This window comes from Saccoglossus kowalevskii, chromosome 6, assembly GCF_978046115.1.
Source record: "Saccoglossus kowalevskii chromosome 6, keSacKowa6.1, whole genome shotgun sequence".
Lineage (NCBI taxonomy): Eukaryota > Metazoa > Hemichordata > Enteropneusta > Harrimaniidae > Saccoglossus > Saccoglossus kowalevskii.
The window spans coordinates 37,424,101-37,525,317 of NC_140646.1; the positions used below are offsets into that span (position 1 = coordinate 37,424,101).

The 101,217-nt window shown below is 36.1% G+C and overlaps 4 protein-coding genes, 1 long non-coding RNA gene and 2 other non-coding genes across 8 annotated transcripts; 4 read left to right on the plus strand and 3 right to left on the minus strand.

Moving 5' to 3' along the window:
* Positions 1–9,735: 9,735 nt before the first annotated feature.
* On the minus strand, positions 9,736–29,369 carry LOC100373466 (dynein regulatory complex subunit 4-like). The gene is made up of 10 exons (XM_085500491.1): positions 29,268–29,369; positions 28,726–28,845; positions 27,824–28,021; positions 25,884–26,090; positions 16,045–16,305; positions 15,521–15,688; positions 15,026–15,112; positions 14,088–14,297; positions 11,851–11,916; positions 9,736–10,538 (listed from the first exon to the last, which is right to left on the minus strand). Exons 1-10 carry the CDS (start codon positions 29,268–29,270, stop codon positions 10,389–10,391), a joined length of 1,470 nt encoding a protein of 489 aa, XP_085356617.1. The 5' UTR covers positions 29,271–29,369; the 3' UTR covers positions 9,736–10,388.
* A 101-nt stretch (positions 29,370–29,470) lies between these two features.
* Positions 29,471–48,706, plus strand: LOC102809480 (dehydrogenase/reductase SDR family member 4-like). The gene is made up of 9 exons (XM_085500493.1): positions 29,471–29,763; positions 30,685–30,862; positions 31,189–31,266; positions 32,261–32,284; positions 32,483–32,553; positions 34,797–34,848; positions 36,296–36,430; positions 47,109–47,164; positions 47,271–48,706. The coding sequence occupies exons 1-9, from the start codon at positions 29,615–29,617 to the stop codon at positions 47,383–47,385; spliced, it is 858 nt and encodes a 285-aa protein (XP_085356619.1). The 5' UTR covers positions 29,471–29,614; the 3' UTR covers positions 47,386–48,706.
* Positions 48,707–49,550: 844 nt separating this feature from the next.
* Positions 49,551–61,001, minus strand: LOC100367701 (thymidine kinase 2, mitochondrial-like). Its single transcript, XM_002741689.4, has 6 exons — positions 58,941–61,001; positions 56,619–56,747; positions 55,871–56,034; positions 55,693–55,781; positions 53,778–53,938; positions 49,551–51,722 (listed from the first exon to the last, which is right to left on the minus strand). The coding sequence occupies exons 1-6, from the start codon at positions 59,049–59,051 to the stop codon at positions 51,600–51,602; spliced, it is 777 nt and encodes a 258-aa protein (XP_002741735.1). The 5' UTR covers positions 59,052–61,001; the 3' UTR covers positions 49,551–51,599.
* Positions 61,002–63,340: 2,339 nt separating this feature from the next.
* Positions 63,341–64,975, minus strand: LOC144343254 (uncharacterized). The gene is made up of 2 exons (XR_013418923.2): positions 64,664–64,975; positions 63,341–63,822 (listed from the first exon to the last, which is right to left on the minus strand). It is a non-coding gene; the product is annotated as an uncharacterized LOC144343254 (long non-coding RNA).
* Positions 64,976–66,316: 1,341 nt separating this feature from the next.
* Positions 66,317–66,388, plus strand: TRNAH-GUG (transfer RNA histidin (anticodon GUG)). Its single transcript has one exon. It is a non-coding gene; the product is annotated as a tRNA-His (tRNA).
* Positions 66,389–67,288: 900 nt separating this feature from the next.
* Positions 67,289–67,360, plus strand: TRNAH-GUG (transfer RNA histidin (anticodon GUG)). The gene has a single exon. It is a non-coding gene; the product is annotated as a tRNA-His (tRNA).
* A 2,562-nt stretch (positions 67,361–69,922) lies between these two features.
* Positions 69,923–98,120, plus strand: LOC100369769 (AKT-interacting protein-like). 2 transcript variants are annotated; one of them, XM_085500494.1, is made up of 8 exons: positions 69,923–70,030; positions 72,432–72,520; positions 92,691–92,902; positions 93,947–94,011; positions 94,365–94,465; positions 94,870–95,057; positions 95,366–95,537; positions 96,208–98,120. In XM_085500494.1, exons 2-8 carry the CDS (start codon positions 72,497–72,499, stop codon positions 96,316–96,318), a joined length of 873 nt encoding a protein of 290 aa, XP_085356620.1. In that variant the 5' UTR covers positions 69,923–70,030; positions 72,432–72,496; the 3' UTR covers positions 96,319–98,120. The 2 variants fall into 2 exon arrangements, with proteins under 2 accessions (XP_085356620.1, XP_006816984.1); XM_006816921.3 differs by lacking the exons at positions 69,923–70,030; positions 72,432–72,520 and adding an exon at positions 84,231–84,350.
* The last annotated feature ends 3,097 nt before the right edge of the window (positions 98,121–101,217 follow it).

Consider the following 101,217-nt stretch of genomic DNA (forward strand, 5'->3'; position numbering starts at 1 on the left):
TTTGAGTTGGTCTTGGCGAGTACAGCACGACAGACGCAGTCTTAGTCCAGTCCTGGAGAGTCTTAGTCCAGTCCTGTAGCGTCTTGAGCGAGTCTTGAGTCAGCCTGGCGATAGTCTTGGGTATTTTTCCCCAGGGCGCTGTGTCTTATAGAGTGCTCGACTGATCGACTAAGACGAAAGTTGAAACGTATTTCGTTGTGTGTGTCTTATTTGACTGTAAAGTATAAGTGACTTTCCCGATCCCGTACCTCAAGGGGACGCGATAGAGAGACGAGACGTGACCCCCTCCTGACACGTGTGGATAACCCTAGAGAGAAGAATTTCACCCCTGATATTATTATGACTTATTCTTATAAGTGTTTTAAATTTGTTCTGTAATGCTCTTCTGAGTTTGAACCGTGACTTCAACTTGAATAATACCTTTCCGGAGACGTGATTTTGAATCCGCCTCGGCTCTATTTAATTCTTTTGTAGAAATTTGTGTATTTATTTTACGATCATCGATTTATATTTTATCATGATTATACCTATAACTTACAACCAACTAGAGCATATTTTATCAAGCACTGTTTTATCAAGAAACAACAACTTAAATATTTCAACCGGGTAACAAACTCTGATAACACATTACTAAGAGAAGCCTACTTAGTAAATAAGAATGTAAAAAGTAAATGGTTTACAAGTGTAGAAACCCTCATGCAAGATATAGATGTTGTCACCATTGTAAACTCAAGTGAAAAAATAATTAAGAAAAATTTAGACTTTATTCATAAAAAAATAAACAAATCATTTGAGAACCAATGGATCTTAGACATGCATAATGATAATAGAAAAAAAACCTTGGCTAAAAACAAACTAAGAACATACAGACTTTTCAAACAAGATTTAATAATTGAAAATTACCTAATTAATATGCAGAACCATGGTCCTAGAAGGTCAATTGCAAAATTCAGGACAAGCAACCATGACCTTAAAATTGAGAAAGGCAGACATAATAATATGCCGCTGGATAAAAGAACATGTGATATGTGCAGCCAAAATATAGTTGAGGATGAGCAACATTTTGTAATGAAATGTCCAGCTTACAGTCACCATAGGGACAAATTATTCCTGACTGCACAAAATAAAGTTCCAAATTTTGATAAAGAAAATAGTCAGAATAAATTCATTTTGATTATGGCAAACCATACTCTAGCACCAGCATTAGCTGTTTTCTTAAAAAACAGCTATGGAACAAAACAGCAACAACTATCAGTGTATTAGGCTACATTTTGTGTTCATTCCATATTCTGTATTCACCATTGGCTGCAAATTGTCTTTATTGTTTTTGATTTGTTTTATTTTTTTTAGAAAAGTTTTTATTTTTTGTTTTACTTTTTAGATTGTAGTTTTTTTTAAATTTCTTTCTGTAAGACCCTTTTTATCCTTTCCTAAGGATTTTATGCGTCTAATAAAAAATAAATATTCCCCCTTTTTATTCCATCAACGAGATCAGTGTTGCCATGCTAATAAGGTATGTCCGTGCAATCGTTTATTTTATTTCTTCTCCGTCGGCAACATCAATGGTTCGCCCTTTAAACGCAAACACGTGCCCCACGTTCCATTGCACGTGATTGTGACGCAATATGACACGTACTGTACGTGCATGTACACATTTACACGTATCTCGACTTATTTTTCAATTTCACGTCATCTTGTTGATGCATGGGATGCGTTTCTGGCATAATTTCCATATTTGTTTTTAATCATAGATTTAAAAAAATGGCTATTGATGCGAAGAATGAAGGAATACACATATCATGCCTAATACGTCATCATGTCACGACTATATGACATACGGTATGATAGCATACATGAATAGACCTATCAATGTTATGTTTACATGTGCACAACCCAACATTCTAATGAGTTCTCACTCTATACTACTATACTGTTTATGGCTTAATATTACATAGATAAAAATACGTAGATTTGGCAAAAAATATATTTACCCTATTTTGGGGGGGATTTAGGCCAAAACAAAGTTCTTACCCCTATTTCTTCGTCACGTGAAGCACAGTCCCTTTGCGCGTGAAGACAGCTAAACTAACCTATTATGTTTAGCCTCACACCCCTCCGTTACGATTTGTGACCGAAGATTTTACGATCCACGTATGCACAAATAAAAAAAATATTATCTACCACGCGGAGATTTCATTATTTAGAGGTTTTATTTCAAATTCTTTCCGCCATGGATTGTACTAAAATGGAACTCAGCTTTTCACTGATCTTTGTTACACATCACGAAAAATGCGCTTTTTTGTCTGCAGCCTTATTTTGCTCGAATATTGTGTTTGCGTTCTCGAGTGCTCTCTCTATGGTACAACTGAAATTCAAAGAAGATGGACGATGATGAGCTAACTAATACCTTAGAGGATGTCTTATACATTCGAGAATGTTTGTTTATCCTTTGTTATTATAATTGAGGAAACGCATTGTCGTTAATAGGACAATTCCCCGTCCTTTATAACTGTCAGTTCCTCTATATTATGGGACTATGGTTAATCGCAGTTTCGATTTTTTCGCGGTCGATCCTTATGGAATCTTACTAAGCCATCCTTGTGGAATCACCTGATTATATATTTGAATGACACCTGTACTGATGTGCTACGCGATCCACATCTCCCTGCCGTGGTTATCGAACTAGTTATCATTTCCATCGGCTCGCTGCGGCCTTGAACCGACGGGCGAGCATCATGGGTAGCCACTGCCACATACGCCGAGCACGTAAAATGAGTCACGTAGGGACAGGTCAAAGCCCGGTCGGTCATTCAGACAATATCAAGTGATCACCAGTAGAATCGTGAAAAGGGACCAAAATATGAACAAACGTGTAAAATATATGTTCTATTCACGATGTTCATGTTTCGTAAAATTAGTTAAGCCTGACTGTGAATGAAAATATCGTAGAAATGCACCACTTGAAATATTTATCACCGGCTATCAACTTTCAATAAGGTGTGGTTCACACGAGTGCACCGCTCGCAAATCGTATGTCACTCATATTTCAAACCTGTTATCTGCTTTGTCGGGCACATTTTATCACCGAATTCGAATTAATTTTGCGTAGATAAATAGCAAATCTCACTGTGCTATTGAGATGAAACGGTTTGCCGCAGCCTATTGCTTGATTCAGTCGATTTGATAACACGTAAAACCATGACAATACGAGAATAAGAGCATAAACAAGTTTACATCGTCGATTTTATTATTACGCGGCGACCTCCACGAGTTAACCTGCAAAACTCCCTGTTCCTGTATGGATCAACACGTCCTTGGTAAATAGAATATAATAGATATTTTATTTGGAACGTAAACAACAGGAGGTTGCGTAAAGTCTCGCATAAACAAAACAACAAATAAACCAAAAATTATTTGAACATTAAAAACAAACTGTGATAATTTTTTTAAGAATAAACAGGCACTATACGTGAAAGACAAAAAAATAAACAGCTCATCCTTATTTTTAAGGCTATGGACATAAACATATACGTGCATATACGTCAGAACAGCATAACGAAAATTTCCAATGAGTCTACGGCTTGGTAAGACAGGTAACTTGTTATAACATCGTCGTGCATTCTAGTATGCGCCAAATGTCCCACTCTCTCACTATACGCAGTGATGTAATACACGTAAGTATCACGTGCACATTCACAAGGTTACACTGACTCAAATTAATTTACAATTTAAGTAGACGATGTCCTAAGGCATTTTTCGCCGCTCTCATGTTAGAAATATCAAGAGATTGTCTCTTACTTGGAAAGCAGTACAATCAATTATACATTCGTAGTCTGAGTAGGCAATTTCTATAGACCAGTGTGATGACGCTTATAAATATATTATTTAATGAGTCCACAAAATATTCCTAGAATAAAACTATCAGATAATTTGGATAACGAAACCTGTCTACACGAAAATATTATACGAAGTGAAAGCTAATCTAATCGGGTTAACTGGCTAGTACGTGGATCATTGTAATTACAATCAAAACATTTTGCAATCCACTGTATACATTCAGAGATATTATTATATGGAAATCATCTTATCAGAAAGTCACGCATTATAATTTCACCGAATACAGGGTATTGTCCAGTCACAAAATATTCGACACACTCGACAATGCATATACAACTGTTTACAATATCGTATGTTTGAACTCCTATCTAATGTATTTCCATGATTTGTCAAATGAGTTGTCGTACGAGACACAGGCACTTACAACAAGAGTTTTGGGCTGGGTTAGGGTTAACTAACACTAGTATGCTACATAAACTATAATTTACTGGAGTTATATAACCCAAACCCGAAACTAATGTTGGAAATGCCCGTGGTAGAGGCAGAATAAAAAATGCAATTTGCCATTAAACTATGAACTCACTTCAAAAGATATAATATAATAGCTGCCATGAGGCCCCACACCGTCATAGCAAATAAATGATTTAAGTTTTTAATATTTTGTAGTTTGTAAGATTAGTTTAGTTTTCCAGTGACGGCACTTTTTGTCAATTTCGATCACAATATAATCAGCTTCAATCTATCGCCTCCGCCTTGAATTAAAAAGATTCACTGAGCTGGGCTAGGGGTTAATATGTGAAAGAATGCAGGGGAACCTTTTGACAACGAATGGGTGAGCTGGGTCGGAGTACAGTGTGGGGAGACAGCAAGGGGAACCAATTGACAACGAATGGGTGAGTTGGGCTGGAGTACAGTGTGAGGAGACAGCAAGGGGAACCAATTGACGACGAATGGGTGAGTTGGGCTGGAGTACAGTGTGGGGAGACAGCAAGGGGAACCTATGGACAACGAATGGGTGAGTTGGACTGGAGTACAGTGTGGGGAGACAGCAAGGGGAACCAATTGACAACGAATGGGTGAGTTGGGCTGGAGTACAGTGTGAGGAGACAGCAAGGGGAACCAATTGACGACGAATGGGTGAGTTGGACTGGAGTACAGTGTGGGGAGACAGCAAGGGGAACCAATTGACAACGAATGGGTGAGTTGGGCTGGAGTACAGTGTGAGGAGACAGCAAGGGGAACCAATTGACAACGAATGGGTGAGTTGGGCTGGAGTACAGTGTGAGGAGACAGCAAGGGGAACCAATTGACAACGAATGGGTGAGTTGGGCTGGAGTACAGTGTGAGGAGACAGCAAGGGGAACCAATTGACAACGAATGGGTGAGTTGGGCTGGAGTACAGTGTGGGGAGACAGCAAGGGGAACCAATTGACAACGAATGGGTGAGTTGGGCTGGAGTACAGTGTGAGGAGACAGCAAGGGGAACCAATTGACGACGAATGGGTGAGTTGGGCTGGGGTACAGTGTGGGGAGACAGCAAGGGGAACCAATTGACAACGAATGGGTGATGGGTGAGTTGGGCTGGAGTACAGTGTGAGGAGACAGCAAGGGGAACCAATTGACGACGAATGGGTGAGTTGGGCTGGAGTACAGTGTGGGGAGACAGCAAGGGGAACCAATTGACAACGAATGGGTGAGTTGGGCTGGAGTACAGTGTGAGGAGACAGCAAGGGGAACCAATTGACGACGAATGGGTGAGTTGGGCTGGAGTACAGTGTGGGGAGACAGCAAGGGGAACCAATTGACGACGAATGGGTGAGTTGGACTGGAGTACAGTGTGGGGAGACAGCAAGGGGAACCAATTGACGACGAATGGGTGAGTTGGGCTGGAGTACAGTGTGGGGAGACAGCAAGGGGAACCAATTGACGACGAATGAGTGAGTTGGGCTGGAGTACAGTGTGGGAAAAAAGCAGGGAAAACATATTGACAATGAATGGGTGAGCTGGGCTGGGTGCAATGTGGGAAGAAAGCGGGGAAAACATATTGACAACGAATGGGTGAGCTGGGCTGAGTGCAATGTGGGAAAAAAACAGGAAGAATACAATGATAACGAATGGATGAGCTGGATTGGGGTGCAATGTGGGACGAAAGCAGGGGGAAAAGAAAGATTTATTCAGAATTTCAATAGCTGTTGCTGAATATGTCATCATGAAGATCGTTCTTTGGCATTTGACCTAACACACCCTTTGTTTCGAAAGAATTGCATAATTATTGACATAGACACAAGACACCTTGTTTTGAGAAAAATCTATGAGTATGAAAAGATGCAAAAACAATAGGAATCACTGTTAATGCGTTTTTTTTATAAAGAATAAATAGTGTCCAACATAAATTTTTAATAATTCGGGACATCCTTAATTACCAATCTCATAAGTACATATGACTGTTTCAACAGATGCAAGTAAACACAATTTTGAGATGCGGTCTGACAGGGAAACCAATGGCGGGAAAAGTAGTTCGCTGATGAAATATTTTTTTTATCTGGTTTATGTGAACAATACATATTATAAAATCATAAAATCGTACAAGTCATGGAAATTTGGTATGTTTTAATGGTAGTTAACTACATTAATGTGTGCCAGTAGTAGTATTTGTAAATAGAATACAAGAGTTGATCTGTGCTATGTACTATGCTTTGAAGTCTGAGTATAAGGGTATAAGGTTTAAGGCAGTTATATGAGGCAAACCAATGAAAATGACGTCACATGAATGACCTATGATCTAATGATGTAGGTGATCAATAAATACATTCCAACGTTAAATTGCTGAATTGCATGTCTGAGAAAGTTGAAGTACTGTAGAATACTTTATTTTCGCTTGGAATTTATTTTCGCTATTTTCGCTGAAGGGATGATTCCGTGAAAATAAAATCCAGCGAATATACTTTTTTTCCTATATTTCACATTAAACTCATCAGAAATCAGTGAAAATAAATTCCATACAAAACGCCCAAAAAGCCTTTTCAGCGAAAATTTATTTTAGCGAAAATAAAGTATTCCACAGTAAATAATTATGGCAACCAGTTACCAGCCAGTGAAGGTCTCAGTACATTGTGTTAGCAAATATGTTGTTACAGCGCCATGTACAAATAAGAACCCTTTTATTCTAATTACATCGATTTATGCAAACATTTTGCCATTCCTAAAATTGGACTGCCTAGACATAACAATTGTATTCAAATGTATCAGTAAACACGTATGACTGATTCTATATCCTGGAAGAAATGTTACTTTATGTTCCTGAGTGGGTTCTCAGAAAAAACGTCTATTCAGTTTAAATTGGGCATTTCCTGTATTATTGTAGAACATTTTCATTTTCACCACACATAGACTTTTTAATAGCAATGTTAATGATTACTAAAATACCTTCAAACAAGAAGCATAGGACTGATATTTGTCTTCTATTTAAGATGCACAACAGGAAAATTATGTGATCCACAATATTAAAGTTCATAATACCCAGAGCAAATAAACGTGATATTACATCTGTGTTTTGTAGTCTGATTACATGTAATTCTAGAGCACCTCTGTACAATTCATATCTGATTTTTTGAGATAACAGAAATTGGCTAATAAAAATTAAATAATCAATAAGCATGGTTTTCAACATTAATCATGTCTGTGGATTACCCCAGAGCATATATGAACCAAATTTCAATGAAATGTGATGAGTATGTATATTATGTAAATTAGGTAATCAGTATGCTTGAATTTCAAACCAAAACTAATCAGGGATATAGCATTGTCCTCAGGCACTCATATACCAAGTCTTATTGGTATGCAATAATTGTTTTTAGATACTTAGTACAAGTGGAAAAATTGGTTAATATTAAATTATTATGAAAATTAGATAACAATTATTGTTATAATTATACCCAAAATTTACTAGGTCGTAACATTGTCTTAGAGCATTTATGTAGCATGATTCATAGAATAAGATAATTACTACTTGAGATAACAATGGAAAAGTTAAAAACTGACTGATTATGCAAATTAATATGTGCAGATTTTAATGTAAAACTAATCAGGTTTGTGTAATGTCACACAGCATCAATAAATAGTTACATTGAAATTTGATGATCAGAGAGATATAGGTGGAAAAGCTGAAAAAGTATGAATTATTATGCAAATTAGGTAATTAATATGAATAGATTTTAACCAAAAACTGATCAGGCATGTGCATTGTCCCAGAGCATCTATGTACCAATTTACATTGAAATGCGAATAGTACCTGAGATGTAAGCTGAAAAGCAGAAAACTGACAAATCATTATGCAAATCAGATAATTAGTATGTGCAGATTTCTAACCACAACTGAGCAGGTTTGAGAATTATCCTAGAGCATCTATGTACCATGTTTCACTGAAATGTGATGATTAGTACTAGAGATATCAGTAGAAAAGCCGAAAAATTACTAATTATTATGCAAATTGGATAATGAATAATATGAATGAATTTTTACCCAAAACTAATCAGGTTTGCGCATAGTCTATATGTGTATCTATATACCTATAATAATAATATCCTTATTGCTGCTATATCCACTTTGGGATACTGATTTTTGATAAATAAAGTAGAAATAAATAAATATTATATTAGTCAAAAGAAAGAAAACAAATTTAAACAAAATTAATATATATATATAGTGTACCCAATGTATATGAAACCTATTATTTAGTAACATGGAATAATTTACTAGTACTCAATTGGTGTTTTTTTACCAACATTCACAGAGTTAGACACATAGCCATCTCATTTAACCCAGCTCAGATTAAACAGTCTGTGTGGAGCAGATTTACATGTCACTATGGTAACGAATGAGAAACCAGTATGTTTGGTTACCGTTAAAACAGATGACTAGATTTTCTATTACACTATAGTTTTATTTTATACTGCTGTTCACAAAACTAAGATAAATGTATATACAGTCACTTAACTACTTCTCGCAAAATAGTTCTCATATTTCAAAAATTTTGTGTGAAATAATGATTGTTAGACAACAGGTTCTGTCTAAAACAGTATTACACACTGGATGAAAAGGTGCAGCCAACAATTTGGCATCAATTTGTTTTCTTTATTTAAAAAAGAACTTAATCAGTTAAACCCTGCATTTATCATATTACTTAGTAGTTCATGGTACTACATGTAGTTAGTGTATTATGTGCAACATACATGACATAAACACATATGGACAGACCATCAACAGTAAGGTGTCTACTTAGAGAGAAATACATTATCTTCAATATAAGCCCCTCTTGCATCGATTCCAACTGACAGCCCAATCGGTTTACTTTAGTCAGCTTATCATCAAAACAAAACAAGTATGGTATTCGCTTGTATAGTTATCTCCTCATACTGTAAGTATTTCCATTATCCAGTCAATTGACATACATCTTCTACCAAGGATTGACATACACGCTGTCAGCAACAGGTGACTGGTATACAATGCACTGAGTGACCAACAGTGACAAAGGGATTGACGGAGACAAGCTTTTATTGTACACCAACATACTTAGTCTTCTGACATATAGCTAACCATCCCCTATACAATTTAAAAATAAAAGCCAACATATATCAAACATGCTTGACTGACTTTCAATGCCACATCAGACTTTATAGTGGTTGGTAATACAAGGTTTGGCACTGAAACAAGTAATCAGGGTCGCTGTGCTCAGTTTTACGACAACAATAACATGTCCAAATGCATTCATCTGCTCTATTATTTATTCACTGCTTTGCAAGTTGATTGGAAACATAAGGGTTTATGAGATCACAAGGCAGGAGTGGTGCACACCTACTGGGATACTCTTAGTCAATAAATGCAATGCTGAGACAAAAGTACATAATAAAATGTGATTTTATTAGGGAAAAAATGTCAGTGAACGGTCATTCAAATTAACAAAACACAGAGGGAAACAAAAATACATAGCTATACATACAGTCTAGTCAAAATAACTGCAATATTGCAGTCTTTAAAACATTTAATCAAATTATTTTTAACATTTTTATTATTCACAACAATTTGCTTACAGTGAGACAAGATGTTGGTATTCCCCTGACAGCAGTTGAGTCAATGGATATTTTAATAAACTGAATTGTCACCAATATGCAGTGATCACCAATTATTTGTATATATCATGTCCACAGTATTGTTGTTTCAAAACGACATTTCCCAATGAAGTTTCTACATAATGAGAACTGTAATATAAAAGCCAAAATGGACGGACATTTTCACCTAAATCACCAATATCTAAAATAGTTTATTATTAGTTTAAAAAATGTTTATTTCACAATATATACAAAGATTTCACAATAGTTTCACATTTTATGCAAAACTGTTTTCGTTTTTTTCATCCAGTAGACAGATTTGAGGCTTGTAACATAATTAAACTACAACAGCTGGGGAGATACAACAGAAATTTATTGTGGAAGATGGACGTCTAACTGTACAACTCCAAATGGGTAACTATCATCATCTAAAATGGAATGTTCCTATGTTGGAGCTGCAACAAGTCCAGCAGGTCCCTGTCCAAGTTGCTGTCCTCCTACAGTGCTCTCTAGTGGTTTGAACCCAAGTTCATCAGTTGGTACTCCGAATTGTGTCAGTTTCGCTTCGTAGGTTCGCATCAAGTCATTGTGTGCCTGCAAAATATGAAATTTAAATATTACATACGTTTATTGAAATGTTACAAGAGAAAGGAATGAATGAGAGTGTGAGAGAGACACTGGTACAAGGGTGGATTCTATGAGTGGAACAGCTAATCAAAACAGTAGTTGAAAGAGGCTATATTTTATGGGCAGTCAGAAACAATCAAAATGGTAAACAACAAGTACATATGTGCCTTATAGGGTAACTTGCTTAGAGTTAGTCAATTGGCTTAACTCCAAACACATTAAGGGACGACGTCAAAAGTTCAATGTCGGATAAAAAACTTAATTCTTTTAGTCCCCCCCCCCCCACTGAAATTTAATTTAATAAATATTGATCATGGCGTCAGACTACATTCACCATTAAATACAAATTGATAATCGGACAGCAGTATGGCATAGCAGTTGGTTGTAATAATGAAGCGGAATATACGCATGCGCAAATTACTTTTCTGGGTTCTGCGCATGCTTTAGGTCCATGCCCTGAAATTGACCTCATATGACGCACATATTTAGACTCGGACCAAATCATTTTCTCGTCTTGGATGTTTTTATTTTTCATTTTCTGTTATTTTTGTCTATCATTGGATAGAAAAAAACGAATTACAAATACTCCAAGGTTTTTTTTTACTTCATTAAAAAATAAAATCGTTTTTGTAGGATGGAAACTTTTTGAGGTCAAAACCCCCCACCCCCAAACTAAAGCAAATAAGTTTTTTATCCGACATCGATCTTTTGACGTCGTCCCTAAACAACTGGTTAATTGACACTGACGTCATCAACACACTTAGTATTTGTATAGAGTGGAATTTTCCGTCCTATAAACACAACAGAGACAAAAATAAAGTGACAATTTTACAAGAGGAAGTCACTACATGGATCATCGTCCATTTAAATACAATTACTAACATGGTGCAAAGGTCATAGTTATTAACCAATCAACTCAACTCGCGAGGGATAAAGTATTAGTATTTGAACATTATAGTAGACACACAGCTAAGGGTGTACACTTTACATTTAACCAACTACTTGTCAACTACCTATCAAAACTTGTGTTACAGGCTGTTTTAAGTTATGCTCTAATTGATATATTCAATTTGCAGGCAGTTGCTCAGATATAGTTTGAGGTGTGTACACCTGCAGTCATAAACCTTTGACCTTACATTAAAAGCAAGCAGATTTACAGTGTACTACAAGGGTATGAACTACTAATAGAGGTATAATAAAATATATGGAAACCGAAAATGTTTGAGTAATTATTTAAAACAATAAAGTAATAAAGTCTAATTATATTAACAGCACTTACCTTGCAGACTCTGGCTAACTCATACTGGAGATCTTTAATAGCACTATTCTTGGAATCTAAAACATCCTAAAAGTACAAAACATTATGTTAAAATTCATGTAGCTACACATACAACACAGTTAAGGTAAAAAAAGTAAATCGGGCATTATGATTAGATCTTAACTTTGACAGAAAAATAAGATTTATTACCAAAACAGGTCAGCACCTGAAGGACTATGAATAGAAATATTGCAGTGCAAGGGCGTTGTCAATTTTACAGTGAAAAGCATTTTTTTAAATAAAAGGTTTTAATTATAATGACTGTGTTTTATGGTATCATTTATTTTGATTGAGAATCATGGTTTCAGTAATGATATTTACAATAGAAAGCAGAGATTTCAGTAAGACAAAAACTGAAAATGTATTAGGTATGGACACAACTCCTAAAAAATAAAAAACAATTGAAAGGACTACAAATTGACAATGATATTTTGCTGAGTGAAAGATCCCATAAAAAAATGACAAAAAGCAAATACAAATTTGGAGAAACCAAACTTGTTTTTATAGAAGCAATGATGTTGCAATTCCATTAAAGCATTAAACCCTATGTTGGTGGCATTTTAAATTGGAAAATAGGCAAAATGCAATAAATTAAAGTTCAGAATTCAAAAAATAGTGGGGATTGGGGTAAGAATGGGCACTACTTTACTCTAATAGATTGGTAAGGGGACAATTTCTATTTTCAATATTACGAATAGACAACGTATGGCAACTTGTATATAAGCAGAGATCAGTGAGGTACAACAATGCAGTGCAAAACATATGAAGTTAAGTACAAAAATGACATACATTCAGTGATATAACTCTTTCAATAGAAAGGATTTGGTGACAGCCTTCATCATATTTCAAATGCAGACTAAATTCAGACAAAAACCAACCATAAATAGCTCAAGGTCTAATGTTCATCAGTGGCTAAAAAGATCTACTCAGCTCTACAATGGTTTGCCCTCTATGAACTATGTCAATCACTCTCTACCACTGTTTGTAGTGGAACTGAAATAACTGACCCAGTTACTATTAGTACATGTATGTCGGCAGTGCGGCAGTGCTTGGCAATGGCCAGGACTTATTTCACTTTACACACTACATTATTTTACAGGTGACTGTAAGGGTAATTTGACATTATATTTGTCGAACTCAGGATTTTTTTCCACTTTTTTAGTCTTTACCTTATAGACAAGACAGAGATGATGCAATATTTCTAAACATAGACAAATTTCAATGGTTAATAATGCCACATCTACGCAAGTGTGTATTGTTACCATGGAAATATTCATTTTTTCTCAGCTGGAGTATTAGCTGAACTGATATCTATCTGTTTACTGCTATGTTAATTAAATTATGGTAAAAACAAGTACCCTCGGTAGACAGTATGAACTACACAATCCTTGTACTACTAGAAAATCAAAAAATGTGTTTTTTACTTTAATAGAATAGTCATATAGTATGCCATCTAACCGTTACAGAAGAATGAAATATGTTGTTAAATAATTATGTACTAGAATTAAAAAATATGGTTTCAGCTTGATTCTAGAGACAACATAGAGAACTATACATGTACATGTTATTAAGAACTATACAACACTGCCAAACAAAAGATATAGAGCTGACGATAGCCATCACAGATATGACATGACACAAATTAGAAAATTTAAACAGCCATCTAGACATTTAATAAAAATTTCTAATACACTGGCAGCAAAATTCAGATACCTGTTAAAGCCTCAAGATTAAATCATAATCTGGATAAAATAAAAAAAAATGTTCCTTTCCAGGTATTTGATGGTGCATAATTACATCGACCTACTTTAGTTAGCCAGTCAGCTGACCTAAGTTTGAACTCGTTGCTATGGCAATGCATTAAAACCACACCAGGCTGGCCATATTAGCTATTTTCCTAATATATTATCTTGTTAATTAATTATTCTGGGAAAAATTAGATAGGCCAGTCTTTGTATTATTAATATTTCTATATGTGCATCATCAGGTTGGAAGCATGAAAACTGGAAAAATAATGCCCTAGATATTAAGAAATTGAAAGAGTGGTGTTACATGTGGTGATCTACTAAACTGTTATTACAGGATAATATAATAGTAAACTGACTATGTTCCTCATATTTGCTTGATTGTTTGTTTTATGAGCTGCACCATATGGAAAACACTGGGGGTAAAATGAAAACAAAATATTTATTGTTTACCTCAAGTTTTCTTGTAACAACAGTCAGTGCAGTAGGATCTAAGTTAGAAGCTGATAAGACTTCATTCAATTGTGCTTCCTTCTTTTCTAGTGTGTCAGCCAGAGCAGTTAATTTCTTCTCTAACAGCAAGTTCTTGAAATTACTTTTTTGTTGAACTTCGTGGATGGCTTTGACAAACTTGGCATATAGATCATCACGCTCTTTTTCTAACTGTCAGATAAAAAAGATAAATTGAATATTATAACATTGATAGAAAAGAAAAAAAAAATTCTGTAACAGTAAACTGCTCCAGTACTAGTGCACTCTCTAGTGGGACAACTGAGAAATGTTGGTACTGCCCTCTAGTGACAGAAAAAAATACTCATTAGCATTGTTGATTATATAATACTGTGGAATACTTTATTTTCGCCGGAATTAATTTTCGCTGAAAAGGCTTTTTGGGCGTTTGCTTGGAATTTATTTTCACTGATTTTGGATGAGTTTAAAGTGAAAATATAGGAAAAAAAGTATATTCGCTGGATTTTATTTTCACGGAATCATCCCTTCAGCGAAAATAGCGAAAATAAATTCCAAGCGAAAATAAAGTATTCTACAGTATACATTACGTAGTATATTTGATTACATGGACAAAATAAAATTTTAGGTGTCACACTTTAAATCTCAAATCACCTAACATTAAATAAACCAGCATTTTCTCCCATGAAATTTGATCAAAATCTGTAGAAAAATTTATAAAATGTTGCAGAAACAACATCCTGGCAGGAAAAATGATGTTGAAAGGTCTGAAAAACACAGACAAATATGATATAAAATAAATTGAAAAGTAAAGATATAAAATAGTCTGACAATAGTGTGATTGCATGAATGACAAAAAATGACAAATAAAAATGACAGAAATTTGTTGATTAACTGCTTAATTAGGATGTTAAACACATTACCTGTTCAAACCTCTGTTCCAAGACCTCGTGTTCCCAATTAAGATTTCGGAGTTCTTCATCCAATACTTTGAGACGTGCTTTCGCACTCTGTCAATTTGAAACAAGACAGAACTGATCAGTATTTCAACATACATGTTTTATTATAGTCTTTTGTAAAAGCCATACAGCCACCATTAGTATTGGTTAAGCAGAGAAGTTGCTGAATTTGAATCTCTGGATGGAGCACAAAATGTTATGAATACCCCCTGGTATGCCACAGACTCAAAGTAACTGTTAGGAGTTCAATAATTTGGATATCAAGACTTTCTCACTCATAGACAGCAACTAGGATAATAATCTAAAATGACCAACTAAAAACTATTGTACACTAAGATGAGACACCACTTTATGCTCAACTTACTTATAACTAACTATATTGCACTTATAAAACAATATTTGAAAGTAATGGAAGCAGATGAGAGAGATTAAGAAATTATGTATGATATCGGTACTCACAGCTAATGATGCTTTGTCTTTTTCATAATTAGAGAGCTGTCTCTGTAACTCAGCCACTTCTTCACGGGCCTTCTCTAGTGGTTCTTTCAGTCTCCTATTCTCTGCTTGTATTTCATTCATCTGTTTCTCCATTCTCTCTTCTTTCTTCTTCATCTCCTCAACTTGTTCCTGTCAAAAGTTGCAAAAGATTCATTTTGAACAAATTTGTCCTCACCAGACTTTACAGCTACATGTACCGGGGCTATCACAGCACATCATGTACAACATGCTTTCATGAGAAAAATGAACGATTGAAACAAAACAGACATGGATGTATATTAGTGTTGTAGAGGAGTGGACTGCTGCATAATACAAGTAGTAGGGTGTGCGAAGGGAAAACGTGTTACAGGAAATAATGATAATTTCAAAAGCTAAGTGCCTATCTCCTGTAACATCACATAACATCATCATCACATTAATCACACTATCTAGTATCACACTAAATATTAATAAAATCCTGGATGTAAAAATAAAATGACACCTACCTTGAGTGAGTTAATAAGCGCTAAGTTATTGAGCGTGATATCATTGTAATAGTTTTTAATATCACTGAATGCCTTTTCATGATTCTTCATCAGAGTGTTGATCTGACCGTTCTTTCTCTCTTCAATTTCATGTATCTCAGTTTTTCTCCTGAGTTCAAGTTCGTCTCTCAGCATTCTCATCTTCTTCTCATACTTGGCCTCAATCTCTTTAGCTTCTCGTTCAAAGTCATTTCTCAACTGCGTGACCATTTCGTCATGTTTCTGAGATCATAAATGAGATGATAACAATTAGGAACAATTTAAATTTATTTCCATAACTATAAGGATGTTGAGATGATATACAGGAGTTTACAAAATTGAAATGCAAAGAGTTTTTCACTTCTGCACACTCACAGTACAAGCCAAGGTATAGCATGATCAAACTTGTTAACAAAGATAACCATGTGACAATATTGTAAGTGAAGTTGGATATGATCATCACTTTCAGGCATCAGAAATATGCAGTTTCAGACAGACATTTTACTATACCAGCGTGAGTTTTGTATCAAACATGTTGGTTTAGTGTTGCAGCTATCCAAGTTACCTTTGAAAATTCATGATATGTTTGTAAAGTGAAAAACACATTTTTTATTACACACATACACGTCTTACCAATGTAGTGACGACACACATTGGATTAGGTTTTAATATAGTTGGTTATGTTTGGATTAAAACACGACTCTATATAGGGTTTTAATTGAAGGTTAATTAAACTCAATAACAATGCAATTCAACATAGAACTGTGTTTTAATTCAAGTTTAATCAAATAAAAGTAGAATAACATCAAACATTCTGTGATTTAACATAGAAATGTATGTGAAGCTTAGGGGTATGTATGGTACCGTACTTATCCGGGTAAGAGCCCATGCCTGGACAAACGCCCACCCCCTACTTTTGACACAATAAAGACGTTGAGGTCATATCCAGGCACACGCCCAGGTGGTCTTTTTCTACACAAAAAAATAACAAAAAACTATTTTCTATTCGTTGACTGTGGCTGTATTAACAGTTGACTTAGGCGAGGGTTCTCCGAACCCGCCTATTCACATAGTTCATACCCACCATAGACTCCGGTCAGTCAAAATGACTATTTTGAACTGTAGGCATTAATCAGCGATTCTGCCGGTGACAGAGAGATAGAATCCAGGTCAGGGGAAGCCCCATGACCTCAAGATTCTTTTACCCCTTACGTCACGAACCCACGTGACCGAGGCCACCTGGCAGCGCCACAGGTAGCCGTCCTTCACTCTGGTTCCTTTCTCTCTGCCTCGAGGACTTAGACCAACGCGACGGAAAGAGTGGGGAGGTTGGGGGGACCCGGAGTCTATGGTGGGTATGAACTATGTGAATAGGCGGGTTCGGAGAACCCTCGCCTAAATTCACTACGTTCAATTACCCACCATAGACTCCGGTCAGTCAAAATGACTATTTTGAACTGTAGGCAGAGTCAGACACCGATAGGTGGCGGGTTTTTCCGAGCAAACAGAAAAAAAAGGAGAATGATGAAAGACTTTCCCCCAGTCCGGGATGAAAAACAAACCCAAAAACCTAAGTTAAGACCCAAGAAGGGTGGTGTCTTACCTTGCCTGTGCTGTCCCAGAAGCAAGAAGCCAATGCTGCTGTGGTGACAGGGTTCGGTGTGCCCGAGAAAGCTAGACCCAAGCCGAACACGGGGGTGATAAGCTTGAAGTAGGACCGAAACAGTTCGCATGAGGACGTAGGTCGACAGAAGCGAAACCTGGGAGCTTGCAGGAAGTGCTAGTGGAACAGACAATCTGCCCGCAAAAATGCAGAGACTGACTTATCGCCTATGCGCAGAGGCCCCTGCAGTCGTTCGGGCTGGGTCAACAAACAAGGCCTGACCCGCTACGACGGGGCCTAACCTGAAGAGACCCTGCTCAATAGATTGGGTGTCTCCTAGGCAGTAGTTGATGAAGACGTTCTGCGTTCTCCAGAAGCCTGCCCTCAGAATGTGTTTGAGGGGGGCACCTGACGCTAGCGCTAGTGAGTTAGCAATCACACGGACCTCATGTTCTTGTACTTGGTGTCTCTGCAAGGTCTGTGTTGAGGAGGATAGTGTATTATAGACCTCCAGTACAGTCGCAGTAATCCACCTGGGGATGGAAGTCGGGGAAACCGGCTTATCCCGTTTGTCAGGGCCGTAACACAAAAACATGTGTTTGGTTCCCCGTCTAGAAAACCTGGTACGGTTCTCGTAGCAACTCAGCGCTCGGACCGGGCAGAGAAGCAATTCCTCCTGATCTTCCGGACTGACAATATTTGCCAGCCGGGGGATGACGATCGGTTGAGGATCGTGTCCTGGGATTTGGTTCTTGGCGAGAACCCGATTCGTGTCTTAGTACAACTTGATCGCCCATAAAAGCGGCACAACCGTCCGCAAAGGATAGTGCGCGCCTAGCTTTGACCGGCGCCTACCTGAGGCGAGGGCCAGTAGGAAGACTATTTTCCACATCAAAAAAAAAAAATTGAGTGGTGCTGATTGGAGAGGCTCAAAAGGCGGTCTGCTTAGAGCGGACAACACAGCCGACAAGTCCCAGTTGGGCAGTTCCCTTGCATGGGGTCTCAGCGTCTAGAAAGCAGTAAATAGTCTCCTAATAGTAGGACAATCGGTTAGTCTTGTTCCCGTACGTTTGAATGGTGGGGCACAAGGCCGACCTGTAGCCAACGATCGCTGCGTAGGACAAACCCACTTCGTCAAACAGGTGGACGAAGGAGCCTGCTACCTGGCCAATAGAGGGATGGTATCAATCAATCTCCCTTCCACTACACTAACTCACAGCTCACAGCCTAGAAGTGTAGGCTGCATTGGTGTAATCCCAGTTTGCCCTGGCCAGGACGTTGGCAGCCTGCTCAGATAAAGTTTTCGTATGTGCGGGTCTAATGAGAGCCTCTATGCGGGTAAGTGATACCCGCTGGGCTCGTGGTAGTGCGCCGTCTGGTTGGGACGGCATGTCCGGTAAGTCCGGAAGAACTGCTCGTGTTTCGACTATCGTTTCCGACAGAAGTGGAAACTAGGCCCTGTTTGGCCAATTGGATGCGACCAATGATAATATGCAGGTGTGCACCTGTCGAAGTCTTCTCCGGTGCCCGGTGGACTAGCGGGAAGGGAGGAAAAGCGTACACAACTAAGTGGATCCGCGGGGTAGCAAAGCGACCCTGGCCCAGGCTCCTGGAGTCAGCAGGAGTGTTACGTACGTCGGGAGCTTGGTGTTCCGGGGTGCGGCAAACGGTCTAACCTTGGACCGTCCACAGCCGAAACAGCCTGGAGGCTACCCACTGGGGTATCAGCCACTCCGTGTTCTGGAGACGGAGTCTCCCTGAAAGGGCGTCGCCAGACTGTTCCTCACCCCTGGAAGGTGGTGTGCGGTTAGCTCCACATTGTATTCCAGGCACCAAAGGAGGATTTTGCTCTGCTAGGACTGACAACGATGGGGAATGCGTCCCCCCCCTCCTTCTTGAAGGAGACCACCGCTGCGTTGTCTGTGCGGAGCAGGACTCTGTGGCCTCGAACTACGGGTAGAAAGCGTGGTAGTGCTAGGTACACTGCTCACAGTTCGAGCCGGTTGATATGGTGGTCCCAAAACTATGCGGGAGCCATATCCTTGGGCTTATTCGTCCAATAGATGCGCTCCCCAACCCTGGGGGGAGGCATTTGTTACCAGAGTCATACCTGCGGCGAGCGGGTCCAAGGGGGCCCCTCTGCCCGAGGTTGGTCAGTGACGACCACCAGGGCAGGGCTTCCTTCACTTGGTCCGAGATCGAAACCCGCCTATCTAGTTCCCATAGGAGAGCTCGGCGTTATAACAAGCGTTATACCAGGCGGCTGCGTAGTCCGGCCTGGGGAACGACCCTTCGAACCGAGGTCATCATTCCGATGATCCGCATTAGTTCACGGAGGGACACCGAGGGAACGCTGACTAGGCATTCGGCTAGGCTGCTTAGCGCTAAGCAATATGCTTGAAATAGCTAAGCCAAGCTTACCTCTGTGTCAAAACTCCATGCCCAGGGAGACCAACTGCGCGTTGGCTCGAGGTGGGACTTGTCGATTTACTAACAAGCCCAACTGGTGAAGTAAATCCTGTGTTAGCCTGATGCGTTTGGCTATTACCCCTTGCCCGGGTTGTTGGTAACCAGTAGTCTGGGTACGGATTGAGGTGTACCGACATCTGGTGAAGCAGCAGCACTACCTGTTTCATCCCTCTGGTGAACACGTAGGGCGCTGTGCCTAACCCGAACGGGGAGGGCACTGAAGTTCGAATACTTGGCCCAGCTGGGCGATTCGAAGGAGATGGCAACTCGCTAGGTGCATCGGTACGTGCAGGTAGGCCCCGCTTAAATCTAGCGGGGCTAGCCAGTCAAAACGGTGGATGGAGAGAAGAACCCTGAATGGTGTCTCCATGTGGAACCGATCGAGGGGCACGTACTGATTCAGTCTGTCTAGGTCCAAAACTGGACGCCTGCCACTTGTAGATTTGGTACTACAAACACATTTGGTAGAAGCCTGGACTTAGTTCCGGCTGATGTACCCTGTGTATGGCGTCTTTTCCCAGCAAACTGCTACTTCCTGTCTGATTGCTTCCGCCTTGCGGGAGTCCCCTGGCAGTGCCCAACAGGGGAGACACTGACGGGGGGAAGTGGAGATTTCAGCGGTATGCCGTAAATGGATGTCACCACCTGGAAAGGTCCAGGTATGGGTCACCCGCCGTCTCCAAACTGGACTACACCGGCGCAATCTGTGTACGACAGGGATGTGTGGCTATGTGTTCGGCAGTTGCAAGGGGGGGAGGGTGCTCCCTTCCCCCATGAGGCGAGTTCCCCAAGGCCTGAAGTAGTCACTAAGTTGTGACCTGGCCACTCACCGAACACGTGCCTGTCTCCCCCAGTTGCAGAGGTGAGCGTCAAGCATGCTTCCCCTGCTGCCGGGTAGACGTCCGCCCAGAGAGGGTGAGGAGCCACCACCTGGCTCTTACCTCCCTGGGGGCATGCCACTACCCTTCCCTCCCATGGAAGGGTATAAGCGCTTGCCTCCTGGCTGACTCTGGCTAGCGGGCAACGCCCTAGGGCGTTGTGTTTTCTGTGCTTGGGGTGCCCTCCGCTTGCCCATGGCAGGACCAACTGGCTAGCGGATTCAATCTGAACCCTCTGATTCATTGCACTCCGAAGCTCCGAGACTGTACCCACCATTCCCTGAACAAAGAGGGTGGAGGGTGTCCAGTCTGCATCACTGAGGTGGAGGACGTACCCCAGCTCAGCTTGTCGGCGAAAACACGTGCGTCTAAGGCCGCGTCTCGTAGCACAGTAGTGGCCCTGGCCAAGCGAGCCAGGCAACACTAGGGGGTGTCGCATGTAGATGTGCGGTGGCCCACCAGTAAAAATGTTGCCTGGTCTAGGAGGCTGGTGCGTTCTGCCTCCAAGGTCACCAGAGTGCTGGGCACGCATAATAATATGCTCAAGCAACTCTGCCCTCAGGGCTAGATGGGTCGTCCTCAATTGGCAAAGACACCCATGGAACGCGGCTATCCCCCTTTGCCTGGTTTGCCAAATTCGTGGTACCGGGGTCTGGGGAAGGAGCCTTGGAATCCGGTTGGGGGCGTTTTGGTCTCATCCCACGCTATGGGGTCTGATCCCGAAACACACCGACTGGGTAGCGTTTGGTCCAGTGGGAAGTGTTGCCTAACGTTATCCCCACCCGGGGGCCTTAAGCATTACATCCTCCGCGGCTGACCAACGCCGCCCATCAACACCGTTTGCGTGCTCTGCGCCCCACTCCGCACTCAGACGGACAGGGGAGAGATGTGCCGACGGGGTTGAAGCAACCTTAGGTGGTCGCTTTAGGATCAAGGGTGGGGGTATATACATCGTATCACTGGGATCGATGATACTCTGCCTCACCCCAAAAGCGTGGCTCACCGAGTCATACAGATGGAAGACTCTGAGGGACCGCCCGGAATACCGGCTGTATCCAACGCGAGCGAACGTCTCCTTTAACTTAAAATATGTGAGAGGGAGCGTGTTCGACTGTGCGTCTCATGACAGGGTCAGTTCCCTCTGGGGACGCCCGTGGGTCAGTAAGAAAGGAGTCAAAACCCACAGCGGGGACCGGACACAAGGATAAATTCGTTACCGTTGTACCGTTACCGCGTGACGATCCCTAGCTGGCTGAAAGTGGGGGGGTGTCAACGCGTGCCCTGCCCTGAAAGCCCTGCCCCGAGATCGGAGACTTGGCTGCCAGCACCCCGTTGGCATTCAGTGCCCGCGGATCCAGAGAAGGACCGGTGCAATTAGCCTGAGCCTCGGCCACCCCCCAAAATAGTGGGAGAGCCGTGACTGGGAACGGGGGTTCCCCGGAAGAGACGTGTTTGAATGCAAACATGTTTTCGTGTCTCTTCCTGCTTGCCCACCGAGGGGACACAGTGGAGACAGCTCGCTCCGACTGCGTCTGATCTACCTGGCCTGCCAGGGACGCAATTGCCCCGACAGTCCTTCGACCAAAGCCCTCAACTCGGAGGCAAACTCGGCGCCGTGCGAGGAAGGGTCCACGAAGAGACCTGTAACGGGCCCCATAGGAGGAAAGCCTCCAGGGGCACAGCCTCGCTGCAGCCGGTAAAATCGGGTAAAAAACACCGCCTGAAAAAACAGACTGTGAGGATGCCCTCCGATCAGCGGGGGAGGCCGAGAAAATATCGGTACCTCCGCCGTCGGGCCTCTTACTCGACGTCCCGGTACATGAAGTACCGGTAGCCGAGCGTGAGGACTTTCCACTCATGCAAAACACGCAACTCACTTTAACCGATTTGTTTACTGGACGCGCGACCTTGCTGTGACGCGGTCAGTGTCAGCGATTTTGATGGCTCTGAAAGAAAATCTCAGGCCTCAGAACTCCAGTGAAAAAAAAAACACGCTTTCACGCAAAAAACCCCGAAACCCACACGTAGCCACGACAAAGCATCTCGGATGCGGGTTCTATGCTGGTAGATTCTGAATAAACCACTGTACGGTCGGCTCGGAAGACGAGGAGACCGGAAGAAAAAGGCAGCGAGCCTTGGAGCTGTCAATACATCGATATATTGCTAAATACATTAAAAATAAAAGACGACATGCATGAGGGAGACGAATTACAGTTGTAAAAGGTGCCGCCATGAAATCAACATGTGACTACGTAGTGGCGCCGGATTTTGATTTCTTTGCTGTGAAAAATACTACACACAAAGGGGAAAACGACACGAGGGTAAAAAAAGACAAGGAAAACTTATCCTACCAGCTACCATGTCGGATGCCGAGCAGCGGCAACAACCCAAGCTATAAATCCGGACAGGAAAAAAAGCAGGCGATCCAGCAGAGCTCGCTAGATTTCATCTCCACTCGAGGCGGAGAGAAATTAAGAGTGAAGGACGGCTACCTGTGGCGCTGCCAGGTGGCCTCGGTCACGTGGGTTCGTGACGTAAGGGGTAAAAGAATCTTGAGGTCATGGGGCTTCCCCTGACCTGGATTCTATCTCTCCGTCACCGGCAGAATCGCTGATTAATGCCTACAGTTCAAAATAGTCATTTTGACTGACCGGAGTCTATGGTGGGTAATTGAACGTAGTGAATTTTCTTGAAGTCTGTCATGATGCTTATAAAAATTATTTAAATATAATTGTTAATTGCGTAAAACAAGGGGTGAACGCGAAATAGCTGTGACAGCTTTTTGCCTTCAGGGCAGCGCGTTCACCGCGGATATTTTTCAGAATCATAACAGTCAGCAAGTCTATAAAAATATATATTAAAGCAGAAACGGTAGTTCTCTTTTTGAAATATGTCGTGGCTCTAAAAAGGGCCGGCCGTTTGGTTTGTGCTTCCTTAGAAACGATTCAAGCAAATCGTTTAAGGAGAGCCGCTAAGCAACCAATGTTGCAATATTGTAGCAGCCCGTACCTGGGAAAGTAGTTGAAATCACGTTATTTGGGCTTTATAAAATATTTGCTAGCAGCTTGCGAATCCATAACTGGGGCCAGCAATTTTCCAATGTCACGCCGAAGACTGCCAACTTTTTTACCATCTTTCATCACCGCTATTGCATTTCTGTCATGGAAATTATTCTTCCGTCGTTGGATTAAAAAAAAAACTTCCTATTTCAAGTCCACCGCGAAATCCTTATAGTGAGACATTCCAACCGCCGGAACTTCACCGTGTTTGATAAGCGTCGAGTCTGATAAGAAAGCAATGTCACGATTTGACCTTTATAATGAAATACAATGTACTAGTAGTGATGTCATTCTTCGCCAATCAGTAAAGCAGATGCATAAAGGTCAAAGATGATTGCCAGACTGTAAACAAAAGCATTGTGTGCCATCGAAGCAGAGCGACCTCATTTTTCTTGTCTCTTTATTGTGATTAGACATGGATGAAAAGTGCCAAGCTGACAGACTGCAAAATCTGTGGATTAAAAGTGCCAAGTACAAATTGTGTGGGACGATATCGACGAACTTCAGGAAGAAGTTGTAGGGATTTTGTTTGACAGCTACAGTGATGCCGACTTGGACTTTGAGGGTTTTGAGTTGACGAAGATGGCAATGAACGTACAAATAAAGATCTCAGAAGTTTTTTTAAACAGCTATGAATTTTTATAATTTTTACTGTGTAAATTTGTAAATTATTATTGATCTTGTATGACAGTTGATTCGTAATTTGTCGAGACCGGAAATCATTTTACGTAGTTTAACCCCTGACATTTTAATTCATTTTGAGTTCACGCGTTTTGGGCGTGTTTGTCGGCGGGAAAATCCTAATTCAAATGATTCCTCACTGTCGATTTTTATTATTTCTGGTTTATTTGTCACATTATAAGCAATACATTTACATTAATTTTTTTTTACTTCTGATGTTGCATATTGTTCATTTATTTCCGTTGCATGTTTTCATTTGCCGTTCTATTCCCTGCCGCAGTTGGATCTGCGTGTTGTCAATTTTCGTGAATTTTTGTCTTTTTGCTGGGATCTCCTGGCAAACGCCCACCCTTATTTTTTGGCAATTTTCCATGTTCAGGATAAATATGGTACTATTATATTAAAATTAATTTAACCATACCTTCCCCCTTTACTAATCCTAATCTACGCAAGTTTGACATGTAAATTCTGTATTAAAAGCTGCATCCCACACCCATTCTTTTAGAAAAATTTATAACCAAAAATTCACCATTTCTTGTATGTTTAGATATTCTAATAAAAGCAGCATCCCTTCTGTTGCATTGTACCATTTTAATAGAAGATTTCACTGTATCTGAATTATGAAAATAGTGAGGGTCGTCACTTGGTAGGTTTGTTGTCACTTGGTAGGTGTAAAGTTGAATGAAAGTTGTCACAACGTTGACACACACATGAAGCATGACAAAATATAATTTTCAGTTATTGGTATTTATATAATGGACATTGTATTAGATATCTCAGTGGGACAACAGCCAAGAATATGTACCATATTTGTTCTATTAGTAGTGCATTTCCAACAGATGTGCATATATTAAGCCAAAAATTTGTTGGTTACTGAATCATTAAAATATATTTTGAACATAACACCCCTCTGTAATTTACGTAACTAAGGGCATGGTGTTCAACTTGTGAAAAACAGAGATAACTGATGTCACAAACAACTGAATAGGTTATTGAACTGACTCTTTTTCTGCGGCAATGCCATAGGCATACATTCAGTAAAATAGTTACCAGAGAACTCAAAACATGTACACTATGCCAAAATTGAATGTCCATTATCGTTAATAGTGTAAATCTTTTAAAGCTACTCACCAATTTAAGATTCTTGACAACATCTTCATGTGAGAGCTCATGCTCTTTCAGTGTAACTTTGAGGCCTCGCTTGTCTTTTCTCAAGTCTGTTTCATTACCTCTATGGTCATCTTGGGCAAGTTTGAGAGCTACTGCACTTTCTGCTTTCAGTTCGGAGATATTATTCTGGTGTTCATAGAGTAAATGTTTAACCTTCTGTTTGTATACCTGTGAGAGGGAATAACGCATTAATCAATTGATGGATTGTACTCTATACATGACAGAATGAATGTATTGCGTATTAATTACATACTGTAAAATGACTAATTTTCACTGGGTTTAAATTTCACTGATTTACCATTTCAGGCATATTCAGTGGGTTTTAAATTCACGGTTTTGTCATTTAGATAATGTGTTCTATGCTAAATTTTACATATTCACTGGGTTGTAATTTAGCGCATTTTCCAGTCAGCGAAATAAGCTAAACTAAAACCCAGTGAATAATTACCCCCTTTACAGTAGTTTACAGATAAAACAAGCCATGCATGGCACAGTCCCCGTTAGTTATCAAATTTGAGATATATAGTTATGTTTATAGTAATATAGCTGGAATATAACCATGTCAGGAATATGATTTTTTTAACATTAAAATGATTGACATTTGTATCTGATCCTCAAACAAGTACTTGTCCATATTGAGAGATATTGCTCTGGAACAGCATTCAAAATCAGCCATTTTGAATACATGTATATATATATATATAACATAATGTATAACGAATATATAAAATTTGAATATAATCAGTCAAAGTATTTAAGAGATATGGCTCTAGAAGCCCAATCATTAAAACAAAATGGCCGCCAGTCAGCTATTTTGAATCCAATCTGAAAATAAAATGACATGCATCAGGAACCTGTAATGCCTAACGTGTGTTATAAGCTTGAACAAAATCCATCCATAAATGCAAGAAATGCTTGATATTCGAGGATTTTTTTAGCACAAAAATAGCACACTTTGAAAAAGATCATCAAACCAATATATCCGTATATCTGTGACATGTATAATGAATATTAAAAATTTGAACATAATCAGACAAAACAAGTCAGACATATGGGTCTGGAAACCCATTTATTAAAACACAATGGCCACCAGACAGCCATTTTGAATCTGATCTGAAAAATAAAATGACGTGCATCAGGAACCGGTAATGTATGTACCAAGTTTGAACAAAATCCATCCATAAATGCCAGAAATGCTTGATATTTGATGATTTTTTAGTACAAAAATGACAACCATTCGGCCATTTTGAATAGGATCGTCAAACTAATATATCTATGACATGATGTATAATGAATATTTAAAATTTGAACATAATCAGTCAAAACAATATATTGGAGATATGGCACGAGAAACACATTGATTAATACAAAATGGCCGCCAGTCGGCCATTTTGAATGTTATCTGAAAAACAAAATTATTTGCATCAAGGTCTCATAATGTTGAATGTATATACCAAGTTTGAGCAAAATCCATTTGTAAACAGCCAAGAAATGGTTGCTTTTTATGATTTTTTAGCACAAAAATGACCGCCATTCGGCCATCTTGAATCAGATTGTAAAACAAAATGATGTGCATCAAGGTCCTATAATGTCCAACGTATATACAAGGTTTGAACAAAATCCATCGGTAAACAACCGGGAAATGCTCGATTTTGATGATTTTTAGCACAAAAATGGCCGCCATTCGGCCATCTTGAATCAGATCATGAGGTGCAAATTGACGTGCATATGTATGATATCATGTATGATGTATGTATGAAGTTTGATTGTGATTGGTCCAGGCATTTCTAAGATACAGGTCCGGACGCACGCACAGACGCACACACGGAGGTCAAAACATAAGTCCCCGTTTTCGGACTGCGTCTGAACGGGGACTAATAAATCTAATCCAGGTGCATTACCTTGATTTCAACTTGATGCCTTTCCTCTGCGTCTTCCATTTCTCTGTCTTTGTTTCGAAGTTCTGCACGGCATTCTTCAAGTTGCCTTTTAGTGATCTCCCAGAATGTGTTAACTTTGTCCCTTTCCAACTGGAAGTAATTTCGCTCTTCTCTTTCACGGTCCAACTCCTCTCGCAGCCTTACAATGTGTTCCTCAAGCTACAACAGAAGTTTTAGTTTAGATTTAGTGAAATGTAAAAAAATATATTCTCTATTCTCTAAATATTAGATAAATTTACTATATTGCTGATCACCTAGATGAGCATGCCAGTTTATATTTCTAACAAACAAAAAAGAAGCAAGTTATAGTTTATTGTATTTTATTGTAATGTGATATCACAGGTCAGGGCTTGTAATTATCATTTTACCATCACAATTAAGGGAAAATCATGGTTTTTCAAAGCAGTAAACAAAGTTTTAGTTTTTGAGATGGTTTGATACTATTATGTGACATATCTAATGGCATGAATATCATAAGAACTGGTGTTCATCCGAGTTGAAAGAGTAATGAGATTAATAAATATTATTAACTTTACAATTCAAACTGAAATAAGAGGTTCCTGTTCCTGATTAACATTGGAACATTCATTGTACACTGCGCTTGCCTTACTTTTTTAATAGGACTAAGATTACCAAATATTATCTACTATATATTGATTGACCCAGGTGTCTGAAATTTAACTTTCAAATGAAAAGAATTGCTACGGCTTAGATTTGACGATTACACTATAGCACTAAGTTCTATAGCCCTGTGGAAGGCTGTAGTTGGAATGAAACACCTGACAGTATGCAGGACCGTATGATTCTAACCACCGGCGCACAAGTCATGGACGCAGGGCTGTACCTGTACAACATGTATTTACCTGTTCTTTGCTCATTTCTTCTGTTGAGATTCCATCAATGACTGTTGGAGTTTTGGACTTAGCTGATTTCTTTTTACCTTTCCCCTTCTTACCCTTTCCACTCTTCTTCTTTTTTGGCGGCTGCAAAGCAACATATGACAGGCTTCGTTATTAGAAATAATATTGGAATATTGGAGAGTTTTGAACAGCAAAACTTCAGTGAGTTTTTTTTTTTATACATTACTGATCTAAGAATGTTTTCTTGAAAAATATATCAAATATCAATCTGGCAATTATTTATTTGTTATTGTGAAGGTTTGGTGATGTAGTGGTTCTAAAAAGGAACGACTATGTGAACAAAATATAGTTGTTTCAATAATGTCTTTCTATCGTGGTCGCCGCCATCTTGGAAACATTGCAAACGTCCTGCTCATCGAGCGAAACATTGGGTACATCGCGAAATTTATAACCATCAGCGTTACTTTGATAATTAGTAAAGTAGGAATAACATATAATCTTTCATATAATTCGAAATATATTACCCTAAAGTACCAAATACTTACCATTGTGGCTAGTTTGTTAAGCGTAAGCTGCCCAAGTTATTCTCGTTACGAACGCTGCAGTTCAGTAACCACTGTTGTTTTGGAAACGGATGTAAACAAAATACCCGGATGTATGCGACGTCATAGCTAGCTAGCGCCAACGTTTTTTTTAATAAACGAAAGATTTGTTAATGTCATCGCATAGTGGCATTGTGACGTTCGCGATACTGGTGTCGCTGTTTAGAATTAAACTTTGAACTGTTATCAGTACCATTACACAATTATTACCTACTCATTGAACTGTGTAAGCGCGCGAAGTTCGTAGACCTTTAACTATCGGATTGGACATTTTCCTATACGTGGCAAGTATGATGCGAAATGTTTTTAGACAGGCGCTGTGTTCCTTTAAAATTCAGAATCAGCTGCGCTGTGTTAACTTTTCAAGGACATCATCGACAAACCAAGAAAGGAAGCCACATGAAGGAAAAGTTGCCATAGTTACAGCATCCACTGATGGGTATGTACAAATGCAGTAAAGGTTGCATGTTACGTTAAAGGTTTACGGTTTACTGTCAGAATAATTGCAGTTTGGTTGCATGGTCCACAGTCCCTCTAATAGGGACCACATGCATGATCACTCGATCCCTGGGGCCATTCGCCGTGATTGAGGTCATCTATTGTTGTGGACAAAATTCCCATCTCAATGGAGGTCAAGAATCGGCAATTGCACTATAACATAATAATAGAAAAAGAGGCACACATTAAAATCAATCAATCAATATATATTAACAGTTAAGTCAATCCCCCCCCCCCCCAGGTAGAGAAAAAAGATTACGAATAAAAAATAAATCAGAAGAAGAAAATTTAATTTAATTAAAAAAAGCTGCAAGTGCCATCAGTGGGGCTATAGCTTTCAGACATCTATAGTTAATGTTATAATTAATGAGGTCATGTGACTGCCATATGGGTATTTTAAAGCGGGAGGGTCGTCACCTGTGCACGCGCAGGAATTGAGTTCCAAGCGATGATAACAACACATGCTAAGAACGCAAAGGCTCATGGGTAGACACTTGTTTGTAAACAATGACACGCTATGACCACCTTATGCATGGCTAGGTGGCGACTCCCCCGCTTTAAATGTTCAATACCATTAGATCAAAATGCAGTTGGTTGAGGGTGGCTGACGGGCATACATACATACCAAATATCAATTTGATTTGTTAAAGCATTTCAAGATGGTGGGATAATCACATGAATGATCCACATTATTTTATTTTTCTCATAAAAAACTTACAATGGAATCTCATAGTTTGAAAGATAATTGTGAAATGCATTTTCTTGCTGACCTAAATTACTTACTTTATTGAGGGATATAAAGCAGTATATGATAATATTTAATAAAACTATCCTAGTTTTTTTTTTTATTCTTCATAAACAGGATTGGATTTTCAATAGCAAGAAAGTTGGCTCAGAACGGTGCACATGTGGTGCTAAGCAGTAGAAAACAAAACAATGTGGACAAAGCTGTGGAAATATTGAAATCTGAAAATTTAGATGTATCAGGTTTAGTGTGTCATGTCGGGAAAGCCAGTGATAGAGAAAACCTTATCGAAAGAGTAAGTGTGAGTTTTTTAGGGGATAATCATTACAGTAAGCACAATAATTATTCAATAACTGTGTTGAGTGATGTCATAAAGACACACAGGAACTCCTGCAAAGTTGCTGCTGATTGCTGTCAAGAAACTTTTCAAATGAAATTATCAACATGCCAACTGGAAAAACATATTTTGTGAATAGCTATTGTAAATCTGACCTTGCATCTTGGCCAAGACTCTTCAGCTTTGTCAAGATGCAACATTTGAAGTTCTTTCCCAAAAGTACAGTATTACCAAACTATGGTTATTTTGCACTGAATGGTAATTGCATTACATTTCATTTACAGACTGTGAAAGACCAAGGTGGGATTGATATGCTGATTTCCAATGCAGGAATGAATCCAGTGTACGGACCAATTCTTGATGTGAGTGTTATCTTGCTTAATGTCCCGGAGATGGACTAGATATAGATGACATCCTTTCTACCAGTACACTACTGTCTATGTGTATCTGTTGGGGTTGCTAGAGACAACTGTGTGTGCTACAAGAACACCTTATTCCTCTTGCCCTAACAAAATGGCATTGTCTTTTACATTATTTTATGGCTTAGAATAAGAATATCCAGGGTATATTGTGTTGAATGTTGCCTCTTGCGCAGACCATGAATGTTGCCTCTTCCGCAGACCATGAATGTTGCCTCTTGCGCAGACCATGAATGTTGCCTCTTGCGCAGACCATGAATGTTGCCTCTTCCGCTGACCATGAATGTTGCCTCTTGCGCAGACCATGAATGTTACCTCTTGCGCAGACCATGAATGTTGCCTCTTGCGCAGACCATGAATGTTACCTCTTCCGCAGACCATGAATGTTGCCTCTTGTGCAGACCATGAATGTTACCTCTTCCGCAGACCATGAATGTTGCCTCTTGCGCAGACCATGAATGTTGCCTCTTGCGCAGACCATGAATGTTGCCTCTTGCGCAGACCATGAATGTTGCCTCTTGTGCAGACCATGAATGTTGCCTCTTGCGCAGACCATGAATGTTGTCGCTTATGCAGACCATTACTACACAGTGAACACTTGTCCAAAATTATGTCGCACACAAACATTTGGTTGAATTTTGTCAATCAGTCTAGGCATGTATGTAATAAAAATATTGACATCCCAAATATGTGTGTTTTTGTTCTTGGACAAGTAGAACATTTGCCAGACTTTATGTCTGGTGCAAACGCCCATATTCCGCCAGTATTATATACATGTAATTTTATCAGTTGTTTGCAATAGTTTACACCCCACCCTAGCAAAAATGTATTAAATTGCATGCTGGTAAATATTATTTGTAGTGCAATTCGTGCTATTAATTATTTGCTTTTGTAATAACAATTAATTCTAATAATTCTAATTTTTTTTTTTTTTCAGACTTCTGAAACAGCATGGGATAAAGTAAGAAATGCTTTGTTTTTTCAATCATTTCACTTATTTATTCCTACAAATGTTTTGATTATTTTTACAGATCTATGCATGCTGCACAACTAAATATAAAAATAAATTCTAAAAAATCATAGGTAACTGAAAAAATGAATGAAAAACAATTAAACCAATGTCGAGTTGAAATAATTACGGTTTTCCTTCTATTTTTAGATTTTTGAAATAAATGTCAAAGCAGGATTTATGTTGACCAAAGCTGTGGCTCCACATATAGAAAAGAGAGGGTGAGTACGAATAAAAGTTAAGATCGGTGGTGCGCATTTGACCTCTAATAGGGGGCAATAATTTATTATATTGTTTTTATTCATTAGTGTTACTGGTACATATTTTTTTTTCAAGTATCAAATATTCTACTACATATATTATGAGATATGATTAGATATCTTTCACCATAGTAACCATGATGAATGGCCCAATATCATCATTTCCAGGGATAATTGACAAGTGTTTCATGCAAAAATTAGTTTGTTTATATCTGTGATTTGTGAATAACAACAAAAATAAAACTATATTATAATAATAATAACTTTATTACACAACTGCACCATCAGTGGGTGCTGTATGGTAAGGATACAGATCAGAAAAAAAAAACACAAATAAACAAAAACAACAAAAGTTTCAAAATTACAAACAAAACAAACTAAAGGGTATATATAAATACGTATTGCAATTAGGTTTTATAAATTGTGTTTTTTAAGTATTTTGCAAGTGCATGCAGTACTACTATTTAATATGCAAGTGAATATTAAATTTTGGTTGGCTGTTTTGCACATTTTTTATTTACAGTCTTCTAAGAGGGTATTTCTTTCAGTCAAGAATGAAATGTTCTTCATCTTCTACAGTACCTGCATTTTTTACACAATCTGTAGTTTGCCTCAATTCTTAGAAATTTCCTCCTGCCCAATTCTATTTCCAAATTATGGCACTAAGTCGAAACTTATTAACCATTCTTCCCAAATTGAAGTCCTGAATTTCTGTTATATTGTTAATTCTCTATTTTTGGGCAATATTTTTGGTAAAAAATGCTATTTTCGTCTTATTCTTGAAAACTACCAGATCAATTGCTTTGATACTTAAAATTAATATGTAGGTACCTTTGGTGAACCTATGTCAGATTTGTTCATTTCGAGATTATATTTTCAATTTTCTATTTTTGGCAAATATTTTTGGCATTTTGGGTAAAAAAATTTATTTTCGTCTTCTTCTTGAAAACTATCAGCTCAATTGCTTTGATACTTGGTATGTTGGTACCTTGGGTGAACATCTGTCAGATTTGTTCATTTTGTGACGATATCTTGAATTCTATATTTTTCGTAATAGTTGCTACATTACCCGGTATCTTTAATTTTGCTAACAACTTTGATATGGTCAAATGATGAGCAATTGATAAACATTTTACAACATAATAGAAAACAAGTGTATCAATGTTTGCATCAAAAGAATCATTTGAAGAATGAATGTAATGATGATGATTCTTTAAGAACCACAACCATATAAGCACAATTTGGTGAATTTTTATTGTTCTATAAATAATTTTAATAAGGTGATTAATATTTAATGCAAATAAAAGATGTTTATTGTATGTAATTGCAAACCATTGTCTGCTGCAATGTTTCTATTAATTCCTGATTTCCGAATTACTGTCAGACACATAATTTTATTTGCGCATACGTAACCTACCTAGCAACAGGCGAGGGTAAGACAAAAATATAAAAAGTCAAAAGAGGTAGACATGCAACCCGGAAGAAGTCAGCGGCATATTTTAAACAGTTTTTTTAAAGATAGCGGAGTGAGTGTGGGTGGGTACAAAGGAGGGCAGCTAGAAGAACTATTTAAGACAGCTGAGAAACATGCATTTTTCATAGGAAATGAACTGAAATAGAGATGGTACGTGTGTGTTTGATGGAGTAAAATATGACTCCCAAAATACCCCAAAAAAATATGAATATATTTCGCTATAGCCAAAGATAATTTGCATGCTCATTATTCTTGCTTAGGCAGAATAGTGTGCAAATTTTCAGAGGCTGGTACGAGTTAGTAAAAGATGATTGCAGTTTTATTTAAGGGGAATTTTTACGTTGCGAAACTGTGATGTTTGGTGCACTATGACTCTGTGTGTTCAGAACGTTCAAAATCTGTCCTACCTACTGGTTTGTTGACCCCAGGTCACACGATATGTGCAAGCACATAAATGATGAACTCGCAAACGCTATCAATTTGGGAACCGGGAATTGCAAATATGTTATTACCATACCTGTTTTATTATAAGTGCTTATGTAAATGACAGAGATGAATCTATATATGGTGAAAGTAATTGATTTCAATGATGTAGTAATTTTTGGTTTATATGAGCTAATATTGGAAATGCAGATTCAGATTCAGAAATTCAGAAAATGTGTACCAGATTATAATGGATAAATAATAATATTAAATACCATACTTTTTTTTTTTAACTGGTGTTGAGCAGTGGTGGTTCTATTGTGTTTGTGACGTCTATAGCAGGGTACCAGGCATTAGAGGTATGGCATAGTAACCCTCATATGAGTATGACTAGTCATTATGTTATGATAATATGAGGTTATAGGAGGATACTTTGAGGTATCCTCGTAATAAACTTAATATCATTTTTTCCTTCCAAGGATACATCATAGGAATTCGGAAATCCAAAAAGTTTAGAACAGAACTTCTTTGTGTGGAGTCCAGTCAAACTCTGGTGGCAGCCATGTTTATTTTTATTATTACGAGGACGCTTACGCATGTAATCGTTCCATATTTGGAATTCGCTTTTCCTAATATGGTAGGATGAAAATACCCCAAAAAATACCCCAAAATTACGGCACGCTGTAAGTGGTGGTGTTACAGTGGACAGATGTATAATTATACATAATATGCTTACACTTTTATTAGCTCTGCTGACATTGAAGATGATAAAGTGGATCTGTCTATATAGGGAATTGTTGTACATGTATTTTTGAATTCTTGATAATTGCCAGTCTAGTGGCTTTATATGTGCTTACATTGGATGGACCTCTGTCAATTACCAGTCTAGTGGCTTTATATGTGCTTACATTGGATGGACCTCTGTCAATTTTGTAATGATGTCATTAATTCTTTTTTTGTCAATTTTGGTAACAAATTATATATTCACAACTGTTAGCTTTGATACTTGATACTACATGCACAGCATTTGAGTGTGTTTTTTTTTTGGGGGGGGAGGTAGGGTATCATGCATGTGCAATCAATTGAATGACAACAATTTGGGGTATTTTATTAGATGGGTGTGTCCTTAACAACCACTCTTCACTTGAATATACAGTTTTGTATGTACATATATGTAACTGTGAATACTCATCTAACAATAGAACTTGCACAATAGATGCATATATAGTAGCTACAGCTGTAAATATTAGTCTTTATAATGCTGTGGCACTTTCTAGTCAGTGTTATGTCAAATATGAATACCAGACACTCTGTACGACAAACCTGATTGGATAATGCAATTTTAGAATGTGACATCACTGACTGGTTACCTTCTAAAGGGTTTCTGTCTTGACTAAATTATTTTTGGGATAACTCTTTGAATGCTCTCACTATATATGTATGTACCTATTTGCCGTTTCTCTCAATCTTTCCTTGGCAAAGCATAATAGTTCCTCAACTGAACCACCACTGCATGCTGAATGAACTAATCTAAACTAATTACTACAATTTAGTAAAAATGTTGCCAATAAAAAATAAACTATTTGTTTAATCGCAGACAATAAACTGGCTGCTATGTACTTTCAAAGAGCTGCTTTTCTGTATGCAAACGAATAGAATGCGCTAAGAAGCGATGTACACACACAATTCTGATGTTACAAAACATGGAAATGCACACATTTGAAAAAGAATAACAAAAATTTGGGACCCATAATATCACATTGATTAAATTAATAACCACTATACCATCATTTCTTATCATTACAGCTTATAGCAGCATACAGTGTTTCCAAGACAGCAATATTAGGACTAACCAAGGCGCTTGCTCCACAATGTGCACAAATGAATATTAGAGTCAATGCAATCGCACCAGGAATTATAGAAACAAAATTCAGTGAAGGTGTAAGTGTGAAATATTCCTTGATATATACCGTGTATGGTTGTTTGTAGAATCTCTAATTTATCATGTTGCATATGTCATGTGTGTATACCATTTAAATATGTGCTTGGTTTTTTGTGATGATAAAGTGCTACAGTAGTTACAATGCTACATGCACAGTTCTGACAGTGTCGCTTTAATCCCTCTTTCTCTTCAACCAATATTTTTCTCAAAACTAACACAGTGACCATGTGATACAAGATATTAAAAAATAGTCAAATATTATCATTTTGTTTTGGTAACATTGTCATTTTCTCATCAAAGTACCAATAGCATGTGTGCCTGTCAAAGTACCAATAGCATGTGTGCCTGTCAAAGTACCAATAGCATGTGTGTCTGTCAAAGTACCAATAGCATGTGTGTCTGTCAAAGTACCAATAGCATGTGTGTCTGTCAAAGTACCAATAGCATGTGTGTCTGTCAAAGTACCAATAACATGTGTGTCTGTCAAAGTACCAATAGCATGTGTGTCTGTCAAAGTACCAATAACATGTATGTCTGTCAAAGTACCAATAGCATGTGTGCCTGTCAAAGTACCAATAGCATGTATGTCTGTCAAAGTACCAATAGCATGTGTGTCTGTCAAAGTACCAATAGCATGTGTGCCTGTCAAAGTACCAATAGCATGTATGTCTGTCAAAGTACCAATAGCATGTGTGTCTGTCAAAGTACCAATAGCATGTATGTCTGTCAAAGTACCAATAGCATGTGTGTCTGTCAAAGTACCAATAACATGTGTGTCTGTCAAAGTACCAATAGCATGTGTGTCTGTCAAAGTACCAATAGCATGTGTGTCTGTCAAATTACCAATAGCATGTGTGTCTGTCAAAGTACCAATAGCATGTGTGTCTGTCAAAGTACCGATAGCGTGTGTGTCTGTCAAAGTACCAATAGCATGTGTGTCTGTCAAAGTACCAATAGCATGTGTGTCTGTCAAAGTACCAATAGCATGTGTCTGTCAAAGTACCAATAGCATGTGTGTCTGTCAAAGTACCAATAGCATGTGTGTCTGTCAAAGTACCAATAGCATGTATGTCTGTCAAAGTACCAATAGCATGTGTGTCTGTCAAAGTACCAATAACATGTGTGTCTGTCAAAGTACCAATAGCATGTGTGTCTGTCAAAGTACCAATAGCATGTGTGTCTGTCAAAGTACCAATAGCATGTGTCTGTCAAAGTACCAATAGCATGTGTGTCTGTCAAAGTACCAATAGCATGTGTGTCTGTCAAAGTACCAATAGCATGTGTGTCTGTCAAAGTACCAATAGCATGTGTGTCTGTCAAAGTACCAATAGCATGTGTGTCTGTCAAAGTACCAATACACTGTAGCATGTGTGTCTGTCAAAGTACCAATAGCATGTGTGTCTGTCAAAGTACCAATAGCATGTGTGTCTGTCAAAGTACCAATAGCATGTGTGTCTGTCAAAGTACCAATAGCATGTGTGTCTGTCAAAGTATCAATAGCATGTGTGTCTGTCAAAGTACCAATAGCATGTGTGTCTGTCAAAGTATCAATAGCATGTGTGTCTGTCAAAGTACCGATAGCATGTGTGTCTGTCAAAGTACCAATAGCATGTGTGTCTGTCAAAGTACCAATAGCATGTGTGTCTGTCAAAGTACCAATAGCATGTGTGTCTGTCAAAGTACCAATAGCATGTGTGTCTGTCAAAGTACCAATAGCATGTGTGTCTGTCAAAGTATCAATAGCATGTGTGTCTGTCAAAGTATCAATAGCATGTATGTCTGTCAAAGTATCAATAGCATGTGTCTGTCAAAGTACCAATAGCATGTGTGTCTGTCAAAGGACCAATAGCATGTGTCTGTCAAAGTACCAATAGCATGTGTGTCTGTCAAAGTACCAATAGCATGTGTGTCTGTCAAAGTACCAATAGCATGTGTGTCTGTCAAAGTACCAATAGCATGTGTGTCTGTCAAAGTACCAATAGCATGTATGTCTGTCAAAGTACCAATAGCATGTGTGTCTGTCAAAGTACCAATAGCATGTGTGTCTGTCAAAGTACCAATAGCATGTGTGTCTGTCAAAGTACCAATAGCATGTGTGTCTGTCAAAGTACCAATAGCATGTGTGTCTGTCAAAGTACCAATAGCATGTGTGTCTGTCAAAGTACCAATAGCATGTGTGTCTGTCAAAGTACCAATAGCATGTGTGTCTGTCAAAGTACCAATACACTGTAGCATGTGTGTCTGTCAAAGTACCAATAGCATGTGTGTCTGTCAAAGTACCAATAGCATGTGTGTCTGTCAAAGTACCAATAGCATGTGTGTCTGTCAAAGTACCAATAGCATGTGTGTCTGTCAAAGTATCAATAGCATGTGTGTCTGTCAAAGTACCAATAGCATATGTGTCTGTCAAAGTACCGATAGCATGTGTGTCTGTCAAAGTACCAATAGCATGTGTGTCTGTCAAAGTATCAATAGCATGTGTGTCTGTCAAAGTACCGATAGCATGTGTGTCTGTCAAAGTACCAATAGCATGTGTGTCTGTCAAAGTACCAATAGCATGTGTGTCTGTCAAAGTACCAATAGCGTGTGTGTCTGTCAAAGTACCAATAGCATGTGTGTCTGTCAAAGTACCAATAGCATGTGTGTCTGTCAAAGTACCAATAGCGTGTGTGTCTGTCAAAGTACCGATAGCGTGTGTGTCTGTCAAAGTACCAATAGCATGTGTGTCTGTCAAAGTACCAATAGCATGTGTGTCTGTCAAAGTACCAATAGCGTGTGTGTCTGTCAAAGTACCAATAGCGTGTGTGTCTGTCAAAGTACCAATAGCGTGTGTGTCTGTCAAAGTACCAATAGCATGTGTGTCTGTCAAAGTACCAATAGCATGTGTGTCTGTCAAAGTACCAATAGCATGTGTGTCTGTCAAAGTACCAATAGCATGTGTGTCTGTCAAAGTACCAATAGCATGTATGTCTGTCAAAGTACCAATAGCATGTGTGTCTGTCAAAGTACCAATAGCATGTGTGTCTGTCAAAGTACCAATAGCATGTGTGTCTGTCAAAGTACCAATAGCATGTGTGTCTGTCAAAGTACCAATAGCATGTGTGTCTGTCAAAGTACCAATAGCATGTGTGTCTGTCAAAGTACCAATAGCATGTGTGTCTGTCAAAGTACCAATAGCATGTGTGTCTGTCAAAGTACCAATAGCATGTGTGTCTGTCAAAGTACCAATAGCATGTGTGTCTGTCAAAGTACCAATAGCATGTGTGTCTGTCAAAGTACCAATAACATGTGTGTCTGTCAAAGTACCAATAGCATGTGTGTCTGTCAAAGTACCAATAGCATGTATGTCTGTCAAAGTACCAATAGCATGTGTGTCTGTCAAAGTACCAATAGCATGTGTGTCTGTCAAAGTACCAATAGCATGTGTGTCTGTCAAAGTACCAATAGCATGTGTGTCTGTCAAAGTACCAATAGCATGTGTGTCTGTCAAAGTACCAATAGCATGTGTGTCTGTCAAAGTACCAATAGCATGTGTGTCTGTCAAAGTACCAATAGCATGTGTGTCTGTCAAAGTACCAATAGCATGTATGTCTGTCAAAGTACCAATAGCATGTGTGTCTGTCAAAGTACCAATAGCATGTGTGTCTGTCAAAGTACCAATAGCATGTGTGTCTGTCAAAGTACCAATAGCATGTGTGTCTGTCAAAGTACCAATAGCATGTGTGTCTGTCAAAGTACCAATAGCATGTGTGTCTGTCAAAGTACCAATAGCATGTGTGTCTGTCAAAGTACCAATAGCATGTGTGTCTGTCAAAGTACCAATAGCGTGTATGTCTGTCAAAGTACCAATAGCATGTGTGTCTGTCAAAGTACCAATAGCATGTGTGTCTGTCAAAGTACCAATAGCATGTGTGTCTGTCAAAGTACCAATAGCATGTGTGTCTGTCAAAGTACCAATAACATGTGTGTCTGTCAAAGTACCAATAGCATGTGTGTCTGTCAAAGTACCAATAGCATGTGTGTCTGTCAAAGTACCAATAGCATGTGTCTGTCAAAGTACCAATAACATGTGTGTCTGTCAAAGTACCAATAGCATGTGTCTGTCAAAGTACCAATAACATGTGTGTCTGTCAAAGTACCAATAGCATGTGTGTCTGTCAAAGTACCAATAGCATGTGTGTCTGTCAAAGTACCAATAGCGTGTGTGTCTGTCAAAGTACCAATAACATGTGTGTCTGTCAAAGTACCAATAGCATGTGTGTCTGTCAAAGTACCAATAGCATATGTGTCTGTCAAAGTACCAATAGCATGTGTGTCTGTCAAAGTACCAATAGCATGTGTGTCTGTCAAAGTACCAATAGCATGTGTGTCTGTCAAAGTACCAATAGCATGTGTGTCTGTCAAAGTACCAATAGCATGTGTGTCTGTCAAAGTACCAATAGCATGTGTGTCTGTCAAAGTACCAATAACATGTGTGTCTGTCAAAGTACCAATAGCATGTGTGTCTGTCAAAGTACCAATAGCATGTGTGTCTGTCAAAGTACCAATAGGATGTGTGTCTGTCAAAGTACCAATAGGATGTGTGTCTGTCAAAGTACCAATAGCATGTATGTCTGTCAAAGTACCAATAACATGTGTGTCTGTCAAAGTACCAATAGCATGTGTGTCTGTCAAAGTACCAATAGCATGTGTGTCTGTCAAAGTACCAATAGCATGTGTGTCTGTCAAAGTACCAATAGGATGTGTGTCTGTCAAAGTACCAATAGCATGTATGTCTGTCAAAGTACCAATAACATGTGTGTCTGTCAAAGTACCAATAGCATGTGTGTCTGTCAAAGTACCAATAGCATGTGTGTCTGTCAAAGTACCAATAGCATGTGTGTCTGTCAAAGTACCAATAGCATGTGTGTCTGTCAAAGTACCAATAGCATGTATGTCTGTCAAAGTACCAATAACATGTGTGTCTGTCAAAGTACCAATAGCATGTGTGTCTGTCAAAGTACCAATAGCATGTGTGTCTGTCAAAGTACCAATAGCATGTATGTCTGTCAAAGTACCAATAGCATGTGTGTCTGTCAAAGTACCAATAGCATGTGTGTCTGTCAAAGTACCAATAGCATGTATGTCTGTCAAAGTACCAATAGCATGTGTGCCTGTCAAAGTACCAATAGCATGTGTGTCTGTCAAAGTACCAATAGCATGTGTGTCTGTCAAAGTACCAATAGCATGTGTGTCTGTCAAAGTACCAATAGCATGTGTGTCTGTCAAAGTACCAATAGCATGTGTGTCTGTCAAAGTACCAATAGCATGTGTGTCTGTCAAAGTACCAATAGCATGTGTGTCTGTCAAAGTACCAATAGCATGTGTGTCTGTCAAAGTACCAATAGCATGTGTGTCTGTCAAAGTACCAATAGCATGTGTGTCTGTCAAAGTACCAATAGCATGTATGTCTGTCAAAGTACCAATAGCATGTATGTCTGTCAAAGTACCAATAGCATGTGTGTCTGTCAAAGTACCAATAGCATGTATGTCTGTCAAAGTACCAATAGCATGTGTGTCTGTCAAAGTACCAATAGCATGTATGTCTGTCAAAGTACCAATAGCATGTGTGTCTGTCAAAGTACCAATAGCATGTGTGTCTGTCAAAGTACCAATAACATGTATGTCTGTCAAAGTACCAATAGCATGTGTGTCTGTCAAAGTACCAATAGCATGTGTGTCTGTCAAAGTACCAATAGCATGTGTGTCTGTCAAAGTACCAATAGCATGTGTGTCTGTCAAAGTACCAATAGCATGTGTGTCTGTCAAAGTACCAATAGCATGTGTGTCTGTCAAAGTACCAATAGCATGTGTCTGTCAAAGTACCAATAGCATGTGTCTGTCAAAGTACCAATAACATGTGTGTCTGTCAAAGTACCAATAGCATGTGTGTCTGTCAAAGTACCAATAGCATGTGTGTCTGTCAAAGTACCAATAGCATGTGTGTCTGTCAAAGTACCAATAGCATGTGTGTCTGTCAAAGTACCAATAGCATGTGTGTCTGTCAAAGTACCAATAGCATGTGTGTCTGTCAAAGTACCAATAGCATGTGTGTCTGTCAAAGTACCAATAGCATGTGTGTCTGTCAAAGTACCAATAGCATGTGTGTCTGTCAAAGTACCAATAGCATGTATGTCTGTCAAAGTACCAATAGCATGTGTGTCTGTCAAAGTACCAATAGCGTGTGTGTCTGTCAAAGGACCAATAGCGTGTGTGTCTGTCAAAGGACCAATAGCGTGTGTGTCTGTCAAAGTACCAATAACATGTGTGTCTGTCAAAGTACCAATAGCATGTGTGTCTGTCAAAGTACCAATAGCATGTGTGTCTGTCAAAGTACCAATAGCATGTGTGTCTGTCAAAGTACCAATAGCATGTGTGTCTGTCAAAGTACCAATAGCATGTGTGTCTGTCAAAGTACCAATAGCATGTGTGTCTGTCAAAGTACCAATAGCATGTGTGTCTGTCAAAGTACCAATAGCATGTATGTCTGTCAAAGTACCAATAACATGTGTGTCTGTCAAAGTACCAATAGCATGTGTGTCTGTCAAAGTACCAATAGCATGTGTGTCTGTCAAAGTACCAATAGCATGTGTGTCTGTCAAAGTACCAATAGCATGTGTGTCTGTCAAAGTACCAATAGCATGTGTGTCTGTCAAAGTACCAATAGCATGTATGTCTGTCAAAGTACCAATAGCATGTGTGTCTGTCAAAGTACCAATAGCATGTGTGTCTGTCAAAGTACCAATAGCATGTGTGTCTGTCAAAGTACCAATAGCATGTGTGTCTGTCAAAGTACCAATAGCATGTATGTCTGTCAAAGTACCAATAACATGTGTGTCTGTCAAAGTACCAATAGCATGTGTGCCTGTCAAAGTACCAATAGCATGTGTGTCTGTCAAAGTACCAATAGCATGTGTGCCTGTCAAAGTACCAATAGCATGTGTGTCTGTCAAAGTACCAATAGCATGTGTGTCTGTCAAAGTACCAATAGCATGTGTGTCTGTCAAAGTACCAATAACATGTGTGTCTGTCAAAGTACCAATAGCATGTGTGTCTGTCAAAGTACCAATAGCATGTGTGTCTGTCAAAGTACCAATAACATGTGTGTCTGTCAAATTACCAATAGCATGTGTGTCTGTCAAAGTACCAATAGCATGTGTGTCTGTCAAAGTACCAATAGCGTGTATGCCTGTCAAAGTACCAATAGCATGTGTGTCTGTCAAAGTACCAATAACATGTGTGTCTGTCAAAGTACCAATAGCATGTGTGTCTGTCAAAGTACCAATAGCATGTGTGTCTGTCAAAGTACCAATAGCATGTATGTCTGTCAAAGTACCAATAGCATGTGTGTCTGTCAAAGTACCAATAGCATGTGTGTCTGTCAAAGTACCAATAGCATGTGTGTCTATCAAAGGACCGATAGCGTGTGTGTCTGTCAAAGTACCAATAGCGTGTATGCCTGTCAAAGTACCAATAGCATGTGTGTCTGTCAAAGTACCAATAGCATGTGTGTCTGTCAAAGTACCAATAGCATGTGTGTCTGTCAAAGTACCAATAGCATGTATGTCTGTCAAAGTACCAATAACATGTGTGTCTGTCAAAGTACCAATAGCATGTGTGTCTGTCAAAGTACCAATAGCATGTGTGTCTGTCAAAGTATCAATAGCATGTGTCTGTCAAAGTACCACTAGCATGTATGTCTGTCAAAGTACCAATAGCGTGTATGCCTGTCAAAGTACCAATAGCATGTGTGTCTGTCAAAGTACCAATAGCATGTGTGTCTGTCAAAGTACCAATAGCATGTGTGTCTGTCAAAGTACCAATAGCATGTGTGTCTGTCAAAGTACCAATAGCATGTATGTCTGTCAAAGGACCGATAGCATGTGTGTCTGTCAAAGTACCAATAGCATGTGTGTCTGTCAAAGTACCAATAACATGTGTGTCTGTCAAAGTACCAATAGCATGTATGTCTGTCAAAGTACCAATAACATGTGTGTCTGTCAAAGTACCAATAGCATGTGTGTCTGTCAAAGTACCAATAGCATGTGTGTCTGTCAAAGTACCAATAGCATGTGTCTGTCAAAGTACCAATAGCATGTGTGCCTGTCAAAGTACCAATAGCGTGTATGCCTGTCAAAGTACCAATAGCATGTGTGTCTGTCAAAGTACCAATAGCATGTGTGTCTGTCAAAGTACCAATAGCATGTGTGTCTGTCAAAGTACCAATAGCATGTGTGTCTGTCAAAGTACCAATAGCATGTATGTCTGTCAAAGTACCAATAGCATGTGTGTCTGTCAAAGTACCAATAGCATGTGTGTCTGTCAAAGTACCAATACACTGTAGCATGTGTGTCTGTCAAAGTACCAATAGCATGTGTGTCTGTCAAAGTATCAATAGCATGTATGTCTGTCAAAGTACCAATAGCATGTGTGTCTGTCAAAGTACCAATAGCATGTGTGTCTGTCAAAGTACCAATAGCATGTGTGTCTGTCAAAGTACCAATAGCATGTGTGTCTGTCAAAGTACCAATAGCGTGTATGCCTGTCAAAGTACCAATAGCATGTGTGTCTGTCAAAGTACCAATAGCATGTGTGTCTGTCAAAGTACCAATAGCATGTGTGTCTGTCAAAGTACCAATAACATGTGTGTCTGTCAAAGTACCAATAGCATGTATGTCTGTCAAAGTACCAATAGCATGTATGTCTGTCAAAGTACCAATAGCATGTGTGTCTGTCAAAGTACCAATAGCATGTGTGTCTGTCAAAGTACCAATAGCATGTGTGTCTGTCAAAGTACCAATAGCATGTGTGTCTGTCAAAGTACCAATAGCATGTGTGTCTGTCAAAGTACCAATAGCATGTATGTCTGTCAAAGTACCAATAGCATGTATGTCTGTCAAAGTACCAATAGCATGTGTGTCTGTCAAAGTACCAATAGCATGTGTGTCTGTCAAAGTACCAATAGCATGTGTGTCTGTCAAAGTACCAATAGCATGTGTGTCTGTCAAAGTACCAATAGCATGTGTGTCTGTCAAAGTACCAATAGCATGTGTGTCTGTCAAAGTACCAATAGCATGTATGTCTGTCAAAGTACCAATAGCATGTGTGTCTGTCAAAGTACCAATAACATGTGTGTCTGTCAAAGTACCAATAACATGTGTGTCTGTCAAAGTACCAATAGCATGTGTGTCTGTCAAAGTACCAATAGCATGTGTGTCTGTCAAAGTACCAATAGCATGTGTGTCTGTCAAAGTACCAATAGCATGTGTGTCTGTCAAAGTACCAATAGCATGTGTGTCTGTCAAAGTACCAATAGCATGTGTGTCTGTCAAAGTACCAATAGCATGTGTGTCTGTCAAAGTACCAATAGCATGTGTGTCTGTCAAAGTACCAATAGCATGTGTGTCTGTCAAAGTACCAATAGCATGTGTGTCTGTCAAAGTACCAATAGCATGTGTGTCTGTCAAAGTACCAATAGCATGTGTGTCTGTCAAAGTACCAATAGCATGTGTGTCTGTCAAAGTACCAATAGCATGTGTGTCTGTCAAAGTACCAATAGCATGTATGTCTGTCAAAGTACCAATAGCATGTGTGTCTGTCAAAGTACCAATAGCATGTGTGTCTGTCAAAGTACCAATAGCGTGTGTGTCTGTCAAAGTACCAATAGCGTGTGTGTCTGTCAAAGTACCAATAGCATGTGTGTCTGTCAAAGTACCAATAGCATGTGTGTCTGTCAAAGTACCAATAGCATGTGTGTCTGTCAAAGTACCAATAGCATGTATGTCTGTCAAAGTACCAATAGCATGTGTGTCTGTCAAAGTACCAATAGCATGTGTGTCTGTCAAAGTACCAATAGCATGTGTGTCTGTCAAAGTACCAATAGCATGTGTGTCTGTCAAAGTACCAATAGCATGTATGTCTGTCAAAGTACCAATAGCATGTGTGTCTGTCAAAGTACCAATAGCATGTGTGTCTGTCAAAGTACCAATAGCATGTGTGTCTGTCAAAGTACCAATAGCATGTGTGTCTGTCAAAGGACCGATAGCGTGTGTCTGTCAGTTGTGTTCTGGAAATTGTCTGTCGTCAATCACAAATTCCCTTTTTGACTTTTGAAAACTGCCAATACTAGTCTAAATAGTTTGATATGTAGGTATCTTGGATGTAATATCTTCATTATTTATTTTAATGAATATTCTTGCCATTTTTAGTGAACAAATTTTCAACTTCTTAAGAATTATCATTTCCATTACTGATGTGTAGGTACCATAGGTAAACCTTTGTCAGACTTGTTAAGTGACATCTCCCGGGATTTGTAACCAGATAACAATTGTAATTGCCATGGCAACAACCATATAAACTAGTTGTGATATGGAAAGAACATTGTGGCAACAATACATTGTAACCATGGCAACTTTATTTTGATGTAAACATTCAAAGTCAGCAAAGCTATTTTGACCATGAGGTCATTTGTCATTTTGTTGGGAAAAAAACTAAAACAGGACCAGCCCTGTTTGAACTGACATGCAAACTGAGCAGAAACAAAACATTTATTATATGTTGCCTTATAAACATCTTCTGGAAATGAAAATTGCACAAAATATTAATTTAATAAACAGGAATTGTGTTTTTTTGTTGCAGATTGTTGCAGATGAAAAAAAGAAACGAATCTTGGAACAGATGATATTAATGAAACGGTAAACTAATACTATAGCTACCATATTTGCTTAGTAGTGCATATCATCATGGAAATGATAGCAGGGTGTCTATGATGAAAATAAGTTATATTTTATTCTTTTACAGACTGGGAAAACCTGATGAATGCGCTGGAGCAGTATCATTCCTGTGTTCTGATGATGCATCCTATATCACCGGGGAAACCATCGTCATGGCAGGGGGAATGATGTCAAGACTGTAATAACAAAAACTCCCTGTACTCAATCACCAACCTCAGGCCATTTCATCTGTGAAATATAGTTTTCTCTTTGGTATAAATATTTTGAACAGAAATGTGAAACTGGTTTATTTAATTAAGATAGACTTTTACATTTAATTCCTTTGTAACTCGATTTGTGTGAATATGTGAAAGTAACTGGTACTTGAAACCTGAATAACCATGCCATATTTTAAGCTGGGAAAACTCGTCTATTGACAACATAAGGCCAAAAAAAGCATCTCACAGCAAACTATTGATTAAAATAATATTCAGTGTACCATATCTGATCTACAAGAAGCATATGTACCAGTACTTGTATAAAATGAAAGACCAGTTAAAAAAATTAGGTTAGCATAAATGTTTCAGTGCCTGAATCAGTATTTAATATAAGCAGCCTCTCGACTATGATAGCTCCACTGTTAGCAATGCACATGTCAATAAAAAAACTGAAGATATCATCACGAAATGAACAAATATGAGAGAGGTTTACCTGGGGTACTTGTATGTATACTATTAAAGCAATCAGACTTGCGGTTTTTAACAAGAATGTCAAAAATATTCTCCAAAATTAGAGGAATAAAGATATCATCACAAAATGAACAAATATGAGAGAGGTCTACATGGGTACTTGTATGTATACTATTAAAGCAATCAGATTTGCGGTTTTTAAGAAGAATGTCAAAAATATTCACCAAAATTAGAGAAATAAAGATATCATCATGAAATGAACAAATATCAGAGAGGTTTACATGGGGTACTTGTATGTATACTATCAAAGCAATCAGACTTGTGGTTTTTAACAAAAAGTCGAAAATATCACTTTTTACAAAATGTCAAAAATATTCTCCAAAATTAGAGAAATAAAGATATCATCACGAAATGAACAAATATGAGAGAGGTCTACATGGGGTACTTGTATGTATACTATTAAAACAATCAGACTTGCGGTTTTTAACAAGAATGTCAAAAACATTCGCCAAAATTAGAGAAATAAAGATATCATCACGAAATGAACAAATATGAGAGAGGTCTACATGGGGTACTTGTATGTATACAATCAAAGCAATCAGACTTGTGGTTTTTAACAAAAAGTCGAAAATATCACTTTTTACAAAATGTCAAAAATATTCACCAAAATTAGAGAAATAAAGATATCATCACGAAATGAACAAATATGAGAGAGGTCTACCTGGGGTACTTGTATGTATACTATCAAAGCAATCAGATTTGCGGTTTTTAAGAAGAATGTCAAAAATATTCACCAAAATTAGAGAAATAAAGATATCATCATGAAATGAACAAATATCAGAGAGGTTTACATGGAGTACTTGTATCTATGCTATCAAAGCAATCAGACTTGCGGTTTTTAAGAAGAAGTCGAAAATATCACTTTTTACAAAATGTCAAAAATATTCACCAAAATTAGAGAAATAAAGATATCACGAAATGAACAAAGATGAGAGAGGACTACCTGTAGTACCTATATGTGTACATGTAATATTACAAGAAGTTAAAACTATCACTTTTTATCAAAAATGACAAAAGTATTCATTAAAATTAGAGAATTAAAGATATCACAAAATGAACAAATCTAAGAGGTCTGCCCAAGTACATATACATCAAGTATCAAAGCAATAAGAATTGTAGTTTTCAAGAAAAAGTCAAAAAGTAAACAGTTTCCACAGACGCAGACGGTCCATCACTCATAATAATAATCTTTAGTGCATCCTTAAAAATACAATCAGTGTACAGCAGTAAAAGAAAGTTGAGTTAGTTAATAAGATAAAAGTAAATTAACTGAAAGTACCTATAGTAATGATTTTATGAGGAATTTTCATTTCTGAACTACTAGTAAGCTTATATGATACTCGTAAACTCCACTCGGCAAAGTTGACAGCAGAGCTAAAAAATACCTACACCTAGTACATCACTTAATGATTTAAAACACAAACAATTTTTGAATATTGATGTACATTTAACAGAGCAAATCTCATACATATATACACACTAGAGTACATCTCTAAGTATAATTTGGAAATAAACGCATTCTTTATTTTCAAAGAAAACTTTAAAACTGAGGTAATCAGTTTATAAAAGAACACAATTGTACAAAAATTAACTAGCAAGAATTAGAGTCTAAATTGAAATCAAGTGATTGAAGAAAGATCTTTATTTCTTTTACCATTCTCTACAATTACAATTGTTTACAAGATTGAATTAAACATGCTCAGATGAAATAGATACTGACCAAAAACCGGGAGTAATTGTCCTAAGGGTCATTATGAAAATACCCAAACATTTTAATGCCTAATTCTTTTCATCAAATTGTACAACAACATTTTATCAGTATTTTGGATCAATTTGACAATCTGTAATCAACTGCAGGATTCAATCAACATTTTTGAAAAAAAATAATTGTTTTGTGGAACAAGTTGTCTTTGGGTCAAAGAATAAGTCTGTAAACCTTTGCAATGCTGTATTGTGTATGCTTTGCTTATGGAATCTATGGTGTAGGTTTCTGACACTGTAAACATGATTACTTTAATAAAACAAGATAAAGTTTGTCATCAATATTTTGAAAATAATGAACGTCCACAGCATGCCATCAATCCAAAGTGTTTAGATAGATTGTAAAATATTTCAGTTACAGATCTAGCTCATTATGGTGTAAAATAACTTACATATTTAATTCTATTTTATTTGGGGGGTTGGAGGTAGTAAGTTTACTATTTGTACTGTATATGTGTGTATGGCATTTGAATAAAGATAACTTACATTACGTGACAGTTATTATTATACATCTACTAATCCAAGAACTATGCTAATTAGGACGAAGAATCTAATAATTATACAAATTTATGTTAATGGGTTCCGCTTGACCTCAACAGCAATTCAACATAAATATAAAAAAAAATCACCCTTCAATAAGGCTGACTTTAGTCTGAAAGTATATTATATATTATAATATTATATTCAAAATAAATTCAGGAAAGATTTAAAACTCAAAACTTGCTGATTTTGGACTATCATGTAACTTTGTATGAGTGAGTGAGGAACTTTTGCAGTGGTTATTAACAAGTTCTGTCAAAGTGGCAGTAGTATAGCTGATCTTCAAAGTCAATCGCTTTTCCTGGAAGCTACTACGTGCAATAAAACTTTCTAAAACAAATGCATGTCGTTGTATCTTTCATGAAAGCCTAAGTGAGCAGTTATGGCCTTTCTCAGGGTTCTAATATAGTACAAAAACAAATGCTTATTGATGTGTTGCATCATCAATTATGGAAATTTTGAATACTTCGCTCACATGAACTTTTCTTTCCAATGTTCATTAAAAGAGATATATAATAAGGTTACTAACAAAATACATCGCAGCTACCTTGGACAATAATTTGTTAATAATGTTTTTATCTTATCATAAATGATATCTCCATGTAGACCTGGATCCTATGTTGTAGATTCTTTGTAAAATGAGACAGCATAGACTAACGGCACTAGGATTAGCTACTGACATGCTTCAGCCATAGGTAAATTCATATATACTGGTAAAAAAGATATGCAAGTTTGTTAAACTGTCTACTATCAATATATGTGGTGCAATATGGCTGATTTATCCGATTTTTACTATTTTAGCCTCACATGGCAAGTTCAGTAATAACACTGAAAAGGAGACTACTGGCCAATAGATAAGTAATAGTTGGATGCAACTACTGAGCTACTATCATTAATTAACATCAACTGTTTCGGGCCAATCTTCGTTAAGAGTCCGAGGCACACATCACCTACCGGTAAGACTATTACCAGATTGAAGCTTCAGAACAGTCTGTTATTAACAACAGCAACCTAGTATAAGTAATCCAACAAAGTTATACCGAAAATTTGGTGATTTTTTTTTTCTGCAGCCCCATTGCAGGCTGTTTTGTATAGAATAATAAGCCAATGGCCTGTAGATGTCTGAACGATTTCTTTCTGGAAAACAGAATTCTTTCTTGTAAATGCAACAGGAAACACTCCTTTCCTCGTAAACAGGCATCGTTAAAACAAAAGAAAATGGTAAATACAACAGAAACTGAATGAAACCCTTTCTGAATGGAAAGTGAGCAGAATACATAGAACAATGGACACCAGGCAAATAGAGGTAAGCTGCAAACAGGTAAGCAGTAGGAGTGTATATAAAACTACAAACATCTTTGCTTCTTTCATTTACTATTCACTTGAACTCTCCCTCCATTCCGTGAATCATTATTCTGCATTAGTATCTTATCGCAGTTCTTCTCAAACATTTTCAGCATTTCAGGAAGTTCAAGATTACCGTCCAATACCTGCAGAAAATAATGACATTTATTGTATATTTATTAGAAATACATGGTAGTAGCGATAAATACTTTTTATATGCTTTATCGGAAGCTGTTTTTTGAAACAAAGAAAATAATCTTCACATCTTTTATATGTGGAGATCTGTGTTGCCATGACTACTCTAAAACATTTGCAAATTCCAGAAGTTTGGCAAAATAGCAGCATTGTACTTATGTACCTTAAAAGGTGAAAGTTGTTGTGCTGCGTTATGATATGATCCCTATGTGATGCGTGAAATACATTTTTTCTTTACAATAAATTTGAATTTACACAAGTATTGTCAGCAAAATTTTGTTTGAAGTCATTGTAATATGCATAATGTAATAAATAGTTACAAAATTCAATAGATAACTGCATTACAAATGTATTGTACAACATGTAGGATTCAACTAACACAAAACTAATGTTGGGGTATTGATGATAGTCAATTATGTTATAATCCTTTCTGAAAAATGTTCAACAGGGTTCTCCCCAGAAAAAATGCATAGCGCCGGGGCTAATTTGCATAATAATTTGCATATCATTTACATATCTTTCCTTCATTGATTAACAGAACTTATTTACAATTATGAATATTAGTGAGCTCAGTCACAGGGCAAATATTTTTTTTAATGGAATCAACACATTATGTTTCACAATTTAGAAGAGTTTGAAACATTCTCGAAATACAAATGCTGCAGACTAAAAACAAACACATTATTGTTGCAATTTAATTGTTTTGTAAAACGTTGAAGGAAACGCATTCAAAACGTTAAGCCAGATTTATGTTCACGAATCTCATAATTTTATTCACTCCAAAAACATTCTCCTTCAAAAAATCAATCACGTAATTAATTGACGTATTGTTGTAATTTATTATTCCTACCATCAACTTCTAAAACGTTTACAATTACAGTAATGAGCGAACAAATAAAGCTTCAAAACGATCATCAAAGTTACGACGTGACATAACTTACTTGGCCATGTTATACACCGGTTATAGCAATAATTCCTCAACAAATTTTACTTCTTTTTTTTTTGATATGAAATGTAAGTAAAATCCGACTTATTTTTATCGGAAGTGATTATTTTTGATCACTTGATCGCTTCGGTAAAAAAAAACAGACCCGCCATGATGTTTGTGAAACATTAGCATGTGTCCTTTGACCCGATGGGTCAAGAATTCCATTAACCAATCAAAATGCCGCATGGTAATGCCGGTAGAACCCGAAGTTTTCCGAATGGTAGTGATCATAAAAATTACATTGCGGAAGTAAAGCGATGTCGTAGCACGATGTGTTGGCATCGATTTCAATTGAAAACTGCATGACAGCTTTCGAAAAAGGTGATTTGCAATTTTTAAAAGGTAAATTAGGTCTTGAAAGAAGAGTTTTTACATGATTCGCAATGATAACAGTTCAAATGTATTTTACCAAATCACGCAATAAACACGTTGTTTTTTTCTTGAGTAGCGTGAACTGATCGTGAACTCCGATTTGACCATGTTATATCGAGGTGGAATTGATTTTGAAATAATTTTAGCTTTCAATCTAAAGACTGTGTCTATCCATGGTCTATCGCAGAAATTATTTACTTACAAACAAAGAGGTGCTAATCCACAAATTTGACTAGCCGCTACGTATCGTGCGACTAGGTCTATTGTTTATAAATTATAATCCACGACTGGCAGGATGCGTGTCGGTCGGTACGTAATTACTAGTATACCAACAATCAGACAATAGTCCTCGTCGGAAGCATTTCCGTGGTGGTCACTAATTTTGAGTGACGGTCGGGGCTGACCGGCTTGGCGAACAAAGCTTTTTCACATCTGATATTGGCATGTCAAATATGAAATCAAGCGCCGAGGTGGGAACACATAGCGCCGAGGTCCCAAGTGAAGCGCCGAGATTCACAGGTATAGCGCCGCGGACCTCGGCGCTAAAAAGCCCTGGGGAGAACCCTGTGTTGACATTGAACTAAAATTTGATTTTTGACGCAGACATTCAAATGACATTATGTTAGATCTTGTGTTTAGTACTCACTAATACTGGTGATGGCAGTGGAAAGTATTTGTTCTCAATCAGCCATTCATCATGAAGCTTGTCCAACACCTGAAGATATTGTAATGATATGCCAGTCTCTTCAGATCGATGTCTCTCCTTAATTCTCTTCAGGCAGTTTTCAGGACTGGTTCTCAAATACACTAAAAATAGCCATGAGATGACATAGTCCCTGTAAGTTTTAATTCTCAGTACCTCCCAGACAAACGTGTGAAACTCAATGTTTCATACATGTCATTACAAGACATTTAACAAGTACACCTTTGACATTCATCTTATAAATTAAAATATTTTTGGTTTATGTAAATTTTTATTGGAGATGTTGCTCTAATAAAGCAATATGGTAGCGAATTTTGAGTTGACAGAAACAACTTCACTTCTATGATATTTATTATTATTTAATAATTATATTTATCTATTATAGCCAATTATTATTTTTTGTTCATTTTTGCAAGCACTTTCCAGCAAAACAAGGTATATTTCTTATGTTGAATCAAAGAAAGCTTAGAAAGAACTCCCATGTGCCGAGAGTATTGGAGACACATTAAATATAATTCAAAATTACTTGTACTTGATTGAGATTGTGATGGAAAAGCTGAAAACTAATAATGCAAATCAGACAATTCATATGAACAGACTTGAGTGTAAAACTAATGAGGGCTGCACAATGTAACAGACCATCTATGTACCAAGTTTTATTGAAATGTGATTGGAACCAAAACAAATTATGAATTATTATGCCAATTAGGGACGACGTCAAAAGATCCATGTCGGATAAAAAACTTAATTCCTTTAGTTTTTTTCCAAACCCCCTACCCCCCACTGAAACTTAATTGATAAATATTGATCATGGCGTCAGACTACATTCACCATTACCAGTAAATACAAATTGATAATCGGACAGTAGTATTGCATAGCAGTTGGTCGTTGGGTGGGTGTAAACATGATTTTACAAATGCACCTCATTTGACGCACAGATTTACACTCGAACCAAATCATTTTTCTGTTTTTTTCCTTTTTCGGTTATTTCTGTCCATGATTGGATAGAAAAAAACGAACTACAAATACTCCAAGATTTTTTCATTAAAAAATAAAATCGTTTTTGTAGGATGGGAACTTTTTGAGGTCAAAACCCCCCACCCCCAAACTAAAGGAAATAAGTTTTTTATCCGACATCGATCTTTTGACGTCGTCCCTTAGGGAATTAATATAAACAGATTTTAACCCCAAACTAATCAGGTTTGTCCTAGAGCATCTTTGTACTAAGTTTCATTGAAATGTGATTAGTACTTGAGAGAGATGAAAAATAATTAATTATGCAAATTAGGTAATTAATATGCACAATTATTTACCCTAAAACTAGTCAGGTCTCTGGATAGTCCTAAAGGATCTATGTACCAAGTTTCATTGAAATGTTATGATTAGTACTTGAGATATGAGGAAAAGCTGAAAATTAACTAATTATGCAAATTAGGTGATTAATATGCACAAATATTTATCCCAAAACAATCAATCTCTGCATAGTCCTTGAGTATCTATATACCAAGTTTCATCAAAATCCAATAAGTGGTTCTTTAGATATCAATGGAACAGTCATGGAACAGCTAAAAATTAGCGTATTATCATGCAAATTAGGTAATTAATAAGCATGGAATTTTACCAAAACCTAATCAAATCTGCACATTGGCCCAGAGCATCTATGCACCAAGTTTCATCAAAAACTGATGTATGGTTTTTTAGATACACATACACACACACATACATACACACACACACGCACACTAACTGCAAAAACTCCAATTTTGTGCTTCGCACATGGGAGTCAAAAATGTGTTAAACTCAGAAGCATAAAATTCACATGATCATCGATCATGATTCATTATTTTCATTGACTCACCCATTAGGTCCATTTTGAGGTCTATGTTTGAAATCAACCAATCAAACCACTCTGTCAAAACAGCATACTCACAATCTGGCATTTTACCACTGGCAAAGGAAAGAAAGAATAGTTCAAAAGTTTCTTCAAAGCATCACAAATCTAAATATTAATTTGTTTTCAAAATAAGTAGAGCTACCTTCTGTACAGGTTTTCAACAAAACAATACTTGGCACTGTAAATAGACCGTTCCATTAGTCTTGTTGGATGTGTTTGTTTCCTCGTCCGCATCTGAACCATCGTCAATTGTACATACGTCTGGAATGTTAGACTCCATCTTGTTGCATCCTGATACATTAAACCCTGTGTAATTAAAAGTCACCATCAACAGGTGTACCAGCAAGCTATCGTAATTCAAACAATTCTTTAAATTATGTTCAAATCTTGCATGGCCATAGTTTAATACATGTTTTTAGGAAGCAATAAAGTTCAATAATGAGTAATGTTTATTACATGTGATTTAGGTAAATACCAACAGGAAAACAGTAATAGCACATGTATCTTTTTTTGTTTATGTAATACGTGAATTAATATGTCACTGAAATTTATAGGGTATATATTTTTTTAAAAGTGAAACTATAAAAACCATGGCAAAATTCTTTCTGCTTTTCCCTTATTTGACACATTTTTCTCATATACATCTCACTTTCCCCAAAATTAAAAGAAAGATAAAATAAAGGTCACACATCCTGGTACTTTCTTGAGGGTATTGTTATCCTGAAATACTGATAATTTCCAATAGTGTGTTTAACAGTTTTTGAACTCAAATGAAAACTCATTGCACTATTGGGTTATGTAAATGCGAAATAGTGATAGTGATTGGTTACCCCCAGAAGTACCAGGATGTGTTAACTATAGACAACATGCATATGACCTATGATACTTACAAACACATTGTGACCTTTGACATTTCGCCAACTATCAATCGGTTCCTCAACAACTTGTATTCCTGGCATGTTGTTGAAATATTCCAAGAATGTCGTTTTCCCACTTCCAATATTACCTTCAACAACAATCTGGGACAAAAAGGGATTTCATAACATGGATGAATAACAAGAGTAATCAAAGAAAGCTTAGAAAGAACTCCCGTGTGCTGAGAGTATTGGAGACACATTAAAAATTAATTCAAAATTACTTGAACTTGAGATGTTGATGGAAATGCAGAAAACTAATTATGCAAATTAGGTAACTAATATGAACAGATTTAAGTGTAAAACTAATAAGGTATGCACAATGTACCAAGTTTCATTGAAATGTGATTAGAACCAAAATAATATTAATTATTATGCTAATTAGAGAATTAATATGAACAGATTTTAACCCAAAATTAATCAGGCTGTCTATTGTCCTAGAGCACTTATGTACCAAGTTTTATTCAAATGTGATGATCAATACTTGAGATATCAGTATTAATTAATTAATTATATAAATTAGGTGATTAAGAAGCATAAATATTTACCAAAAACTAATATGGTGTATAGTCCTAGGTTCATTGAAATGTGATGGGTACTCTTTAAAAGTTTCATTGAAATCCAATGAGTGGCTTTTAAACATCAGTGCAACAGCCATAGAACAGCAAAAAATTAACTAATTATGCAAATTAGGTAATTAATAGGCACAATTATTTATCCCAAAATTAATCTGTCACAGTCCTAGAATATCTATGTCGCAAGTCTCATTGAAATGTGATGATTAGTACTTGAGATATCAGGTGAAAAGCTGAAAATTAACTAAATTATGCTAATAAGGTAATTAATATGCACAAATATTTACCCAAAAACTAATTAGGTCTCTGCACAGTCCTCAAGTAACTAGGTACCAAGTTTCATTGAAACATGATCATTACTACTTGAAATATCAAAAGCTGAAAATAAATTAATTATGCAAATTAGGTAATTAATATGTACTGATATTACTCTAAAAACTATCAGGTCTGTGCAGTGTCATATGACATATATGTACCAAGTTTTATTGACATGTTATGATTAGTACTTGAGATATCAGTGGAAAAACCGAAAATTGATTAATCATTTTGTAAATTAGGTAATTAATAATATTAACAGATTTTTACCCAAAAATAATCAAATCTGCGCATTAGTTCAGAGCATCCATGTGCCAAGTTTCATTGAAATCCAATGAGTGGTTCTTCAAAAATCAGTGAAACAGTCATAGAACAGCTTAAAATCAGTAAATTATCATGCAAATTAGGTAATTAATATTCATAGATTTTTACCCAAAACTAATCAAATCTGCGCACTAGTTCAGAGCATCTATGTACCAAGTTTTACAAAAATTTGATTCTTGAGATAACGGTGGAACAAAAAAAGTGACATACATACATACATACATACATACATACATACATACATACATACAGACAGGACAACTGCAAAGACTCCCTTTTGTGCTTCGCACACAGGAGTCAAAAACATAGTGTCTAGATTTATTAATAGATATTTTAATATCCTACTTCTTGAAAAACACAAGGTGTTCTGAGAATTAATTATTAATTTTAACTGAGATAAAGCAAAAAGTTGACAGTTATTTTAACGTACATTCACAAAGCTTTCTGAAGTTATTGAAACTATCGTATGCAAACGAAGACAATAAGAAATGCAAAAGGCACAAATAGAATTATAAATTGTTTTGAAAACTGCAGAAAATCCATCATGAAAATATTCAGTTGACAGCTGTGTGTAAACTTTCAGAAAATATACTAGTTTCTGCAGACTCTCAGTGACAAAGAGGAGAATTATTAATGAATATTTCATTAATTCCGATCTTTTTTGCAACTACATCTCAAATAAGCTTAAAGTGGGGTAGTCATCACCTGCGCATGCGTGAGATGGCCATAGCCTGTCATTGTTTACAAAATAAGTGTCTACGCATGAGCCTTTGCGTTTTTACTGTGTGTTGTTATCGTCGCTTGGGACTCAATTCCTGTGTGTGCGCAGGTGACGACCCTCTCGCTTTAAATCCCAAGTCATCACCTATGCTTACAAACAAGCTTCTACCCATAAGCCTTTCCACCGCATGCGCAGGTGACGACCCTCTATGCTTTAAAGGGAAGAAAATAAATAAAACTCAATTCAAAAATGGTAATTTAATTATGCTGATTAAAATTATTAATTACTAGTATGAGAGCTACATTAATATATATCGAACGCCTGTGTAAAAAACATTGATCAACAAACAAACAAAAAACTCACGTTTGTCATCTTGTTGTTGTTATGATAGGTCCGTGACCTTATATGCAAATTATTACGTAATCTGCGGAAAAGGTAACGTGATCCAGAAAGAAAAGTCAGTGGTCCTTTCATGTCTAGAGTGAAAGGTATTTGATTTGGAAGTGTTACCCTGCTCCAATGCGACGTTATACTGTGTGCCTAAACACGTGTTCTACACGTTCTGGTGACAGCTCTTGTCTGCGTTATCACCTTCGACTACGGTCAGTCCATAATCTGTTTCTATCTAGTTGGATGATACATCATGTCACTGCACTTTCACAAGTATATACAAATACTGAAACAGAGACGCAGACTCAGCAAAATCTTTCTATTTCATTTACTGCACCAATCAAGCTCCAAGTCACACAGCTGAAATATTGTTTTCCCACTATGCATTGCGATTTGTGTCAAAGTTCAAAGGGTGTCAACCTGAAAAGTATATGTTCCAGCATGGAAGGAACTAGTGTCCATGGTTCCAGTAAATACGTAAATAACGACAAAACAAAAAATATAATGTTTTTTGTCGTAATTATTGATTTAGACACGAGGCGACTGGGACACGATTTTCTAAGAACTGATTAACGGCAAGAAAAAACATAAAAATTGACATATTCAAACTAAAATACAAATAAATATAATATAAAGAGTCATAAAAAAATAATAACAACAAATTTGAGCCTCATACCTACATCGGATTTTAATCAGATTAGTATTGAAAGCGCTTTTTGGTGCAGAAAGTGGCGTTTTTGCCAAAAATAGGCCTAAAATTTGCTGAAGTGGCCAAAAAAATCTTAAAATTGGGAGTCGACAAGATTATTTTGCTTGGGACAGTACCATGCAATTCAAAGTTATATTTCCATTCAATTCATGTTATATTCTAATCTCTGGTACCAGGTTGTCGTAGAAACGTGGTGGTCAAAACCACCACAGATCGCATCCCTTCTCTTTATAAATATGTATAATTTCAATGGCACTTGAATGAAATCAGTCAATCAACGAACTTGAACACAGTGCACAACGACGTCAACGACGTTTGAAAATGTTGTTATTCAATTAGCCAATAAAAATCGTTCGTTTCATTTTGAAAAATACACGACGTACAATCTCAGAGAACCAAAACATTAGTAGTTGTCTGAGGTACAATACATGATTTTTTAATCAGATTGACGGCATTCACACAACTATCTGAATGACGTCACATACGTGTATCCGCTGTTTTAAACATTCATATTTTCCTGTGGCTAATCCACTGATAATTTAAAGTAGCGACCAGGGACATATGGACTTTGAACATAAAGAATTCCCGGAGAGTGTAAATTATGTCATGTAGGTCGTGACCCCTAGCTGAGCACGCACCGCGCGTTATTGCAAACAAATTTGTCCGTACTATCGTTGTTCATTCCACTTTTTAAGAAACCAAAAAAGCTTTCCATGTTATTCCAAAATAACCCAAACGTCCTCAGCGCTCGCCGGCCCTTGCCAATACCTCTAGCGACAATTATCGACTTCTTGTTAACGTCAAACGCACTCCCATTTTTCCGTGATGACGGGAAAGTGTCCGATATGCATTCACACGTATTACATTGAAACTACAACCACAGTCCAGGGACTGTGATACAACTGACTTTCCCAGCCATGTCGAATGCTCCTGTTTTTCATCAGCGTAACGTTTTCTTCTTTACACTGGCCGCACACTATAAAAAGTCGCGATTCCTGAATTGAAGATACTGCTGTCGATCATCAATAGCGATCCAGTGCCGTCTTCTCCATAGTCTGGTTTGGTAACTATTTTCCTTTCGAAAACATTGGTATGTTGACGTTGTCAACTTCCTCGTTATCCTGCTCCGAGTCGCTATCAAACCATTCTGTTGGTTCGTAGAAATAGGAGCCCTTATTACTTTCTTTTAAAAGGCGTTTCTTTTCTTCGCTCATAGGTAGAGATCTCTTTCGTTTTGTCATAATTATGGTGCGCCGTATATAGTTTCGAATGAATACACTGTTGTACCAAAGTACTATATGCTACAGATTAAAGGCATTGCATTGGACGACGGTCATTGGTTGTTTAAACCGGACGTTGCGCCACATTGACTTCAGACTTCGGACTGTTAACTTCCGGCCTTTTCAAACAACAGTGCGTACTGTATGGGAGTATACTGCTTATGTGTTTTTATTTGAGGATCGAACCGTGCTATTCACGGCTATTTCATCGCATTTACAACAGGAATAATAGTATATTCAACCTAGCAACACCATTTACAGACACTCCATGGGTTTTTCGTATTAGTTGTTCGCCGTGTTTGATTGTGGCTGAGCATTGTCCGACGAATGTCAACAAAACAGTACCCCGACTCGTGGCGGCGGCTCTCGCTGTGCACAACAAAATTGATAATTTTGATCGTAGTTCTCGAAAAGTATACCCAGCGACACTGTACTATTATGGCAGATCGAATGAATTTGAACATTGCCGTGGATAAATATGTGTGCTAATTTTGCTAGAAAGTTGTCAATCGAAAATGTAAACAAACACTCAAGATGGCCGCCGTTGTCTGAGGTCACGCTGTCAGTTGTTGTTGTTGGGTGATGATTCTCCACGTGGAGGTACGATTGTCTTAGATGTTTTTATTTTTGGACCACTTTTAATTTCACTTTACATGTGCCATATTCTTGAGCATATAAATGGAGTCGTTTGACATTTTTTTTACTTTAATTAATTTTCATAGCAAATGTGGCATTTACACACAATTACAATACATATAATTCTGAAACCAGTATTCTATTTCTAATTGGAGATTTCAAGTGTAGCACATATAACTGGTATATTACTAGTATATATTAGGTGCATGTGGTAAACCTTTCATCAATCCCAGTTAGCAACCCATTTTTGATTTGTGATGCGAATATTTCTGTGATTACATTTATATTTGGTAATAGGGTTGACCATTGGAAAAAAGAAATTTGGGGGGTTGAACTTGTGTAAAAATTATTTTATTCCGTCACCTGGTTATGAGCTACATTTTTTTTTTCATGACAGTGTTGCTGTGAATTTTTTTTTTGATTTTCTCTTTCAAGTATGTTTTCAATTTTTTTTCTGTAAGGTTACATGTAGATTTTGGTTTTCAAAATTTAATTTTTTGTCTGCATTTCACCATCTCTCCCAGACTTTCTAATGATAAATAGATCATTTAACTTCATAAAAGTTTCTATTAAAAAAGACAAAATCCACCCGTTACTGAATACAGATCCACATAATTAGGCCTTAGTTACAGTCCATCATGCTTACAGCCAGAAAATGAACAGTAGAAAACAATACTGAAATGAATATTCAGCTGTCTGTTTTTGTTCCTCATTTAAATTGTTATTTTGTAAATTGGAGAAAAATTCCAGTCAAAAGTGGTCAGGTTTGTTTAAATTTAGCCTTTCAAGTAAAATTATTTACATGTTATTGGCAACTTTCAGTGCATGTCTAAACTGAGTGATAGACAGGTAACTGCATACAGTGGGGATGTGGCGAAGTTCATCCTTATTTTTAAATGAATCGTTCATTCTGTTTCTAGAAACTGGTAAGAAAAGATGGTTGTCCTCAATTCAAGTTTTCTTGTTTTTCAATAATTTGCTAAAAAGTAAAAATATAATTTTTTTTTCAACAATTATATTTATTATGAAAATATAACAAGCAGGGAAACAACAGACTGTATGCGAGTCCAGGAGGTTGCCAGGGAGAGAGATGTCAGAACACAATTACAAAAATCTGTACAGAAAATTACACATTGGTGATTTGTTTTTATTTACATTTATCCATTTACAATACATTTCTCTAGGTTACTTGAGGGCATGTCAACAGTTTAGCCACTCTTCAACAATCTTGACATGTGCACACCTTTTGTCACAACCTTTGTATGAACTTCATTTACACAATTTTTGTAACTGCATTTAAAGGCCCAATTCACTTGCCCCGGGCAAGTGTGAATTGGAGGTGTGGCTATTCTAATGCATGGTGTTAATCACTTGCGTAGCCTATGATGCATCCTGTTTCAGCGGTCCAACATCACATAACTTTGATTGACAGTAGTAATTATTCAAGATTAGTCACGCATCCCTTTCCCCGGTTCATGTTCTTTACTTTTATCCGCCAAAATCTCAGCTCGTACACAATTTATTGTCATAAATATTACACACAGTCACTGCTGTGATATTCATAGTCACATGCATCCACTTTGGCACGACATAATCGACCTGTAAGTTCAAGAAAACACGTTTTTACCGGAGCTTGGCTGGAGCTGTTTACTACAGCGTGACAAGCAAGGAAATGATCCCTATTGTTTAGGAGCGTATTTATAGTATACCTGGGCCTTTAAATAAATTTAATTCAACTGGAACATATGTGTCTGGAAGCAGGTTTTTTAATATACATGTAAGAATTAACAAGGATGTGTACGACAAGCAGATGCAAAGTTGATATCAATAATAGACAGTGGCTAATGTGTACCAAAATTCAGTCCAAGATTTTCACAGGACATACACATACATCTTAAAGGGCCCATAAGCTGAGTTTGGTGTCACTATTGAGGTCCTTATGAACTGTGGCAGTCAATAAAATATCCTGCGGTATGAGTTTTCAAGTACAGCCATGGCAAAAATTTCATAGATTTGCAGCAGACTTATTTGACATCTTATCTCGATCCGGAAATAAATGGTTGTAGCACAGTCCAGTGTTTGAACTAGCAAAGCTAATTCCAACAAATGACATGCCAGATTGTGATCAGTCCTAAAATTTTCCTTCTTTTTCACATCTTTCCATAATATACAGGGGTCTTCCTGCTGTAAATCAATTCGTCACCTTTTTTGTCTCATTCTGCTTGATATACTGGAATGGAAAACAGATTTACATGATTATTTTAAATATATCCCAGTTCAAGTAAATGTTTAAAGTTGAGCAGAACTAACAAAAAATGTAAATTAAATTTGACCTGGTCAATTTATGTTTATAGTAGCAGGTAAAATTGACTCCGATTCAAATCAAAAGTTATTTGCAGTGTTGTGGGCATGGAGCTAAAATACAATTTACAAGTGTCTGTATTGCAGTTATATTATTGTTAAGAAATTCATGAATGATACTAGACTAGACTGTTACTATATAAATTCCACTGTAAGGCATTTTACTTCAATTATTTTGGCCAATTATGGGTGATTTTTTTGTAAATCAAATTCACAATTTTCCGTAAGAGCGGTTACCCCCTCCCCCCTCCCCCATGCCGTTTTATTGTCTTGTGAAGTTGTCCATACATGAAAAAAACGCCTCGTAGTATTACTCGTGTGAAGTACTAGTACTTCAGCAAAGTATAACGGACAATACACATTTGCAATAATCCTCTAGAAGACGACTAATACAGAACGATCAATCCGGGATTCTGTCCGTACCCCGCATTCCGGTCCACAACACGAGCGGCCATCTTTTTTTTTTTCGGAGTTAACATTTCTCAACATAAAATCCATAGACACATGACAATTACGATATAAATATGGAGCGATCGCAGTTTATTTTCGACTAATCGCCGTCTGTCGTCGAAATTCGAAGCATACAGGGACATGTTTTTGTTGAAATCAATCGTCGATAGGGAAGTGCAAGTGCACAATCATGAAACATTTTCATAATCGAATAAGTCACTCTCAACTTTGAAAATAACAATAAATATACTCATACTTACTTGAGATAAGATCCCTCTATTGCGAGTTTCTGTGCCGTGGACGATGATATTGCAGCTAGTTTACGAGGATGGCTTGGATGTTTTCGGTGACCCACACATACGAGTAAAAATCAAAGATGGCGCATGTACAGGATGCGTTAGTCTGGTCGAAATAAGTTTCATAAACACACTTTCTGTACAACCCCGAATTATAAAAACTATTCAGTAAGAACTATACATCATACCGCTCAAGATAGAAAATTGTTTGAACGGAGAAATAGAGGCACAGTCGAGTTAAAAGTGGAAACCGTAACCTGTCTCGCAATGTTTACAGTTTGAATTTCGCGACTGAAATGATACTACTTCCGGCTAAACAACCAATGGCCGTCGTCTAATGCCTTTAACGCTAATGTAATAGTTGTATGCTAAGATTATTACATTGTTTGCAAAAGGAAATGGACATGCTGGTTTAAGATTATTTGTCAACATTACCATCACCTAAATCGGCTTTTATTGACTTCAGATTGTCACTCACAACTAATTACACAAATGTCTCAAGTGGATGTTTACAAACACTTGGCAATTAGCCACAGCATGGAGATAGAATTTTACCTCCATGGACACAGCGAGTTTATTTTCGCCTTTAAAACTCGATTTTTACAGAAACCATGACTGATTTTTACTTTTTAATACATCAGGGCGATGTGTATTAGTTAAAAGAAGCTTCGTGAAAAATATCACAAAAATGGCCAGAAAATGATATATTTCCCTGGTCGCTACTTTAATAATATTTTGAAATATTAAAAAAATTAAACTAAAGTTTATTTAAGGTAAAAAAATACCAAATTTTGACCGTGTCACTAAACATCGTACCAAAGTATCCCCGAATAAACTTCAAACTAATTGGTACCGAAAGAGTAGCCTTAGTACTAGTAGTTGAATCTAAGATCTATTGCGCAATCCAGTTTATCGTGATCGTCTATCGGTTAGGAGTATGATTTTAGGTAAGCTAAATAAAAAAACATTTGTCACAAAATTTATTAATATGAATAATATGATTATGTCAATGTTCGGATAAAAATTGATTTTTGTTCTAGGAAATATCATACAACCAGACATCATTTCCTTTTAAAGAAATTTATAAGATACTAAATATATACATGTACATGTATTTGCAGGATCTGCAGGATCAACTTGTTCCGTGTTTTGATTTTGCAAGTTTTTGTTAATGTTTTCTGTCTTAGGTGATAAATAAAGGAATAAAACTAAAATGATGCTCACGACAATGTGATTTTGGTTTTGAAAATGTAAAGACAAGTTATTATGTTGCATGTGGTCAATGGGCTGTTGTAGTCATGTGACTCTTCATAAGCAGGCGCCCTCAACGTGTCGCGTAAGAGTAGGTACCTAAATACGATCCTCGAACACAGTCCTTCTGTGCCTTGAAGAACGAACTTGCATGGTGATAATTAAACTTAATAATGGCAAATGAACTCATTTTAAAAATATGTTGACGAGATAGAAGAATGACTTCACATTATTCTGTCAGTTTCGTAGTCTAGTATGATATGTTATTTTCTCATGTGTTGAATTTCTCACCGAAACTGAAAGTACATTTATAGTCGGATATATAGCTGAATTGAATAGTATTGCGTCAGCCAGCGCATTTAGCTCGCCGTGATCGTCTAGTGGTTAGGACATTGCGTTGTGGCCGCAATAACCCAGGTTCGAATCCTGGTCTCGGCATTACTCCAAAGGTGTAATGACATGGCAGTGCTGGTGATTTTTTTCAATCATTACTAATTTGTTAGGAACTAATTTTTATTATGATGGCAAAATAGTAGTATGTGATTCAATGATATGTTTTCTATTTCTATAACATCACGATACAAACATTATACTATACACTATAGTATAACTCTGGCATCCTAATGTTATAATTACAATGTCTTAAAAACAAGGTACACAACTCTCTGGGAGAGCTACGCAGTCAGTTGGCGCAAAAAGACCGACATTGAAACCGCTCTTTGGCACATAATATGGCGTTTTCGACACAAATTTGCTTTAAATTTTGCTAAAATGACCAAAAACTTAAAATTGGAAGTTAACAAGATTATTTTGCTAGTGATAGTACCCTGCAATTCAAAGTTATGTTTCCAATTCAATTCATGTAATATCCTACCCTCTGGTACCAGAAATAGTAGTTTATAAATAAATAAACTATTAGCTATTTTTAATAGTTATTTAGGACTACGATTACCAAATATTATCTTCAATATATCCTCTGGTACCAGGTTGTTTTAGAAACGTGGTCGTCAAATCCACTACAGAACGCATCCTGATTTGATTAAAATAATTTTGTTGACCGACCAGCCAATGCATTTAACCCGCCATGATCGTCTAGTGGTTAGGACATCTCATTTTTAAAATGGTCAAAAAATCTCAAGATCTGGGCTCAACAAGATTATTTTGCTTAGGGATGTACCCTGCAATTCAAATGTATGTTTCCATTTCATTTCAATTCATGTCATATTCTTACCTCTGGGACCAGGTTGTTTTAGAAAAGTGGTGGTCAAACCCACTACAGAACACATCCCAATCTGATTAAAATACTATTCTTGACCAAACAGCCAGTGCATTTAGCTCGCCGTGATCGTCTAGTGGTTAGGACATTGCGTTGTGGCCGCAATAACCCAGGTTCGAATCCTGGTCTCGGCATTACTCCAAAGGTGTAATGACATGGCAGTGCTGGTATTTTTTTCAATCATTACTAATTTGTTAGGAACTAATTTTTATTATGATGGCAAAATAGTAGTATGTGATTCAATGATATGTTTTCTATTTCTATAACACTACGATACAAACATTATAATATAAACTATTAGTATATAATACCTCTGGCATCCTAGTGTCATAATTACAATGTCTTAAAAACAAGTTAGAAAACTTTCACCATTGAAATTACTTCGATATACGTGTTACGATGATATTTTTGAATAAACAATTCTTTGCTAGCTCATCCAAAACCTTCTTTTAACATGTTTTTACAATGCCTAGATACAGAGGGACATAATGGACTTACGGGGTAGTCATTGTATTACATGACAGACTCATTGTCAGACCTTGTGAAAATTACTGAGTCTGCGATAAATACTACTCTAATGATTCCGGCCGAATGTTAGGGAATACATTTTAAACTTTTCTAAAACGTTTACGGAGTTTGATTGTAGTGATGGATGACAAAGCATTGTATTCAAAACCAAGACACATTAACATCTCTCATTGTTTTGTGAATCGTGGATGAAACATGTGGCCGCACTACCGATGGTATGAGGTTCGTTTACCGGAGAGGGTGAGTTCTACGAGTCGCTGTTTTTTTTATTTTTGACGATGACAGCTACCTAAAATCGCTAAATTTAAGACCAGTGAATAAACAAAGTTAAACATATAGCCTGCAAACGCACTGTTCCTTTCACATCTCAGTGAAATTAAGACCTGCGAAACGCCAAACACGCTAAAATGTGAGCCCAGAGAATATTTTTACTTCTACAGTATATATTTCTATCAGATAATCATCCATCAGCTATTATTCGTTTTTGAAGTGTCTAGTGAGTGCTAGAGTCACTTTATACAGATCATGGACGTAAAAACAGATTACCTCCATGTACAGATAAAGCTCTGACAACAAATATATTATTTGTCTGAGGATCAAGGGAATATTTTTCCGATTTGGTATACTTATGGGTTCGTATATGAGCAAATATCTGCACTTCAGATCCCGGCCTCAGACCCATATGAACAACCCGGAAATTAAACAAGGCAATAAACATTTAAACGGAGATTTAACACGGAATAGAAGAGGGCGCACATTCCTCAGTGAAACCTGTTGGCTTACATGTGCTTCTATTGGAGTTGCTCTTCTAATAGAGCAAATACGGTAACTATTTTATTTGAAATAAACAGTGATGACAGAAATGGTACTTCGGTATAAATATGGGTATAGATTTTGCCACTATCCAGGTATTAAAATGGTCACATTTTTGAGCACCCAGAGGCACCTCCTTACCCAGCTATGTATCAAATGCCCCCCGGAATAAAAACATACACATCTATTATAGCTATGTCATGTACTTTATTTGCACGTGATGAGTTATAGATGAATGGGGGTTGTTGATAATTTAAGATATTTAAGATAACAAATTATTAAAGCTAGTTTATTTTTCGTGATTATCCCGTCTGTTTAACGTGTGACTAACGTAGTATTTATTCAAAGTCGACAAAAAAACATGTTACGGCACAATGTACCGACCAGTTCTAGTATAGAACATATTGATCATGTTGCTAAAAGAATAATTTCATACGAAATGGAAAACCTTGTGCAAGTTGCCAGTGATGCGTTAGTAGTATATAGTAATGTAAATATCCCCCAAACAAACTAACCAAAACATAGGAATCCTAATATTGCTAACTAGTATATGAGTAATCTTCGTTTTAATTTATAACTGTGGTGATTCGTAAAGAAAGATTTGTATGCGTTTTAAACATGTGATATAAATTTTGAATCGAGACTAAAAGTAATTAATAAGTTGCATCATGACGAATTGCATGAGCCATCGTATTTAGCTCACCGTGGTCCGAGTCGTCATAAATATACGCCCTCATCGTCTCGAGTGAGAGAAGGTAACTACAAACAACTTAAAAATATTCTCGAACACAGTCCTTCTGTGCCTTGAAGGAAGAACTTGCATGGTGATAATTAAACCTAATGATAGCGAGTCGACTCATTTTAAAAATATGTTGACGAGATAGAAGAATGACTTCACATTATTCTGTAAGTTTCGTAGTCTAGTATGATATGGTTTTTTTCATGTGATGAATTTCGCATCGAAACTAAAAGTATATTCAGAGTCGGATATATTGTTGAAACGAATAGTATTGCGTCAGCCAAACTGGAGTTTCTGTAAAAATGTTTCTTGCTGCCATCTCCGAGTTAGTTTGAATATGGTAAACCATGAAAATGGTTTTCCAATACAATATTCTGATTAAATTTGATTATAAGGCTTTGGCTTGTGTATCTATGATTGTTTTATTGTTATATGTAGTATAAATGTAACTTAGGTTTTCGCTGAAAATGCAGAGAATGAAACTTGCAGTTATACAGTATCATTTCATCGATCCCATTTCATCATTTTGGATTATAGTAAGTGCGCCATCTACCGTCCAAACTTGATTTTTTGTTGGAGTAAATATTTACCCACAATGCACATACATGTCTTACTTGGGAAAATGGCGGTGTAATTTTGCTTGTTGATCCAAACGTTTACAACCGATATTCAAGCCAAACTCATCGTTGACTATCATTTTGCCTATTTACGAAAGAAGTCGAGGGTAAGTAATACTGTTTCCTGCGACCACTGTCAGAGGAAATGTCGCTATCTTCGAGAAACACAAAATTTCATAGGCTGGGGGTGGCATACTCTGTGCCGGGTTGGTAGTGTGGGTGGCATACTCTGCCTGGTCGTGCTCCGGGGTCGTGCTGCTGGTGTCGGTTGGTTGCGGCGGTGGGGTAAGGCATATTGTATACAAACGTTTTCCTGCATTTCTCGCTGACAAATCATTGAATCAATACGTCAGATGTTACAATTAACTAGTTTGAATCCTTCTATTGTTCCCGTGTGTCCCGACCGTGTGTTCACGATTAGTAGAACTAGAATACTAATTTGATGAAGGTTAAAACTTGTTGAACTACTATAATTTAGTAGATATTATCAAGGATTTATAAATTATTATTTTCATTAATTATTCAATTTATTAACAGATATTTAAAGAAATTTATTCCCCAAGAAATGACTTCATTATTATCATGTGTAACGTTCTTTAATAAATCTGTCAAATGTTTGTATTAAAATTGTTTGTAGGTATCTTCTGCTCGTCTTGTGAATATTTTTTTTAATTATTATATTATTTTTAATTACCATTTATTTAATATACTGTCATCTCTGATGATTTCATTTATATGATGAAATTGACCAAATTGAGGAAGTGAAAGCCTTTAGCTGGTGTAGCATAACTCACTATTATGTCGGCAGCAAATCTACCATTCAGTTATTCCTTGTTTATACAAAACACTGACATATAAATTTGGGATGCAACAATTGCTATTCTCATAACATTTCTAATCATCCTGTCTGTATGAAATAATGAAATTCTATGACTCACTGAACATAATTACAAAACAATGCTACATTCTTGAAAAAATATATTCTGTTTGATGACTTTAAAATTTTTAATTTCTGCACCATATATGAACCAGGAGACTATAAAGAAACGACATGGAATTGTAGATTAACCTGCATATATTCCTAATATTGAAGGAACACACCCCTTTTCCAATTGATCATGAACAGTTTTAATCATTGTGCAAATATAAATAATGTGTGTTTTTTACCACTAAATAAACACTAGTAATAGATTAACCAGGGCATAGTCTCCAAAGATAGATGGTGTGCTAGAAATGGCTCCTCTAAACTCAGCAATAAAAATGTTTAGAGGATCTATGTTTTTGAACTTTACAAAATTCTTCTGAATAGAGAGAGTGATAATTGGCTTTTGTGGGTCATGTACTAGACATGTACCAGAGAAGTCACCAATTTTTTAGCTCCATGCTTCAACTAGCACATGCTGATTAACCCTTAAATTAATTCTAACTTATTACCACTACCGGTATATTGTGTAGTCTCTCCCAAATCATCAATATAATTTATTCATCATAGAAAGTTTACATAACTTTTTTTAGCAGCTGATGTCATCTTGTTTTATTTGCCAGAAATGTGTGACCTGCCATACTGAATAAGGGTGCAATCTATGCCTGCAAAGTAGGTCATGGCATCCCTATAATTGCTTTGTATATTTTGGAATCAATCGTTATTGTTAAGTGGGTTTTTACAATCACACAGGTATAATTGAACTTGAATCCCATTTGTGAGTGTCAAGAATTGTTGGTTGAATTGTTTAATCAAACCAGTGTTTTAAACAACCTACCCGGTAGTCAATATACATTTTCACACAATCCAGGAGGTCAAATAATTAATTGAGAGTAAAGAAGTCAAGTTGTCAGATATCATTTCAGCAATGTTTTCTCCAGCTTTGTATTTATGAGGGGGATTGTTGCCCCTTCAGATGAAAATAGAGTTTTTTTGTTTTTTTTAACAAGGGGGGAATTGCTAATAAGCATAAATTTGCTTATTAAAACATTATCAGTATTGTTTCATTTCAGAGTATTTTTTTTTATCAGCACATTACATTGTTTAATTCATTGTATATGTATGTGCCATTTTAGAATCTTTCAAAATATTAATTCAGGTGATGTTCATGCCACATGTTTTAGACTGCATGTTATGAGAATGCAGAAAATGCCCTTGCCTGACAATTTATAAATGATTGTACCTGCTTCACAGCTTTACTGATCACCTTCCCTAGAGTGAACCAAGTGACTGTCAGTGAAAAGAGGACAACATCAGACCTTTATACATTTCAACCAATTGTCTGGCTGCCCACTCAGATTTGAAATAAATATCATATTTAGGTATCTCTCAAAATAAAATACAACAGACTTTATTTAAAGCAAGTAGAATGAATGGTTACACCAATGACCATCTGTGTTCAAGATTACAAATCGTACATAAATCAGTTTGTTTATCATAGAGGGTGCTCTGAATGTTTTTAACTGGTGATCCTGTTATTTGTGGTGTAACACCTTGACATATTTGACATGATTGTTTCTTTCTAGTTTGGTCTTACCAGTCTACAACATACATCATTGTGTAATGGAGTAATGATTGTTACTGGCAAGACATGTCTAAAGCTTCTGGCAGTAGAGTAAGTACTTATTTAAATATATATATATATATGGTTATTTTGAACATTTTTTGCTGTTATTATATTCAAATGGTGGCATAGATCAAACTACACACTCTATGTTTATTCTAATGTCAATGCCCTAATTTGCAGGAACTGCCATAAGGTCAAACACTATCATGATTCAAATAAAATTATATCAAAACTTTGGTCTGAAAAAAATTAAACCATGAAATGTACTTGTTGGTATATAATTATGAAAAGTTAAGAAAGTTTTAGAAAGTTAAATTTGATTACCACTCTAGAATAAATTTGAGATGAGATCTAAGCACTGTTGAAAATCCAAAAACCAACACAAAATATGTTGTAGGATTTGACGAATACTGCAGTTTTGTATGGTGATTTCACACCAAGTGGGCAATATTACTGATACATTTTATTCTACTTACTGGTTCTTGTGTTACAAAGAGTTCACCTGTTTTGTCTTCTATCTATGGTATGCAACTTTCAGTGATTTGAAGTGAGACTTCATTGTGCCTACCCTTATATTGAAATATCTGTACATCTAATGGGACTTGTTGGTTCCATTATTATATTGACTTTGACTTTCAAGTCTATTCATCACTATGGTTGAGTGGACCACTATGAATTGCTTCCATTCCACTGCTACTAACTTACCAACAACTCTTTAAGTATTTGTATCGTGATTACTGGCTTTACCCTAGGCATGATTTGACACAGATGACTTTTCAGGCAACAAAGAATATAGTAATGATGTGTGCTGGATGTGACAAGTTTCACTGGTCTTAAAGTTATACATGTACAAGCTGATTACTGTAAAATACTTAATTTTCGCTGAAGGAATGATTCAGTGAAAATAAAATCAAGCAAATATACCTTTTTTTCTATATTTTACATTCAACTCGTCAAAAATCAGTGAAAATAAATTCCGTATAAAACAGCCAAAAAGTCTTTTCAGTGAAAATGAAATTCCAGCTAAAATAAAGTATTTTACAGTATATGACAATTGACAAGTTTGGTCATCCCATTACTTTAAAATTAAATTAATTTGAAAAATCGTCTTATAACAGTTGCTATGCTGTACTGCATTATTCATCAGTCTATCTGAAAGCTCTGACATTATGAAACATTAAACCATCCTAATTCATTCAGGATATAAAAACATCTGTTGATTTTTGTAGTTTTTAAAATTCCTAATGTTTCACTCAATGGTCTGATGTGATCTTTTTTGTTTGTGATTTATTTTTGAAAATTTGAAATATTGACCTTACTATAATTGTATTGATAATTTCATTAGTTCTAATTTCACTATTTTTACTGTTAAATTTATATCTATGTGTACATGTAAAATAGAACTTATTTTTTTAGTGGCAAATTTCAAATTTTTAAATGCAGTTAGGCCATATGAGAAACAAGGTTATACATGGAATAAAATTTCATTTCTTCTCTCCGATCAATGATCTCACTAACAATTCTTTGAGAATCACAGAAATCTAATAGAAAAAAATTTTTTTTTATTTATTTTCTTGTCCTTCTCAAAAAATTCGCCTTATAAAAACTCGAGAAACAAGGAATAAAAAAGGTCTGGCCTTACTAAAAAAATTCTATGGAACCATTTTTGAATCAGCACTGTCTCTCCAAACATCCATTTTATGAATAGCTGACCTGTTACAGTCGTGTGTAGGAAGATTACACAAAATTATTTGCATTAATGTAGAGTAGATTGTTCAAGAAGATGCTTATGTCTTTTAAAAGTCACGCTTGACATGTTGTTGTCTACTCAGCCAGTGTTTCATTTAAACAATCATGCAATGGTGTCACTCTATTGTTACCAAGTGAATAATAGTAGTGAACAATGAGAGGAGGACTGGAAACCATAACACTAGCTATTCTTTAAATCAGACAATAGATTCACAACAATGTGCTTTTCTCATCAAGTTGATCCATAGGCACTAGAAAAAGTCTATGGTTAATCATTGATAATCCCAAACTTTCTATCTAGATAGTGTTCATGCATATTTCTTTAGAATATGGGTAAAAATAGCCTAGCAATGTTTATCATTTAAACTTAGTGTATAACTGTTCTTTCTAATACAATTCATGATTGAACAACATGTTAAGGTATAGATGCAGGTTCGTAGGCACTAGGAGTGAATTTTTTTTTTTTTTGCTTTTTCTTACCCAGACAGTCTTGGCTAGATAGTGTTAAAATTTCGGAGCATTGTCAATGCAGGAACATACTCAAAATCAATTTTAAAATATAGGGAACCGAGGCACGCATATGTGGTTAAAAGTCCCGTAATTTTGTTTACGTTGCTCTTTGATTGACAAGTCACTGTTGATGTTATATGCAAATGAGTTGCTGGCCTCAGTTACGGCGATGTGTTACTCCCTGTCCGCGACCCTGTATAACTTACCCCAAGCGCTATCAACTAGTCTCGCAAGCTACAAAAAAACAGACAAGACGTAGACGCTTCCAGCATGCAAGCGGAATACAAAAAACATACAGTTGTAAATGATAAGTAAACTTGTTCACGCTTATCTCGCAACATTTCGACAACTTCTAGCCTGGCATCTTCCAGTGGTGTACTATTAAGTATTTTTTTTCACGCATTTTTATTCTCCAAAGGCATTATAAAACTGACTAATTATACATTTTTCGTTTCGCTGAACAATCACCGTGCTGATAGCATTGCGATGCAATGAATAAACACCATTGCTATGCTGTCATCGATAACTCACTTTTCAGTGGCAAAATACACAAACGTAAAATGCTCGGTTAATTAAAAACAAAAAGTACCCTGGAAATTACAGAAACATCGGCAACAAGATGCTGTTTTTAAACACCGCGGAAAAATCACGCACTCTGCGATGCCATCTTGGTTACCTTATCGGAAACCCCCTTATCAGCTAGCATGCATCTGTAGCGATGTCGCAAAGTACGTTGTGCGGCCGTGCTCGGCGATCTCTGGTACTAAGGCACTCTATGAATGAGGTATTTCCAGAGGTCAGGGTTCGTTTTAATTTGTATCGACCCGTCTCGTCTGCTCGTAGTTAAATGAAACCTGTTTCGATTTACAATAGTTGTCTTCCATTTTGACCTTTTCTTACCGGCCTTTGAGCGATTGAGTACAAAAACTGCGAATAACCGTTGTGTAGCAAAATATACAGTGTATATGTTTTCTTGTTAGTAGACATATGAGATTAACTAACAATGGTTCTTTTGGATCTGAAATAATCCTACACATTTTGCTTGGTGGTGATTCCATATCAAGTGAGTCTCCCCAATAGAACATTAACTCATCCCCCGAAGGACTACAGAGATCCCGTCATTACTTCAAATCCCGTCATTACTTTTTTTTTCACCATGTCCCTTTTTGATTATTTATGCATAGCCTTACTAAATCTTGCTAAGCATTCAAAAGAGAGAATTTTTGTACCTGTTTTCTATATTTTAAAATCGTATTTTGAGTATGTTCCACTATTCATAATGCTGCGAAATGTTAACAGTCGATAGCCAGGACTGTTTGGGTAATAAAAACCAAAAAAAAAATGAAATTCACTCCCAAGTGCCCACGAACCTGCATCTATACCTTAGTAAACGTTGACTAATTGGACCAATTACTCAACTTACTCAAAACTCTAGAGGACCAACACAGTTCTTGATAATATAATGTGCATTACCGTTATATCGTCAAAACGTGTTTGGTGGGGCATGTATGTATGAAGAAAAATACTGAAAACACTTTGAAATATCTATATGCCATTTCAGCGAATTTTGCTTAATGTACAAATTAATAGAATCTTAATTTAGTGTCAACAATCTCATTTTGGGAATATTCTTTCTTTTAAATTACAGATTAGCTAAAATTATTTACTGGCTAAAAAGTACAGTATGCACTGTGTTTAGTGGACTTAATGTTTCAGAGATGATAGCTTGGTTTTAAATTCACAGTCTGTGGTTGACACTGCATATCAACTCGATTTTAATTTAGAGCATTTAGCTGCACAGTACTATAAATTACCCAAAATTATCTATGATTTGTACATTGTTCAACCAAAAAAGGTGTTCTCACTGGACGAAATAAGCCATTGTCACGACGCCTTCTATTTGAAAACGTTGTTAAAATGTGTGTGTGAACAGAATATGCCGTTGTGGCGTCGGCATTTTTGACATCGTCGTTAAAGGGGCGGACCAGTTCCTAAACGCATACACATGAACCAATGATTTCTCGGTCTTGTTTGACCTAACAAGTTGGCGATTTCTTGCTCTTCGAAATCTCAATAAATCGTTTGTCGTTCTCTTCTTCTCGAGCGTAAAAACACACTGAAAAACAGGAACAAAGCAAATGTATTTACCAGAAGGGAGGCATTTTGTCAACTGACCTTTCAATTTGTTTATTGATCTTTCCATTTGTTTATTGATCTTTCCGTGATATGATTCGTTGAGGGCGCAAAACACTGGTGTTTTCATTAAGTGAGAACGCGAGCAGACAATTCAGCAGATTATCTAAAAAAAGTCACTGTGACAGCAGTCTTAAAGAAAATTTTAGGGCATTCATTGAGATAAAAAAAGTCACTAACAGCAGTCTTAAAGACAATTTTAGGACATTCATTGAGATAAAAAGTCACTGACAGCAGTCTTAAAGATAATTTTAGGACATTCATTAAGATAAAAAGTCACTAACAGAAGTCTTGAAGACAATTTTAGGACATTCATTGAGATAAAAAGTCACTGACAGCAGTCTTAAAGATAATTTTAGGGCATTCATTGAGATAAAAAGTTACTGTGACAGCAGTCTTAAAGATAATTTTAGGACATTCATTGAGATAAAAAGTCACTGACAGCAGTCTTAAAGATAATTTTAGGACATTCATTGAGATAAAAAGTCACAAACAGAAGTCTTGAAGACAATTTTAGGACATTCATTGAGATAAAATGTCACTGACAGCAGTCTTAAAGATAATTTTAGGGCATTCATTGAGATAAAAAGTCACTGACAGCAGTCTTAAAGACAATTTTAGGACATTCATTGAGATAAAAAGCCACTAACAGAAGTCTTAAAGACAATTTTAGGACATTCATTAAGATAAAAAGTCACTAACAGAAGTCTTAAAGGTAATTTTAGGACATTCATTGAGATAAAAAGTCACTGACAGCAGTCTTAAAGATAATTTTAGGACATTCATTGAGATAAAAAGTCACTAACAGAAGTCTTGAAGACAATTTTAGGACATTCATTGAGATAAAAAGTCACTGACAGCAGTCTTAAAGATAATTTTAGGGCATTCATTGAGATAAAAAGTCACTGACAGCAGTCTTAAAGATAATTTTAGGGCATTCATTGAGATAAAAAGTCACTGACAGCAGTCTTAAAGATAATTTTAGGGCATTCATTGAGATAAAAAGTCACTGACAGCAGTCTTAAAGATAATTTTAGGACATTCATTGAGATAAAAAGTCACTGTGACAGCAGTCTTAAAGACAATTTTAGGACATTCATTGAGATAAAAAGTCACTGTGACAGCAGTCTTAAAGACAATTTTAGGACATTCGTTAAGATAAAAAGTCACTAACAGAAGTCTTAAAGATAATTTTAGGACATTCATTGAGATAAAAAGTCACTGACAGCAGTCTTAAAGATAATTTTAGGACATTCATTGAGATAAAAAGTCACTAACAGAAGTCTTGAAGACAATTTTAGGACATTCTTTGAGATAAAAAGTCACTGACAGCAGTCTTAAAGATAATTTTAGGGCATTCATTGAGATAAAAAGTCACTGTGACAGCAGTCTTAAAGACAATTTTAGGACATTCATTGAGATAAAAAGTCACTGTGACAGCAGTCTTAAAGACAATTTTAGGACATTCATTAAGATAAAAAGTCACTAACAGAAGTCTTAAAGATAATTTTAGGACATTCATTGAGATAAAAAGTCACTGACAGCAGTCTTAAAGATAATTTTAGGACATTCATTGAGATAAAAAGTCACTAACAGAAGTCTTGAAGACAATTTTAGGACATTCATTGAGATAAAAAGTCACTGACAGCAGTCTTAAAGATAATTTTAGGGCATTCATTGAGATAAAAAGTCACTGACAGCAGTCTTAAAGATAATTTTAGGACATTCATTGAGATAAAAAGTCACTGACAGCAGTCTTAAAGATAATTTTAGGACATTCATTAAGATAAAAAGTCACTGACAGCAGTCTTAAAGATAATTTTAGGACATTCATTGAGATAAAAAGTCACTAACAAGTCTTGAAGACAATTTTAGGACATTCATTGAGATAAAAAGTCACTGACAGCAGTCTTAAAGATAATTTTAGGGCATTCATTGAGATAAAAAGTCACTGTGACAGCAGTCTTAAAGACAATTTTAGGACATTCATTGAGATAAAAAGTCACTGACAGCAGTCTTAAAGATAATTTTAGGACATTCATTAAGATAAAAAGTCACTGACAGCAGTCTTAAAGATAATTTTAGGACATTCATTGAGATAAAAAGTCACTAACAAGTCTTGAAGACAATTTTAGGACATTCATTGAGATAAAAAGTCACTGACAGCAGTCTTAAAGATAATTTTAGGACATTCATTGAGATAAAAAGTCACTAACAGAAGTCTTGAAGACAATTTTAGGACATTCATTGAGATAAAAAGTCACTGACAGCAGTCTTAAAGATAATTTTAGGGCATTCATTGAGATAAAAAGTCACTGTGACAGCAGTCTTAAAGACAATTTTAGGACATTCATTGAGATAAAAAGTCACTGTGACAGCAGTCTTAAAGACAATTTTAGGACATTCATTAAGATAAAAAGTCACTAACAGAAGTCTTAAAGATAATTTTAGGACATTCATTGAGATAAAAAGTCACTGACAGCAGTCTTAAAGATAATTTTAGGACATTCATTGAGATAAAAAGTCACTAACAGAAGTCTTGAAGACAATTTTAGGACATTCATTGAGATAAAAAGTCACTGACAGCAGTCTTAAAGATAATTTTAGGGCATTCATTGAGATAAAAAGTCACTGACAGCAGTCTTAAAGATAATTTTAGGACATTCATTGAGATAAAAAGTCACTGACAGCAGTCTTAAAGATAATTTTAGGACATTCATTAAGATAAAAAGTCACTGACAGCAGTCTTAAAGATAATTTTAGGACATTCATTGAGATAAAAAGTCACTAACAAGTCTTGAAGACAATTTTAGGACATTCATTGAGATAAAAAGTCACTGACAGCAGTCTTAAAGATAATTTTAGGGCATTCATTGAGATAAAAAGTCACTGTGACAGCAGTCTTAAAGACAATTTTAGGACATTCATTGAGATAAAAAGTCACTGACAGCAGTCTTAAAGATAATTTTAGGACATTCATTAAGATAAAAAGTCACTGACAGCAGTCTTAAAGATAATTTTAGGACATTCATTGAGATAAAAAGTCACTAACAAGTCTTGAAGACAATTTTAGGACATTCATTGAGATAAAAAGTCACTGACAGCAGTCTTAAAGATAATTTTAGGGCATTCATTGAGATAAAAAGTCACTGTGACAGCAGTCTTAAAGACAATTTTAGGACATTCATTGAGATAAAAAGTCACTGACAGCAGTCTTAAAGATAATTTTAGGGCATTCATTGAGATAAAAAAAGTCACTAACAGCAGTCTTAAAGACAATTTTAGGACATTCATTGAGATAAAAAGTCACTGACAGCAGTCTTAAAGATAATTTTAGGACATTCATTAAGATAAAAAGTCACTAACAGAAGTCTTGAAGACAATTTTAGGACATTCATTGAGATAAAAAGTCACTGACAGCAGTCTTAAAGATAATTTTAGGGCATTCATTGAGATAAAAAGTTACTGTGACAGCAGTCTTAAAGATAATTTTAGGACATTCATTGAGATAAAAAGTCAATGACAGCAGTCTTGAAGACAATTTTAGGACATTCATTGAGATAAAAAGTCACTGACAGCAGTCTTAAAGACAATTTTAGGGCATTCATTGAGATAAAAAGTTACTGTGACAGCAGTCTTAAAGATAATTTTAGGACATTCATTGAGATAAAAAGTCAATGACAGCAGTCTTAAAGATAATTTCAGGGCATTCATTGAGATAAAAAGTCAATGACAGCAGTCTTAAAGATAATTTCAGGGCATTCATTGAGATAAAAAGTCAATGACAGCAGTCTTAAAGATAATTTTAGGGCATTCATTGAGATAAAAAGTCACTAACAGCAGTCTTAAAGACAATTTTAGGGCATTCATTGAGATAAACAAAGTCACTGACAGCAGTCTTAAAGACAATTTTAGGACATTCATTGAGATAAAAAGTCACTGACAGCAGTCTTAAAGATAATTTTAGGGCATTCATTGAGATAAAAAGTTACTGTGACAGCAGTCTTAAAGATAATTTTAGGGCATTCATTGAGATAAAAAGTCAATGACAGCAGTCTTAAAGATAATTTTAGGGTATTCAGGGCATTCATTGAGATAAAACATCAATGATAACATCTTAAAGATAATTTTAGGACATTGATTGGGATAAAAAACGTCACGGACAGCAGTTTTTAAAGACAATTTTAGGACATTCATTGAGATAAAAAGTCACTAACAGCGGTCTTAAAGACAATTTTAGGGCATTCATTGAGATAAAAAGTCAATGATAGCATCTTAAAGATAATTTTAGGACATTTATTGGGATAAAAAAAAGTCACGGACAGCAGTTATTATAGATAATTTTAGAGCATTCATTGAGATAAAATGTCACTGACAACAGTCTTAAAGACACATTTAGGACATTCATTGAGATAAAAAAAGTCACTGACAGCAGTCTTAAAGATAATTTTAGGACATTCATTGAGATAAAAAGTCACTAACAGAAGTCTTGAAGACAATTTTAGGACATTCATTGAGATAAAATGTCACTGACAGCAGTCTTAAAGATAATTTTAGGGCATTCATTGAGATAAAAAGTCACTGTGACAGCAGTCTTAAAGACAATTTTAGGACATTCATTGAGATAAACAAAGTCACTAACAGCAGTCTTAAAGACAATTTTAGGGCATTCATTGAGATAAACAAAGTCACTGACAGCAGTCTTAAAGACAATTTTAGGACATTCATTGAGATAAAAAGTCACTGACAGCAGTCTTAAAGATAATTTTAGGGCATTCATTGAGATAAAAAGTTACTGTGACAGCAGTCTTAAAGATAATTTTAGGGCATTCATTGAGATAAAAAGTCAATGACAGCAGTCTTAAAGATAATTTTAGGGTATTCAGGGCATTCATTGAGATAAAACATCAATGATAACATCTTAAAGATAATTTTAGGACATTGATTGGGATAAAAAACGTCACGGACAGCAGTTTTTAAAGACAATTTTAGGACATTCATTGAGATAAAAAGTCAATGAGAGCAGTCTTAAAGACACATTTAGGGCATTCACTGAGATAAAAAGTCACTAACAGCGGTCTTAAAGACAATTTTAGGGCATTCATTGAGATAAAAAGTCACTAACAGCGGTCTTAAAGACAATTTTAGGACATTCATTGAGATAAAAAGTTACGAACAGCGGTCTTAAAGATAATTTTAGGACATTTATTGGGATAAAAAAGTCACTGTGACAGCAGTTTTTAAAGATAATTTTAGAGCATTCATTGAGATAAAAAGTCACTGACAGCAGTCTTAAAGACAATTTTAGGGCATTCATTGAGATAAAAAAAAAGTCAATGAGAGCAGTCTTAAAGACACATTTAGGGCATTCACTGAGATAAAAAGTCACTAACAGCGGTCTTATAGACAATTTTAGGGCATTCATTGAGATAAAAAGTCACTAACAGCGGTCTTAAAGACAATTTTAGGACATTCATTGAGATAAAAAGTTACGAACAGCGGTCTTAAAGATAATTTTAGGACATTTATTGGGATAAAAAAGTCACGGACAGCAGTTTTTAAAGATAATTTTAGAGCATTCATTGAGATAAAAAGTCACTGACAGCAGTCTTAAAGACAATTTTAGGGCGTTCATTGAGATAAAAAAAGTCAATGAGAGCAGTCTTAAAGACAATTTTAGGGCGTTCATTGAGATAAAAAAAGTCAATGAGAACAGTCTTAAAGACAATTTTAGGGCATTCATTGAGATAAAAAAAGTCAATGAGAGCAGTCTTAAAGACAATTGGGCATTCATTGAGATAAAAAAAGTCAATGAGAGCAGTCTTAAAGACAATTTTAGGGCATTCATTGAGATAAAAAAAGCCAATGAGAGCAGTCTTAAAGACAATTTTAGGGCATTCATTGAGATAAAAAAAAGTCACTAACAGCAGTCTTAAAGACAATTTTAGGACATTCATTGAGATAAAAAAAAGTCACTAACAGCAGTCTTAAAGACAATTTTAGGACATTCATTGAGATAAAAAAAAGTCACTAACAGCAGTCTTGAAGACAATTTTAGGACATTCATTGAGATAAAAAAGTCACTAACAGCAGTCTTAAAGACAATTTTAGGGCATTCATTGAGATAAAAAGTCACTAACAGCAGTCTTAAAGATAATTTTAGGGCATTCATTGAGATAAAAAGTTACTGTGACAGCAGTCTTAAAGATAATTTTAGGGCATTCATTGAGATAAAAAGTTACTGTGACAGCAGTCTTAAAGATAATTTTAGGGCATTCATTGAGATAAAAAGTCAATGACAGCAGTCTTAAAGATAATTTTAGGGCATTCATTGAGATAAAAAGTCAATGAGAGCAGTCTTAAAAATAATTTTAGGGCATTCATTGAGATAAAAAGTCACTAACAGCAGTCTTAAAGATAATTTTAGGGCATTCATTGAGATAAAAAGTCAATGAGAGCAGTCTTAAAGATAATTTTAGGACACTCATTGGGATAAAAAAAGTCACTCCAGTAGGCTGCCTATGAGGGCAGCTTTATCCTGTGTTTAAACTTTACCAGTCTTTATGATTGTTAGAGTGAATTACTAGACATTTTATCTTCAGGTACATATCCTCCACATGAAACTGAAAAAGCTAATTAATTTGAGGTAAATTGGTTCATCACCGATAAAAAACATCAAATTAATTATGGATGCAATAATTCTTTGTAATTTGAATGCAAAAAGTATTTTAATAATTTGCTGAGACTATTATGCTTCTGGATGGAATCAAAATGACCATGAATGTAAACGCATGGTATTACCGGGTATCCACCATCGCTTTCAAATACATGTAAGGGTGAATTTATTGTTTGTGGGCATCAGCCAAGGTGGATGGGAGTGTTGGCTTACATTATTTCACTCTACATCTGATTATTAAAGACAACTGAAACAACATTGTTAAATTAAAACAAGCGTCTCGCATGGCATTCTATTTCCTGCAGTCAAACACTGTAAACATGTATTATACACCCACCTACACACGCCCACATGGTGGATGATTGACGTACCAGTAGAATTACTTTAGAAAGCATTTTGCACCTTTTTTATTTGAATTAATTATAGTTAATTAATGTAAACTGTGTCGGAAGCATTGACATTTAAATGAAATAACCAGATAACTACTGCTATATATATATATATATCATGTGTCTTCTCTATCTTTTGTGTATATTGTCTTACTACAAAATGGTTTCACCCTCATGTAGTTGCCATGGCAATTGGAATATATTTCCCCCCAATCTTATTGCAAGATTATTCCAGTTTAGATGTTCAGTGTTGTCTGGATATCACACCATGATATAACATTATTTGTTTGTAATGGCCTTTTTTAACGGATCGTCTGTTGTTCTTGATGATTCTCCTGGTGACTGGGATTGGATTGAAAATGTAAGTTTAGCATTGTCATCATTGTAGCTGAAACCATGTTGTGTTGTATCATTTAAGATGACCTTAGCAAGATGAAAATACTAGCTGTATTTTGTATCCCCACGTAAATGAAGTATGCATGTACTGTCCATTTTTGCCCTCTTCTGTTATAGTGCATTTTAATCAAATAAAATTCTCTCATCTCATAGCGATTTAAATGCATTGTGGTGCTCTGAAATCAAGGTCTTTTATAATGTAGCGATTTCCCTGCCATGAAAACATAATTAAATATCCCCTGATTTCCAAGCTGTATGTTAATATGATAAATTTTGAAGACTTGTTCCCATTCTTCATTCAGTATTAATTCTATAACTGGAATTAACCCTTTCAAGTTCAAATGCAAAATTGTCTATTAATCTTTAGACATTATTATTTATTCTACAATTGATGTAATTTCTCATGATAAATTATTCAATTTATTTATTGTGCAGTTTGATTACATCTAAAATGGAATCATAGTATTCTGGTAACATTCACTTTTGGGATGATCCTCCAGATGACATGTGAGACTAGATTGAGATTCAAATGGTAATTTATTTTGTCAGGGTCTCTGCTGGTTGCTTGAACAGTATATGCTTACCAAATAAATTGTTGTGTAACCCAACCAAGCAAAATTAAATAATTCCAACACATACAGCATTGTTGACCAGTATCATACTCCTCATATAATAATTTATTAAATATTCTGATGCGTTGAAATTATTAAATATAATTATGAAGATTTTTATTTTATTTAACAAGATACCATTCAAAGCTTATCTTCAAACAAAATTGGTCAATATTGAGACTGGTTCGTAGCATATTGTAATATGTCAGTGTGTATATATTCAAATTTAGGTCTACCAGCTAATATATTATATTATAATCATTTATTTTTAAATATGAAATATTCCTGAAGAGTTGCTAAGCTGGTTAATCTGACCTGGGTTGAAACATTGCCAAACAGACCTCTATTACTGCTATTCCCATTGTCGTTTTAATTTTTACTGTAGATTGTACTAACCTTCAGATTATAAGTTTCCTTGAATGACCTGTCTCTAAACCCTATTTAGTGTTATATATTTCATTATCATTAGCATTTATTTAAAATTTACACAATTTACTTCTCAGACTAGAATTTAATTCTGTTGAAAACTACGACCATCTGGGTTTTTTCCTATTATTAATTTATGGGGATTTAATAGTTGACTAATAAATTTATATTTTTATAGATTATATTTTCGCTGATGTCATAGTAATGGTAATTCTGTAAAATTTCCTGCACAGGTTTTTGTGCAACTTTTCGCACAATTTCATAGGTCTCCAAGAATCCATTTTGGCACTCCTCACATACGTCAAATTACAGACATATATTGAGCATATGTGATAATTGATTATTACACAACACAAACCAAATTTTATGGTGTACAAGTCACTGATAAACCCAATTAAGGTAGAGATGCAGTTTATTTGGCTTGCTTTTTAATTGAGTAATTAGACAATGAAGATGGTATTATATATCCAACATGTTATATATTTTCTGAAAGCTTATTATACAAACTTTGTAAAACTTGTCTTTATTTTAAATATCCAGAATGCGTTTTTGATTTTGGGTCAAAAATATGCTTTTTTGGACAAAAGTGGTTTAAAAAAAATTAGCTTAAAAACTTGAAGTCCGTTTGTGGGTAAAATTACATCACTGGATACCTTGGTATACTACTAATTCAAATGCGTCCACTCATCTCTCTAACGGCTTTCAAAGTCGCACAGCATGACCTCAAATTTCACTCTTTTCCATTTTTGCATAATTTATATATCCATGTTAATTGCGGACTTGTTATTTTTGTTCCACGCGCCGTAATAAACTGTCCGGACGCATTTTGAAGGGGGAACACCTTGTCAATAATGTGTGAAAATTTCGAGGCAAATGGCCAAAGCCTCTATCAGCTATTTTAATTTAAAACCCAAGAATTCACCAAAAATAGAAGACGAGAAAAAGGCTAATTTGCATATTTGCGCGTTAAACCGGGAATTACTGCTTTGTCATACTTTGTCATACTTTCTAGACTATTGAAATTGAAAGTTAACGTATAGACATAGACATTTTATGTAAAATCGTTGGACCAGAACAACTGCTCTTGGATATATAAATCAGAAACACGTCATTCATACCAGTGTTTTGATGGGGTCGGTAAAAACACGTGGCAATGCCCAGTAAATATGACGTCATCTCATGAATTATTAAACAGGGGGCGGTCCGAGGAAGGTGACCTTTTATCACGATCAAAACATCATGGCTTCTCTTCGATGTATTTTTCAATAAAAAATCTACGAGTATTTCACAGCCTATGGTTTACCGTGAAGAGTACAAAGTGGGATATTAAATTATTTATCCTTGATGATTTTTATGTAGTATTGAGAACCAACTCCAGGAAGCGAACGCACAATAATGAATAATCGCGTAATCCTAGAATCGAAACGCGAGACACAGAAGTTTTGTTTATCGTTTCCAATCCAATTTTTCCCATTGCAACATATTTGTTAAAAGAAATATTTGAATTCTGTTCGTTTTTTAAGGAGGCATTTTTTTTATTTTTTCCGATTTTGGCAACGCCTTATTCAGGGATTTTCTAAGACAGTCGCAGACAATCAGCGCACAGATGTACGTTCAAAACATGCTGTAATATTGTACTACCGGCGACGGTCGCTTGCAAGAAGAGAGCTCCAGCTCCTAACGTAAAAGTTTTAAAATTTAGACTGGTTTTAAATAATTAGTGTTGGAAATCTGACATGTTTTAAGAGTGCAAAATTAAGGTGCATTTTTGAGCGGTCAAATTTTTCTGAATAGAAATCGGCAAATGAAAAAATAGGAGTGCTAAACAGTGTGCTTCGTTAGTTTAAAAAAATGGAATGTCCGTCAAATTGACGTAAACTTCCCCATTTTTCACGGAAAAAGCAAAGGTTGTGGCCGAGTTGCAGGCTAAAAAACTCAAAAATCAAAACAAAATCATCAATCAGTAAGTATTATGACAAGGAAAACAAAACATCAGACGCGGAGAAGCGGTCAGCGCGTCAAAAGAGTTGTTACCGTAATGTATCAAGTTACCTCTCCCTGTGATTTATTTTTCATTGAAATTATTTGGTTGTTTTCAATTAATTTTAGCGTACCTCTGCAATTTATTTTAGCATTGTCAGTTGTTTGCTTCATTGAATTAAACAAAGTTCGTCCGGTTGCAAACAAAGCTGTCTCGCACCACCTAGCAAAACTTGCGAATGATCGAAGTACAGGTACCCATTGGACAAAAGATACACAAAAGTTTGTATCTCCCCGACCCAGTGCAATATATCCGGTTAGAATCAAAGCTCACGTGTCCCTTATTTGAGGGACCAGACTCTGCCGTAAATTCGGGATGGGATTTAGAAAAAAAATAAAATGGGACTTTTAAGGTGTGAATGGGTAAGCTTTGTTTCGACAATGAGCAGTTATCACTGTAAACAATGTTAAATTATTCTTCACATGTTCAGTTTATTTTTTGAGAACAATTATTTAAAAATAAAATCTCTCAGTCAATCAGAAACTCGGATTCATGCCTTCAGGGAAAGTTATGTTTGGACGCTCACATCGATTTTGTTTTTTGTTCGGTGGGCTGATGCCTTCAGTGTAGCTTTTGCCTCTTCCGACATAGAAATCATCTGAATCTTCTTTCTACCTGTCTTTCTTTTCACACCACGCATAATGTAATGATAACAATTAGGAAAAAACGCTGAGGAAATATGTTTGGTTTGCTAGCGAGTGAGACCTGATTTGAGAACAATTGCATATGCGCGTGAATTGAATGAACTATGACCCGTACAATCTCGATTTGCATATTGTCAATCAAAGGTCCTGTTATTTGGTTACTCATGCAAATTAGGCAATTGGACATAAACATTGCCACATGTGAGTGTTTTTTATTTTTAACCAGAAAATAAACAGCAATTTTAACGGTGTTCCAATAAGAATTCATTGGTCAAATTTTCACAGAATGTTCTTTAGATAAAGATCTATATAAAAAAAGAAAAAAACTATTTTTGATTGAAATTCACAAATAAACTACATCTCTACCTTAAATTACATTAAGCTGTGCTACACACAGTTCATCGCAGTCATATATGAACTACAATATACAGTATTGGGGAAACCCCTTCATTGTGGTAAAATACTCCCTAGGTTTCTTTTTTCTTCTTCTTGGTATCCCTATGTGTATGCAAATTATTACAAATATTTTTTTAAGAGAAAGATAATACAATGAATATTTTTAGGTCTAAATACATAAATTTAAATATAATTATTCTCTGATAGTTTGCATGTAGTTAATAAAATAATTGTGTCACCCCAATTTTCTGTTTTCATCCAAAATACTATGTCAGTTATTGAAATGAAGTACATGTAGTGTGATAGTTGAGAGATTTATTGCTGTAGGCTGTCTTTCCTTCTCGTATTCACACCAGTTGCATTTGACTCCCCTCTTCCATGATATTAATTGTCAGCATACACATATCGATGTCAGTTTTCTAGTCTATAAATATATTGACAGCAACACAGCATGATAGTCAGCACATCACAACCAATGAATTGTCTTATAATTTAAGAAGCTGGCAGCTATTTCATCCATGGAATGCGTTTTCTCTCACTCGTTGTAAACTCGTACATTGATGAGTTGATTATGTTGAGCGAGTGTTGTCGATTCTCAACTCGGAACTTGTATCTTGAGTCTATGTTTTGCAACAATCAGAACATTTGTTGTCAATTCTAAACTTGGAACTCTGGTGTTGATTCTTTCTTTCGCAATGCTCAACATATTTATTAATGATTCTCAGCTCAATGCTCGTTGTTGGTGGTTATAAATTCAGAACATTGTTGTTCTTACTTATCAACTTGTCATCGTTTTCGAACATGGGACTTAACTGTACAACACAGGTAGGGTACTGTCTCTAGTTACTCAAGATTGTTTTTAGTAATGATGACTGAATTTTTGAGGGTGTGTATAGATACAATGTCACCTATATTTGTATATATACATGTAGAAAGAATATTCATCTCCATCCTTGGGAGAAATCATAAGCTAGGTGGTTTATACATGTTTGCTTTGTTTGTTTGTTTGATCAATACAGCACAGTTCAAGTGTACCATATTTGCTTTATTAGAAGTGCATATAAACCAAACATTGTATCTGTTGTCTACTGAATCTTCAAAATATTATTCATTTTGACCTCAGAATCACCTCTGTATTTTACTCAAATGCATGGACTACCATAAAATCAGTATTAGAAGCCGTATCCCTAATAGAAGCCACATCCATTCTTTTTGAACAATTTTGTGGGGGAAACTGCCACAAACAGTATAGGATCTTTAAATCTCACCAGATAGACTGTAGATACATCAAGCAGTAGACGGTATACCAGTGTGCAATGTTCTAATGGTGAACACGCATTTATTCAGTTGTACAGCAACGAGATAGAGCTAGTTGAAAAACTACATAGGCTAGGACGATTTGGAACAATCATGGAACTATAAACCCCAGGAAGAACAACCACTTCGTTTCCTTTGAACTATGATAGTTGCCGCGATGTCGAATGTTTATTTTGACTGTTTATTTTGTCGCATTAAAAAATAAGCCGATTTACGCAAATGAACGTTTATCTCCGACTATCGGTCATTTTCGGAGTCAATCGGATGACTCCGGGAGATCACGTGACCGAGTTGTTCCGGTTATAGCATAAAAAAACAATGGCGCCAAGACAAAAACACTGATAAATGATCGACATTCAACGGGAAAAAAAAAACACATTGCCACTTCTGGCGATCGAAGGGAAACACGGAATTAGTCGGGATATCTCAACAACAAACAGATCACCAAACCCCATGTTTCGCAAACTTTCACAACCTTATTTTTTCGAGGGTTGAAAAAAACAAGAAGTAATCTAAAAACAACATTAAAAATTATGAAAACTCGCTAAAACTCCGACCCGTTGCATGATTTCCGGTACACTGAAGGTCACCCTGCAGACCGACTTGTTTGCGCATGCGTAGTGAACGAAATATTTTACTGCGCAGATATGAAATTTTTTTTTCAAGTTTTCCGTTTTTCCAGCAAAGCGGTTGAAACGGGCGTATCGGCGGCAACTAACATGGAGTATGACTAATGTCGTGGAAACAAAAGCGAAAGCACTGTAAGATAAACTAAGACAAAGGTTTTTTTAATCCTCTTAGTTTCGTTGTTCTTCCTGGGGTTTATAGTTCCATGGAACAATGTATCACTTGGAGTACAAAGGATGAAGTCTGTCTTAATTAACACTTTGTCAATTTAAAGAAAAGGCTGGATTCACACCTAGAATTTTAATCCTTGGCGTCAATATGATTGGTTGTTTTAATTGAGCCAATCAGGGAGAACACACTTGTGCAAACTGATAGAAATGGCTGAATACAGGCCAAAGTGTGTTTCTTTGCGTCACGAAAACAGCATAAATCTATAGAAACTTTGACTACAACTACTCAATTTTGATAACATAACTGGAGATAATAAACACTGACAGTTACATACAACAATGAAGTAAATCTGATAAAAAGAAGCGAAGTTAGGTTAAATAACATGAAAAATATATGTATCCACATGGTAATAACGATAAATTTAGACCCAAAAATTCACTTTCTCATATGTGTAGATGCTCTAATTGAAGCCGCATCCCCTTTGTTGTATTGTACCATTTTATTAGAAGCCGCGGCTTTTAATACAGATTTTACAGTATTATTACTAATAGAGCAAATATGATAACATTTAACTAACTTAGCTTGCTTTCAAAGCCATGTCTCATATTAGTAACATTGATTGATAAATACTACAAAAATTATGTTTGTATTATTGATAACAATAATACTTACTTTAAAAAATTGACTGTTCTGTATGATACTAAGTTGAACATCATATGTTTTATGTACACTCTCATTGCACTGTACATAGCACATTTTAAAGCAATTGTGGATAGGTTATTTCTCGTCTTGTCAGTGCCAGTACCAAAATAGTGATAAATTATTTATTTTTCTTAAATAATGTGATTATTATTATTATCATCTCAGTAATTGTTTGGTCTAATAGGAATGGCAGCCCATACATGTGTAACCAATGCATCTGTTGTCAACACTCATTGTTTAAGTTCTGTATAACAGCTGTCGGTGTACAATCACCATTACAAATACTGAATTAATTATATACACATCTCTGCTATTTCCATAAGTATATGCGCTACTAATAGAGCAAATACGGTATTTGTATTTCCTACTTTGCTATACAAGTCCCAATTTACAGTTCAAATGTCGATGTCAATGTAAACGCAGCAATTCTTTTTAGTTACCGGTAGCATGTCTTGGTAATTAAGTCTCTGAAAATTTCTTAAATGTAACTTCTGCTGTTCTGGAGTTAGACAAGCCCTGACTGTTCTTGTTCAAACTTTATACATTTATATAACTTGATATCCCATAGGGATTATGTAATGAAATTACTTGTTTATTTGGCCTTTAATCTTAGTCCATATGAGAGTGTAGCCTGAGCACAACTACAGTATATACACACCTTTGTAATGCACTATTAATATAGCAAATACGATATCTTTTGAACATTTGTTAATGAATGTAAATTGACTTGTTAGTGTGCATTACACCATGTATAATTTATGTTCTTACAAATGAAAGCCCAGGTGGTATGATACGAAAACACCTGGCACCAAGTAGGTACATTGTATATGTTATAACATGGTAAACGTATGTGCAGTTATGACATAGAAACTTATTTAGTAAGTCATTGTTCTGATCTGGAATTCTCAGTATAGTATGTGTGTTTGATTCAGCAGTGTAATATTCTTTGTTTCCTCTGAGTTTGTAAGATGGAGTGAAAAAGTTGCACACGTTGAAGCCACTGTAGAATTGCTGAGTCAATGCATGACTCGTTTATCTAATGTACTGAGTGAGTTTGTACTGCATGCATTGAGAAGACTACAAACCACCACAATCTCTATTACCTTGATGTAGTAATCCAAACACAAAATATTGTCATTTGTCAACATTTTCGTAGCTAAAACTGTGAATTATTTGAAGGTGCTTGCAAGGGTGAAATGTTCACTGCGACAAAGTTTCACAATATTCCCAGAATATCTCTGATAAATGTAAAATAGTTTACTCTGGTGGATGAAATCAACCCACATTTCTTTTTACTTGATTATATAGATTGCTTAGTATCCTTTGATTCTGCAAAAACCATCTCACTAATCTGTCATTATCTATTACAGATCACTGATGGTGACCGCATAGCCGCAGGGAGCAGACCGTTTGTGAGACAAAGTAGTGGTGGTAAAAAGCAGCTGCCAGCGGTTCCAGATGCTGAGGCTCAGTTTAACTCTCAGAGAATGATAGAGAAAAGACACGCCTCAGCCACAATGTCAAACGGAGCAACTACATCATATGGACCATTCTTTTTAGAGTATTCACTTTTAGCTGAATAGTAAGTAACATATCTGTTTTTATATACAATAGTGCATTTACTGAGCATATTACATTGCGGGAGAAATATTACCATTAAATATAATGCATTTGCTCTCTATCGATAAATTCCATATTTACTCTTTAGAAGTGAAAATATTTATATAAAGGATCTGTTCAAAAATGGGTCAGTGTGAGTTAGATGAACCTAAACTTAAAGCAAATATTGTTTGCACACATGTACATTTACCGAGATTGAATCTAGATTTGTGACAATGTTAGAATTCATAACTAGTAACAATGTTCATTTCCATGATACTGAACAAGATTTTTAGCTCCGCTGTCGACTTTGTCGAGCGGAGCTTATCATATGAGTGATTGTCCGTCGTCCGTGTCAATGTTTTACTTTTTCAACTTCTTCTTAAAAACTACAAGCCTGAATGCTTTGATACTTGGTGTACATGTACCTTGAGTAGACCTCTCTTAGGTTTGTTCATTTCATGTTGATATCTTCAATTCTCTAATTTTGGTGAATATTTTTGTCATTTTTGTGTAAAAAGTGATGTTTTCGACTTCTTGTTAAAAACTGCAAGTGCAATTGCTTTGATATTACATATATAGGTACTACATGTGGACTTTTCTCAGATTTGTTCATTTCATGATGATATCTTCAATTCTCTAATTTTGGTGAATATTTTTGTCATTTTTGGTAAAAAAGTGATATTTTTGACTTCTTGTTAAAAACTGTAAGTCAGATTGCTTTGATACTATACATATTGCTCATTTTCTAGTGATGTCTTCAGTTCTTTAATTGAAATGTGCATTGCTAACAGCGGAGCTATCTCAGCCGACAGGCTGCTTGTTTTATAGATGTTATGAAGCCATAAAAAACAACGCCGAAACAAAGAAATAATGTCTGTGCTCGCAGCAACCAAGAGGTTGTAACCTGTACTAGGCTGGAAAGTTGCAGTTTTCTCGACTTGCCTGTGAGATTAGGGTTAGGGTCTTTGTCACATGACTGTCAGTTTTCACACTCCAGACACACTGTCCTGTTTTTACATTTCAGTAATCAACTTTTGAAGCAGAGATTACCAGGTGTATACGTTTTACCTTCCGCCAGATCTGCACTGTGTAAGTACACTCAGAACTAAAGTATGAATTACTGGGGTGAAGTTGTAAATTATTCATCGATTTATGTACTTGGGCAACTAAACAACAGGTAGTTCATCAGTTAGGATGATGAACTCTGCATGCTTGAAAATGTCACCTGTTACAAATACTTATTTTGACCTGTCTGTCCATAAACCAAATTAGAAATGTATTATTTAAATGGATGCAATATAAAATTTAATCCATTCATGTCATTTTTATATCCTATTGGTGTCATTTTAAATACAGGGTTGATTACAGTTGATAACCGTAAGTTGCAATGGTTGCAACACTGATTACTAAACAATTCCTGTATTTATCTTTTTTTTTTTCAGTATGGTTTGGCGTTCTATTTATAAGACAAGGGCTTTATCAAGAAGGAGTTTTTAAATTTACATTAACAATACCAGAGAACTATCCTGATGGGGACTGTCCTGTAAGTTATTCTCTTTGTTTAATTACATTTTGTGGCATATATTTATGATGATAACATTTTGGATTTTGGCATTCCCATGATGTATCCTTGGGAGGAAAAGATGTATAAAAATAAGTTTATTACCAGGATATGCAAAGTATGCATTCGAACAGTACACCGTCGCATTGACCTCCGCTGCACGTCAGTCGATATTCGCACTGTACTGTCTATGTGCATACTTTGAGGTATCCTCGTAATAACCTCATATTATGCATACAGTAAAGGCATTTTGATATAGCACTTAGTGGAAAATTCAAAATCACGATGTTCGGTCTGCGTCTTCCATGCATTACGCAAGATCTCGCAGTGAACGGGAAATCACCGAGCTGATAAATAACTGAGTTTTGTATGTTGTTGACTCACAGAGATTGGTGTTTGACCCGCCAGTTTACCATCCAATTATTGATGCTATATCAGGAGAACTAGACGTGAAGAGAACATTTACAAAGTGGAAACGTAATGTCAATCATATTTGGCAAGTTTTACTATATGCAAGGAGAATCTTTTATAAAATAGATACAAAGAATCCATCCAACCCGGAAGCTGCTGTCTTGTGAGTAATAATCATTGTTAACCATGGTTTTATTTAAGAATACCTGTTTGCTTTTTGAGTAGTATGTGTTGTATGTGTATGTAAATAACAGATCTAGTTGTGTCTATGGTTGTAATATGTCATAAATGTAATTTTTGGTTTATGTGCAAATGTGGTAGTGGTTGTCCCGTTAGGTAGCATATTCAAAATATCACAACTTTCTTTTATTGTGCTTGTGTATCCTTTACAGAATTTGTAGCTCTTCGGCTAATTGTGTTACTGTGTCTGTATCATTAGTTTATCTTACTCCCCTCATCTCTCTGTGCTAGATATGAACAAGATCTGGATCTTTTCCGGGACAAAGTAGCACAAAGTATAGAATACTGTAGAAGTCATCGTTATGATCCACCTAAAACAGATGATCCTCATGAAGTGACGTTTAGTCAGTGGGACCCTGAGATGCATGCCAAAGCCAAAGATGCAGTCTTTGGAATACAGAGGGTGAGTATGTAAATAGATGTTAACTAGATACTGGCAGGGTAACAAAGTTGAGAATTTATTTGTTGAGAATACTATTTCCATGTGAAAAAGCAGATAATGCTAATATGCACAAGACTACTAATAGATTTTCCATAGGAAAACAATATTTGGTAATTCAAAATACTAGTATTTGTTAAGTTAAACGCTTATTATCTGTAGTCTTGTTATATTTATTATCAACACATCTTAAAATGGCCATAATCAAAGATACAAGTTTGTAGAAGAATCCATCAAGTGATCGTTATTTCAGTTAAAAATAAATAGCACAAGGTCAAGTGTTGTTTATAAGTTTCCAACCCAAATATCACGGTTTACATAAATACACTCTGTCATTTGCTCATTAATAATTTAATACATACCATGTGACATTGTAAGGACTATTCTAATGCTTGTATTTGCTGAGAACTTCCATTGGAATCTGCAATAGCTCTGTCATTAGAAGCATCCTACTTCCTGTGGTTGATGTTATATTTTCAAACTTGACCCTTGGCCAACTTTCTCAATAGTTGAAAAAGATCTCTATCTTCTTGTCAATTCCAAACATAGCACCTTGACTGAAGCTTCATCAAAACAATTCTACACAGTATATGCCAACAAAATATAACTTTACTTTTAATACTTTACTTTACAGCTAAAGCAACAACAAAGCATTGATGGGAGTAAGAATGCTCAGACATCAGGGTTGTCGTGGGTACAGCCAGGGACTATGGATATATTCAGCAAAGATGACACTGCCATATAGTTGTGTTTTTTTCGTTGACTTGAATCTATGTGACTATGTCCACTTTTACTGCTGAGCTAATCCTCAGAACAAATCACAATCATCGGTACAGCTTTACAAAGACTAGTGATATATATGTTGTTTTTCAGTAGCTTTGTTATCATGTAGTCTTATTGTGTGATATTCATTGAATGGTTTCCTGGGAAATATACTGCCATTGTTTTCAAAGTTTGTTGCTCTAATAATGAGCCTCCAATTGCAATAATGTTTGTTACATGTAGATAAACCTCATGACTGACACACAGAACCAGATAACACCTCCTTTAAGTAGCACTCTTGTTTTTGTTGTTGTGTTGAAGCAGAAACCAGATACACATACAAAGGATTCACTTTGTGCTTTGCAGCTCCCTGTGATTGATGCACGTTTGTAAGCTTACTTATGAGTCCTGTCTTAGATACCACGTCAACACGTACAATTTGCTTTTATCGAATAACTTTTTTTCATGACACGACTACTCAGGTATAGTAGTTTGAAATTATTAACACTTAATATTTAACTTTTGAACACCTTGCTGACATGTCATTAAACTTTAACAAGCTTTGGTATGCTCATTCTCATCCAGATTTCCAATAATCGTTGATCAACGCATTTGAACAATAACGAATTTATTAAGTTATCATTGCTCCTTTATTCGATAAAGGAAAGTTAGTAATGAATGTGTTCACCATTAACTTTTATACTACCATATTTAATTTAGAAAAAAATATATTTATAAGAAGGGGTGAAGGTAAAGTATTTTTACAAATCTTAAACTAATTTAAAAACTGATATGTATTTTAGATATTAGCGTGTATTATAGTAACATTCAACTTTTTATGAAAGATATTGACTACAAATATTATGTATATAAATTGTACAATTGATTTTTTTGAAGTTATTTGAAGACAGTCAAATGCATGCAGGCAGGCTTCTGGTTAATGAGGGGCATGCCTTATGCAGTGCACTGGGCATGCATCCCCTAGCTAGTTGACTTATTAAACAGCATTTGTTTGCCTGTGTGTAGATTTAAAGTTGATTTTCATTCTGTTTTATTACTTTATGTATCATTAAGTTACACACTTGGTACAGGTATTGTTTAATGTACAAAGATATACACATCAATCCCTGGGATTCGATCAAGGCTTTGCGGGATACCATTTTTGTTCAGTGAATGAATTTGATTTTGTTCACTTGAAATATGTAAAATCAAGCAGTTCCAGAGAGCTCTTCAGAACTAATAAATATACTACATTTGAGCTAATTACAAAGGCTCTTCCTGGAGGCTTCTGATTCTATGGTGCAGTGACACACTTTTCCAAAGTGACGTGTGAGCGGACCAGAATAAAATTATGGGATGAAGTTTTCTTAATTGTATCCACAGTAGTAAAAAAAATGTGCCTTATATATATATATATCACTTTGGATTGGTTTCCCTCACTGGATTTCGAAACATGTTCATGTAATTACTTTATACAATTTGATGTAATTATTCACTGGGTTTTAATTTATTTCTTCACAAATAGAATTTCTCTGCTACAACAAATCCTATAAATGAAACTTGCACCATATATACTGTATTATGTCTATATCTATGTTAAACATGACTGTTTTTTTCCTGATTGCTGTTTTGATCAGGCTCCCCAGATACCAAGTTGTTTTTGAATTTAATTGATGTACGTGTTTTAGTAGACAGCATCTTTTATTACTGTATTTCTATGAAAAAAGCTAAATTTTTAATTACTTTTATCTGTGTGCAATTTCAATAAAGCACTATTTACCACAAGATGTGTTAGTATCTTGTTTACCCCCCCCCCCCCCCCATTGATTGCCTAACAAACAAGCTGCTCTCTGATTGGTCTGACAGTCTTGTAAGAAGCTGTGCATTGACTCAGATTTTTAAATATCAGCAACCTCTCATCAGATATCATGGTCCGCATGGATCTGATTGCATTAGGATTGAAATTAAATACCTGATTTGCATAAATTAGGCAACTTTTAGATATTTCAATTATTTTGTATATAGGTGCTCTAAAATAATCCAAATATGATTATTTTAAGATTGAAACCCTGCATATTGCTTATTTTCCATAAATTAAACTTTCTAATACTTGTGTATACATTCAGGTGTTATCACACAAAACAGATATACAATCAAATGTAGTTTTTGATTCCTGTGCTTGAAGCACACAATTGGAGTCTTTGTAGTTACCCTGCCTGTGTGTATGTCTGTTTCACAGATATCTGGTGCTCTGGACAATGAACAATACTAATTAGTAAAAATACATGAATAATAATTAGTCAATTTTTTTATATTTCAATGAAATTTAGAACACTGGTGCCTGAGGGAAATGCATAGACCTGATCAGTTTTGCATTAAAATCTGTTCATATAAATTACCTAATTTGCCTGGGTTTTTCCAATGACATACTAATTATCTTATTTACATGATATACATAATAAATTTCAATTAAATTTGGTGAAAATGTGCTTTAGGGTACTCTACAGATGTGATTAGTTTAATGCATATTGATTTCTGATATCTTGTGGTTAGGATTGGTGCTCTGGAATAAATCAGACTTCAAACCACAGATGTAAAATCAAATTTATTTTCTTTAAGTATTATAAACTTTAATACTGTGATTAACAATGTTCTCACATTGTACATTTCAAATATTAGTCAGGCTCACCTTGAAATGGCAATGTTATTTTGATTAACTTTGTACCTTGTGTAAGTTTATTCAATTGGTGAAACCTAGATTTGATTAGTGAATTTGGTATATGGCGCCCTCTGGTGTTCAGAATACATTCTATCAAACTTGAACAAGTTTTCCCGAGAATGCTCACAGCTGATCTCTTTGAACAGGACTCCTAGAAACATTGCTAAATTATTCTCTGATAGGTTCTTTCAAATTCCTAAGAAAAGCCCATAGTACGCGCAACTACGTTTTGAATTAGGAATGAATCTCAGTAGGGTTTAATGCTTGAGGGGGGGGGGGTGACTCCAAAGTAATTTTTCCATGGAAACAATTTTTATCTGCTTGAACTTTTCATTGGGCAAAATATCAAGAATTTGTAGTTTTTTAATATCTCAACATTTACTAGGTATACATGCGTCCAAATTGCAAGTACTCGTACTTCAAATCTGAAGTTTCCCATGTTGTATTTTTACTCGTATTAATGATATATTGTTCAGAATAAATGTATACTTTAGACTTGAGAGAAGTGTACAATTGACGGGAAATTGATGTTGAAAAGCACTCTTGTTTTGAGCTATCACTACTTTATTAATGAAACCCTGCAACATGGCGATACTCCCATGATGCATCTCAAGTAATGACTACTTTTTAATGAAGTCCTACAACATGGCAATACTCCCATAATGCATCTCAAGTAACGACTACTTTTTAATGAAACCCTACAACATGGCGATACTCCCATGATGCATCTCAAGTAACAACTACTTTTTAATGAAACCCTACAACATAGCAATACTCCCATGATGCATCTCAAGTAACAACTACTTTTTAATGAAACCCTACAAAATGACGTACTCTCATGATGCATCTCAAGTAACGACTACTTTAATGAAACCCTACAACATGGCGATACTCCCATGATGCATCTCAAGTAACGACTACTTTAATGAAACCCTACAACATGGCGATACTCCCATAATGCATCTCAAGTAACGACTACTTTTTAATGAAACCCTACAAAATGTCGTACTCCCATGATGCATCTCAAGTAACGACTACTCTTTAATGAAACCCTACAACATAGCAACAATACTCCCATGATGCATCTCAAGTAACGACTACTCTTTAATGAAACCCTACAACATAGCAATACTCCCATGATGCATCTCAAGTAACGACTACTTTTTAATGAAACCCTACAAAATGACGTACTCCCATGATGCATCTCAAGTAACGACTACTTTTTAATGAAACCCTACAAAATGACGTACTCCCATGATGCATCTCAAGTAACGACTACTCTTTAATGAAACCCTACAACATAGCAATACTCCCATGATGCATCTCAAGTAACGACTACTTTTTAATGAAACCCTACATGGCGATACTCCCATGATGCATCTCAAGTAACAACTACTTTTTAATGAAACCCTACAACATAGCAATACTCCCATGATGCATCTCAAGTAACGACTACTTTTTAATGAAACCCTACAACATAGCAATACTCCCATGATGCATCTCAAGTAACAACTACTTTTTAATGAAACCCTACAAAATGACGTACTCTCATGATGCATCTCAAGTAACGACTACTTTAATGAAACCCTACAACATGGCGATACTCCCATGATGCATCTCAAGTAACGACTACTTTAATGAAACCCTACAACATGGCGATACTCCCATAATGCATCTCAAGTAACGACTACTTTTTAATGAAACCCTACAAAATGTCGTACTCCCATGATGCATCTCAAGTAACGACTACTCTTTAATGAAACCCTACAACATAGCAACAATACTCCCATGATGCATCTCAAGTAACGACTACTCTTTAATGAAACCCTACAACATAGCAATACTCCCATGATGCATCTCAAGTAACGACTACTTTTTAATGAAACCCTACAAAATGACATACTCCCATGATGCATCTCAAGTAACGACTACTTTTTAATGAAACCCTACAAAATGACGTACTCCCATGATGCATCTCAAGTAACGACTACTCTTTAATGAAACCCTACAACATAGCAATACTCCCATGATGCATCTCAAGTAACGACTACTTTTTAATGAAACCCTACAAAATGACGTACTCCCATGATGCATCTCAAGTAACGACTACTTTTTAATGAAACCCTACAAAATGACGTACTCCCATGATGCATCTCAAGTAAC

Bases quoted from the DNA above. Each gene is read 5' to 3' on its own strand.
- LOC100373466 (XM_085500491.1), bottom strand. The intron at 14,298-15,025 runs GTAATGTGTTTA...TTTATCTGACAG, and splicing joins TGGAACAGAGGTTTGAACAG to TTAGAAAAAGAGCGTGATGA. The intron at 11,917-14,087 runs GTAAACAATAAA...TTGTACTTTTAG, and splicing joins TTGTTACAAGAAAACTTGAG to GATGTTTTAGATTCCAAGAA.
- LOC102809480 (XM_085500493.1), top strand. From the start codon at position 29,615: ATGATGCGAAATGTTTTTAGACAGGCGCTGTGTTCCTTTAAAATTCAG. The intron at 29,764-30,684 runs GTATGTACAAAT...CTTCATAAACAG, and splicing joins GTTACAGCATCCACTGATGG to GATTGGATTTTCAATAGCAA. The intron at 32,285-32,482 runs GTAAGAAATGCT...TTCTATTTTTAG, and splicing joins CTGAAACAGCATGGGATAAA to ATTTTTGAAATAAATGTCAA.
- LOC100367701 (XM_002741689.4), bottom strand. From the start codon at position 59,051: ATGAAAGGACCACTGACTTTTCTTTCTGGATCACGTTACCTTTTCCGC. The intron at 56,748-58,940 runs GTGAGTTTTTTG...TTTTTGTCCCAG, and splicing joins ACAACAACAAGATGACAAAC to ATTGTTGTTGAAGGTAATAT. The intron at 51,723-53,777 runs GTGAGTACTAAA...TATTTTCTGCAG, and splicing joins CACTGCCATCACCAGTATTA to GTATTGGACGGTAATCTTGA.
- LOC100369769 (XM_006816921.3), top strand. From the start codon at position 84,282: ATGGCCTTTTTTAACGGATCGTCTGTTGTTCTTGATGATTCTCCTGGT. The intron at 92,903-93,946 runs GTAAGTAACATA...TTTACATTTCAG, and splicing joins TATTCACTTTTAGCTGAATA to TAATCAACTTTTGAAGCAGA. The intron at 95,538-96,207 runs GTGAGTATGTAA...TTTACTTTACAG, and splicing joins CAGTCTTTGGAATACAGAGG to CTAAAGCAACAACAAAGCAT.